The sequence below is a fragment of the Dipodomys spectabilis genome, unplaced genomic scaffold (genome assembly GCF_019054845.1).
Source record: "Dipodomys spectabilis isolate Male_0828 unplaced genomic scaffold, ASM1905484v1 ptg000210l, whole genome shotgun sequence".
NCBI lineage: Eukaryota > Metazoa > Chordata > Mammalia > Rodentia > Heteromyidae > Dipodomys > Dipodomys spectabilis.
In genome coordinates, this window is record NW_024870887.1 from 2,332,713 (window position 1) to 2,476,891 (window position 144,179).

Below are 144,179 nucleotides of genomic sequence, written 5' to 3' on the forward strand. Positions count from 1 at the left end.
CAGGGCCTCATGCATGCAAGGCAAGCGCTCTACCACTGAGCCACCTTCCTAGCCCAAGAAAGTTATTTCTTATAAACATGGCTCTTCACTTCCACATGGGCCATTTTTAATCTAAGGACAATGCTTTTCTTCGCTTTTTGCTGTTTTGCCTGGTGCCTGAAATACTGTTTTATACTCATTTGGGAAACATGTAGCACTGATTACACCTGGAGCTCTGAATTAAGAACATGTATGTTTATTACTTTAGGAAAACCTAATCAATACTTTAATCAGTGCTTACTGGTGCTTAGTACACAGCAAAACCCAATAAATATGTGAACTAGGAACATCATTTGTAGATCAAGTTAAAATATTGTAGAAATCTTTTTTTTTTTAAAGTAGTTGCACAAAGGGGTTTCAACAAGTCAGACTTAAGTTTGACTTCTGAGAACCAGCTGAGGACAAATAGTATAAAAAAATCAAAATATCCCAGACACTGTGAAGAAAATAAAGGATAGTTATGAGTCCACAAGGAAGCTGTCTTGTGTTCTAGTACACTACTTTCTCTTTGAATTGCAGGCCTTTAGGTGCAAATGTCATATGTATATGAACTTCCCACGAAGTAGGTGGCCCATTTAAAATGTCAATATTTGTCAATGGCCATAACACATCTCATCTTAATGTCTATTGTATATGGAAATTATGATGATGCAGATGTTCCCTGAGACTTAAGAAATTTCCTTTAGAAGCAGTTTATCTTCAGGTAAGATCTACAGTGCTTTTCCCTTGGATGGCTTCACTGTATCCAAGGTTGTTGGGCAACCCAGATGTTTGAAACTTCTCAAAAATTTCAAAAACAAAGTGGTGCTGTAGCTCAAGTGGTAGAGCGCTAGCTTTGAGCTGAAGAGCTGAGGGACAGCGTTCAGGCCCAGAGTTCAAGCCCCACGACCGACAAAAACAAAACAAACAAACAAAAAAATTCAAAAACAATCTCTCACTCCCCTCACTACACCTCAAGTGCCCTACCTCAGTTGTCTTTTTTTAAAAAATATTTTTTAATCAGTTGTGTCTTAAAGCCATGATCTTTTTACTGCTAATTTTCAAAGTATGTCATTTTTTTTCAGTGAAAATAACCAGCTGAACAATTTTGAGGACAGCTAACCATAGTCAGTTTCATGTGTCACTGAGACGTAGTCTTGAAAAGCTAACTTGATCAATTTTATTTTGTACATTCTGCAGGCTCTTGTCGCTGAACTACCACAACCCCAGCCCAGTATTATCCTTAAAAAACAAAACAAGATATATGCCTTTATCAACAAAGGCCATCTAGGCTTCATTCTGCTCCCCTCAAAATATCCTCTTCCACCAGACAATGACCCTCTCTTAACATCTGCTTGATCTCCATATTTACAAGTATCCTTCCTGACACAAGGGTACTAGAAATGCAGGAGTCAAATGGTGAAACGTAATCTAATCAAAATACCAATGTTTCTCTTCATACTGTTCTCCTAGCTCTGGGCCTCTCAGATCAGACAAGTAGGAAAGGGATCTGTCTGTCTATGAAACTCGCTTCTCAGAAAGGAACCAGTTAAGGGCTGAGAAGGTGGCTCAGTGGTAGAGGGCTTGCCTCACATGCATGAGGCCCTGGGTTTAATTCCTCAGAGCCACATCAACAGAAAAAAACAGAGATAGTGCTGTGGCTCAAGTGGTAGAACGCTAGCCTTGAGCTGAAGAGCTAAGGGACAATGCCGAGGCCCAGAGTTCAAGCCCCACAACCAACCAAAAAAAAAAAAAAAAAAAGAAAGAAAGGAAGTAGTGCACAGAAGACAGATTATATCTGTATCTTCCAAGAGGTTATTTCTCCACATACCTCTAGGGCTGGAAGATGGAGGGAATAAATGTTTACTAATGACATCCCTGTTTGGAAAAAAAAGAGAAAAAACTTTTTTGTTGAAGCATGTCCTCCTCACAACTATTTGTTTTGAAGCAACAATGGATACATTAAATGTGAGACTATGTTCTCTCTACTTTTCCAGTAACTTTAGGTGGTTAGGAGACAGCAGATTACAAGAGAAAAGATGAGAGACAGGCTAGGAGAATATGCTAATTTGAGTTCTAATAGAATTGCACTACCTTGATTTTATCACCAAATCTCTCATTTTCCTCTTTTTTGCATAGTCAGTAGAACCTTCCCCGCAGAGCATAAGGCAACCATGGAGGGCCTTCCCCATGTCACTCTCAGATGGACGTCAGACCTCGAGACTCACCAGAAACTCCAAGGTTTTCAATTTCATTTTTAATCATCTTTTACTTAATAATAAAATGAAAAATAAGAATATATGAATACATACAATCTATATACATATATTTATTGCAAATACTTAAAATTCTTATGTAAAATGATTTTATTCTATATTTGTGAAAAAATATGACTTATTAAATGGTGTTGACACCAACTTCTCTGTACACACCCTCAATTCCAATGTTAACAATTCCTTTAAAAAAGGCAAAAGACACAAAAGTTTAGCATTTACCAAACCAGTCTGTACAAACCTTATCACCAGAGGGGAAAATATAGCTTTTGGTAAATAAGTCAATTTTCTTTTAAAATAAAAAATAACCCACCCACCCCCAAACAATCCCCCTTATTGCATTTTTTTTTTTGAAATAATGAAGCGTCTTTAATTTCCTTTGAAATAATTTGTGCCTTAACAGTGAGGTCCTACATCAAACATACCATCTATGAGAAATTCAGTCTTCCACTGTTGCTTTTTACATAGATATTAAAATATATATTACTTAAAATATATTACTGGAAAGCTATTTTTAAAATTGATCTTTAATAGTTGTATCAAATGTAAAGCATTAAAAAAAATAAAGTAACCAAGACTCTATGAAGCCACTGCTTCAACTTTTAGGAAATGTCTTACCTACTGTTTTCTTCCAATAGGTACGTAGGTACTGAAACATGTAGGAAAGGTCCCTGCCTATCATCATGTTCCAAAAAGTCTCTTTGGACTATTGTATAAATTGAGCTGCAAACTATCCTTGCCCAAATTTTTTTATTTATTACATTGTTATAAAGCAATTGGGAGACTTTCCCCCTGCTACTGATGTGATGTTAAACAGGAAACAACTGTTCCTTGACAGTGAGTTCTAGAAATAAACAGCAGTATAATAACTAGAGAACACTCCTCTGATTGTAACAAATCATTTAACCAAAGAGTTCCTTTAGAATCACTGAAGTGGAAGAAAGCAATAAAAAGCAATGAGGATGGTTAACGATGGGTCATTAATATGTATCGCCTTGTACCTGCACTAGGAAGGCAGTGAGGACTTCCTTTGGATATTTAAGTCTGAGATATCAGCTATAAAATATCCACATCTATGGTGCTGTCCCTGCTCCTATATACACTCTCTCCCCATCCCGCCCCCAAGTGTCTATTTTCCAGCTCTTATTCTTAAAAAAATGTTATACAGAACAACAGATATGGATTCGGTGTCTTCAGACGGGGGCAAAGGGGCAGAAGTAGGGCAAATAGCTCTAGGCTAGCTGGAGTTTAAAACAGGATGAGAAATTTTGATTAATCTAAAATCTTTAAGATTCAGAAAGAGTTCTACTCAACAACTTAGAATAGAACGTCAATAAACTGAGATGATACATTGTAAGCATGCTCTCCCAAAGGTGACCTGAAGGCTATGGGGGAGCTCTGAGGGGCTTTCCATTAGGCAGATTATCTGACTTGTCAATGGAAGTAGTGCCACTTAACTCCCAAAGAATACACTCGGCACTTATTCAGAATGAATTTAAAACAACAAAAAGCTAATATAAAAATTCTTCTGAAAGTTAGTGGAGCACCATACTCTTAACAAGTTTAAAGGGCCAAACTAGAGTGCTTTTTTCTGTTCAGTTATAAGACAAATGGTCTTCTATTTGACACCATTGTTTTAAAGTAAATTAAATGAATTGGTATTTAACCTTCCTCTAATTGAAAGAACCTATTTTCTCATCTGGCCAGGTCTGAGGCTGTGTGCCTATTTGGCAATTTCTGTTTAGGGAGTATTCCTAAATGTACATACTTAGTTGGGTGTGATTTAGGAAAATCTGGTGAGTAGCAATGCTTAGGACATTTAGAGCTTCTCTAAATGGACTGACATCATCTTCGTGTCCTGGTTACAGTTTATCCATCCTCAGCTTAAAAGAACCAGGAAAGGAACGAAGCAGAAAAACCTATTTCATCAATGCAAACTGCTATCTGATATTTATCATATATCAGCATAAAGGCCAGCACTCAGAGCTGTCACTAGAGTGGGGAATAGAACAGCTGGACATAGAATCTTACCCAGGGAATAGGAAGTTAGAGAGCAGAAGCCTAGTTTCTGTTTCCTATTCCTCCTTTGCTTGAAAACTTATCTCTGGATCTATGCAGCCGTATTTATCTCTTAGGTATGCATGTGGTAGAAGGAGAGAGAAGGAAGGACATCATATTGTCTTGGCTGAAACTATAACACAGGTATTAATCCTATTATTTGCCTTGGGCTACACAACAAAAGAACCAGAGAAGAAAAGTGGTAAAATTGGTTTCCTATGGAATTTGGAGTAGAACTATGGAAAACATTAAAGGCAGGGAATGAAGTGATCAGGGGAGATAGCAGAATGGAGGCTCAACAGGTTATTGCCTCCTTCTTCCTAATCTGGAATGTGACTTAATTAACAGATTTAAACTGTTGCAAAATTTATAAAATATTAAGTACAAATACAATTGTGTTAGGTTGCACTAATGTTTTTACTTTATATACTTCAAACCAGGAGACCCAGAATCAATAAACAATTGATACATATCAAGAATCTCCTATATAATACCAAATTCTAGTAAATTATATTTTTTTCAAATGTTCTTTGGACATGACCTAAATAGTATATTTTCTAAATCTGTCAGTCACTTGGAAAGGATTTTAACAACAAAAAAGGAAAAATAAAAACATAACCAAAACATTGGAGCTTTTCTTTGAGACATTTCTTTAGTCATTCACCAAAGCTCCCGTATATAAGCCAGTCCTGTTACACAGGCAGCAATAATTCGAAAACAATGAATTCCTTTTCTAAACCAGCAAACCTGTACTATTCATGTGTGGACATACATTAGTATTTTAAGATGAGATGGGATAGTCACTACTCCTTAGATGCCTTCGTGTCAAGAGGCTAAACAGGAGCCAATGTGCCATTAAGGAAATTTTTTACCTGCCACAGCTAACTCTATGACATCTGGTAATGGGTTGGGAAAAAGAGGAAGAGGTTATCTTGTGTCTAGTGTTAAAATAATTTTCCAAAGTTCATTATGTTCAGTTTAAGTTTCTGCAATTCATTCCTTGTCCAAGACACAGTGCATCCATCACTAACATGTGTCTGCTACTTTTACACTGGTATTTCAAAACAGTTTTGTGGGCTTCCATAAGACAGTGTGGGGGTGCATTATTGCTAAACTGTTGATGTGTACAACCTATGGTACACAGAGGCACTCCTTTCGTGAGTCACACACAGTCTCAGGCCAGGAGCGGAGCATTAGCAAACAGCAGGGCCCAGCTTGACAACCGTACTGGTTTCATGGAGGCCAAGAGCCAAATTGGGGCTTCTGGGGTCAAAACACCACCTGGGATGTTAATAACATACTAAAGGATCACATCTAAGGTACGTAAATCCTGAGTAAACCCTGACCAAAATCTCTTGAAGGACAAATAATTCATGAATCAACTGCAGCCAGGCTGTGAAGACATCGTCAGTATGAGTGATCACTTCGTTAGATCACTTCTCCTTTATCTTAGCTCCAAGAAAGGTCAGAAGGGAGATAATTTCCTTTTACCACATATGGCATTCAACCTTTCTTAGTCACAAAAAAAGAACATAAATCAGAATTCAAAGCAGTACATTATTACCTAAACACTTGGAAAACAATGTTAAAATGTGACGTATTTACATGATTTTGTAAGTGCAAACTTGTCACAAATTCATAGTCTTGCTTGACTTAGACTTACTATACAAGGTGCTCTTCCTTTAACATGTAAAAGGTTGGACTTTCTATTCCTGATTACCATTTGTCTCTTAAGACAACTGAACCCTTATTCCTCTGATTCCAAAAGGACACGAGAACATATCTTGCCAATTCTTTCCTTCCCTTTCTTTCCTTTCCCTCCTTTACAGTATACATCTTTCTAGTCTCATTACCGAACGACAAGGCAGGAGACGCAGAGTTTGGAGGGGCCAATGCAGTCATCATGGCAGAAAGCGCCACATCCTTTGCACATGATCATGGCTTTCAACCGGCAGTAACATTTTGAAGGTGTGTCCTCAATGCTGTTCTCTTCAGGAAAGGCCTGAACAGGAATTGTCTGGCCATGGCTGCTGGGATTCATAGCTTGGCTAGCAGGGATGGTAGTGACAGTCACTGAGAAGGACATGACATCACCTACATTGCTAGATACCTGGCTACCTGGTACAGCAGAGTTGTGGTCCACGTCTGATGAGGTGGAGACATTGATCATGCCTCTGTAACTTGGCCCTATTTGTGTGGGGCTCCCATATGCCTTTGGGGTTTGCAGTGGTGGAAGGAGTAGAGGCTTATGGGTGGGACTGTCTGCAGGTAGAGAAAGAGCAGTGGAATTGAAAAGTTCAGGGCTGCTATGCATTGTCTTACCTCTTACCACATGAGCCATCTGTTTCTGTGCTGCCTGAATAAAATCCCTAGCTACTGTCTTTTCATCAAATGCTTGGCCTCTAGCGAGCATGTAATTCTCCTTGCTTAAAGTGGTTTGCTCATTCACTTGTGCCTCACCCTTCCCATTCTTGTTAGCTGAGCAATCATTGGTGGATGAGGTCTCCCTACTTTGAGATCCTGAACTTGTGTCATGCTTGCCAGAAGTCTGGGAAGCCTGGGGCGCCTCCTTCACCAAGCTGGACTCTTGCTCATCGCCTGTGCTCTCCTCATCAGTCTCCTCTTCTTTACTGCTGCTACTATCTCCTGTTGGGTTTTTACAATCTGTACAGCCCATTCTCAAGGCTTCCGTGGGGCTACTTAGACAAAACCGGTCTTCAGGGTTTATAGAATGGGTCCTCCTAAAGCTGTCTGAACCCCGACCATAGGTAGAAATATTAAGTAAGTAGTGACCTGCCATTGCAGGTTTTGATGTCCTTCTGCCAGCAAAGCCCAGCATGAATCTCTGGCTTGTGGAAATGTCTTCTAACTGGAAACCTGAGTGAGTAAAGTTGAACTGGGAGGGCTGCACAAATGAAAGAACGTTCTGCCTCCGAACTCTCTGAATGAGAGTCTGAAGAATCTGATCCTGGGTTGCTTTACTTAGTCCCTCTTGGTACTGGTGTGTATCCATGCTAGAGTCCCTCAAGTCTTTAGCTGAAAAGAGCTGCAGAGGCCTTGGGACCTGGGGGAGCTGTTTCCCCTGCATCAATTTCCCTTGCTGGATAGCTGCATGAGGCTGTCGGTCACTGCCTTCGTCTCTGGCGCTCTCTGTCACGCTGGTGCCTGTGAGCGTTCCTATCCCCTCTTTTGTAGTCAATGGAACAGTTTTCATTTCAAGTTTGGTGAGAGGTTTGGGCAGAATTTGCTCCATGGGAACATCTTTGCCCTGGAGCAGCTGAGTAACTAAAGGATTATTAGCAGGGATACTAGAGCTCGGCCTTGAAATGGGTCCATTCATATTTGTGGAAGTTCCCGAGGGTTTAAGGCTAGAAGCTGCTGGCAAAGTGCTCAAGGATGGAGCTGATCCAGTAGACACTGCAGTAACATTGATCTGGGATACAGGAAGTTTTTCTAAAGTGGCTGTTGTCAATACAGATGTTAATGGGGACAAAGTTGCATCCACTGGAAAAGCAGCAGTTGTCTTTGATGAAGCTGAAGGGTTTGGTGTATTCTGGCCAGAACCTGCTTTTGGTTCACCTGGGACATCTGCTACAAAACAAACAGGCGAGACTCCTGAGATCAATGCAGGCCCTATTGGAGAAGGAGCTCTCTCCTGTCTGCAATTAGTGGGCCCTGGTAGATGGCTAGGTGAGGCCACTGTAGCCCTTATCCTGGTAGGACTTGGTTTCTCACTATTTGATTTCTCTATGTGGGCTGCTGATGGGACACTTGTGCCTGTTCCACTGTTGGCAGGTACTGCAGGCCCTGAGGGGGTTTGCTGTAGTTGTGCTCCCGAGACACTAGGAGGCTGGGCCAGGCCTGAGGGCTTGGTCTCAGGTTGGGGATGAATCTCTGCACCACAGGGTAGAAGCTCTCGCGTACCTCCCCTGCTTCCAGTTCCTGCCAGTTCCAGTGTGGGGCCCTTTCCAGTTGCACTGACTCTTCCTGAGCCCGGACTCCCTCCTCTGGCAGTTGTCCTCTCACCGCCCTCTCCTGGACCCTGTCCACCCCCAGGGCCAGGTCCTGGAATGGTCCCTCCAACTGAGGCGGCTGCAGCAGCTGCGGCAGCGGCTGCAGCTGCTGCCCTCTGTGCTTTGACCAGCTGGGCTTTTGCTTTGATGTCTGCAAGAGTTCTGGCTCCTGTTCTGTTAGGACTAGTGATGGAGATTGGAAAGCGAGCCCTGGGAGAGACCTGCGATGAAGGAAATGGCATGGGGGAGATTCTGGAGACCGGGATCTGAAAGAGGTAGGGAAGGTGGAAACAAAATAGAGCTCAGTTTTCATTCATGAGACTAACAAAATGCCCTTAACTCTTATATTTTTTCATTATGGCTGAGCACAAATTGTTTAGGATTCTATTATGCTCATATAGAATCATGAACTTAAGTATTTACCAGTAATTCTCATCCCTGGTTGGTATTTTACTTATTTGGGCAGCCTTTAAAAACAACAACACACAAACACACAAGGTTCTACACCACACACACACACACACACACACACACACACACACAGGGTTCTACACCACACACACACACACACACACACACACACACACACACACACACAGGGTTCTACACCAAACACACACACACACACACACACACACACACACACACACACACACACACACACACACACACACACACAAACTGGGTTCTACACCAAATACACACACACAGGGTTCTACACCAAACACACACACACGGTTCTACACCAAAGTTTACAAATCACAACATTGAGAAAAAAATGTAATTTTAAAAAGCTACTTGCAATAACCTCATACTTCACTGATTTTTTGTTTTGTTTTTGGGGTCCAGTTGTAGGGCCTCAACTCTGGGTCTGGGAGCTGTCCCTCAGCTCTTCAGCTTAAGGCTAGCACTCTACCACTTGAGCCACAGCACCACTTTCGGCTTTTTTCTTTTTGTTTATGTGGTGCTGAGGAATCGAATCCAGGACCTCATGCATGCAAGGAAAGCACTCTACCACTGAGCCACCATCCCAGCCCTCACTGATTTGAACTGGTTGGCTTAATTTAAAAGAGCAAAAAATTTGAGATGTTCTGGAGCATTTCTTAAAAGAAAAATCAAGCCACTAAGGTCTAAGAAACGCATGCCATCTCTGGAAATCCTTAAATTCACAATATTGCCACTAAAAAATTACCATTATTTTAATTCTCAAAAGGGCAGCAGTCCCGAAAAACTAATTCTATCTGATTCAAGTTAGTCCTGGGTTTAAAAACATTTGTCAAGCCGGGCGCTGGTGGCTCACGTCTGTAATCCTAGCTACTCAGTAGGCTGAGATCTGAGAATCGCGGTTCAAAGCCAGCCCGGGCAGGAGAGACCATGAGACTCCTATCTCCAATAAACCACGAGAAAACCGGAAGTGGTGCTGTAGCTCAAGTGGTAGAGAGCTCGCCTTGAGCTGAAGAGCTATGGGACAGCGCCCAGGCCCAGAGTTCAAGCCCCACGACCGACAAAAAAAAAAAAAAAAAAAAAAACATTTGTCAAAAAGACCAGGTGTTTTACTCAATCTCCTTTAAAGCTGAATTTATTTATACCCAATTCTATTACACCCACAGTAAGAAAGAACCAATGGTACCTTGCCACTATTATCTAGAAAAGATTACAGGGAAAAGATGATAAAACTAGAAAATTATACATAGGACAGTTGCTTAGGAAAATTTTATATAGGAACAAATGTTACACGAAAAACCTTTTTTTTTTGGCCAGTCCTGGGGCTTGAACTCAGGCACTCTACCACTAAGCCACATTCCCAGCTTGAGAATATTTTTTGGAGGGCATGGAGCAGGACAGTACTGGGGTTTGAACACAGGGTCCTGTGCCTTTATCTCTAAAAATAACCAGCAAAAAGTTGGCTGGGAATGTGGCTTAGTGATAGATTGCTTGCCTAGCATGCATGAAGCCCTAGGTTTTATTCCTCAGTACCATATAAACAGAAAAAGCCGGAAATGGCGCTGCGGCTCAAGTGGTAGAGTGCTGGCTTCGAGCAAAAGAAGCCCAGGCACTGGCCAAAAAAAAAAAAAAAAAAAAAAAAAGATGGGCTAGAGGTATGGCTTAAGTGGCAGAGTGCCAGCTAAGCAAAGCAAGTCAACCAAGCACAAGGTCCCGATTTTCAACAGCAGTTCTAGGAAAGGAAAAAACAAAAACAAAAACCTTGCTTATTAGAAACTTTAGAGGGGCTGAGAAGGTGGCTCAATGATAGAGCGCTTGCCTTGCATGCCTGAGGCCCTGGGTTCGATTCCTCAGCACCACATAAGCAAAAAGAAAAAAGCTGGAAGTGGCGCTGTGGCTCAAGTGGTAGAGCGCTAGCCTTGAGCTGAAGAGCTGAGGGACAGTGCCCAGGCCCAGAGTTCAGGCCCCACGACCGGACTAAAAAAAAAAAGAAACTTTAGAATTAAAATTAGAATTAAGGCATATCAAATACACAATTTTTTTCACTTTAAGAAATACCACAAATTACTTGAAATTTAGTAGGTAAGTGCACAAACTTAGTTCTCAAGCCATCTCTTCCCTTCAACTCTCCCCACTCTTTTACCTTGAGAGGTGGTACTTTTCGCACCTGGACCCTGTCCCCTCTATTGAGAAAGGGCTGTGGCGAGACATGAAATGGCTGCTGGTGCTGGCAATTTTCAGTGACACGTGGCCTTTTTTCCCAGCTTCCAGGGGCCTCTTCTTGAGTGAGAGAAGATTTCCTCTTGAGGCTTTCTGGGCTCTGATCACTAAGTATTGCTGGAGGTTCTTTAATACAGGTCTCCTGTAGATCTGTATCTGCTAGGGGCTTCATTATTGGTTTTTCTACCCCAGGACTCTTGGGCTTGCTTGGGGATGTAACTAAAGCTTCTTGGCTTTTACTTCTGTCAGAATTAGAAGCTGTGACGAGATGATTCTCTTTTTCAGACTCCTGTTCAACAGAGGTGACTGGCTTCTGCTCCAAGAGATCTTCTTCCTTTGGGTATTTGATAGGAGGAGTGCTGCTAAGCTTATTTGTGTTGCTGGCGGAGGCATGCATGGGGTCTGTGGATTTGAAGGTTGGTTGCCCCTCATCTTGGCTCTCATGCTCTTCTTTACTGATTGGTGATGGCATCTGCACTGCTTCTTCTTTACATTCTGACTGAGAAACTACTGGGGTTATTTGGACGGGAGAGGCCTCCAAAGGAAGTATGGACTTTGGTTGCTCAGTAGGGCTTTTCTTTATTTGGGGATCACTGTGGGAAGCCGTCAGTTTCTCTGAATCTTCACGGCTTAAGCCAGAACTAAAAAGCAGGAAAAAAAAATTCTAGTTGAGCAATGGCCCATAGGAAAATGATGACAATAACCAGGAAAACCCTAGACACAGTTACCAATCCTAGCGCTGACACTAACTGTCCATGTGATACCAAGTAAGTGCTAATTTTTAGCACCTCAGGTTCTTTATTGAGGATAATGATTACAACACAATGTTGCTATAATAAGTACTTACTATTTTGTGTTAAGTACTTATTTGTTACAGGATAAAAGCTTAATAATAGTAGTTATTATTGTTCTACTAATTAAGGAGCCTTACTGTCTAGAGGAATGGATTGTAGACTACCTTAAGGAAGTAAGTCAAGACCCATCCACTGTGGGACTTGCATTGGAACCGTGAATACATTGGCTCTGCACTACTTGTAGAAAGGTGGGTACAAGAATCAAAAGGAGCCCTGAGAAGATATTAAGAAATTGTCTGTCAATGTTCTATAAAGATTGAGAATTTATAGGTGCTAGTGGCTAAAGACTTAGAATGGTGGGCACTGGTGGTTCACGCCTGTAATCCTAGCTACTCAAGAGGTTGAGATCTGAGGATTACAGTTCAAAGCCAGTCCAGGTAGGGAAGTCCACGAGACTCTTATCTCTGAATGACCACCAAAAAACTGGAAGTGGAGCTGTGGTTCCAAGTGGCAGAGCACTAACCTTAAGCAGAAAAACTCAGGGACAGCTCCCAGGTCCTGGTTTCAAGCCCCACAATTGACCAAAAAGAAAGGCTGAGAATTACAAATAAGGTTTTGGGAAAGTCTGTTTAAGTCTTATTTGATCTTGCTCGAGAATGGGATTGTGTGCTGCTGATCTACTGTGTGCTGTGTCTTAAATGTCTCTATTAAAATTTCATTTGATTTTATTGATTTAGACTATAGTTCTTTAAAAATAGGGTTTATTATGTGTTGGTTCTCTGATGTCCCTCTCCTAATATCTTTTGAAGAGGAGAGCTGTTTAATTACAGGATACACCTGATTTCTAGGACTCTAGTGGTTCTGGATAAGTTACATTGTACTATAAAAATGCATAGAACTTCAGTGTTCTTATATCTCATAAGGTTACTGAAGGAAAAGCTGGTCTTTTCCAAGGAAAAGACTCTAATTAAAGATTTAAAAACAAAAGCCAACTCATTAAAAAAAATATCTATTATAAAAAGAAAAAATAGTGAATAATTTTGAAATACATTTGAAAGAGGATAAGTATGGTCAAAATAGATTGTCTGCAACTATGAAAACAGAACAAGGATATTTGCTGAAAGTGTCCTGAGAAGGGAAAGAAGAGTGAAAAAGGGGGAGAAATTGACTGGACCATATTGGTGTCTTTTTTTTTGGTTCAGTCATTAGGCACTCAGGGTCTAGGTGTTGTCCAGAACTCTTTTGCTCAAGGCTAGCACTCTACCACTTTCATCCACAGCTCCTAGTTTTTGAGTGGTTAATTGAAGAGTCTCAATGGGACTTTTCTGCCTGGGCTGGCTTTGAACCATGCCACGATCCTCAGATCTCAGCTTCCTAAGTAGCTAGGATTAAAGGCTTGAGCCACCTGTAACCCAGCTCTGGAAGATACTGTTAAGATATATGGAAAACTGTTAAGATATATGGAAATGCAACAATGATATCCCCCACTATAATAAATGTAAGCTAATAAAATGCTAATAAAACATCTACTTCATACAGTGTTGGTATATTAAGGATTAAGAGTAAACCAATTATATGCATTTATGATGATTTTATAGAAAGACAAAATCAGGCCAGGCACCAGTGGTTCATGCTTATAATCCTAGCTATTCAGGAGGCTGTGATCTGAGGACTAAGGTTTGATGATAGCCTGGGCAGGAAAGTCCATGAGACTTACCTCCAATTAACTACCAAAAAGCTAGAAGTGGAGCTGTGGCTCAAGTGGTAAAGCAAGAGCCTTGAACAAAAAAATCTCAGGGACAGTTCCCAGACCCTATGTTCAAGCATCAGTACCAGCACCTTACAAATAAAAATTGATCAACTGAAAAAGCAAATTAGGCATTATTAATTTCTACTGAGTAAGAGTTAAAAACAACACATGACATATGTGTAGGAATCAATATCTCATTTACAGAACCTATCTTCATTTACCTCTGACCGTAGTAGCTTTCAAAGAATTGTTCCTTCCATGGCTCCACTTTTTTCTCCTTCTCAATCTCTTGTCGAATTCTCACCTGCATCTCTGGGGTAAACTCACCTGTAATGTAGTTTTGTTTTGTTTTTTTAAAGATACTGAATAGAAAGAACACTATTTGCAACTTTTACCTATTAATAAATCATGAAAGACCCATAGAGAAAACCCAACAAAATGTGAAAGTTACTGAAGCTTCTGGAAAAGCACAAAGTGAAATAAAAGGACTTGTCTGTATACTGCTTCATGTGGTTCTTGTACTCAGCTAAGGCCTACAGTGCCTCATCCTAGGTCACTCAGAAGCACTGCCCTCCTGTTAAATGCATTACATGTTTCTCCTTTCTAGTGGAAAAAAAAGTGATATGTTTTCAGTAAATGTCACTAGCACCACACACACACACACACACACACACACACACACACACACACACACACACACAACACACACCAGTTGTAGGGCTTGAACTCATGGCCTGGGCGCTGTCCCTGAGCCTCTTTGTACTCAAGACTAGTGCTCTACCACTTGAGCCACAGCACCACTTCCGGTTTTTGAGTGGTTACTTGGTGATAAGAGTCTTACAGGGACTTTTCTGCCCTGGCTGGATTGGAACTGTGGGCCTCAGATCTCAGGCTTCTGAGTGGCTAGGGCTGCATCTTAATATTTTAAAGTTAGGTTCCTCCAAGGAAAAGTGTAATATTTTAGGTCTCTTTAGTATTTTTGCTTTTGTTTTTGTCAGTTTTGGGGCTCCAACTCTGGGCCTGGGTGCTGTCCCTGAGCTCTTCAGCTCAAGGCAAGTGGTCTACGATCTGAGCCACAGCGCCACTTCTGGTTTTCAGGTAGTTAATTGAAGATTAGAGTCTCATGGACTTTCCTGCCAGAGCTGGCTTTGAACTGTGATCCTCAGATCTGAGCCTCCTAAGTAACTAAGATTACAGGTATGAGCCACTGGTACCTGGATCAGCAGTGTGCCTAACTGGAAGATTATCTTTAAGTTAAAGGACAGTGCTGTGTGTGCTGTGCAGGCCAGAGCTTTTCATTATGCAGTTAAAACGAAAAGCCTATCTGGGCAATGGTGGCTCATGCCTGTAATCCTAGCTACACAGGAGGCTGAGATCTGAGGACTGCAGTTCAAAGCCAACGAGGATAGGCAAATTAGAGAGACTCTTATCTCCAACTAACCAGCAAAATATCTAAAATGAAGGCATGGATAAGAGTGCCAACCTTTAGTAAAAAAAAAAGGCTAAGGCCTGAGTTCGAGCCTCAACCACCACAACTAAGGGAGGAAGATAAAGCCATGAATTTTGCTGATGGGGGGGGGGGGAGGGAGGGAGGGAAACAGAGAGAGAGAGAGAGATAGGGAGGGAGGGAGTGAGGGAGGGAGAAGAAGTGGAAAAAGAAAGGAAAGGGAGGAAGATTGCTGGACTCTGTCTGGATACACAGACTCCAAAGGAAAGTCTGGCACTGTGTTTCACATAGGATAGCTAATTCTATTTTTTGGACACTTCCAGTCTTTACCTTTCAACATTTCTTTTCTTTTTTTCCCTGAATTCTTTATTGTGATTAAGTGATTACATAATTTCCCAAATTTCATAGTATTGTGAGGTAGTGATGCTTAAAGTTACAAACACATTCTAACTTTCATGGGGCAAATTGTATATCATGGTCTATAGCATTTATGAGTTCTATGAGCTTTGCAATAGCTATTTCTTCCACATTGGGTGGTATGTACATTTCCTTTGTTTTGCATAGCATCAGCTGTTCCCTCCTTCCCACTTGTTCCCTCCCTGCCATCACTGCCATTGAGTTGCTTAGTTCATTCTGATCAACATCCAGTGCAGGACGGGTCCCACTGTTGTATGTTTTTCCCTGATTCCCTCTAGTTCTGTGTCGTCCTCCTGGTTTCCCTCCAGTGTACACATATATGCCATATACTTTTCAACATTTCTTAAACACCTTGTGAGGTAGAGAACTGCCAATGTACATACTCTCACTTGACTCCTAGTGCACATAGAGCCTGTATACTGGTAGACAACTTACCTTCTGAGAGTCTTTCCTTCCACCCTTGAGCTGCTGAAGTGAAGAACTCATTGTTAAGGGCTGAACCATTCAACTTCATCAAACCATCTGGACCAACCTAAGAATATATCAGGGAAAGCTTATAAAGAAAAGGAAAGTTGGAACTGGTGGTATGGCTCAAATGGTAGAGTACTAGCCATGAGAAACAAAAATTAGTGTATGACTTTGAGTTCAAGCCCAAGTATTGGCACACACACACACACACACACAAAAGTGAAAGCTATCATAGTATTTAGTTTTCCTTTCATTTTAGTAAGGAATATATGCATATTTCATTCTTTTTATTTTTGCCAGTCAGTCCTAAGGTTTGAAATCAGGGCCTGGGCACTGTCCCTGAGCTTCATTTACTCAAGGAGAGCACTCTACCATTTGAGCCACAGTGCCACTTCCTACTTTTTCTGTTTATGTGGTACTGAGGAATCAAACCTAGGGCTTCATGCATGCTAGGTAAGCACTCTACCACTAAGCTACATTCCCAGCCCTTATTATAAATACCTCTATTTGTTACTGGAATATCATTTTGATCTAAAAAAATATCTTTCTTGTTTGCCCCTCTTCCCTTTGTACTCTCCTCTTCGCTCCATTCTTTAATAATTAAAACACTCTACTCAGCAGGGCACACTGGTGGATCATGTCTGTAATCCTAGCTACTCAGAAGGCTAAGATCTAAAGACTACAGTTCAAAGCCAGACTGTGAAGGAAAGTCTATTAAACTCTTCTTTTCAATTAACCACCAAAAAGCAGGATATAGAGGTATCGATCAAGTGGTAGAAAGCAAGCCTTGAATGAAAGAGCTTTGGGACAGTGCCCATGTTCTGAGTGAGCCTCAGGACCAATGGACCAACAGACAGAGACAGAGACAGAGACAGACAGATATACACATAGAGAAATAAAAAAAAACACTGTGCTCACAGGTGAGCACAGTGGTGGCACTTCTATAATTCCACCTAGCTGGGAGGCAAAGATCAATAGGATTTTGGATTAAAGGTAACCCAGGCAAAAAGTTCAAGAAATACCATCTCAACCAGTAAAAGCTAGATGTGGTTGTACATACCTGTGGTCCCAGCTATGTGAGAGGCACAGTAAAAAGGCTGAAATCTAAGGCTAGACCTGAACAAAAATGTAACCCTCTATGGCAAAAAAACTAAAACACACAATACACACACACATACACATACAGAGCTGAGGGTGTGACAAAGCATCTGCTTAGAACAGTAAAGCCCTGAGTTCAATAAAACAAAATCAAAAGAAATCCAATTTGTTCTTGGGCCACACATAAATACAGGTATAATAATTTGTTCTTCTGAGAAGGAGTTATTACTTGCTTATAAAAATCATACCAGGGGTTGGGAAGGTGGCTCAGTGGTAGAGTGCTTGCCTTGCATGCATGAGGCCCTGGGTTCAATTCCTTAGCACCACATAAGCAGAAAAAAAAGCTGGAAGTGGTGCTGTGGTAGAGTGCTAGCCTTGAGCTGAAGAGCTGAGGGACAGTGCCCAGGCCCAGAGTTCAGGCCCTAGACTGGACCTCCCTCCCCCCCCCAAAAAAAATCATACCAAGTTATACGCACTATGCTATAGGTCATTTTTCTTAGACTACATTACAAAAGTCTCTCCAAGTTAAATAATTTGAGCTTCATTAGAATGGCTGCATATTTTATTATATGTACATTTAATTAATGTACCAGTTCCCTAATGATAGGTATAGCTTTGTTTCCAATGTTCCCCTATAACCAACAAAGCTGCAACAAGCAACCTGGTAGAGATAAATATGCTAGTGCTTTTATTTCTAAGGGTTAAGTTTCTACAATAGAATATCAGCATGTGTGTAATTAGATAATGTCGGACTACTTTCTAAACGTTTGAACAATCAACATTTCTTTTTTTTTTTTTTGGGTCTGGTCGTGGGGCCTGAACTCTGGGCCTGAGCTCTGTCCCTCAGCTCTTCAGCTCAAGGCTAGCGCTCTACCACTTGAGCCACAGCCCCACTTCCGGCTTTTCTTTTCTGCTTATGTGGTGCTGAGGAATGGAACCCAGGGCCTCATGCACGCAAGGCAAGCGCTCTACCACTGAGCCACCTTCCCAGCCCCACAATCAACATTTCTATAAGCAATATGTAAGCATGCCCTTTTTCCTACTAATGTGTGGTAACAAGGTATTTAAACTTTTGCTAATCTAATGGATATGAAACAGTTTTTTCCCTATAACTGTTTGTGTACACTGTTATGTATGTTTATTAAATGTATAGACAAGAGTCTTGTGAAATGTTAATATGTTAATTCCTACACTTCCCCCCTCCCTGTACTCAGGCTTCTGTTGTTGTTGTTTCTAAATGTACTATGTGATTTTTTTTTTTGTTTCATTTGTATGTTCTTCCCCCTATGATATATCCCTGCTGTTACTGTATTTGATTTTGGTACCTTGTATCTTGTATATATATTTATCTAATTTGGGGAGAGGAAGGGGAGTAACAAAATGCTGAAACAAGGACACAGGATGACCCACTGCAACAATAATACTCACAACACACTATATATTGGAAATGAACCTTATAACTTTGGGGGGGAGGGAGGAGTGGGGGAGGAGGGAAGGGATAAGGGGAGAAAAACAAAGGAGAGGGTTAGAATACCCAACAAGAAATGTGCTCATTACCTTACTGACATAACTGTAACCTCTTTGTACAGCATCATTACAAGAAAATAAAAATTTAAAAAATAGTATTGGAAGTGAAAAAACAAGAACAAAAAACCAGTGGCTCACGCCTATAATCCGAGCTACTCAGGAGGCTGAGATCTGAGACTAGAGGTTCAAAGCCAGTCCGGGCCAGGAAAGTCCATGAGACTATTATCTCCAATAGACTACAAGAAAGCCAGAAGTGGTACTGTGGCTCAAGTGGCAGAGCGCTTGCCTTGAGCTGAAGAGCTGAAGGACAGCAGAGCGCCCAGGCCCAGAGTTCAAGTCCCACTACCAACAAAAACAAACAAACCCTAACCCTAAACCCAACCAAGCAAAAAACAACAAAACAAACACAAAGAGGCAGTGCTGAAACAACTGCCTATCAAAGTAAATCAGGCAAATTCAGGCAATATGCAAAGACAAACCAAAAAACCTTGACTTAGTGGCACCCCATAATCCAAAACCAACACTTAAGAAGCTGAGTCAGGGCTGGGAAGGTGGCTCAGTGGTAGAGCACTTGCCTTGCATGCATGAGGCCCTGGGTTCGATTCCTCAGCAACACATAAGCAAAAAGAAAAAAGCCGGAAGTGGCGCTGTGGCTCAAGTGGTAGAGTGCTAGCCTTGAGCTGAGGGACAGTGCCCAGGCCCAGAGTTCAAGCCCCATGACTGGACCCAAAAAAAAAAAAAGTTGCTTATGCTTGCTATCACGTACCTGTCGATCTACCTCTGGAAGCAGTAAAAGGAGTCGCTGTTGACAATCTCCAGGAAGAACCGAAAAAGTGTGTTTGTTGATCAGTGCTCGAAGATTTGTATTAACCAGAATAGAGTCTGGTGTTTCAACATCAATGTCAGCACATTTAGTTCTTTTCATTTGCCCTACAAAATATAGAAAAGAGTCACTTGAACCTCCCCCTCATGATTAGGTTTTTTATCTAAACATCTTGCTGTACAGTACAAACAAAACAAAACAGTTGAGCCTCACAATTTGGAGGTTAACGTATAGGAAGTTTCTTCAAAGGCCAACAAAGCAAATCTTTTCATTTACAAAGGATAAAAGAATTAATTGTACAGTTTATTTTCCCTTCAAAGAGAGAACCAGGTCTGTTAAAGTAGATTTTTTCAACATACCTAGAAGCTAATTATCCTCTCCTCTGTTCCCCCTCAAATATAAAATAACCCTAGGAAGATTAATGACACTATGTAGGATGTTTTAAATTAATACAGAGAACACAAAGAAGAAAAAAAAAAGAAAACATAGCTGGGCCAAATACGGTGGCTAATGCCCAGTTACTTGGAGGCAGAGATGAGGATTACAGTTGAGGACAGCATGGACAAAAAGTTAACAAGACTTCACCTCAACCAATAAGTGAGTGAGGCACAGTGGTACATGTCTGTGATCACAGCTATGTAGCTATGTAGGAAGCATGAGGACAGTGGTCAGGCTAGCCCCAGGCAAAAACACCAGACACTTCTGGAAAAAATAATGCAAGTTATAAGAGCTGAGGTCATGGCTCAAGTGGTAGAACACCTACCTAGCAAGTGAGACACTGTGAATTCATGGCTCAAATGGTAGAACACCTACCTAGCAAGTGAGACACTGTGAATTCAAACTCCAAAACTGTGCCAAAATAAGAAAGAAAGAAAAAAAAAAAACAAGAAAGGAAGGAAGAAGGTGGAAAGGAAGGAAGGAAGGAAAGAAAAAAAATACAAACTAGGTATGTACTCATTGTTAGACAGCTTACCTAATATGAGTGAGGCCCTGGGTTCATTCCCTAGTGCTGCTAAAAATAAAGGAAAATATAAACATAAAAATTACACTGACATCCTTGGCAAGCTACTGGTGGCTCATGCCTGTAATCCTAGCTACTTATGAGGCTGAGATCCAAGGATCAGTTTGAAGCCAGTCCTGGCAGCAAAGTCCATGAGACTCTAATCTCCAAAATAAGTGGAGCTGTGTTCGAGTGGTAGAATGATAGCCTGGAGCAAAAATACTCAGGGAAAATGTTCAATCCTTGAGATCGATCTATCTATCGATCTGTCTATCTGTCTGTCTGTCCATGTGTATATAAATGAGACATCATCTTAATTTGCATAGCTGAAAATATTATATATTAAATAACAGCAGTTTTAGGAGATCTGTTCAGAACCAGATTATAGTCTTTCAAAAAACTGAGAGACAGGGCTGAGAATGTGGGTTGGTGGTAAAGTGCTTGCCTAGAATGTATTAAGTCCTGGGTTCGATTCCTCAGTACGACATAAACAGAAAAAATCCAAAATAGCACTGTGGCTCAAATGGTAAAATGCTAGCCTTGAGCAAAAGAAGTGCAGGGACAGTGCCCAGGGCCTAGGTTTAAGCCCCAGGACTGACACCCCTCTCCCCCCGCCCCAAAAAAAGTCAAAATATTGAGAGACTTGGGCAGGGAATGTGGCTTAATGGTAGAGTGCTTGCCTTGCATGCATGAAGTTCAATTCCTCAGTACCACATAAACAGAAAAAGCCAGAAGAAGCACTGTGGATCAAATGGTAGAGTGTCATAGCCTTTTGCAAAGAAAGCTCAGGGACAGTGCTCAGGCCCTGACTACAAGCCCCAGGACTAGCAAAACAAAACAAAAATTTTATTTTGAGAGAGGGTCTCCATAAATTTCCCATGCTGGCCTTGAACTTGCAATATTTCTGCTTTAGCTTCCTGAATAACTGGAATTATAGATGTATGACATCATGCCCAGCAAATTATAAAAATTTTAATATTTAAAGAAATATGTTAGATCTAGAAGGTATAGTGGAGTATGCCTGTAATCTCAACTACCCAGAAGAGTCATAGTTCTAGGTCAACCCAAATAAAAAGTGAATGAACCCCATTTCAGCTAATAAAACCTGACCACTGTAGCATGTACATATGGATCAAGTACTGGGAGACACAGGTAGAAGGATTGTGGGCTGTGGCTGGCCCTAAGTAAAATCTCAAAGCCTTTGTTTGAAAACTAAAAAGCAAAATGGGCTAAGGCTCAAGTGATGCTTTAAAGCACCTGCTTCACAAATACTAGGCCCTGAGTTCAAGCTCCAGTTCTGTGAAGAAAACAAGAAGATGAAAAGCAATTTAAACAAAGGAACCAAAACCATTTTTTGCCTAGTAGTGAAACTATGCAGGGAAAAAGTAAAGGAAAAAAAAATACTTCCTATACTTGACAGTGCTGAAATCTCCGGTACAACTTTATGTAAGAAAATGTAACATCTAAGTAACAATTTTTTTTTTTTGGTCAGTCGTGGGGCTTGAACTCTGGCCTTGGGCACTATTCCTCAGCTCTTCAGCTCAAGGCTAGCGCTTGCTCTAACACTTGAGCCACAGCTCCACTTCGGCTTTTTCTGCTTATGTGGTGCTGAGAAATCGAACTCAGGGACTTAATACATGCAAGGCAAGCACTCTACCACTGAGCCACCTTCCTAGCCCCATATAAGGGTGTTTTCTTTTTTTTTTTTTTTTTTGGTCAGTCGTGGGGCTTGAACTCTGGGCCTGGGCGCTGTCCCTCAGTTCTTCAGCTCAAGGCGAGCGCTCTACCACTTGAGCTACAGCGCCATTTCCGGTTTTCTGGTGGTTTATTGGAGATAGGAGTCTCATGGTCTCTCCAGCCCGGGCTGGCTTTGAACTGCGATCCTCAGATCTCAGCCTCCTGAGTAGCTAGGATTACAGGCGTGAGCCACCAGCGCCCGGCTATAAGGGTGTTTTCTATGCCTGGATGAATCAGAAGCAAAATCATTTCACATTTTGTTTTATTTATTTTTTGACAGTCCCGGGGCTTGAACTCAAGGCCTGGGCACCATCCTTGAGCTTCTTTTGCTCAAGGCTAGTCCACTATCATTGAGCCACAGGGCCACTTCTGGCTTTTTCTGTTTATGTGGTACTGAGTAATCGAACCAAGGGATTCATGCATGCTAGGCAAACACTCTACCACTAAGCCACATTCCCAGCCCCTCATTTCACATTTTAGAAGGAAAAAATTTTATGCAAATTAGTCAACTTCAAAATGAAGCCAAACACTATCTCACAAAGAACACCCAACCAATTATAAAAATAAAAAAAAATTATAAAATAGAATTACAAGGATGAGGACAATATAAGGAACTGACTTTAGAAGACAGAATTTTAGAAATGTAGGACATAAATCACTGAAACCAGATACTATGGATTCATTAAAGAAGTTTTTCACAATATTAAACATTATTTTGAGAGACTTAAAAAGGCAAAAAACTGACAATTATAATGTACAATAATCATGAGGGCTACAGACCTAAGAATCTAGGAGCACAGCATATTCCATGGAAATAAGAAACCCATGCTTAGAAAGAGTTTGGTAAAAGTATTTATAAAAGTCAACAAGAGGCTGAATGTAACTTAATAGCAGAGCACTTGTTTAGCATGTGTGAGGACCTGGGTTTGATCCTCAGTAAAGGGTTGGGGAGTGGTGAAAGGGAGACCAAAAAAAAAAAACCCAAACAGCTTGCAAGCATCTTTCCCAAAATGACTACCAACTCTGGTATGCCCACCAAACTATTCTTCAAAATTGGACATGAAATAAAGACATTTATGAAGATAAACAAAAAACTAAGGGTACTCTAAATGAAGTTTCTAAGAATAAATGGAGAAAGGCAAAAATATAGTTGTTATCCTTTGTGTCTGACTTCTAGGGAAAGAAAACCAGAGAACAAAAATGTGAAGAGTCAGGTATGGAAGTGTGTGCCTGTAATCTCAGCACTGGAGAGGGTGAACTAGAAGTATAACAAAATCAAGGTTATCCTGGACTCCAAAGTAAACATGACTTGAAAAAAAAAGAGAATCTGAGTGGTGGCTCATGTCTGTAATCCTAGCTACTCAGGAGGTTGAGATTTGAGGATTTCAGTTCAAAGTCAGCCTGGACCAGGAAAGTCCATGAGACACTTATCTCCAGTGAACCAACAGAAAACCAGAAGTGGTACTTCAGCATTGAGCTGAAGAGCTGAGGGACAGTGCCCCGGCCCAGAGTTCAGGCCCTATGACCAAGAAAAAGATAAAAGAAAAAAAAGTTCAGTGCTTTATTATTATTAGTAGTAATAATTACTGGGATTTGAACTTAAGGCCTCCTGTTTGCCTGGTACTTTACTCCTTGAGCTATGCCTCCAGCTTGGCTTTTTTGTTGGTTATTTTGGAGACGGTCTCAAGAATTCTTAGTCTCAAGACAAACTTCAACTTTATAGACTCGAGTATTTGAGAGGTAAAGGTAAATGCTGTCCAGTAAATTCTAATAAAAAGTAAACATTTCTATATGTTAACCACATTCTTTTCATCAAAAGCCATTCTAAACTTGAAGACTATATGGTGATTTAATTGGACTCTTACTGGCAATAATGTCAGTGGTTACCAGTTCCTATTTATAAAAAGTATTGCCACTCTATAGATTGGAAAGAAACAAACAACTTTTCCACATAGAACTCATGAAACTAGAGGTCAGTGGTCATTGAATAATTTTTATTAGTTTGCATTCATTTTCTTCACACAGCTGAACCAAACTTCAGGTCTTTTGTGGGGAGGGTATGGGGGATAGGTGTGTGTGTGTGTGTGTGTGTGTGTGTGTGTGTGTGTTTGTGTGTGTGCACGTGTGCATGCATTATGTGTGTGTGTGTGTGTGTGTGTGTGTATGAGCCCCATGTGCTACATGGGGCTGGACACTCTACTACTTGAGCCACAAAGTCAGCCCTTACTGCTTTGGTTATTTTGGGGATAGTGTAGTGTCTCATGTTCATGCCAGAACCAGTCAGGATCATGATGCTACTCTTTATGCTTCATGCATGCTGGGATGGCAGCCATGTAGATACCATACCTGTTACTGGCTGAGATGGACTCTCACTGACTTTTTCCCTAGGCTGGCCATAATTTCAATTCTCCTGATTTCTGCCTCTTAAGGAGTCATAGGTACCTACTTCAAACTTCAGTTAAGATTAGGGATGTGGCTCCATGGTAGAGTGCTTACCTAGCATGCACAAGCCTTGGGTTCAATTCCTTAGTACCATAAACAGAAAAGGCCGGAAGTAGAGCTGTGGCTCAAGTACTACCCTTGAGCAAAAGAAGCTCAGGGGCAGTGCCCAGGCCCTGAGTGTAAGCCCCAGGACTGGAAAAAAAAAAAAGCTTCAGTTAAAAAATTTTAGCCTCTAGCCGGTGCTGGTGGCTCACATCTGTAATCCTAGATACTCAGGAGGCTGAGGTCTGAGGATAGCGGTTCAAAACCAGCCAGGAGGGGCTGGGAAGGTGGCTCAGTGAAAGAGTGCTTGCCTTGCATGCATGAGGCCCTGGGTTCAATTCCTCAGCACCACATAAGCAAAAAGAAAAAAGCCAGAAGTGGTGCTGTGGCTCAAGTGGTAGAGTGCTAGCCTTGAGCTGAAGAGCTGAGGGACAGCTCCCAGGCCCAGAGTTCAAGTCCCATGACCGGAAAAAAAACAAAAAAAAAATAAAAAAAACCCCAGCCAGGACAGAAAAGTGTATGTGACTCTTATTTCCAATTAACCACCAGAAAACTGAAGTGGTGCTTGTGGCTTTAAGAGGTAGAGTGCTAGCCTTGAGTAAGGGAGCTCAAGGACAGCACCAGGCCCTGAGTTCAAGCCCTAGGACTGACCAAAAAAAAAAAAATTAACCTCTTTATGACTGAGAGGTAGCCATAAACCATAGTACTGATCAAAACGTTCTTGGAAAATACTTTATTGTGCCTCAAATGGCAAAAGTTCTAAATTAAAATTTAAAACATCATAAGCTTTTTTAATTTATTGTACTGCATTTAAAATTTTGAGCTGTATTTTTGTCTGAATCCGGGATATAAAGACTTATTATACTGTCTATTTTAATAAAGTTAAAACAAATTGTTCCAATTATGATAAGATTATTTCATGTAAATTAATTTGGATTTATCACTTAGGTTTTATACAAACTGTACAACTTCTTTCAGTGTTTTGAAAATGCTCATGTGGCTCTGTTGTAAAAAGTGCCATAATCCTCACTTGCATGAAAGATGAACTTTCATTTATTTTAGCCACTGGATCAAAGTCAATTATGCCTTCTTTTTTAGGGTTGTTTTCCATGAAAGCTAGAGAATCTCAGTATACAATTTCTCAATAATTTTTCTAATTCTACACTTCTATTACAATAGAGATACTAAAGGAGGGACGGAAAGAGGGAAAAAATGAGGGGGTAACAAGTTTGACAAGAAATATACTCACTACCTTACTTATGTAACTGTAACCCCTCTGTACATCACCTTGGCAATAAAATTAAAATTAAAAAAAGATACTAAAAGCCGGGCGCGCTGGTGCTACTCAGGAGGCTGAGATCTGAGGATCACCGTTCAAAGCTAGCCCGGGCAGGAAAGTCCATGAAACTTTTATCTCCAATAAATGACTTGAAAACCTGAAGTGGCACTGTGGCTCAAGTGGTACAGCGCTCGCCTTGAGCTGAAGAGCTGAGGGACAGCGCCCAAGCCTAGAGTTCAAGCCACACGACAGACAAAAAAAAGATATTAAAGTTATTACTTTTTTTTTTTTTTGGGGGGGGGGGGGGGCGGTCCGGTCGTGGGGCCTGACGACTGTCCCTCAGCTCTTCAGCTCAAGGCTAGCGCTCTACCACTTGAGTCACAGTGCCACTTCCAGCTTTTTTTCTTTTTTTTTGTTTGGTCAGTCGTGGGGCTTGAACTCTGGGCCTGGGCGCTGTCCCTCAGCTCTTCAGCTCAAGGCAAGTGCTCTACCACTTGAGCTACAGCGTCACTTCCGGTCTTCTGGTGGTTTATTGGAGATGGGAGTCTCACGGTCTCTCCTGCCCGGGCTGGCTTTGAACTGCGATCCTAGATCTCAGCCTCCTGAGTAGCTAGGATTACAGGCGTGAGCCACCAGCGCCTGGCCCAGCTTTTTTTCTTTTTGCTTATGTGGTACTGGGGAATCGAACCCAGGGCCTCAGGCATGCAAGGCAAGTGCTCTACCACTGAGCCACCTTCCCAGCCCCCTAAAGTTATTACTTTAACTGGAATTTTAGGCAGATATGGGCTCTATAAGGAAGAAACTTTATTCTGTTCACCACTCTATATCTAAGGCTCTAAACCTGTATTTGACATAAATATTTTGTCTAACTCTCGAAATTTAAAAGCACTGCTATACTGACAGCAAATGTAGGGTCTTACATGTGCTAAGCATCCACTCTTGCCACTGAGCTACCTTTCTTTCTTTTTTTTTTTCTTTATGGGCCATGGGGCCTGGGTGCTGTCCCTCAGCTCTCTTAGCTCAAGGCTAGCACTGTACCAATTGAGCCAAGCAGCACTTCTGGAATTTTCTGTTTATGTGGTGCTGAGGAATCAAACCCAGGGCCTCAAGCATCCAAGGCAAGCCCTCTACCACTGAGCCACCTCCCAGCCCCTGAACTACCTTTCTAATAGCCTGCAGTATTTCTCTTTTATTATCTCCCTTAGTTGCAGAGATAGCTGCAATCATAATTATTTTTCTTGGGCAACTTGAGACTGATTTAATGATGTTAAGCATACTGTTTCCACAACAAGATAAATTATATTTAAAATTTCTTAACTTAGATAAAAATTGTACATATTTTGAGTTGCCACTTTTGTTTCATGACACATACACATTGCAGTAAGTTCAAATCAGGGCAAGTATATCTACTTCCTCACTTATTCTAACATATACAAAGCACACTGTCAATAGCAAAACAACAATTTCTCCATCTGATTGTAACTTAGTACCTACTGAGTAATCTTTCCCCATCCTTCCTCCCTACATTCCTCACTTTCCCTAGCATTTGGTAATGTCTGTTCTACTCAACTTCTGAGATCAACACTTTAGATTCCACATGAGTGAGATCACTAATTTTTATCTTTCTGAAGTTTATCACATCTCAGAGATGTCATCAATATCAGAATTTACACTGTATGTAAATACTTATCTTTATCCATATTGCCATTAGTTTGATTCTACGTCTTGGTTATTGAGAACAATGCTTTAATAAACATGTATAATCCCAGTTTTTGAATCTTTGAGTCTTAAACATTTTCTTTCTCTTTCTTGGAGGCTCTTTGGAACCTTCTTATCCTGGATGTTTTCAAATTCAAAACACTGTTTATTGGTGCAGTTTTTATTTATATTTTTTGACATTTATCGTTCATGAACTTTTAATTCTAAGATGTTCTTTTTTTTTGGTCGTGGGCTTGAACTCTGGTCTTGGGTGCTCCCTCAGCTCAGATCTTCAGCTCAAGGCAAGCGTTCTACTGCTTGAACCACAGCGCCAATTCTGGTTTTCTAGTTGTTTATTGGAGATAAGAGTTTCACCAACTTAACTGCCCGGGCTGGCTTTGAACCTGGATCCTCAGATCTCAGCCTCCTGAGTAGCTAGGGCGTGAGCCACCGGCGCCCGCTCTAAGATGCTCTTATATAGTTTGTCTTACCATTTACTTCCTTTTCAAACTTCTGTTCTTCCTTTTAGATTGCCTTATGATTTAGGACTATTAGTGTTCCAATTTTCTAGCCTCTTTGCTCTCACAGAATTTTGCCCTGACATATTTTCTAGGAAAATTTTCAGTTTCATCTTTCAGTATTTCCAATATATATTTAAATTTCAACTAGCATATAATTTACTATCTTTCAACACGTCATTTTTCTTACTTTAAAAAATGCTGCTGTTAGCTGGGCACCAGTGGCACATACCAGTACTTCTAGCTACTTAAGGGGGCTAGGATCTAAGGATCACAATTTAAAGCCAGCTAGGGCTTATTTAATCACCAAAACGCTCCAGAACCTAAGTTTAGGCCTCAGGACTGATATATACACCCATCACACACATGCACACATGTGAGCGCATGCACGCACACACGCGCGCACACAACACACACAAAATGGCACTGGTAGTTCATGACATCTACTCAGAAGACTGAGATCTATGGATTATGGTTCAAAGCCAACCCAGGCAGAAAAGTCTCTGAGACTCTTACCTCCAATTAACTCAGTAAAGAGACAGAAATGGAAGTGTGGCTCAAGTGGTAGAGTACCAGCCCTGAGCAAAAAAAACAGAGCAAGGAGCCAGGTGTCTCCGGTACTGGTGATGTAGCTCACTGGTATAGCACTTAGTTATTATGTACAAGGCCATGGGTTTGATCTCTAGCACTGAAAAATAAAATGACAATAAAAATAGTATTCTCAGCCAGGTGTGATGATGCATACCTATAATATCAGTACTTGGGAGGCTGTGGCAGGATTGTAAATTGAAGGCCTGGTGACTTCTAGGGCAACCTAGGCTTTATTGTGCCTCAAAATAAAAAAGGATTCTGTTCTGTTATAGATATGATTTCTTCTTTTGCTTATGTGGTATCATAGTAATTTTTATATTTTCTCTTTCCTGGAATCTGTTTCACCTGTTTCTTCCTCTCCTGATGAAGGATTTCTTCAAAGGAATCTTAGTGAATAGAACAAAACAAAAAGTACTAAAAAACTAAGTGCAAATTTCGTGTACATGGCAGCTCTTCTAGATTATGGGCCTCAAAGAAATGTGAAAAGAACAATATGTTTGTTTTTGTTGTTTTTTTTGTCGGTCATGGGACTTGAACTCTGGGCCTGGGCGCTGTCCCTCAGCTCATCAGCTCAAGGTGAGTGCTCTACCACTTAAACCACAGTACCACTTCTGGTTTTCTGAATGGTTTACTGGAGATAAAAGTCTCACTGACTTTCCTGCCCAGACTGGCTTTAAAGCATGATCCTTGGATCTCAGTCTCCTGAGTAGGCAGGATTACAGGCGTGAGCCACCAGTGCCCAGAGTTGATGATATATTTGTTGGGAACTTGGTAAATTTGTCTTAATCTTTTTTCTGAGGTTATTCAATTTCCTTAGATACCAATCTGCCCATCTCCTGGTAGGAGGAGATGCGAAGTAGTGGTGGCAGGAATGTGCTTCACTATTAAGTATTCTAAAAGCCAACAGGAGATCCACCTTTGAGTGTTTGAATTTTACTTGGGTGTCCCTGAGTTCAGTATACAATCTGCCCTTAGCTATATGTTGTGTTTCTATATTTGAAGCATTTTTAATCAATTTCACCTTAAAATAGGCCTTTTTTCTGTGTAAAACTTCAAACTACTCAGTAACTTGCAAACAAAATTCTTCTTTTTGGTGTGCTGGTAATGCATCCAGGGACTTGGCGTATTTAAGTAAACTCTACCATTCAACCATATTCTCAGCGAGGCTCTTCTTTTCAAACCTATGCCTTAACCTTTCTCTTCTGTAATACATCATCTCTCTACTTCTTGAACCTTTCTGGTGTTCAGCAGCTATGGATGGCTTGCTTATTAATGGCACCTGCTTTTCAGTTCCATCCAGTTTTTTGGTTTTGGTTGTTTTTTTTTTTTTGGTTAATTGTGGGGCTTGAACTCAGGGCCTGGGTGCTGTCCTTGAGCCTCTTTGTGCTCAAGTCTAGCACTCTACCACTGAGTCACAGTACCACTTGCAGGTTTTGAGTGGTTAATTGGAGATAAGAGTCTCACAGGGACTTTTCTGAGGCTGGCTTCAAACTGCGATCCTCAGATCTCAGCCTCCTGAGTAGCTAGGATTACAGGTATGAGTCGCTGGCGCCGGCCTTTCATTTAGTTTTCATCTTTCAAAATTTGTTGGCACTGCCCAATTGGTTCTTCTTTTCTTCACATATATGGATTCAATCTTTTTGTTCCCCCATATTCTCATTTTAGTGAGGTTTTCAAAGGAGGAGGAAAAAAAGGTTCTGTTTGTCATATGTAATTATAAATCTTTCTTTCAGTTTACAGAAGTACATTAAAAAACCAGGACAAAGCAACTTACTGTTAGAAAGAGAAACTGGCTGGGAATGTGGCTCAGTGGTAGTGTGCTTGCCTAATATACACGAAGCTCTGGGTTCAATTCTTTAGTACCGTATAAACAGCAAAAGCTCAAAGTGGCATTGTAGCTCAAGTGGTAGAGCACTAGCCTTGAGCAAAAAGGGGCAGTACCAGGCCCACAGTTCAAGTCCCAGGTCTAGCTAAAAAAAAAAAAAGAAAGAAGGCCAGGACTGGTGGCTCATGACTAGATATTTAGAAGGCTGAGATCTAAAGACCACAGTTCAAAACCAGCCCGGGCAAGAACATCCATGAGACTCTTATCTCCAATCAACCACTAGAAAACTGGAAGTGGCCCTGTGGCTCAAGTGGTAGAACACTTGCCTTGAGGTGAAGAGCTCAGGAACAGGGCCCAAGTCCAGAGTTCAAGCCCCATGACCGATGAAAGAAGAAAGGAAGGGAGGAAGGAAGGGAGGGAGGGAAGGGAGGAAGGAAGGGAGGGAAGGAAGGAAGGAAGGAAGGAAGGAAGGAAGGAAGGAAGGAAGGAAGGGAGGGAGGGAGGGAGGGAGGGAGGGAGGGAGGGAGGGAGGGGGGAAAAAGGGGGGGAGGGGGAGAGGAAGAGAGAGAGAGAGAGAGAGAGAGAGAGAGAGAGAGAGAGAGAAACCACAAAGTGATAACATCTTTTTCTGAAATGAAGTTTGGTAAGTAGAGGACAGGAAGATAGTTAAGAGCTGTAACTGTAACCCCTCTGTACATTCCTGTTACAAAAAAATTTCTAAAAAAAGTGAACAGTGGATAATAAACATATAAAAAAGACAAATTATATGAATTCCATCCATATTTTATATTATGTCTTAAATCAGTCTGGTCAGGACCAGGTATTGTGGTAAACACTTGTAATGCCAGCACTTGGGAGACTGAAGCAGGAGAACTGAGTTTAAGGCCAGCTTGGACTACAAAGCAAGATCTTGTCTCAAAGCGAAACAAACAACAACAAAAAGGCAAAAAGGAGGGGAAGGACTCATCCGGTCGAATCATTACTAACTGACCCCATACTGCTGACCACATAAATGGTATATATGTGCACACTGAAGGAAAACTAGGAGGAGGACACAGAAACAGAGGGAAACAGGAAAACATACAACAGCAGGACCCACCAGCTGCACTGGACATTGATTAATAGGAACTAAGCAACTCAATGGCAGCAGTGGGAAGGAGGGAGTAAGTGGGAAAGAGGAACAGCTGACACTAAGCAAAAGGAAAGGAATGTACATATCACCCAATGTGCACTGTCAAAGCTCATAGAACTCATAAACTTTATAGACCACGATAAAGACAATTTGCCCCATGAAGGTTAAAATGTGTTTGTGACTTTAAGTATCACTATCCCACAATACTGTGAATTTTGTGAAATTTATGTAATCACTTAATCACAATAAAAAACTTGTAAAAAAAAAAAAAAAAAAGAGGAGGGGAAGGGGAAAGGGAAGGGGGAGAAGCAAGGGAAGGGGGAGGAGAAAGGGAAGGGGAAGGGGAAACAGAAGGGGAAAGGGAAAGGGAAAGGGAAGGGGGAGGGGAAGGGAAAGGGAAAAGGAAAAGGAAAAGGAAAGGGAAAGGACCCAAAAGTAATTATGTCAGGCTGGAGGTATAGCAGAGTGTTTCCTTATCAAGTGTAAAGTCATGTGTCCAATCCCTAGTTTAACAAAAACAAATAAACAGAATCCCTAAAATTACATCAACAAAAGAAATGTCTAATCCTTGCTATGTACCTCTAATCATGCACTAAACCTATGGCAATAGCTAATGAATTTCGGTTACATAGATGATAAGTTACAGAAATAAAAATGGAAGTCTCTGTAAACTAACTTACTTGTGTGGAGCCTGTCAGACCTCTGGAAAGACTTCTTCCCCAAGCTTAGCAAGGGACTTTCCATTTTCATTGAGGAAGAAAAGCTGGAGTTTGAGTTCTGGGGACTGCTTGACTGTCCATCAGATTGCTTTCCTTCCCATATTGCTAAGGAAAAAACATGTAAATATTGGCGCCACTGAGGATATAGACAAAAATCAAACAAAGAATCATACGATATTAACTAAAGAGAGTTATATTTGAGGAAATGTGGCCCTGCTAATATGTTCCAAGTTTGACAAGAGAAAAAAAAAAGTAAAATGCCTTCCTATACTATATTTATTTCTGGTGGCAAGTCTCCTTTCTAACAAAAAAGCAAGACTCAGAACTTTCATTCTATGGCAGCTCCCCTCTCCCCCTCCCCCCCCCCAAAAGTATATACGTCAAAATGAATTATGTAATGTAATACAGTGTCTGAAGCCAGCTTGGATTAAAAACAAGACAAACAATAACAAAAAGATCCAAAGGCAAATGTGCAGCGGAAACTGAAGCCATACTACATATTCTTGGGAACTTTCTGATTTTTTGAAGGAGACACTGGTAAGGAGTTCACTATGACACAATAACAAGACATTTGTAAGGTTAAGATGAGAAGCTTGCAAATGTTATTATTAAGTTAGACATTATGGGAGGTAGTCATTAATTTCCTTCTTACAATCTCATTATAAATCTCATTGATGTACCTTTAAATAACTGTATAATGACTTACAACACAGGTTTTCCATTTATCCTAGGAGGATTTATAATGATGATTTGGCAATATAATAATTCTGTGACTGAATCAACTTTAATATGATGATGCATTACATAAATTTGTAAAATCAACAGAAAAATACTGGGGAAAAGAAATGCCCATTAAATATTACTAAACTGCCTACCAGCTTTGTTTGGGACAGAATCACTGGCTGCTTTGACAGTCTTAAGAGAAAGGTGTTGGTTGGAGGCAATGGACATGCTAGGTCTGCATTGCTGCTGCTGCTGTTTCTTCTGCTGCTGCTGCTTTAGGGCCTATGAAGAAAAAAAATGACTGTAAGAAACAAAACAAATCAGAGTTTAATTATAACAACTAAATGGCTGGTCTGGGAATATGGCTAAGTAGTAGAGTGCTTGCCTAGCATACATGAGGCCCTGGGTTTGATTCCCCTGTACCACATAAACAAAAAGAAATAAAGAAAAGAAATAAAAAGAAGAAAAACACTAAAACTTAAAAAGAAAAGAAAAGAAAAGAAAAAACTGGCTGGAAATGTGGCTTAGCGGTAGAGTGCTTGCCTAGCATGCATGAAGGCCTTGGTTCGATTCCTTAGTACCACATATACAGAAAAAGCTGGAAGTGGTTCTGTGGCTCAAGTGGTAGAATGCTAGCCTTGAGCAAAAGAAGCTCAGGGACAGTGTCCAGACCCTGACTTCAAGCCCCAGGACTGACCAAAACAAAAACAAAAACAAAAACAACCCTCAAAAAACAAAAAAACCGGGCTGGGAAGGTGGCTCAGTGGTAGAGTGCTTGCCTTGCATGCATGAGGTCCTGGGTTCGATTCCTCAGCACCACATAAGCAAAAAGAAAAAAGCCAGAAGTGGCGCTGTGGCTCAAGTGGTAAAGTGCTAGCCTTGACTGAAGAGCTGAGGGACAGCGCCCAGGCCCAGAGTTCAGGCCCACGACTGGACCCAAAAAAAAACAAAAAACAAAAAAACCCACCTGAATGGCTTTTTTGAGTGGTGAGAACCATACCATTTATTGACTTTCTATGAAATCTATCAAGATAGACAAACCTAAGTTAAGCCAATGAAACATAACTCCTAATGACTGAGTTTTCCCTGTTTAACTAATGTATACTAATAAAAGAAATAAAAACGGTGGGCTGGGAAGGTGACTCAGTGGTAGAGCGCTTGCCTTGCATGCATGAGGCCCTGGGTTCGATTCCTCAGCACCACATAAGCAAAAAGAAAAAAGCCGGAAGTGGCGCTGTGGCTCAAGTGGTAGAGCGCTAGCCTTGAGCTGAAGAGCTGAGGGACAGCGCTCAGGCCCAGAGTTCAGGCCCCATGACCGGACCCAAAAAAAAAAAAAAGAAATAAAAACGGCTTGAGAAGAAGTTTCTGAATGACCAAAAAAGAAAAAAGGAAAAAAAAGGACTGGATTTTTATTCTCAGAATCGTTCACTTAGATGGAAATATGAAGGAAAGTCACTAACATTGTTTAGAATTTAAAAATTACCAATGATTTTGCAATCTTGTAATTAGAGAATTGTACATTCTTTATCATTTCTGAAAACAGGATTCTCAACCCTATACCAAGAAGAGTAGTACTATAAGTATCAATCCTATGTAGAAAAACAAATACTTAGCTTACTTATTATGATTCAGAAGTGTTGAAAAACTCTTTATCATGGATAAGAACAATGGGACTTATCCCAATGATCAAAAGTCAGCAATCTGCAGCAATGCAATAAACAGAAGGAAAGGAAGACTAGACAGTGCTGATTTGAAGAACAGCATGGTTCTTTCTGATTACTTCAAATTATTTTTATTTCTATGAAGTTCTTAATTCATACATATTCTTGATAATAAAACTAAGAAAGAAGAGAAAACCAAAAAAAAATCTTAAACTTTAACCATAAAAATACCAAAAGCAATTTTCTTAATCAAACAAAAGAAGAAAAACACTAAAACTTTAAAAAAAAGAAAGAAAGAAAAAACTGGCTGGAAATGTGGCTTAGCAGTAGAGTGCTTACCTAGCATGCATGAAACCCTTGGTTTTTCTTCTTTTGTTTCTCCCCCCCACACAGATAAACAAACATCAACAATGTAACTTTCAGAAAAAAAAAATTCTGACATTAATTAGCCAGTTGTCAGCTTAAACTTTCATGCCTGTTATACAGACAAATGTGAAACAACTGGCTGCTATGCTGTTTAACATTCATACACATCCCTGGCTGTGGTGTAGGCAGTGTCAACAATTCATCTTCTTGCTATAAGCAGATAATGGAGAAAAATAAAAAAGTGCTAGATGTTGAATTTAGATACAAGCTTTAGAGTAGATGAAGCAGAGCACATTGTGTGAAAAATGACAGCTGAGTATGGCTTGTTCTCTCATGCTTTGCAATCTGACCAGAAGATGTCCATAGGCTGCTCAAGTGGTGAATCATCAATATTCATCATTTGATAGGACCAAAGGTCATTCCAGAATACTACAAAACTTAACAGAATCACAGATCTCATCTATTTCTGCTGTATCTATATAAATTCAGACTCATGACTAGAGCTTAATAATTTAAATTCTTTTAATAAAAAACTACACACAACTCTTCTCCCTTTAGTAGTTTACAAACACAGTTCATAATTTTGAAGTTAATAAATAATAAAATCCCCTCATTTGGGGTAAAAGACTAAAAACAGAATAATTTATATTAACTTATATTATGAAAAATACACTGGGAACAAAAGCTTAAATTTACATACCATACTGACATCCCCTCAAGAACACACAATATTTGATTCTTTTTTTTTTTTTGTCGGTCATGGGGCCTGAACTCTGGGCCTGGGCGCTGTCCCTCAGCTCTTCAGCTCAAGGCGAGCGCTCTACCACTTGAGCTACAGCGCCACTTCTACAATATTTGATTCTTAAGATACAAAGTACAGGGTTGGGAAGGTGGCTCAGTGGTAGAGCACTTGCCTTGCATGCCTGAGGCCCTGAGTTCGATTCCTCAGCACCACATAAGCAAAAAGAAAAAAGCCGGAAGTGGCACTGTGGCTCAAGTGGTAGAACGCTAGCCTTGAGCTGAAGAGCTGAGGGACAGCGCCCAGGCCCAGAGTTCAGACCCACGACCGGACAAAAAAAAAAAAAAAAAGACAAAAAAAAAAAAAAAATGAAAGATACAAGAGTACACTGGACATACAGAACTATGTTACAGTCTTATACACATCACCAACCACCTAATAGATTCTACACTTGCCTTTTCCCTGTGGAAAAGCACATCTTACACTTCTGAAAATCTTCCAGATAACTTAAAGATAGATTTTAGTAAAAAGCTATGGTTTTAAACACTGTAAAAATCATGTAATTTAAACTTTGTTTTGTTTTGTTTTTTATAGGTCCTGGGGCTTGAACTCTGGGCTTGTGTGTTGTCCATGAGACTCTAACCTCCAATTAACCACCAGAAAACTGGAAGTGGCGCTGTGGCTCAAGAAATAGAGTACTTGCCTTGAGCTGAAGAGCTCGGGGACAGCACCCAGTCCCAGAGTGCAAACCCCATGACTGACCAAAAAAAAGCCAGAAGTGGAGCTGTTTTCAAGTGGTAGAATGGTAGCCTTAAAGCATAAAAGCCCAGGCTCTGAGTTCCAAGCCTCAGGACTGGTACCAAAAACAAAACAAAAAACAAAGACAAAAACAAAAAACTCGGAGTCTGACGCCCATGGCTCACGCCTGTAATCCTAGTTACTCAGGAACTGAGATCTGAAGATAAGGGTTCAAAGCCAGCCCAGGCAGGAAAGAGTATGAGACTCCTATCTCCAATAAACCTCTAGAAAGATGGAAGTGGCGCTTTAGCTCAAATGGTAGAGCACTCGCCTTGAGCTGAAGAGCTGAGGGACAGCACCAAGGCCCAGAGTTCAAGCCCCATGACCGGAAAAAACAAAAAAACAAAAAAAACCTCAATTATAACATTCTATCAGTTTTTGAAAAAAGTAGGTAAAAATGACTTTTTTTTTTGGGCGGGGGGGGGGGGGGGGTCACGGGACTTGAACTCTGGGCCTGGGCACAGCTCAAGACTAGTGCTACCACTTGAGCCACAGTGCCACTTCTGGTTTTCTGAGTGGTTTATTGGAGAATAAGAGTCTCAAAAACTTTCCTGCCCAGGCTGGCTTTGAACCGTGATCCTCAGATCTCAGCCTCCTGAGTAGCTAGATATGAGCCACCAGCACCCAGCTAAGATGACTGTTTCTAAGAAAGACTGAATTCCTAAAAACTGGCTAAAAAAAGAGAAAACAGGCCAAATGTGGTGGTCATACCTGTACTCTAAGCTACTTAAGAGACAGAGAATAGGAGGATTATGGTTTGAGATACCCAGAAAAAAAGTAAGACTCCATCAAAATAATCCAGGTGGCAAGTATCTGTGACCCTAGTTACTTGGAAGGTAACCCAGGTATGTGGGAGATTGTAAATAGAAGTATCATATCTGAGCAAAATATGAACACTACCCGAAAAATAACTAAAGCAAAACAAAACAAAAAAGGCTGGAAGTGTGGCTCAAGTTGCAGAGTATCTGCCTAGCAAGTATAACAACAAGCATAAGGCCTTAAGTTCAAGCCCTACTACCACCAAAAGGATAAAAAAAAAAGGGCAGAAACTAGGTGATGGTACATGCCTGTAATCTTAGCCACTAGGAAGTTGAAATCTAAGGATCACATGCCAGGAAAATATGTAAGACTCTTATCTCCAATTAATAAATAAAATGCCAGAAGTGGAGCTACGGCTCAAGGGGTAGAGCAAAAAAGCTCAGGACCTGAATTCAAGCCCCAGGTTGAGCACAAAAAGAGAGAAGAGGAAAAAAAAAAAAAAAAAAAAGCAAGAAATTAGTGTCAGCTACTACTATGATGCTGGAAAAATTATTTTTTTTATTGTGAAAATACTGTACAGAGGGGTTACAATTACATGGGCAAGATAATGAGTACATTTCTTATCAAGCATAGTATCCTCCTCCTTTGTTTCCCCTTCCCATCCTCCCTCCACCCCTCCACTCAATCCCCCTCTTCCCCCCACCCCCAAAGTTGTAAAGTTCGTTTTTCCACATAACGACTTGTACATCTCTGGAAAAAAATATTTTAAGAGATGTTATTAAATCTTAAAAATTATTTTAAGAAATGTTATTAAATCTTAACAAGCTAGGTGGTGGCTTCTGCCTACAATCCTCACTACTCAGGAGGCTGAGATCTGAGGATCCTGGTTCAAAGCCAGTATGGGCTCTTTCCTCCAATTAACCAGAAAACCAGAAGTGGAACTGTGGTTCAAAATGGTAGAGTGCTAGCTTTGAACAGAAAAACTCAGGGACAGCGCCCAGGTCCTAAGTTCAAGCCCCAGGACTGAAAAACAATCACCGCCACCCGCCCCCTACACACACACACAAAAAAAACTTGAAAAGTACTAATTTGTAAAATTTTCAAAATTTGCAAAAAAGAGATCTTTATAGTTTATGATGGTAGAGCAGTCCTGATTTCACAACTACTCTAAGATAGCACAACACTGTAAAACCATACTAAACCTATAAGAAAACTCAATAATTTTAAAAATTATTTTGTAAGCACAATCAGGATTATTCCACAGAGCTACCAATAATACTAGAAAATTTAGGCCAAGCATAGTGGTTCACACCTGTAGCCCTAACTACTCTGGAGGCAGACATCAGGAGGATCAGGGCTCAAGGCCAATTCCAGAAAAAATGTTTGTGAGAGTCCTATCTCAACCAAGTAAAGGCTGAGCCTGATGGCTCATGCCTATCATCCTAGCTATGAAGAAAATATACATAGGAGGATTTTAGTCCTGGTTGATCCAGGCAAAAAGCAAGAACCTCTTTAAAAAAATTAAATGTAACAATGAAATACTCCTCTGAATAACCAATGTAAGCTATTTTTTTTAAAAGAGAGAATTCAGTTATGTAATTATACTTGATAAATTAAGAAAAAATCTATATGATCATCTCAACAAATTTCAAATGAAACAAACCTGAGGGCAGGGGATGTGGCTCAGTGGTAGAAGCACCTGTTTAGTATGTGTCTAGCCCTGGGTTAGATCCCTAGCACCGCAAAAAAAAGAAGGGGGGAAAAAAGACAACAAACATGAAAAATTCAACAGCTATTCATGATTTTCAAAAAGCATGCAAAAAGAAACTGCTTAGCAAACTAGGGAAAAAAATTAAGAACTTCAAAAATGTGACAAAGTATCTACCAAAAACCTACAATGGATATTTCACAGAAGTGCATAAAATTTCCCCTTACAACAGCTTAATATAAAAGCTTCAAAAATTTTCAGTACCTGCTGAAATAATGCCCCCTCCTGTCCTCTTTTGAAGATAAGGTTTTGCTATATTGTCCAGTCTGGGCTCAAACTGTCAATCCTCCAGTCTTTGCCTACCAAGTATCTAGGACTACCAGAGTGTGCCACCACCTGGCTCTTTAACATATTTTTTATTTGGGAGATTATCTGACTAGTAAACACAAACTAGCAATGCTTACCTGTTTTAGTGCCTTTTTGCTGTGCTTCTGTGATGGAGAAATGACTTTACCTGCTGGGATGGTGGGTGATGGGCAGCCTGACTGTGGGGAGGATGGCTGTGACAGTCTAGACGACACTGAGGGAGGGAAAGATACAATGAAAATTTTTGTTATCAATTTTGCTATCAAGCACTATTACTTCTCTATACCATATCCTGTTACCTGTGTTAAGATCTGGGACCAAACACTTGGATCTTGCTGGAGCTTTTCTACACAAAGCATCTCTGTTTATTTTTTCAGGATGTTCTAGTGAAGAATGACAGGTGGGGGAAAGGATACATCTTAGCCCTGAGTTAGATCCCCAGCACCACACACACAAAAAAAGAAAAAAAGAAAAGAAAAAAGAAAAAAAAAGATGTAGCCAGAAGCCAGTGGCTCATACCTGTAATCCTGGCTATTCAGGAAGCTAAAATCTGAGGATTACAGTTCAAAGCCAGCCAGGGCAGAAAAGTGTGTGAGATTTACCTCTGATTAACCACCAAAAACCTGCAAGTAGAACTATGGCTCAAGTAGTAGAATGCTAGCTTGGGGGGAGGGGGGGGAGGGGAAGGGGAAGACAACGACAGACAAAACAAAACAAAAAACACCTCAGGGACAGTGCCCTGAGCTAGACTCAGGACTGGCATCAAACAAACAAACAGGGGCTGGGAAGTTGCCCAGTGGTAGAGTGCTTGCCTCGAATGCATGAGGCCCTGGGTTCAATTCCTCAGCACCACATAAGCAGAAAGAAGGTGGAAGTGGTGCCGGAAATGGCTAAAGTGGTAGGGCACTAGCCTTGAGCTGAAGAGCTGAGGGACAGCGCCCAGACCCAGAGTTCAGCCCCAAAGACCAAAAAAGGATGCATTACTGTCACTGTTTAAATTTTCAATAGAAGTGATCAAATAAACAGAAAAATTAGAGTTTTAATCATGAATGACCAAAGTAGATACAACCTAGAAAAGATGTTTAGGGTTCTTTGGTAGTATCAATGTTCCTAAGGCTAACCTTAAGGTGAATCATGAAACATGACTTTGTGGAAAGCCTTGAAATGCCAGTTTAAAATAAGGGCAATTAAGATCATTCCATCTAAACAATCAAGTGTAGTTTTAATCTTGACAGTCCATCTCTACATTAATAGATTTAGGCTTATCAATACAAGAGGGCAAAGCAGGCACTGGTGGCTCACACCTGTAATCCTAGCTATTCAGGAGGCTGAGATCTGAGTATGATGGTTCAAAGCCAACCCAGGCATACCTCTAATAAACCACTCAGAAAACCAGAAGTGGTGCTGTGGCTCAAGTGGTAGAGCGATGGCCTTGAGTTGAAGAGCTTAGGGACAGCGCCCAGGTCTAGAGTTCAAGCCCCACAACCACCAACAACAAAAAAACGTTGCGCAGGATATAACCACTTCCTACTTCTTTAGCTGTTTCTATGGAGCATTATCAGAAGTGGGCCAAACCTTTCATATGTGAACAAAAGTGCCTCATTTAAGAGTCACTATCTAGGGCTAGGAAGTTGGCTCAGTGGTAGAGCGCTTGCCTTGCATGCCTGCCACCCTGGGTTCGATTCCTCAGCACCCACATAAGCAAAAAGAAAAAAGCCGGAAGTGGCGCTGTGGCTCAAGTGGTAGAGTGCTCGCCTTGAGCTGAAGAGCTGAGGGACAGCGCCCAGGCCCCGAGTTCAGGCCCCACGACCGGACCCAAAAAAAAAAAAAAAAAGTCACTATCTATAATAAATAGCAATCAGACTTTTTTGGGAAAGGGGGGGCAGTCCTAAGATTTGAACTCAGGGCCTGGATGCAGCTCCTGAACTCTTTTGCTCAAGGATAGTACTCTACCACTTGAGCCACAGCTCTCCTTCCAGCTATTCCCTCCCCAACTCTCCATGGTTAATTGGAGAGGAGAGTCTCACAGATTTTTCTGCTCAGGCAGGCTTTGAACTGAAATCTTCAGATGGCAGCCTCCTGAGTAGCTAGGATTACAAGCCTAAGCCACTGGCACCAGCTGTTCTTTCATGTTCTATGAAGTTTGCATTTATGATAGGAAAGAAAAGAGAAAGTGATACCTCAGACTTTTTATGGGGGGAGGCGGGGAAGGGAAGGTGGGACACACGAAGACAAACAAAGATAAAGAGAAATTACTATGGCTACTAACTAGTACTAACTCCTGGTGAGTACATGTTGGTGTCATTTCCTAGTAGCTGAATTGAACAGGCACTGATAGCAAAACAGCTACCATACACAGTAGAACCAAGTGTGCTGACATGAATATAGAGAAGCACAGTTCATTACAATACTTAAGTTTTGCAACAGAGAATTTGGGATAGAGAATTTCAATTTTTAGATGTCCTGAGAAATGCCTAAGAGTAAGGCAATTTAGCTTTAGATCTTATCTTTATGAAAAGGTTTATATATGGGAAAGAATTGACATATTATCAATTTGATGTTAAAACAACAAAAAAAGAATGCATTGGCCGGATGTTGGTGGCTCACACCTATAATCCTAGTTATTCAGGAGGCTAAGATCTGAGGATAATGATTCAAAGCCAGCCCGGGCAGAAAGTCTGTGAGACTTTTATCTCCAAATAACTACCACAAAACCAGAAGTGGCACTGTGGTTCAAGTGGTTTTTTGGGTTTTTTTGGGTCCTGTCATGGGACCTGAACTCTGGGCCTGGGTGCTGTCCCTCAGCTCTGCAGCTCAAGGCTAGCGCTCTACCACTTGAGCCACAGCACCACTTCCGGCTTTTTTTTCCCCCTGCTTATGTGGTGCTGAGGAATCAAACCCAGGGCCTCATGCATGCAAGGCAAGTGCTCTACCACTGAGCCACCTTCCCAGCCACTGTGGCTCAAGTGGTAGAGTGCTTGCCTTGAGCCGAAGAGCCCAGTGACAACACCCAGGCCCAGAGTTCAAGCCCCACATCTAACAAAACAAAAACAAAAACAAACAAACAAACAAAAAACCACAATGCTCACAATATCATTACAAATGGGTTATTCTGGAGTTGACTCAATCCTGTTTCTATCTCCTGAGTTCTGGGATTACAGGTTTGTAATTATGCCAGACACTTATGTTGTATTTTCATTATAAGCTGAAGCCTTTATTTTGTATACTGAGGTTTGAACTCAGAGGCTTGCACTTAGCTATCCAGGACCTCTACCACTTCAGCCTACCCCTCCCCCAGCCCATTCTGCTTTATTTTTTTGGCCAGTCCTGGGGCTTGAACTCAGGGCCTGGGCCTGAGCACTGTCCCTGAGCTCCTTTTGTACAAGGCTAGCGTTCTACCACTTGAGCTACAGTGCCACTTCTGGCTTTTTCTGTTTATGTGGTACTGAAGAATGGAACCCGGCGCTTCATGCATGCTAGGCAAGCATTCTACCACTAAGCCACCTTTCCAGCTCTGCTTTCGTTTTTAATAGGGTCTGCTTTAATTGGGTCCTTCCAATTAGCCACCTCGCCATTAAAACAGAGTTCAAGAAAATATTTTGCCTCAAATGGCTGGGAAGGTGGCTCAGTGGTAGAGCACTTGCCTTGCATGCTCGAGGCCCTGGGTTCAATTCCTCAGCACCACATAAGAAAAAAGCCAGAAGTGGCGCTGTGGTCCAAGTGGTAGAGTGCTAACCTTGAGCTGAAGAGCTGAGGGACAGCGCCCAGGCCCAGAGTTCAGGCCCCATGACCGGACCCAAAAAAAAAAAAAAAAAAAGAAAAGAAAATATTTTGCCTCAAATACAAAGAAAGCAACTTTTTTTTCTTTTTCTTGTTTTTTTGGCCATGGGGCTTGGGCACTGTCCCTATGCTCTTTTGCTCAAGACTAGCACTCTACCACTTTGAGCTACAGCTCCACTTCCAATTTTCTGGATCAGATCTCAGCTTCTTGAGTGGCTAGGACTACAGGTGTGAACCATCAGTGACCAGCAAGTTCCACATTATCAACTTGGCAGTACCAGAAATTTAGAAGATTTCTACCTAATACTTAAACAAGCATGACCAGGGGAAATGACTAGAACTGGTATTGTGTCTTAGGTTTTAGGAGAAGCAAGGTGGAAGTGGTAGAGTGGGTTATTAATCTACTTCAATTTCCTTACACATAAAGAGAGAAGCATGATTACACAGGGAAAAGCCCATGATAACATGTTCAATGAGATGAGATGACAAAGCATCCCCCAAAGCCCCAGGAAAAAAGCAGAAGGAAACAAGTCCTTATATGCATAAGTCTCCTGTCTTGCTTTGACTGCAGTCAACACACAAATCATTTTTTTTTGGGGGGGTGTCCGGTCGTGGGTCTGAACTCTGGGCCTGGGCACTGTCCCTCAGCTCTTCAGCTCAAGGCTAGCGCTCTACCACTTTAGCCACAGCACCACTTCCGGCTTTTTTTTTCTTTTTACTTATGTGGTGCTGAGGAATCGAACCCAGGGCCTCATGCATGCAAGGCAAGCACTCTACCACTGAGCCACCTTCCCAGCCCTACACACAAATTATTTAAGCAACATGATTAAGATGTTCGCAAGGCCAAAAGTTTGTAGTTCCTGCCTATAATCCTAGGTAGTCAGCTACTCACTGAGATCTGAAGGTTGCAGATCAAAGATGGCCAGGGCAAGAAAGTCTAAGAGACTTTTATCTCCGGTTAATCACCAAAAAGCCAGAAGTGGTGCTGTGATTCAAGTGGTAGAGTACCAGCCTTGGGCTAAAACACAAAGGCAGGGAACCTAAATCCAAGTTCAAGCCTCAGTACTGGCACCAAAAATTTAAGAAAAAACTAATGGACTAGTAAATGTTATTTATAAAGAAGATTCCACACAGTGAGACCAAAGGAGGATACTCTTAGGGGAACACAAAGGCACAATGCCTATGTGACTCATTATATATTATATAAAATCATATTTATCAAAATGAACACCAGGAAATAGAAACAAGAGTTTTTTTGTTTTTGTTTTCTTTTTGTCTTGTTTGTTCATTTATTTGTCTTTGGGAAGGTAGGAGTGTTAGTATGTTCTCTTCCATTTTGGGCTTCTAGCCCCCAGCTGCATCATGGAACACCCTCCACCCAGACCTGAGCTCCACCCTGCCTACTCACTATCTTCAGAGTCCAGCAATAGGCAGAGTAGCCCCTCTAGTCCACTGACTGTATAAAAATGCGCCTGAACAAAAGACAGGAGTCATTTCTCCCTCTCCTATGAGAGAACTGGCTTTGTCACAGCCCCTGCTGACAATGAACAACTTTTGGTATACATGACTCTGAGCATGTGGTTTACGAGGCTGAGACTTTTTTTTTTGGGGGGGGGGGGGGGCGCGCACAGAAATAGAGGGACAAAGGGTGCATAAATGCAGCAGTGTTACTCACTATACACTATGTTGAAAATGGACTACATATCTTATGGGTAAGGACAGGAGGAAAAACTGGAAAAGAGTGAGGTAAGGGGTGACATTATCCAAAAAGAAACTTACTCCTTATCTGACTTATATAACTATAACCTCTCTATCACCATTATAATAAAAAATAAATAAAACAGCCGCCAAAAAAAAAAAGTGTGTGTGTGGGGAGATTCCACTCCTCTTCATACGAGAGGAGACAACTCTTGGTATCTTTGGAAACTACAGAGCTGGAGGAAGTTATGGACTCCAATCAATGTGACCAGACTACAAGTTCTCCTCACTCTCCTCCTGCCCTCGCTTGTCACAAAAGTAACTTTTCTTATTGAAAATGAGAAAAAACAAAAAAAAAACAACTATCCACCTCTTACACCAGCATCCTCTCACAGCCATCTGGTGTAAGAGAGCCCAAGACAGGGGAGACTCTGGGCCAGCCTTATCCTATGCATCCTTTCCACTCTAGGGCTGCCACTGAGATGGGTTAAGATTGTTGCCACCATGCCCCAGGTCAAGTTCTTCCATGCTAGGGAATTCATGAGCCAGCAACAGCTGCAAACCATCAGCCATGGCCTGCAGGAACTGCTGGCAGAACATTATAAACATCATCAGTTCCAGAAAAGCTGGGCAAAGGATCTGGTTACTGGTGTATTCATATTAACCATAAAATAGATCCTGTCTGGACAGACAGCCCAGAGGACTGAACTGTGCAGTCAGGAACTATTTAGGCTTCTCTGAAGTAAACTCATACCAAATGGCTTCTAGAACTAGAGTTTGGTTCATCTGTGTACTATATGAAGCCTAACCAAGATGTGGCACTCAAAAACAGCTCGGACATGCAAAATGGTAGACTACCATCAGCTGTAAGAAGAAACTACCATTGGGCAGAATAAATAACCTGTGATGAGTATTGGGTTAATATGTAAACTATGGATGGATATATTTCAGTTTACTTTGAGTGGGCTCCTCTTGGGGATGGACTATGGAATTTAAACCATGTCACAGCTATGACAATCTAGCATAAAATGGAATTAAAAAAATAAAGCCAGCACCAATAAAGCTCAGGGGCATTGCCTAGGTCCTCAGTTCAAGCCCTAGGAAGGGCACCAAAAAAAAAAAAAAAAAAAAGAAAAAAGTTAAGAAAGAGTGACATAGTCTGGTCAATATCTTTCAATGATTTACAACCCTATGAGTCCAAGGAAATCGGCAATGGATTTGCTGTGTGAAGTCTTACATGGGTTTTAGTGTCTCCCAGAAATTATGTCTAAATTTTTATATGAGTCCCTCTAAGAAAAATTTGTATTTTAGGCAGGGCACCAGTGGCTCAGGCCTGTAATTCTAGCTACTCAAGAGGCTGAGATCTTAGGATCTTAAGATTTGTATGTTTAAAAAACTATCTTTGGAGGCTGGGAAGGTGGCTCAGTGGTAGAGCGCTTGCCTTGGATGCATGAAACCCTGGGTTCGATTCCTCAGCACCACATAAGCAAAAAGAAAAAAAAAAAGCCAGCTGTGGCTCAAGTGGTAGAGCGCTAGCCTTGAGCTGAAGAGCTGAGGGACAGCACCCAGGCCCAGAGTTCAGGCCTCACAACCGGACCCAAAAAAAAAAAAAAAAAAACCAAAAAACTATCTTTGGACTCTATTTTGTTCCAAACAAATGTCATAGACACTGTCCAAGGTACTTACTAGTTATTTTGGGGCATTGGATATCCCCAGAAGGGAGCTATGGTTTGAGGAAGGTAGGCAGAGGTATTTCTGGAGCACTGTGGTGCTCTGTGACCTAGGTTTAATTATTCGTGAAAACTCAACAAGCTCTATACAGTTATGATAAATGCACTTTATAATCTAGTATAGAATTTCAAATGAATTTCTAATTCTAGTATAGAATTTCTTTATGAAAATTAGGATTGTTATTTTTCAAGCTCCAGTAGTGAAACTCTTCTGGAACCTTTGGAAGTTACAGTTTTAATTTTGTGAGGCATATCCAAATAAATGTTCTCCAAGGGTTCCTTTATGAAGAAAACTTGTTATCCTTTGTCTTTTTTACAATAGCCATTCTTATTGGAGAGAAGTTGAAATCTCACTATGGTTTTGATTTACACATTGCTGATAATTAGTGATGGGCATTTTTCATTGACTTGCTGACCATTTAAATGTCTTCTTTTAAAATGCTGGTGACCCATGGCTATAATCCTAGCTACTCAGGAGGCTAAGATCTAAGGATCATGGTTCAAAGCCAGCCCAGGTAGGAAAGTCATGAGACTCTTATCTCCTATTAACCACCTGAAAATTGGAAGTGGTGCTGTGGGCTCAAAGTGGTAGAACAGTGCCCAGGCACTGAGTTCAAAGTCCAGGACCAACAAAAACAGATAAACAAATGCCTATGTGGAATCAGGTACCAGTGGTGCATGCCTGTAATCCTAGCTACTCAGTAGGCTGAGATCTGAGTATTGCAGTTCAAAGCCAGCCTGGACAGGAAAGTTCATGAGAATCATCTCCAACTAACTACCAAAAGGCCAAAACTAGTCAGGCCCTGGTGACTCATGCCTATAATTATGCTCTTGAGTTTTTAGTTTCTAATATATTTTGAATATTAACTAATTACAAATAGATAGTATACATGTATCTCTTCCCATTCTGATGATCGTTTCCTTTGTTGGGCAGAGGTTCTTTTTGGTTTGATATAATCTCATTTGTCTATTTCTGATTTGGTGTCTTATCTAAAAATATCTCTGCTCATTCCATGTCTTGTAGCATTTCCCCTGCATGTTCTTCTAGTAGTTTCATATTCTCAGGGTCTTACATTTAAGTCTTTACATTTACTTTTTTTTTTTTGCCAGTCCTGGAGCTTGAACTCAGGGCTTAGGCATTGTCCCTGAGCTTCTTTTGCTACCACTTGATCCACAGCGCCCCTTTTGGCCTGTTTATATGGTACTGAGGAATCAAACCCATGCATGACAAGCTCTACCACTAAGCTACATTCCCAGCCCTCTCCTAATTTGTATAAGGCAGAAAATTTACCTAAATCATTGTTGTCCAAATGTGGCCCATAGTCTGGTCTGCACCACAATAAGTATAATTGTGAAGATAGCTATTTATATACTTTCAGAAAAATGACATTGCTGAGTCCCTCTTACTGCATTTTACAAAAAGTATTGGGCCAGAATGGGTTGAAGGAGAAAACTGGTCCTTTATGATGAATAATTTCAGATAAACAAGCTTCAACTGAGACAGGGCTGGGTGTAGAGAATATATGGGAATAACAAACAAATAGAAGCTGGGTGCTGGTGGTTCACACCTATAATCCTAACAATTCAGGAGGCTGAAAACTGAGAATTGAGGTCTAAAGCCAGTCTGGGCAGAAAAGTCAATGAGACATTCTAATTAATCACCAAAAAAAAAAAAACAGAAGTAGAGCTGTGCCTCATAGTGGTAGAGCACTAGCTTTGAGCAGAAGAGCTCAGGGCACCCAGGCCCTGAGTTCAAGCCCCCTGACAAAAAAAAGAGCCCAGGGCAGGAGGAATGACTAAATGGTATAGCACCTTTCTGGCAAACACAAAGCCCTGGTTCAAATCCCACTACCACCAAAAATTCAGGAATAAAAGACAATTTTAGCTAAGCATGATGGCTTATGCCTATAATCGCAGCTACTTAAGAGACTAGGAATATCATACATAGTTCAATGCACACCCCAGGCAAATAATAGTTACTAAAATCCCCCATCTGAGTAACTGAATATAGGGGTACACACCTGTAATCCTATTCATGAAATGTAGGATTGCTACTAGGATTGCTGTCTGAGGCTGGCCGCCCGGGGACAAATTAAGAGATCCTAATAATTAATGCAAAAAGGGCTGGTGAACTGGCTCAAGTGGTATATCACTTTCCTAGCAAGCTGGAGGCTATGAGTTCATATCCTTGAATTACACTGCCACAGGAAAGAAAAAAAAAAGTAAAAAGAAGTTAGGCACCAGTGGCTCACATCTATAATCCTAGCTACTCAGGAGGAAGAAATCAAAGGATGTGGTTCCAAGCCAGCTTGGGCAGGAAAGTCTGTGAGACTCTCATATCCAATTAACCACCAGAACACTAGAAATGGAGCTGTGGCTCAAAGTGCCACAGCCTAGAGCAAAAAAGCTCAGGCCAAGTTCAAGCCTAATGACCAACAACAACAAAAAAGTAAAAAAAGAAAAGAGAACAGTGCCACAGAGTTATATAATAGGAACACTGGACCAAAAGTTTCTTTGTACTCCTTCTTTAAAAATGAAAAAAGTGCCGGGCGATGGTGGCTCACGCCTGTAATCCTAGCTACTCAGGAGGCAGACTTTTAACCCAGCCAGACCAAAAACAGAAAGCACATCTTGCCAAGGCTTTCCACCTGAGATAACTATAGCTAACATTTTGTCATTGGAATACTTTTGAAAGGAGATATAATTTTCCCTATGTAGTAACTTATTACATGTATAAGTGATGTTAGCAAGCAGATATACCTACAGTATTTTAAATAAATAACTTCAGATACAATATATATCCAATTTGTGACTTAAAGGTAGTGCTAAACAGTAAAATTAACAGTTCATGAATCTAGAAATAAAATTTCTTAGAGTGAAGAATATTTAACATATCTGACTTTTTTCAAAAGTAGAACAAAATCTAATAAAGCCTTTCTCTATCAGAAAATAAAAACAATACTTGTACAGCTGCTGCTTACTACATTATTTCTGATTTGCAAGGGGAAGGGGAAAAAGATTTCACATTTAAAAAGATTATGTATCATAAAAAAACCCAACAGAAATAGGTAACGTTAGTAATTATTCTTCCAGAGTTATTCACCTTACCATACCTTTAACTTCACCTTACCTTGGCTTGGAATTCCATAAACCTCTTCTTTGAACATTGTTCCCTGTCTGAAAAACTAAGAACCAAAACTACAAACTTTTACTTTCCTCTACTTTATACAGAAATCAATTAACTTGTTATAATATTGAACTGAACTGGAGCTGGGAAGGTGGCTCAGTGGTAGAGCGCTTGCCTTGCATGCACGAGGCCCTGGGTTTGATTCCTCAGCACCACATAAACAAAAAGAAAAAAGCCAGAAGTGGCGCTGTGGCTCAAGTGGTAGAGTGCTAGCCTTGAGTTGAAGGGCTGAGGGACAGTGCCCAGGCCCAGAGTTCAGGCCCCACGACTGGACCAAAAAAAAAAAAAAAATATTGAACTGAACTTCCAAGTTCTAGTCTCGGTTCCAATTTGGCTGAAAGGTATATATACATCAAGAGTTTCTATCGATTTTCAACTTAGAAGTATCAGTTTTGCTGTCAGAGTTCTTTATTTTTATACATAAAAGGAAGTGGTTTTGATATTATCTCATTGTTCTTCCTGTCTTACAAGGTATTTGAAATAAAGTGATGTCAGATTGGGAGTAAAAGGCTTAAATAAGAGAAAAGGCCTGGGCACAATTAGTTTGCTTTGACCTTTATTGATAATTACTTCTGATATATATAGGCTGTCATGTTGTAGCCTACTATTATCGTTGCTGGGTACAAGTCAGTCACATTAATTTCCACTTGGACTACAAAAATATTCATAGGTGGGGCTAGGAAGGTGGCTCAGTGGTAGAGTGCTTGCCTTGCATGCATGGGGCCCTGGGTTTGATTCCTCAGCACCACATAAGCAGAAAAAAAAAAGCCGGAAGTGGCACTGTGGCTCAAGTGGTAGAGCGCTAGCCTTGAGCTGAAGAGCCGAGGGACAGCGCCCAGGCCCAGAGTTCAGGCCCCATGACCAGACCCAAAAAAATAAAAAATAATTTTAAAAATTCATAGGTATGGAATATTTACCGAGTAATGTAGTAGTATCTGTATCATATGAATGATCCATAAATAAAAGATGCACATTCTATGACAGACTACACCAATTTTTTATTACTGGTATGTCGGGGTATTTTTTTAATCAATTTTCTGAGAATATCAGACTGCTTAAGTAAATATGAGTTTCATATAACATCACATGTACCTCTAACCATTCTTTAGAACCTTTCTTCACCCAGTTTTATAGAGGCTAGCAACAGCCAGAAAAAACTTTATGGAACATCTCATTTACTGTAATTCAAGGACAATCAACCAATGTTATGATGGAGTCTCAAAGAGATGAACATTTTTTATTACCTTGCTGTTAATGCCTTCTATTATCCTGCAAAGAGTAGCACAAAGTTATAATATTCAAATATAACTATTAAGCTTCTGACAATGGGGTTATGTGGTTATTTCTTAACTATTTCTGTATCATAACATATTTACCTCAATTTCTTGAAAGGCCATTTATAACCAGATTCTGAGCAAGAAAAATCACTGGCAACTAATCAAAATAGCTTCTGTAGCATTTGCAGCCCACAAAAGTCCCAGATAATGATTCTGTTTACAGTTACTAGACTGACTTCCTATAACATTGATTTTCCTGCATCCAATTCTATCTAGAAAATAAAAATCTTGCTTATTCTCCTTTACTAATGATGTGGCTTGGACTTTAATCTTATAATTTCCAAATTTACAAAGAAATTTAAAATGAGAAGAAGCAGAAAAAGGTAAACACTTTTTCACATTGACTCTATGCTCTAATAAAAGCTAGGAAGGTGGCTTAGTGGTAGAGTGCTTACCTAAATGCATGAAGCATTGGGTTCAATTCCTCAGTACCACATAAACAAAAAAAAGCTGGAAGTGGTGCCGCAGCTCTAGTGGTAGAGTGCTAGCCTTGAGCAAAAGAAGCTCAGGGGCAGTTTCCAGGCCCTGAGTTTAAGCCCCAGGAATGGCAAAAAAAAAAAAAAACAGGTGCTTATCCAGACTATGAAAAAGAGGGCTCTGTGCTGGGAAAATGTCTCAGCGGTAGAATGCTTGCCTCGCATGCATGAGGCCCTAGGTTCAATTCCTCAGCACTACATAAACAGAAAAGGCTAGAAGTAGCACTATGGCTCAGCTGGTAGAGCACTAGCCTTGAGCTGAAGAGCTCAGGGACAGCGCCCAAGCCTAGAGTTCAAGCTCCACGACCCTCTAAAAGACAAAAAAAGGGGGAGGGGGAGGCTCTGAACCAAACATCCTTTCAGTACCAATAAAGATTACATTCAAATTATGCATCAAGGATTTGGGTCTCTGAATCTCCTTCTTGGTCTTGCTTTCATTCCATTTGTCCCTAATGACTAAAATCTGCAAGGGCCTCCAAGTAGTTCTGAATGTAAAGCTAAGATTCTCTGTTTACAAAGTGATCAATCTGTAAAGGCAGTAGCTATACCAGAGAACATAAATTAGGCCACCTATTGTCTCAGTGTTCTCCACATATTAACACAGGGATAATAATGGACTAGTCATATTAACACTTCTGAAGGCACTTATAATTAATGAACCTAATATTCCAAGAAGCTTCTAGATCTAAATACAGCTCACCTATCACTCAATTTTATTTTTATTTTTGCCAGTCCTAGGGCTTGAACTCAGGGCCTGAGCACTGTCCCTGAACTTCTTTTGTTCAAGGCTAGCACTCTACCACTTGAGCTGTAGTGCCACTTGCAACTTTTTTTTCTGTTTATGTGGTACTGAGGAATCAAACCCAGGGCTTCATGCATGCTAGGCAAGCACTCTACCACTAAACCACGTTCCCAGCTCACACTCAAATTTTAAAACATATTCAAGCTAGGAAAAACCTTACATATCTATTTACTCAGAAATACCAATACTTCTATAAAGGACTCAAGAGCTGGCCTACATTTTTTTTGCTATGTACATCTAAGTTATAAATATTGGGATAAAAAAGGATTTTCTCTGTTCAAACAGACTTTAACAAAAAGCTACAGAATAACTGTCAGGAATAAGTAATAAAGCTTTATCCTTAATTGGAAAAATCCCTTCCTGGGAAGCTACTGGAAAGCAAACACTACTCCATAAAAAAAGCTTTCAGTTAGCCGGGCGCTGGTGGCTTACGCCTGTAATCCTAGCTACTCAGGAGGCTGAGATCTGAGGATCGCGGTTCAAAGCCAGCCCGGGCAAGAAAGACCGTGAGACTCCTATCTCCAATAAACCACCAGAAAACCGGAAGTGGCGCTGTAGCTCAAGTGGTAGAGCGCTCGCCTTGAGCTGAAGAGCTGAGGGACGGCGCCCAGGCCCAGAGTTCAGGCCCCACGACCGACAAAAAAAAAAAAAAAAGCTTTCAGGTTAGTTCTGAAGCAGACATCAAACAGGAAATGACAAGCAGACTATGTTTGGTGATTCTAGAAGAAAGGAATAGCATTCTTTTCCTGGTAAGGAGAGTGGTTATAGCAGTTAGTGATCAAAGTTTAGAACAGAGGATAGAGCAGCAAGTAAAATAAGAGCCTCTTTAAAAAGCCTGTACGTGGCTAAGCACTAAGAACAAACAAGGTAAAACCTGGAGTGTTGTCCAACACATTTAACTGGTTAAATTTAAATTAAAATTAAGGGGCTAGGAAGATGGCTTAGTGGTAGAGTGCTTGCCGTGCACGCATGAGGCCTTGGGTTCAATTCCTCAGCACTACATAAGCAGAAAAAACGGGAAGTGGCACCGTGACTCAAGTGCTAGAGCACTAGCCTAGAGCTGAAGAGCTCGGGGACAGCCCCCAGGCCCGGAGTTCAGACCCCATGACCAACAAAAAAAAATTAAAACTTCAGTTTTTGTTGGTTTTTTTTGGTCATGGATCTTGAACTCTGGGCGTGGGTGGTGTCCCTGCCGAGTGCCAGCAGCTCATGCCTGTAATCCTAGCTACTAAGGAGGCTGAGATCTGAGAACTGAGGTTCAAAGCCAGCTCGGGCAGGAAAGTCTGAGAGCCTTTTTTTTTTTGGTCGGTCGTGGACCTGAACTCTGGACCTGGGCACTGTCCCTTAGCTCTTCATCTCAAGGCTAGCGCTCTACCACTTGAGCCTCAGCCCCACTTCTGGCTTTTCTGCTTATGTGGTGCTGAGGAATCGAACCCAGAGCCTCATGCATGCAAGGCAAGCACTCTACCACTGAGCCACCTTCCCTGCTATGAGACTCTTATCTCCAATTAACGACCAGAAAACCAGAAATAGCACTGTGGCTCCAGGGGTACAGCACTCGCCTTGTGCTGAAAAGGGCAGGGACAGCGCCCAAGACCATAGTTCAAGCCCCACCACTGACAAAAAAAAAAAATCTAGACACAGATTCCCTATACTTCAAGGCGGACCCAATGAAACTATGAGAAATACAAGTTGTCATGTCAAAAACAAACTTTACAACTTTGGTGTGGAGGGGGGGGGGATTGGATGGGGAGGCGGGGGGAGGCTGAGAAGGGATGTGAAGGGGTAAACAAAGGAGGAGGCTGCAATGCTTGATAAGAAATGTACGCATTATCCTGCCCATGTAATTGTAACCCCTCTGTACAGTATGTTCACAAAAAATAAAAATAATAAAAAAAAATAAAATTAAATTAAAAAAAAGAAGAGCAAAAAAAAAAAAAGTTGACAGACTTCAATACAAAATATAAAATGCAAACTTACAGAAGTCCTCAAAGAGCAAAATCTAAGTGACTCTGGGTTTGGTAATGACTTTTTAGATAAATCCCCAAAGACATAATCCACGAAAGAAAGAACTGATGAGCAGGACTTCACTTAAATTAAAAACATCTGCTCTGTGAAATGAAACTACCAAAACCCACTATGGTGGTGCATACCTGTAATCCCAGCACTCAGGATACTGAGGCAGGAAGACCAAAAGTTGGTGGTCAGTCTGGGGTACATAGTGAAAGGCTGCCTCAAAAAGAAAAAAAAGAAGACAAAAAATAAGGGGAGGGAGGGGAAAAGAAATTTCCAAGGGAATTAAAAGCCACAGTTTGAGAAAATATGTGTAAAACATTTATCTAATGAAAGACAGATATGTGCTTATTTAGCCCAATAACAACAAATCAAGCTTGTTAAAAATACGCAAAAGAGCCTTGCATCAGTGGTTCATGACTGTAATCCTAGCTACTAGGAGGCTGAGATCTGAGGATCAAGGTTTGAAGCCAGTGTAAGCAGGAAAGATTCTTATCTCCAATTACCCACCAAAGAGCTAACAGTAGAGTCGTAGCTCCAATGATAGTGTAAGCCTTGAACAAAATCGCTAAGGGACAGCACCCAGGCCCTGAGTTCAAGCCCCATGACTGAAAAACAACAACAACAACAAAATTGGAAATATCTGGACCTTTTGCTGTTTTGTTATGAAGCTAAAACCAGACTTTTAACTAGTGCCCACTGTGTAATGTGGGGCAGTATAGATAAAAACATTTCCATTATTGCAGGAAACTACTAGAAAATAACAATTGAGAGGATAAGGGAAAAGAGTAACCATCATGCAGTCTGGGAAAAGAGAAGTGACCCACAACGTTCAGTGCTTTATTGAAGGAAGAATGAAGGAGATTTACCTTTCCTTTTCCACCTGCTCTTTTTCCCTTCTTTGTTGCTGCCACCATCACTGCTGCTGCTGCTGTTTTCAGAACTTTGGGAATCTGATTGACCATCACTGCTTTCCTCTGAACCTTCTGATAGCTCTTTTACTCCATCCGGCACATCTTTCTGTAGGGATCCAATTAGGACTAATTATTCTTATTTCAGCAAATAGGAATTCAATTTCTAACATCCAACGTTGCAACTTAATTGTACTGACTAATTGTTAGTATTATGAAACAGTAGCTAAACCAATATTTTTGTAATTCCTTCCCTCTCTATTTTTGGGACCAGTTAAGTTTCCATCTACATCCAATGATAAAAATTATGTGTAAAATTTATATAAGGGCACAACACACAGGTTTATATTAAGACAAAGGATGGGTACAGGTCAGTCCAAGAAAACGGTGAAATGTTTAGGATACAAAAATCTAATGATTTTGTTTAGCAGTGTACATACAAGTGTATATGTGTGTAACCCTGTGCTTTCAGAATTCCATTAGAGTTCTATGGTCTGGATAGCAAGAGATACATTATTTCAATCTAATTTGTTCCTGAATATTGTTAAGTAGTAAAAGTCAAATAGGAAAATTATTTTTGCCAGTCACTAGTGGCTCACACCTGTAATCCTAGCTAGTCAAGGAGGTTGAAAACTGAGGATCATGGTTCAAAGCCAGACTGGGTAGAAAAGTTCCCGAAATACTTTTATCTCTAATTAACCACTCAAAAACTGGAAGTAGCTCTATGGCTCCATTAGTAGAGTGCTAGCCTTGAGCAGAGAGGCTCAGGGACAGTGACCAGGCCTTGAGTTCAAGCCCCACAACTGACAAAAAACAAAAAACAAAAAAAACAAAAAAAAAGAAAAAGAATTATTTTAAAACCTTTTTGATTTCGGCACTCAATTAAAAACGATTGTGTCCAGGGCTGGGAAGTTGGCTCAGTGGTAGTGCTTGCTTTGCATGCATGAGGCCCTGGGTTCGATTCCTCAGTACCACATAAGCAGGAAAAGCCAGAAGTGGGGCTGAGGTTCAAGTGGTAGAGCGCTAGTCTACAGCTGAAGAGCTGAGGGACAGCACCCAGGCCCAGTCAGGTCCCACGACCGACAAAAAAAAAAACAAATGTGTCACTTCAATATGTGAGAAATATAATAAGGTAGTTACAGTCCCAAGGACTGGGAAAATAAGGGTTGCTGGCTTTTATTTTCTCCTAATAGTTCAGCACTGGCCAAAGTCTTAGCCAATCATGCCTCAGTTTCCTTACATAGAAGGTAAGAATAAGAGTACCTACCTTAAAAGGTCATTCGGAGAATTAAATCACTAATATGAAATGCTTGTAACAGTGCCTAGTCTAAGAGCTCAATAAATGTTACTATGTATTTATATAGTATATAAAAACACATGTAAAGATTAGTAAATGTTATTCCTAAGTTATAAAACTACGGATTTTTTCCCACAAATTTTATTCTCTCAGATAGTTTATTTTTATAATGAGATTTAAAAAATAATTCTGACAGACGCAAAAATGTGACCCTCCTATGTACAACTGGTATCCATATGATACTATAGCCAAGACTATAACTCTAGTAAATAACGGTCATTTTTCATTTATGTTTCCCTCTACGCCATCTCTTATGTTATACACTTTCTTAAAATACAGACCCCATATTTTTCTATTCCTTCCTTCAAAATGCAGGACAGCTTTTATAGAGTTAGTTGTCAGCCACACATCTTGACCTGTAGGTTCAACAAGTATCTGAAATACAAATATAATTATCTTCTTTTTGTAAAAAACTTGTGATCCCTCTGGCCTCAACTGCTCATGCCCCAGATCTTAGAATCTTTCACCCACTCCAAATACAATACATTCTATTTCTCTAATGTCCTTGCCTCCAGCTTTTACTACTCAATTAAAACCAGAGTTTCTCTTCCAAACAACTATAATCATGAATTTAGTTGTTTCAACATGAAATCTATCCTACTTGAATTATCTTCTTAAACACAGAATGGAATAAACTCATCTGGAAAACCTCTGTCTACTACTACTACTACCACACACACACAGACACACGGAAAACCTGTCTACTACTAACACACACACACACACACACACACACACACACACACACACACACACACACACACACACACACACACACACACACACACACACACACACACACACACACACACACACACACACACACACACACACACACACACACACACACACACACACACACACACACACACACACACCCAAGTCAGGCTTAGATGCTTCTGCAGCTTAACATCTATTAATGTCTAATTTTTACCATATTCTCAACTGCTTACCACAGAAGCTCACACATAGTTTATAGTTTAGCTTTTCCAATTTTCTCGACTACCAAATCCATTCCGAATCTTAGTGCCTTTTCTTGAACAAATTCTCATTTTCTGAAAAGGTCCTTCCTTATTCCCACTACTTATCTGTCAATGTCCAGCTATAAATAAACCCTACAAATAAATGACAAGAAAATCTCTCTAGATCTATTCATTCAAAATACTTCACTTAATTTTGTAGTACTTTAGAACAATACATTTGTGAACATGAACCTATTTCAAAAACTGAAATGTGAGCTTTAAAGAGATCAAGAACTACCGTTTATTTATTTTGCATCAGTACTAGAGCTTGAACTCAAGTACAGGCACTGTCCCTTAGCTTTTTCACTCAGGTCTGGTACTCTGCCCATTGAGCTACCACCTACATGTTCAGCTTTGGTAGTTAACTAGAGGTAAGAGCCCTACAAACTTTACTGACTTTGAACTGTTAATCTTCAGATCTCAGCCTACTGAGCAGCTAGGATTATAGGCAAGAACCAGGCACCTATCCTTTATAACATCTACTATTTCTGGAAGACTTGATACTGTGATATAATAAATATATTATTTGATGTCTGGCTCTGATTCCTGACATAGTACAGAAAAAGGTTGAAATTTCCTTAGTGGCAGTAGGAAAATCTCTTGTTCTGATATTAGACCTTTGATCTCAGTTCCTGACATATAACATTTAAATTCCTGGGCTGGGAAGGTGGCTCAGTGGTAGAGCTCTTGCCTTGCATGCATGAGGCCCTGGGTTCGATTCCTCAGCACCACATAAGCAAAAAGAAAAAAGCTGGAAGTGGCACTGTGGCTCAAGTGGTAGAGCACTACTAGCCTTGAGCTGAAGAGCTGAGGGACAGTGCCCAGGCCTAGAGTTCAGGCCCCATGACCAGACCAAAAAAAAAAAAAAAAAACCAATAGGCCGGGCGCTGGTGGCTCACGCCTGTAATCCTAGCTACTCAGGAGGCTGAGATCTGAGGATCTCGGTTCAAAGCCAGCCCGGGCAGGAGAGACCGTGAGACTCCTATCTCCAATAAACCACCAGGAAACCGGAAGTGGCGCTGTAGCTCAAGTGGTAGAGCGCTCGCCTTGAGCTGAAGAGCTAAGGGACAACGCCCAGGCCCAGAGTTCAAGCCCCACGACCACCGACAAAAAAAAAAAAAAACCATTTAAATTCCTTGGAATCTCCTAGGAAATAGAAGCATCTTTTGTTCTGGTGAGATGACTCTGGGTAGCTTCTAGATAGCCTCAAAATGGGAGCCAAGGAAGCCAACTATGTGATTAAAATACTGAAACATTGAGCCTAACCTCTCAGGAGAAAGGACTCAAGGGTTGATCACCAATGGCCAATGATACAATCAATCATACCTTCACAAAACCCCAAAAGGTCAGAGGGTTTGGAGAAGCTTCCAGATAGCTAAATATGTGTGCTAAAAGTACATTAGAAGCTCCATGCCCCTTAGTAAACATGTCACTGTGCTATCTCTTCTATCTGGTTATTCATTGGTATCCTTCATAGTATCTTTCATTATAAATGGGAGGGGGGGGAGAGAAGAGAGGAAGACTTAGGGAAAAAAGGGAAGGAAGGGATTTCTGTGAGCCATCATAACAAATGAATTGAAACCACCAAGGAAAAGGTCATGGAAACTGATTTTACCCAGTGTGTCAGAGGTCAGGTCACAACCTGGGCCTTGTACTTGGTATCTAAGGCAAGGGGCAGTCTCATGGGACTAAACCCTCAACCTGTGGGATCAAATACCATCTCTATATGTAAGAACTGAGTCGAATTACAAGGCACCCATCAGGTGCTGCTAGAGAACTGCTTGATCTGTTGGAGAAGATAACCATAAATCTGGTGTCAGGAGGTGTACTTAGTGGTACTATATAAGAATAGAAGAAACATTTAGGCTTTTTCTAGTCTCTAAAACAGAGTAAGCATATGGAAGGTTTAGAACAGCTAGGTTCTCAAAGAAAAGAAGACATCCATAGGATTTTAACCATAATAGACAGGAAGTTAACTACAATAGGCAAATAGCTGTCATAGGGAGTTAGAACGCATTAATGATAATGGGCTACAGACAACCATTGAGCACAGTAATGACTGTAGCTCAGAGCTAAACGGTTAACAGGGAAGCCACCCTGTGGCTTACACTGTGGCTCAAAGGGGGCAGAGTGCTAGCTTTGAGCAAAAGAGCTCAGGGACAGTGCCCAGGCCCTACCACCTACCAAAAGAAAAAAAAAAAAAAAGTTACCAAGCAGGGAACAGTCTGATATACACACAGACACAGTAATTGCCTGCCAATCATTCATTCCATCTGCTAATAAACTTCTTTGGAGGAAAATTCCCTTTCCTCACTTCACTTGGCTAAAGTAAGATTAATCTTAATCATAACCTTGCTTTACATCAAGGGTGATTATAATCCTAAAATTAGCCAATCAGTAGATTCTAAATATTTAGAAACAGCTATCACTTAGGTATGACCATATGGGCCCGGGCAAACCAATTAGGCCAAACACAAATTAGGTGAAAGGGATGATATTGATCAAAATGTATCATATACATAAATTGGAGTACTGAATTGAAAACCTTCTGTAAAACTAGTTCAATATAATTTTCAAATAAATTTGAAAGGAAATTATACACGAGGCTCCTGCTTTAGTTCTCTGAATCTCTCTCCAGACTTACAGCTTGCAGGGACTGATATTGAAGTCATGTATGACAACAGGTTGACAGACAAAAAGAAAGTAGAGACACCAAGGAAGAGCTGATGACATCGCTGGAATACCTAGCTCAACTGGTTAGTTACAGCTAGTAAGTCTCTATCTATCTTGCTCAAGCACATTTGAGTCAGTTTTCTTGTAAAAGGATATTGATAAGTGAAGATCCTTTCCCAGTGTAGGAGTAATTATGTGAATCAGCTTTTGATTGGTTTGGGAGTAAAGTCAGGATTCATTTTCTTGTTCTGATACTATCTGACAAATAGTCAAGAAAATTCAATCATTCCAACTTTTATTGTGATTATTACATACATTTCATAAATTTCATAGTCTTGTGAAATAGGGATACCTAAAGTCATAAACCCATTCTAACCTTCATGGGGCAAATTGTCTTTATTGTGGTCTATAAAGTTTGTGATTTCTATGAGCTTTGGCAATACAGCTACTTCTTCCACATCGGTGATATGTACATTTCTTTTCTTTTGCTTAGTGTGGTCAGCAGCAGGGGTCAGATGAGTGGAGGTCCTTTGTTTCTCGAGTCTTGTTTATTTTGTCGTAGCTTCTTACGTTCTGGATTTAACATTCACATATCAGGGAGACCATGTGCCGTTTGTCTCTGCTCTTGGCTTACCTCATTCAACCTTGATTTTTTCTAGTTCCATCCATTTCCCTGTGAATGCCATTATTTTGTCCTTTCTAATGGCTGCATAATATTCCATTTTTTTGGATCCATTCATTTGCAGTGGCACATCTGGGTTGTTTCCATATCTTGGCTATTGTGAACAGTGCTGCAATGAACATGGAGGTGCCTGTATCCTTGTATTCTGGTTCCTGTTGTTCAGGATAGATGCCTAGGAATAGTATGGCTGGGTCATAGGGGAGGTCTATATTTTGCTTTCTGAGGTACCTCCAGACTGAATTCCAGAGTAGTTGTATTAGTGTACATTCCCACCAGCAGTGCAATAGGGTTCCTCTTTCTCCGCATCTTCTCCAGCATTTGTTGTTGGCTGAATTTAGGATGTGGGTCATTCTGACTGGGGTAAGGCGGTATCTCAGGATTGTTTTTATTTGCATTGTTTTGTTTGCACCATCCCTTTACAAACAGGGATGGTGAACATTTCCTCATGTGTTTCTTTGCCATTTGTATCTCTTCTTCTGAGAATTCTCTCTTTAGTTCCCTTGCCCATTTAGTAATTAGTTTGTTTGGGAGGGATTAGTTTCTTGAGTTCCCTATATATAGTGGATATTCGGCCCTTGTCTGATATATTGCTGGTGAATATTTTTTCCCAATTAGTTTGGCTGTCCTTCTAGTTTGGTTGCTATGTCTTTAGCTGTGCAGAAACTTTTTTTTTTTTTTTTTGGGGGGGGGGTCTGGTCATGGGGCCTGAACTCTGGGCCTGGGCGCTGTCCCTCAGCTCTTCAGCTCAAGGCTAGCGCTCTACCACTTGAGCCATAGTGCCATAGTGCCACTTCCGGCTTTTTTCTTTTTGCTTATGTGGTGCTGAGGAATCAAATCCAGGGCCTCAGGCATGCAAGGCAAGCGCTCTACTACTGAGCCACCTTCCCAGCCCTGCAGAAACTTTTTAAGGTATTCCCATTTGTTGAGACTCTCCAATTTGTTGTGACCCTGGGACTCTGTTCAGGAAGTTCCTGCCTGTGTGTGTAAATTCAAGTGTCCCTCCTATTCTGTCTTCCCAATTTTAATTTTAATAATAGTAACAACTACAACCATGGGTTTTAGTAGAGAATTCTCTGTGCTGGTCCTGAGGCTTGAACTCAGAGCCTCGGTGCTGTTCTTGAGGCACAGCTCCACTTTTGGCTTTTTGGTGGTTAATCAGAGTTAAAAGTGTCATGGACTTTCCTGCCTGGCTGGCTTTAAATTGCAATCCTCAGAACTCGAACTCCTGAGTAGCTAGTATTACAGGCATGAGCCATAGGTGCCTAGCTGAGACTTTTTTTCTTCCCTGATACCAAAGCTCCCTTGCTAAGCTAGCTAGTTCACAGCTACCACTCTATCTGTTAGACCAGACCACCAACTTGTTTTTTTTTTTTTCTGGTTAACTGGAGATGGGCCTCAGACTTTTCTGCCAGAGGTGACTTCAAAATGTATTATCTTGAGGAAGAAGCAAGAACCACCAGTACTTTGCCATGTGATATTCTTTAAGAGAGTCACTGAAAGTTAAGTTTATTCTGTCTTTTTAAGACAAAATTATCATAGAGAACAAAGTTACTTACAGATTGGCCAAGAGGTCATTAAAGGTTAGTTCCTATAAGGACAGGAAGCTAATAAAGCTTGTGCTTAGCACCTACAAGACCTTAAGTCCAAACCCCAACACACACATTATTTATGTATTTGTTTTAAACACTTAGTAATGTTTAAACTTCAGGGCTGAAAATATTACATTTTCCTAAAAATAAGTTAAAAAACGGCCGGACACCGGTGGCTCACACCTGTAATCCTAGCTACTCAGGAGGCTGAGATCTGAGGATCACAGTTCAAAGCCAGCCTGGGTAGGAAAGTCTGTGAGAGTCTTATCTCCAATAAAACAACTCAGAAGACTGGAAGTGGAGCTGTGGCTCAAGAGGTAGAGCGCTCACCTTGAGCTGAAGAGCTGAGGGACAGTGCCCTGGGCCAGAGTTCAAACTCCACGACAGACCAAAAAAAAAACAAAAAAAGTTCAAAAACTTATTTTCTCTATGACTCAAGTATTATATGTTGTCACTTACTGTTTTTCTTTTTAAAATAGTTCCCCAACAAAAGTATTTACCTTCAAAGTATATACTCCCATTCTACCTGGAACTTTATAGAAGATGCCTTCTTCACCTCGGGAGTTGGTATGTAGCATAGCATTCAGGCAGGCAAGAGGGGAAGTCCCACTGCAAAACAACAAAATGAACAGATTAGTTTCTGTCTGAATACTCTATAAAATGTTGACTTAACTTTTTATAAACTGATCAATACTCCTTTACTTAAACATGCTTCATAAATTATGAAAGGCCTATCAATCTTAAAAAGAAGCTGCCATGGAAAAAATGGAGCATACACACACATTCTGGTAGCTTATGCCTGTAATCCCAGCAATTTAGAAGACTGAGATCTGAGGACTGCAGTTTGAAGCCAGCTGGCTAGCAAAGTCCATGAGACTCTTACCTCCAATTGACCACCAAAAAAAAAAAAGTGGCAGCCTGGCGCTGGTGGCTCACGCCTGTAATCCTAGCTACTCAGGAGGCTGAGATCTGAGGATCGTGGTTCAAAGCCAGCCCGGGCAGGAGAGACCGAGAGACTCCTATCTCCAATAAACCACCAGAAAACCGGAAGTGGGGCTGTAGCTCAAGTGGTAGAGCGTTCGCCTTGAGCTGAAGAGTTGAGGGACAGCTCCCAGGCCCAGAGTTCAAGCTCCACCGCAGACCAAAAAAAAAAAAAAAGTGGCAGGGCTGGGAAGGTGGCTCAGTGGTAGAGTGCTTGCCTTGCAAGCCGGAGGCCCTGGGTTCGATTCCTCAGCACCACATAAGCAAAAAGAAAAAAGCCAGAAGTGGCGCTGTGGCTTGAGTGGTAGAGTGCTAGCCTTGAGCTGAAGAGCTGAGGGACAGCGCCCAGGCCCAGAGTTCAGGCCCCACGACCGGACCCAAAAAAAAAAAAAAAAAATAAGTGGCTATGTTTAAATGGTAGAGCACAAGCCTTAAACAAAACAGCTAAGGAACAGCACCCAGGCTCTGAGTTCAAGCCCCATACTAGCCAAAAAGAAAAGAAAAAAAGAGTCAATCCTCAGGGCTCTCACCTATTATCCTAGCTACTTAGGAGGCTGAAACCTAAGTATGACAGTTCAAAGGCATCCAAGGCAGGAGACTGTCATCTCCAATTAAATACCAAAAAGCTAGAAATGGTACTGTAGCTCAAGTGGCAGAGTGCTGTCCTTAAGTACACAAGTTCAGGGACAGCACCCAGACCCTGAGTTTAAGACCCATGACCAGCACACATACCTACACACAAGACAGACCAACAAACAGAAAGATTCCTTTAACCCCACTGGTATCTAACTTGTGAGCCCAGAAAACACAGAGACATCACAAATTTATTCTTCAAGCTTTCTGATTTATCTAGTACAAACTCTGAAAATTTTAAAAGAGAACATACAGAATCAATATCTCCTTTTATATATATATTTTTTTTTTGGATCCGGTTGTGGGGCCTGAACTCTGGGCCTGGGCACTGTCCCTCAGCTCTTCAGCTCAAGGCTAGGGCTCTACCACTTGAGCCACAGCGCCACTTCCGGCTTTTTTCTTATGTGGTGCTGAGGAATCGAACCCAGGGCCTCAGGCATGCAAGGCAAGCGCTCTACCACTGAGCCACCTTCCCAGCCCTCTCCTTTTATATTATAGGATCAAACTAAATCTGATCTATAAAACCTAACATAGGCATGGTTTCTTGTACTATTTTAAATACTTAATGCTTTAAAGGGTATTAAATAGGCTTCTAAATGTTTATTTGCATGTAAAATCTTAAGATAATTATTTTGAAATTTTAAGTATATAGTATACATCTACAAAAAAGTATATATTCCAGCAAGGTAAAGTGAAACATGACTATAATCTCAGCACCTGAGAAGCTAAAGCAGAAGGATAATGTTTAAGATGAGCCCAGGCTACACAGTTAGAACCCTGCCTTAAAATGCAAAACACAGCCAGGAGCTGGTGGCTTATGCCTGTAATCCTAGCTACACAGGAGGCTGAGATTTGAGGACTGTGGTTGGAATCAGCCTCAGCAGGATAGTCCTTGAGACTCTTATCTCCAATAAACTACTCCAAAAAGCAGAAAAGGCTGGGAATGTAGCTTACTAGTAGAGTGCTTGCCTTGCATGTATGAAGTTCTGGGTTCGATTCCTCAGTACCACATAAAACAAAAAAAGCCAGAAGTGGCACTATAGCTCAAATAGTACAGTGCTAAACCTTGAACAACAGAGACAGAGTCCAGGCTTTGAATTCAAGCCCCAAGGCAAAAAATAAATAAATAAATAAATAAAGCCAGAAGTGGCAATGTAGCTCAAGTGGTAGAGCATTCTCCTTGAGCTCAGGGACAGTGCCCAAACCCACAGTTCAAGTCCTATTACAAGCAAAAAAAAAAAAAAAGCAAGGGCTGGGAAAGTGGCTCAGTGGTAGAGCACATGCCTGAGGCCTTGGGTTCGATTCCTGAGCACCACATAAGCAGGAAAAAAAAAAAAACCCGGAAGCGGCGCTGTGGCTCAAGTGGTAGAGCGCTAGCCTTGCGCTGAAGAGAGGACAGCTCCCAGGCCCAGAGTTCAGGTCCCACAACCGGACCCAAAAATAAAAAAAAAAAGCAAAACACACACGCATATGCACAAAGCTAACATCATTTCCAATTATAAGTAGAACATATAAAGCAAAACATGCCAGGTGCTGGTGGCTCATGCCTATAATCCTAATTACTCAGGAGGATGAGATCTAAGGATCTCAGTTCAAAGCTAGTCAGGGCAGGCAAGTCTGTGAGACTCTTATCTCCAATTAATCACCTGAAAAACTGGAAGCAGTGTTGTAGCTCAAAGTAGGTAGGAGAGTACTAGCCTAGTGAAAGAGCTCAGGGACAGCTCCCAAGACCTCAGTTCAAGCCCCATGATCCAAAACAAAACAAAAAAAGCAGGAGCTTGGAATTGGCTTAGTGGTAGAGTGCTTGCCTAGCATGCATGAAGCCCTGGGTTCGATTCTTCAGTACCACATAAACAGAAAAAGCTGGATGTGGCACCATGGCTCAATTGGTAGAGCGCTAGCCTTGAGCAAAAAGGAGCTCAGAGACAGAGCCCAGGCTTTGAGTTCAAGCCTCAAGACAAAAAAAAAAAAAAAAAAAAAAAGGCAACATGTGTGTGTGCACACACATACACACACATACACACACAAAAGTTCACATCATTTCCACTATAAGCAGATTTGCATTTTCCTTTTGATTTTTTACCAAATCAAAAAAAAATTCTTGCAAGAAAAACTACTAGAAAACATTCTTGGTTTGGCCTTGCATTAAGCACATGGCATTGATGTTTACCTATGAGGTTACTGGTTAACACATTAAGAAAAAGAAGAGAACTGCAAACTAAATGTATTCTAAAAAATGAGTCATTATTATTTGTGATAGAAAGTATATTATAAAATACTAATAAGTAGACTAACATAAAACTGAACACTCTATTTACCTCAGATCACTAGCCTTTAATTTTTATGTAACAGAGATCATTTAAAAAAATAAATAAATCAAGAAGCTGAGCACTGGTGACTCATGCCTGTAATCCTACCTCCTCAGGAGACTGAGATCTGACACACACACACACAGAGCGCCATGAGTCTCTTATCGCCAATCAAGTACACACACACACACACACACACACACACACACACACACACACACACACACACACACACACACACACACACACACACACACACACACACACACACACACACACACACACACACACACACACACACACACACACACACACACACAGCGCCAGAAGTGGAGTGAGCTGTGGCTCAAGTGGTAGCCTGTTAGCCTTGAGCAAAAAAGCTCTGGGACAGTGCCCAGGCCCTGAGTTCAAGACCTGGCACAAAAAAAAAAAATAAAAATCAAGAAATTAAAGAAGAACAGTACTAAAACCCAAACCCAGAAAACAAAAGTAGAGCAAGATGTTGGATTAGAAGCATCTGTCATTTTTACTCCACACATGAGAATCTGGTGATTCTGAAGAGACAGAAGAGATTCTGATAATCAGAATCACATGACAGGGAGCAAAAAACTGCAAAGAAATCCAGAAGAAAAGCAGCAGAGTTCTAATCAGGTCCATAGATAACCAAATGGGAAGGGGAAATTAAAACTGCCATTATAAGATCAAACAGTCCTGCCAACATTATTAACCACTCTTAACTGCAGGAAAAGTCCACATATTCAGCAAGCCTTAATCACAGAACAGGGATTTGTGAGACAATTAGTAATGATTTTTTTTTAAAAATTTTTTTAAAGGGCATTCTGGGCTGGGAAGGTGGCTCAGCAGTAGAGTGCTTGCCTTGCATGCATGAGGCAGGCCCTGGGTTTAATTCCTCAGCACCACATAAGCAGAAAAAGCTGGAAATGGTGCTGTGGCTCAAATGGTAGAGTGCTAGCCTTGAGCTGAAGAGCCCAGGCCCAGAGTTCAGGCCCAGGGACCAACCAAAAAAACAAACAAACAAACAAAAAAAGGTGTTCTAGCCAGTGGCTCATGCCTATAATCCTAGCTACTCAGAAGGCTTTGATCTGAGAATCCAGGTTTAATCCAACCAGGCAGGAAAAGTCTGTGAGACTCCTATCTCCAATTAACCTCAGAAAAGGCCTGAAGTGAAGCTATGGCTCAAGTGATAAAGCACTAGCCTTGAGCATAAAAAAAAACAACTCAGGGACAGCACCCAGGCCCAGAGTTCAAGCCCTATAACCGACCAAAAAAAAAAAACCCCTCAAGGACAGCACCCAGGCCCTGAGTTCTGGCTCCAAGACTGGCACACAAAAACATAAAAAAGTAATGTGTAGTGCTAAATCCAAAAACCATGTGGCGATACCTGTTACATTATCCAGCCATTCCACTCCTAGTTTTTTGTTTTCCCATCTCCATCTCTCCCCCCACTCAAAGGTAGATAGATATCTGTTACAAATACCTATATGAACCTATTATAATAGTCATAGGAGTTTAAATAATAGGGTTATTTTATAACACTATGCTAACATAGTAAAGAATCCAGACTAGGGCTGGGAATGTGGCTTAGTGGTAGAGTGCTTGCCTAGCATGCATGAAGCATTCCTCAGTACCACATAAACAGAAAAGGCTGGAAGTGATGCTTTGGCTCAAGTGGTAGAGTGCTTGAGCAAAAGAAGCTCAGGGACAGTGCCTAGGCCCTGAGTTCAAGCCCCAGGACCAGCAAAAAGAAAAAGAAAAAGAAAAAAAAAATCCAGACTATAGCTGGGAGTTAGCTGCTCACATCCTAGCTACTCAGAAGGCTGACATCTAAAGATCAAGGTTCAAAGCCAGTCCAGGCAAGGAAAGCCCGTGAGACTCTTTATCTCCAATTAGCCACCAGGAAACTGGAAGTGGTGCTGTGGCTCAAAGTGGTAGAGTGCTAACCTTGAGCAAAAGAGCTCAAGGACAACACCCAGATACAAAGGTTTAAGCTCCACAATCAATAACAACAACAACAACAACAAAAAAAAACAGACTATAAATTTTAGCCTGTTCTGACTTGGGTTTAAGTATCATTCCCATACAGGATTTATTGATATCTTCTCTAAATCACCAGAGGATAAATATACATTTTTAATTTTATACTATATGAGTAAAAGTAAAAACACATTGCCAATCTCTGGGATATTTTCATTTTTTATCTGAAAAAATAGTTAAATATTCCAATGCTAGTAAGAGACATGATGATTTTAATAAAACTTAGTTTAGTTTCTAAAATTATTGTCACAAGTCATGATTGAAACTGCAAGAACTAAAAAAAATAAATAAAATGTACCTAATAGTATCATTATTAGTTTTCAGACTAATTGTTTAGTTTTTATTAAGTAAAAACTATATATTCAAGGCTAAATTCAATTAAGTTTGTAAAATTTTAAACTGTATAAACCTAAACTTATTAAGCAAATATACAGTATAATACATGATACAAAAAATTAAACTAATAAAACAAGTATATATTTCTTTGGAATAAAGTAATATTTCTTACCTTCTGGAGTTGGAATGCACCCAAAGAAAACCAAAGGAGGGAAAAAAAGAGTTTTAATTTTTCTTTACAAAACAACAGTTAGACCTAAAAACCCTCTCCCAGAAATATTCACAATCCCTCAAATTAACATTAAACCCCATTTTGCTCATAAAACCATTCATTTTAAATTTTACATGCAGTCCAAAATTTCACTATCCAAAAATGAACAATAAATTTAGCCAAAATGTTTAAACTACTCCAGAAAATGGGTTCAGTATCTTATTTATGTGGCAGAATAGAACTACTGCAGCAAAGTACAGCTATTACTATAAGAATGCAATGAATAGTTCACATCCTTTGATAATCTTCACATGCACTTTGGTTTCAAGGAACTACCAAAAAGTCATCATCTGTAGACTTGATGTTTGATTAGCTTCTCTTTGATTTATAATGGAATTCACTGTGCATTTGAACAATAATACATTTTTCTGTCAATAATCAAGTGTTTTATTTCTGTTTTTTCTCAACATAAACCCTTTCTGACATTCCTACTTGGTTGGGGGTTTGAGAGGAAACAACCAGTAACTAAAACATAGGCTTAACCACCAGCAGCATTTTCCTTAACAGTCAAGTCATTTACCTTAGATAAATAGAATATCAACTTAATAAAAACTGGATTTCATGTTTCACCTGGGCTCTTTCTAATGAAATGATTTCAAGATAATTCAGCTTGACAAGTCACCAAAAGATCTGCAGGAATAATGATTTGGGCTGGAAAGAAATGAGAATATTGACTATTTACTTAGCTATATTTGTGTCTTCCTGCTGCCACCACTGGAGTTTGAACTTAGGGCCTTGCCTTGTCCCTTAGCTTTATTTCTCAAGGCTGGTATACTAACACTTGAGCCACAACTGCACTTTCAGCTTTTGGTGGTTATTAGAGATGAGTCTCATAAATTTTCTTGCTCAGGCTGGCTTCAAACCATGTCCCTCAGGCTCCTGAGTAGCTAGGACTACAGGCCTATGCCACCCAGGCATGGTGGCTATAAATGCTTTTGCTTAACAAAAGATAGGAGAAAAATAGGTGTTATGATTAGTCTTTGATAACAAGCTAGGTAAAACATATACAGTAACTTTAAATACCATGTGAGATTACTTTGTTCCTAATACATGTATCAGTACTAATCACACATGACGAGGCACCCCAAAAGAAATAATATTTTGATCTGTTTATTGAGCTAAAGGTGTGCCAATTGGTAGCTAGTGGTAGAGTCGCTCAAGTGGCCAGTCTGCCAAAGCGTCAATCTTTTTATTGAATATAGTATTTGCTGTACTCAACATACCAACTCTAAGGAGGCTTAGGGTTTTGACTGGGATAAAAAACTGAAATATCAGGCAAACTTACTAAAATTCAATTTTAGCTCAGCAAAACAGCAATACATAAAGATCTGTTTTATTAACCATTTAGTTTTTGAAAGTGTACTAAGGAGGAAGACTAACAGGTCTTGGTACCAGTGGCTCACTCCTGTAATCCTAGCTACTCAGAAAGCTGAGATCTAAGGATCCTGTTTCAAAGCTGGCAAGGGCAGGAAGGTTCCCAAAACTCTTATCTTCAATTAAACACCAGAAAACCAGAAGTGGAGCTGTGGCTCAAAGCAGTAGAGTACTAGTCTTCAGCAAAAAGAACTCAGGAACAGTGCCAAGGCACTGAGTTCAAGCCTCAATACCAGTACAGAAGGAAAAAAAAAAAATCACAATTCAAGTAAATTGTTTCAATTTTACTACCCAACTGCTGCTTTGGGAAAGGGGGTTACATCTCTTTATTTGTTGTTATTTGTTATAGCCCAGACTGACTAACATATGATCTTCCTGCTCCACCCGGATTTAAGTCATATGCCACCACAATGGAAGTGGTAATCCTAGCTACTCAGAAGATTGAGACCTGAGGATTGTGGGTTCAAATCAGTACAAGCAGGAAAATTTGTGAGAATATTATCTCCAAATAACTCCAAAAAGTCAAAAGTGAAGCTGACACAAGTTGCAGAGTGCTAGCTAGCTTTGAGCAAAAAGCTAAGAGAGAGTGAGTAGGCCCTGAATTCCAAGGCTTAGTACCAACACAAAGCTCAGAGAGTACTAAGTTTAGAGAGACAAATGACACATGTGGAAGTTAGATCTAAAATATAACATGGACATAGCTGGGTACTGGTGGCTCACACCTGTAATCCTAGCTACTCAGGAGGCTGAGATGTGAGGATTGAGGTTCAAAGCCAGCCTAGGGAAGAAAGTCCAGGAGACTCCTGTCTCCAATTAACCACTGGAAAACTGGAAATGGTGCTGTGGCTCAAAGTGATAGAATACTAGCCTTGAGGTGAAGAGCTGAGGGACAGTGTCCAAGCCCAGAGTTCAAGCCCCATGACTGATCTCCCCCCCAAAAAATATATATATATACACACACACAAAAAAAAAAATAACTGGACTTGATTAACCTATACAGAAGTGGAGGTATGGTGCAAGTGTCTGGACGCTAGCCTTGAGCTCTTAAGAGCTCAGGAACAGTGTCCAGGGCCTAATTACAAGCCTACTATTGGCACACATGAGGAAAAAAGTCTTGAAGTGATAGTCTTAAAGATGCTCCAGGCAGTCCTAAAAATTAAAGTGCATGGGCTTGCAGAGAGCTATGTCTAACTTCTGACTTAACATAGATCTGATTGGTGAATAAATAAGAAGTTAGCAAACTGCATTACTAATAATCTTTAGGACTAAAGTATAGTATTATATACTACCAAATACTCTATTACAATTACTACTAATGATATTTAAATAACTCACCTGATTTCTTTTAGTCCTTCTCGCTGGATAACCTGAAGAATTTCTTTATGACTCATGGGTGTATTGGGGTATTTTTCTAAGACCTGAGAAATAAGTACATAATAATGAATTATTTATTTCAATTTTCTCTTTATACATATATTTAATATATAATGTATGTTATACATAATTGCATTGTATTTATTAGGTCTTATTATATCCAAACCATGTATATCCAGAAACTCTTCACATTATATTCCTCAATAAAAACATAAGTCAAATTCTGAAGCAAAAATGGGACAATAAGGCTAAAGTTAACTCAAATATTAATGATAGGAAATTGGTTACTTTCTGCCTCAACTTGTACTAAGACATCTATTTTATGGTTAGAGAAGACACTGATCAGGATGCATTGTACTCATAATCTGACTTTTGAAATTGTAACCTCTTTGTACAACTATTCAATAAATTTTTAAATGTTAGTTTAATCACTTAAAAAGCAGGGAGAAGGATTAAAAGGTGGGTATACATGTAGGCCCCAGTGTGCCAGTAGCTCACACCTGTAATCCTAGCTGTTCAGGAGGTTGAGACCTGAGGACTGTGCTTTCAAGCCAGTATAAGCAGGAAAATTTGTGAGAATCTTATCTCTAAACAACTACCAAAAGTCAAAAGTAAAGCTGTGACTCAAGTGACACAGTGCTAGCCTTGAGCAAAAAGCTAAGGAAGAGTGACCAGGCCCTGAATTTCAAGCCTCAGTACCAACACACAACTCAGAGAGTACCAAGCTCAGAGAGACAAATTACACATGTTTTTTCTAATATGTGGAAATTATGTCTAAAATATAATTGGACATGATAACACGCAGGACTCAGCATTTGCACACAGTCAAACTAAAGGAGGATACCTCAGGGGAGGAACAAAAAGGTGTAACTCTAAACATTAAAATATTATTTACTGAGCCAGGCCCTAGTGGCTCACGCCTGTAATCCTAGCTTCTCAGGGTGCTGAGATCTGAGAATTGCGGTTCAAAACCAGTCCTGATTAAGAAATCTGAATGTTATAAACTCCTCTTAGTTCAAGGGGAAGGGGGGGAGGTGGAGCTCTCCAAACCTAATTTTCCCCAAATTATTTATTTATGCATGCATGCATGCTGGTACTGGGGTTTGAACTCAAGGCTGGTGCTCAACCACTAGGGCTCAGCTCTACTTTTTTTTTTTTTTTTGTCAGTCCTGGGGCTTGAAGTCAAAGCCTGGGCACTGTCCCTAAGCTTCTTTTTGTTCAAGGCTAGCACTCTACCACTTGAGCTACAGCACCACTTCTGACCTTTTCTGTTTATGTGGTACTTAGAAATCGAGCCCAGGGCTTCATGCATGCAAGGAAAGCACTCTACCACTAAGCCACCTTCCCAACTCTACTTTACATGAAGCATAATTTTTATTAATACTTGCTGTGGAGTCATACATCCCATGATGTCTAAGGTAGAGTTGCATTCTTTTTTTTTTTTTTTTGGTCAGTTGTGGGGCTTGAACTCAGCGTATGGGTGCTGTCACTGAGCTCTTTGCTCAAGGCTAGCACTCTACCACTTTGGGCCACAGCTCCACTTCAAGTTTTCTGGTGGTTACTTGGAGATAAACGTCTCATGGACTTTCCTGCCCAGGCTGGCTTTGAACCTTAACCCTCAGATGTCAGCTTCTTGAGTAAATAAGATTATAAGCATGATCCACCAGTGCCTGGCTTAGATTTGCATCCTTACTAACTTACTGTTCAATATTCTTGTGTGAAAAAGATCTATGGCATCCTCCATTCTTATCTACAAGGTGGGACCAACGCCAGGAAAATATGAAACAAAAGAGCGACAAGCATTCACTTGGCCACAGTAACTGGCCACGTGATGTGCAAGACTCACTTAGAAATGAAAAGACTGAAGCCAAGGAAGAAGTGGCAGAATAAAAGGTTTGTTGTTGGGGTTTTTTGTTTGTTTGTTTTTGTTTTTTTTGGGGGGGGGGGGAGGTCAGTCGTGGGGCTTGAACTCTGGGCTTGGGTGCTGTCCCTGCGCTCTTCAGCACTCTATTGCTTGGGCCACAACGCCACTTCCGGTTTTCTAGTGGTTTATTGGAGATAAGAGTCTCACGGACTTTCCTGCGCAGGCTGGCTTTGAATCGTGATCCTCAGATCTCAGCCTCCTGAGTAGCTAGGATTACAGGCGTGAGCCACCAGTACCCAGCAGTTTTTGTTTTTTCTTCACTCTAGCAACCAATGGACTTAAACCTTGTAACATGAAGCTTTAGCTGTAACAGCTTCATTGATCCACTGAGACTCAAGCCAAAACCATAAATGCAAAACAAAAAGCATTTTAAAAAATTTAGCTGAGCGCCGGTGGCTCACGCCTGTAATCCTAGCCACTCAGGAGGCTGAGATCTGAGAATCACGGTTCAAAGCCAGCCCGGGCAGGAAAGTCTGTGAGACTCTTATCTCCAACAAACCACTAGAAACCAGAAGTAGCGTTGTGGTTCAAGTGGTAGAATGCTTGCCTTGAGCTGAAGAGCACAGGGACAGTGCCCAAGCCTAGAGTTCAAGCCCCACGACTGACAAAAAAAAAAAAATTTTTAGCTGGTCATTGGTGGCTCATGCACGTAATCCTAGATGCTCAGGAGGCTGAGGTCTAAGGATCACAGTTCAAAGCCAGCCTGGGCAGGAAAGTCCGTGAGACTCTAATCTCCAATAAGCCATCAGAAAACTGGAAGTGTAGCTGTGGCTCAAGTGTTAGAGCACTAGCCATGAGCTGAAGGGCTAAGGGACAGTGCCCAGGCCCAGAGTTCAAGCCGCACAACCGACCACAAAATAATAATAATAAATACAAATACATATATATATATATATATATATATATATATTATAAAGGCGATGTACAGAGGGGCTACAGTTATATAAGTAAGGTAATAGTACATTTCTTTTTGGACAATGTCACTTCTTCCCTTGCTCTCTCCAAGATTTTCCCTCCCATTCCCACCCATAAGTTATACAGTTCACTTTCCACGTACTGTCTAGTGAGTATCACTGCTGCATTTGTTCACCCTGTGTGCCCCTTACTTTCCCAAAGGCAAAAAGAAAATAACAACAGCAGCAACAACAACAACAAAAAAAAAAACCACCTAGGGCTGGGAAGGTGGCTCAGTGGTAGAGCGCTTGCCTTGCATGCCTGAGGCCCTGGGTTCGATTCCTCAGCACCACATAAGAAAAAAGCCAGAAGTGGCACTGTGGCTCAAGTGGTAGAGCGCTAGCCTTGAGCTGAAGAGCTGAGGAGCTCAGGCCCAGAGTTCAGGCCCCACAACCGGACCCCAAAAAAAACCCACCTCATTTCCAATTTCTGGAAATTCATTTCCATAAGTATTATATGTTTAAAGGTACCCAGGCATTGTGCCTTTGTGTTCCTCACAAGGTACACAGGCATTGTGTCTTTGTGTTCCTCACCTAAGATTATCCTCCTCCTTTGGTCTCGCTGTGTGTGAAAGTAAAACAAACAGTATTTTGATGTTTTCATTTAAGCAACAAATCCAACTTACTCTTCCATCAAGATTTTTCAATGACAAACCAATAAATTCCCTTTAAGTGTGTGTGTGTGTGGGGGGGGGGGGGGGTAGGGTTTGAACTCGGCCTAGGTGCTGTTTCTCAGCTCTTCAGCTCAAGGCAAGCACTCTCCACTTGAGCCACAGCGCCACTTCCAGTTTTCTGGTGGTTAATTGGAGGTAAGAGTCTCACAAACTTTCCTGCCTGGGCTGACTTTGAACTGCAATTTCAGATCTCAGCTTCCTGAGTAGCTAGGATTATAGGCATGAGCCACCAGTGCCCAGCTTCCCTGAACTTTCTTTTGCTCAAGGCTACCACTCTACCACTTGAGTCATAGCACCACTTCTGGCTTCTATTTATGTGGTACTGAGGAATCGAACCCAGGGCTTCATGCATGCTAGACAAGTACTTTACCACTAAGCCACATTCCCAGCCCTCCCTTTAGTTTTATCACTTTGGGATAATGCTCTACCATTTTCAAAACAGTTCTGAGACGAGTACTAGTGGCACCTATCTGTATTCCTAGGTACTCAGGAGGCTGAAATCTGAAGATCACCCACTAAAAAGCCAAAAATCATAGATGTGGCTCAAATGGTAGAGCACGAGCCTTGAACACAAAAGTTCAGAGACCCAGATCTTGAGTTCAAGCCCTAGGACCAACACAGAGACACAAGAAAAAAAAAAATACCAGTTCTGAGACATAACCTATTTGAATGAGATTACAGAGCCCTGGGAGATATGACAAATATAACCTTCTGAATCCATACATGGTTTAACTGTAAAGTAAATTATGTGAACAAGCTGGTAAAAACTAGAGCCTACTAGTCACAAAAAGCTTTTAATGGTTCTAGAAAAAAATATGTTCATATGCTTTTTATTTAAGCTTTGTAAATTATTGCACTATAGAATATTACCAGAAACCAGCCAAAGAAATGCCTTGAAGCTACCAGGGCAAGGCAATTGTCTTCTAAACAGTTTCCCAGATGTCAGAAACAATTTGTGCTCATACCTCCTTGCCAGAAGGAACCAGTCACCTTTCCCAAGGGAGCTGCATTTACTCTGTGCCACTCCTCCATCTCACTACTTCAGCAATTGTTGATTAGTTTTTACTATTTCTAATTATCTTCACATTATTTCCACATAATGAAATGCACTCACTGAGGCAAAATACCCAAGGTTCTACTCAAAAAAAAAAAAAAAACTAGAGGGGCTGGGAATGTGGCTTAGTGGTAGAGTGCTTGCCTAGCATGCATAAAGCCCTGGTTTTGATTCCTCAGCACCACATAAACAGAAAAAGCCAAAAGTGGAGTTATGGCTCAAGTGGTAGAGTGCTAGCCTTGAGCAAAAAAAAAAGCTCAGGGACAGTGCCCATGTTCAGAGTTCAAGCCCCATGACTGGCAATAAATAACAAATAAACAACCAGGAAAAAGCAGGAAGTGGGGGAGGACTGGGTGGGGGGGACTGGGGGGGAGGCTGGGAAGGGATGGGAAGGGGAAACAAAGGAGGAGGCTACAATACTTGATAAGAAATGTACTCATTATCTTGCCCATGTAATTGTAACCCCTCTGTACAGTATTTTCACAATAAAAATTTTTTTTAAAAAAAGCAGGAAGTAGAGGCAAAAAAGCTGAGAAAGGGCTGGGAAGGTGGCTCAGTGGTAAAGGGCTTGCCTTGCATGCATGAGGCTTTGGGTTCAATTCCTCAACACCACATAAGCAGAAAAAGCCAGAAGTGGCGCTGTGACTCAAGTGGTAGAGCACTAGCCTTGAGCTGAAGAGGGTCAGTGGCCAAGTCCAGAGTTCAGACCGGAAGGAACAACAACAAAAAAAAGCTGAACAAAACCGTAAAGCCTTAAATTCAAGCCCTAGCACCAACAAAGTAAATAAAATCTGCCTCTCAATACTATAATCCCACAAGATCAGTATATTTTAAATATACCTTCATTACTTTCATAAACATCAGAATAGCAGTACAGGTATAATGAAAGAATACTTCTAGTAGAAACCAAAAACAAAACTTGTATAAATCAATACCTTTTATATAAATCATTAGTCTGCTTTTGATTATATAGTGAACTCTAAGAGGTCAAGGACAGTGTGTTCTTTGTTTCCCACAGGCTCCAACAGAGCACAAAATAAGCAGTGCAGTATTCAATAAGCATAAATGGATGAGACTAAACTGAATTTGCAATTGACACAACAGGAAGACAGGCAGAAGAAAAGATGAGAGTATTACATTATTGTTATTCATGACCAAAAACAATTAAATAAGAAAAGGAGTATAAGGACTTAGTAAGCCGGAGGACTGGGTTTGATCCAGTAGAGCAAAGAGTGGTAAAACAGGGAAGTGAGGGACTTTTCCCTAATGGTCTGGAGACCCACAGAAAGGCTAAGCAAAGAGATTACACTCTCAGGGTTGCATTTCTGAATGATCACCTTGTAAAGCAGTATGGAAGATGGAATAGAGATTGAGGAAAAACAGTAGACAGGAAGAGTATATAACTATTCAGAAGCTCTGAAGGAGGGCTGAGCATGTGCACATCTGTGTTCCTACTGAGGCTTGAACTCAGGGCTTAGGTGTGTTGTCCCTTAGTTTTTTTCCCTAAAGGCTAGAAGCTCTACCATTTGAGCTCCATTTCCAGCTACTTGGTGGTTAACTGGCGTTGAGTCCACTAAGCAACATTCCCAGCCCCATCTGCTAAGTTTTTGTTTGTTTTTGTTTTTTTGGTTGTGGGGCTTGAACTCTGGACCTAGACACTGTCCCTGAGCTCTTCAGCGCAAGGTGAGTACTCTACCACTTGAGCCACAGTGTCACTTCCAGTTTTCTGGTGGTTAAGTGTAGAATTTCACAGACTTTCCTGCCTGGGTGGGCTGCTTTTTAACCTCGATCCTCGATCCTCAGATCTCATGACTGACAAACGACCAAATAACCAAAGCAAAAAGAGACCAAATTCTCCATACTGCCAAAAATGATATACAAATTCAATGCAATCCCTATCAAAATCCCAATGATGTTCTTTACTGATAGAGAAAACAATCCAAAAATTCATATAAAACAACAAAAGACAGATAGCCAAAGCAATTCTTGGCAAAAAAAAAAAAACAATGCCAGAGCTATCACAATACCGGATTTCAAACTCTACTACAGATCCTAATAACAAAAGCAGCTTGGTATTGGCACAAAACTAGACCCAAAGATCAATGGAACAGATTAGAAGACCCAAAAATAAAACCACACACTTATAGTCATCTGATAACTGACAAAGGAGCCAAAGACATACAGTGGAAAAAACAGCCTTTTCAACAACTGGTGTTGGGAAAACTGGGCAGCCATATGCAGGAAACTAAAAGTGGATCCCTGCTTGTCATCAAGCACTAGTATCAATTCAAAGTGGATCAAAAACCTCAATGTCAGACCCAAAATTCTGTAACTACTGCAAGAGAGAATAGGAGAAAATTAGAACTTAATAGGCATAGCCTGGAATTTCCTAAATAGACTCTCAGAGGCACAACAGATAGGAGAGAGACTCGACAAGTGGGACTACATTAAAGAAAAGTTTCTGCACAGCTAAGGACAGAGTTACTAAACTGGAAAAACAGACTTCTCAGAAGAAGTAAGAATGGCAAAGAAACACATGAGGAAATGCTCATCATCTCTGGCCATAAAGGAAACATAAATCGAAACAACCCTGAGATTCCATCTTATTCTGTTTGGTTAGATTGGCCAACAATTTGAATTCCAACAACAACAAATGTGGGCAGAGAAGTAGGGGGAAAAGGAACCCTACTGCACCGCTGGTGGGAATGTAAACTAGTATAACCACTCTGGAAAGCAGCCTGGAGATTCCTCAAAAACCTAAACATAAGACGGGGCACCAGTGCTCATGCCTGTAACCCTACTTACTCAGGAGGCTGAGATGTGAGGATTACAGTTCAAAGCTGGGCCCGACAGAAAAGTTCCTGTGAGACTTTTATTTACAATTAACCACTCAAAAACAGGAAGTGGTGCTGTAGAGCCATGTTCTCCTTGATATGCGTAAGTTAGATGTAAACCCCCCTAGGACATGACAAATTACATAGGATTCTAGATACAGTGAGACCAAAAGAGGATAGTCTTACAAGAGCATCACAATGATGCAATACCCAAGCACCTCTTTTTTCTTGTTCTTCTTTCTGATGACTCTGTATTCTTTACCTTATACACAGTATATTCACATGCATATCTGTGGGAGAGTATGGGGAGTATATAGAATCCAAGGAAAAAGGGTGAAAAAGTGCAGCAGTGGAACACACTGGACATTGGACGAAAGTAAACTATGCAACTCACGATGGAGATAGGATGGAGGGAATAGGAGACTGAGGAACAGATCACATAGAACAAAAGAAAATGTATTTATTGCCTGACACATGTAAATATAACTCTACTGTATATCACCTCTAAAATAACAATAAAGCAAATTTTTTAAAAGAAAGGCCAGGCTGGGAATGTGGCTTAGTGGTAGAATGCTTGCTTAGCATGTATGAAAACCTGGGTTCAGGGCTGGGAAGGTGGCTCAGTGGTTGAGCGCTTGCTTTGCATGCCAGAGGCCCTGGGTTTGATTCCTCAGCACCACATAAGCAAAAAGAAAAAAGCCGCAAGTGGCACTGTGGCTCAAGTGGTAGAGCACTAGCCTTGAGCTGAAGAGCTGAGGGACAGTGCTCAGGCCCAGAGTTCAGGCCCCACAACCGGACCCAAAAAAAGAAAGAAAGAAATGTACTCTTCACCTGATTTCTGTAACTATAACTACTTTTTTTTTTTTTTTTTTTGGGGGGGGGGTCAGTCTTGAGGCTTGAACTCTGGGCCTGGGCAAGGCCCAGCTCAAGGCAAGTACTTTACCACTTGAGCCACAGCACCACATGCAGTTTTCTGGTGGTTAATTGCAGATAAGAATCTCACAGACTGCCGGGCGCTGGTGGCTCACGCCTGTAATCCTAGCTACTCAGGAGGCTGAGATCTGAGGATCGCGGTTGCCCGGGCAGGAGAGACCGTGAGACTCCTATCTCCAATAAACCACCAGAAAACTGGAAGTGGCGCTGTAGCTCAAGTGGTAGAGCACTCGCCTTGAGCTGAAGAGCTGAGGGACAGCACCCAGGCCCAGAGTTCAAGCCCCACAACCGACAAAAAAAAAAAAAAGAATCTCACAGACTTTCCTGCCCGGGCTGGCTTTGAATGTCGATTCTCAGATATCAGCCTCCTGAGCATCTAGGATTACATACATGTACTACGGATGCCCAGCTAACTATAACTCTTTTTTTTTTTTTTGTAACTCCTTTTTAAATCACCTCTGTAATTAAAATAATTTCATGGTTACATCCATTGAAAATCTACACAATTTATCAGAACTTCTCAAATCAGAGAGGCAACTAGTATATCAATAGTAACACATTTAAAATCTTGTGTTGTTACTTAGAAATAACTATTAAGCCAACATGGTAGTGCACACCTGTAATCCTAGCACTCCAAACAAAGGTTGGGGCTACCCAGGCCTATATAACAAGTTAGTGGCTAGTTTGAGCTACATAACAAGACTGTCTCAAAAAATTATTTTAAGTAAAAAGGAGAGCTAGAGATACGTCTCAGAGATAGAAGGAAAGAAAAATAAGTGACTAGCAGCACTTACAATCTGAAATTGAATATGGTTAAATCAACTACTAAATAATTCAAACACCAGTGAGTTAAGGATTCAAGATGATGGGAGCCATCCCAAACGGTGAACTCCAATGACTCTAGTAGCAAAATTATTTTCAATTGAGTCTTTTACAACATAACTTTTGCTAAAAGATGAATCAACTAATTCATAAAACACTACAACTAATAAGTCTTACAGTGTCCTTACAGTGTCCTCTGATGCCCAAAACCAAGTTCACATGTATTTACTAATGATTTAAATTCTGTCAAGAAAAGTCAGAATTAACAGACATTTCCCCAAAGTCCAAATAGCCAGATACTCATGGCTCACACCTGTAATCCCATGGCTCACACTTGTAATCCCAGCTACTTTGGGAGGCTAAGAACAGGAGAATCTCAGTTTGAGGCCAGCCTATGTATAAAAGTTCAAAAGACTCTTTTCTCAACCCATAGCTGAACACAGTAGTGTGCACCTGTCATCCTAAATGATGTGGGAGGCTGAGTTGGAAGGAAGTGACACTAGAACACGCTGGGCAAAAAAGTCTGCAACTCCTTCCTTACGGAAAGAAGCTGGACATGGTGGCACCCCAAGACCCCAGAGATAACTGTAGCCTATAAGTTAACAGATCTCAACTCAGACACACTCATTTCCAGGTAGGGAGATTTGATTCTAAAAATAACCAGAGGAAAAAGGAATGGAGAAACCGGCTCAGCACTATCACACCAGCCTTGCAAATGTGAGGCCCTTAACTTCAACACCAGGACTAACCCCTCCCCATCCCCCAAAACAGAAAACAACAGCAGCAGCAGCAGCAGGAGCAGCAGCAGCAGCTAGTTGTGGTAGCACACATCTCAGCACTGAGAAGGCTAAGGTAGGAGGACCCTGAGACTCAATGATTGGACTACATAGTGAAACCATGACCAAAAGAAAATATCCTGGAGGCAAATATCCTGACCTTTCTTGGCTAGCTTTATTCAAATTATGCTCACTTGAAAGTAAAAACAGGCCAAGTGCCAGTAGCTCATGCCTGTAATGCTAGTTACTAAGGAGGCTGAAATATGAGGATTGTGGTTCAAAAGCCAGCCCGGGGAAGAAAGTTTATGAGACTGAAAAATTAATCACAAAAATAAATAAGTAAATAAATAAAAGCTGGAAGTGGAGCTGTGGCTCAAGTGGTAGACGAGCAGAAAAAGCTCAGGGATAATACACAGGCCCTGAGTTCAAGCTCCAAGATTAGCACCAAAAAAAAAAAAAGTTGAAACAGTCAGGCACCAATGGAACACACCTGTAAACCTAGCTACTCAGAAGGCCAAGATTTGAGGACTGAGATTCAAAGCCAGTCCAGCCAGAAAAGTACCTGAAATGCTTATCTCCAATTAATCACCAAGAAGCTGGAAGTGACACTGTGCCTCAAGTGATAGAACACTAACCTTGAGCAAAAAAGCTCAGGGAGCTAGGCACGGGTGGCTCACACCTGTAAACATAACTACGCAGGAGGCTGAGATCTGAGGATCTCAGTTCAAAGTCAGCCCAGGCAGGAAAGTCTATGAGACTCTTATTTCCAATAAACTACTCAGAAAAAGTCAGAAGCAACACTATGGCTCAAGCGGTAGAACACTAGCCTTGACCACAAATTGCTCAAGAACAGAGCCCAGGCCCTGAGTTCAAGCCCCAGGACTGGTTGAAAAAAATACACAAGGACAGAGCCCAGGACACACACACACACACACACACACACACACACACACACACACACACACACACACACACACACACACACACACACACACACACACACACACACACACACACACACACACACACACACACACACACACACACACACACACAGTGAAAACAGACCAGGCAAGGATGGCTCAAGAGCCTGGATGGCTCAAGATATGAGAATCCCAATATGAAGCCATCCTGAGGAGGAAAAGTTTGTAAGATTCTCATCTCCAATTAACTGTTAAAAAAAAAAAAGCTTGGTAAGAAATGTATTCGTTATCTTGCCCATCTAATTGTAACTCCTCTGTACAGTATTTTCACAATAAAAAATAAATAAAAAAATTTTTAAAAAAAGAAAAAAAGCTGCACAAAAATTTAGGGACAAAGGGGTCAGCAAATGCTGACTCACTAGACACTATGGGGAAAATGAACTATACAATTTTGTGGGTGGGGTTGGGAGGAGAAAAATGGGAGAGAACAAAAGAAGGGGTAACACTGTCCAAAAAGAAATGTACTCTTGGGCTGGGGAAGGTGGCTCAGTGGCAGAGCGCTTGCCTTGCATGCCTGAGGCCCTGGGTTCGATTCCTCAGCACCATATAAGCAAAATGAAAAAAAGCCGGAAGTGGCGCTGTGGCTCAAATGGTAAAGCACTAGCCTTGAGCTGAAGAGCTGAGGGACAGTGCCCAGGCCCAGAGTTCAGGCCCCATGACGGGACGAAAAAAAAAAAAAAAAAGAAATGTACTCTTGGCCAGGTGGCTCACACCTGTAATCCTAGCTACTCAAGAAGCTGAGATCTGAGGATCACGGTTCAAAGCCAGCAAGGGCAGGAAAGTCCATGAGAGTAATCTCCAATAAACCACTAGAAAACCAGAAGTGGTGCTGTGGCTCAAGTGGTAGAGCGCTCGCCTTGAGCTGAAGAGCTGAGAAATGGCGCCCAAGCCCAGAGTTCAAGCCCCAAGACCAACAAAATAAATAAATAAATAAAAGAAATGTACTCTTTACCTGACTTATGTAACTGTAACCCCTTTGTACATCATCTTTATAATAACAATGAAAAATAGTGATAATAAAAAAGTTGGAGCCGGGCGCTGGTGGCTCACGCCTGTAATCCTAGCTACTCAGGAGGCTGAGATCTGAGGATCACGGTTCAAAGCCAGCCCGGGCAGGAAAGACTGTGAGACTCCTATCTCCAATAAACAACCAGAAAACCGGAAGTGGCGCTGTAGCTCAAGTGGTAGAGCGCTCGCCTTGAGCTGAAGAACTGAGGGACAGCGCCCAGGCCCAGAGTTCAAGCCCCACGACCGACAAAAAAAAAAAAAAAGTTGGAAGTGAAGCTGTGGCTCCAGTGGTAGAGCACTAGACTTGAGGCAAAAACAACAACAAAAAGAAACAACTCAGGGACAGTACAGGCTGAGTTCAAGGCTCAGAACACGAACACACGCACACACACCCATCACCATCATATATCAAGTCAAAGTCAAACAAGGAAACACCTGAAAAACCCAGGGCTAGTGACATTTATCTACTAAATGCCTTTAGAAATTAACATAAAAAGACCTGGAAGTAGGGTGAGAAAAAAAGTAACTGACCTGACCAGACAAGTTTGGAAAGAGACCTACAGTCAATAAGCACAAGTTACCTCACATCTACATTGTTCAATAATGGTGGCTCCTAGCCACACTTAAGTAAACACCACACTTAAATAAACTTCAAATAATAAAAAGTAGGTAAAATTTAAAATGCAGGTGCTTAAACAAGCTACATTTAGTTAGGTGTTCTAATAGTCACATGTGACTAGTGGTTGCAGCATTTGACAGCACAGATATTATTCAGGTTTGGCTATGAGGTTATCTCCCCAAAAGGCTTGTGTGTTGAAAACGTAGTTTCCAGTATAGAAGTGTTCAGAGGTGAATCTTTTGAGAAGTGATTGGATCACAAGTATTCTGACTTCATTAGTGGACTGATTCACTGATGACTAACAATACAATAATAATATTGGGCAGTAGGAAAAATGTTAAGAGGAAGCTGGGCCTGATTTGTCCCTGGTGTGTACTGTCTCTCTCTGCTTATGGGCTACTATGAGGAAGGTAGTCTCTGCAAGCAGTTCTCACTGCCAAAATATTCACCTTACCTCAGGCTCAAAGCAATGGATTCAGCCAGCCTTGGACTGAAACCTCTGAAACTTTGAGCCAAAACAAACCCTTACTCATTTTAAACTTTCTCTAGGTATCTGTGACTGTGATAAAGTCTATCACAGATATGGAATATTTACAATATTTGCATCAAGCTGAAAAAAAAGGCAAGTATGTTGGCACACATCTATAATCTCTATATTCATGAATCCAAGGCACATAAGTTGGAGACCAGACCCTGTCTTATAAAACAAAACCAAAAAAAATGCAATCCCTTTATTGATTCTGCATGATTATTGTTACTTGGACTACAGAGAAAAGTGGTGAATAAATAGAAACTTTCTAACTTTAGGGTGAGATTATAACTTGGCTCAAAGTCTTAAAGATTTGTAAGGATATATCCCAAGTACAAGTTTATAACTTCTTATTCTCTTATCCCTTATTTCAACACAAATGTATATACATATACAATGTACATGAATACATAAAACACGCCCAGGGCTGGGAAGGTGGTTCAATGGTAGACTGCTTGCCTTGCATGCATGAGGTCCTGGATTCGATTCCTTAGCACCACATAAGCAGAAAATGTCAGAAGTGGTGTTGTAGCTCAAGTAGAACGCTATCCTTGAGCTGAAGAGCAGAGGGACAGAGCCCAGGGCCAGAGTTCAGACCCCAGAACTGACCCCCCCCCCAAAAAAAAAGCCCAGAAATATGTGAGTGAAGCTTGTTACAAGAGGGGGGAAAATTGCTGGGCACGAGTGGCTCACACTGGTAATCTTGGCTACTCAGGAGGCTTAGATAGGAGAATCCTGGTTAGAAGCTGGCCCAGGCAGGATAGTCGATAAGATTCTAATCTCCAATCAATCACCAAAAAGTGGAGCTGTAGCTCAGCACTAGCCTTGAGCACAAAAGCTCAGAGATAGCACCCAGGTTCAAAACCTGAAAAAATAAAAAATTAATAAAAGGGGGTGGGGGGAACTAACCAGGCATGGTGACAGAAAACTGTAATCCCAATATTTGAAGGGCTAAGGAAGGAGAATTATTCAAAGACAGCCTGGGCTACATACCGAACCTCTTATCTACCTCTCAAATAGTCAGGGACAATTTTTTAATATGGTAATACATCCAGGGGCTGGGAAGTTGGCTCAGTGGTAGAGCGCTTGCCTTGCATGCATGAGGCCCTGGGTTCCTCAGCACCACATAAGCAAAAAGAAAAAAGCCAGAAGTGGGGCTGTGGCTCAAGTGGTAGAGCGCTAGCCTTGAGCTGAAGAGCTGAGGGATAGCGCCCAGGCCCAGAGTTCAGGCCCACAATTGGACCCAAAAAAAAAAAAAAAAAATATATATATATATATATATATATATGGTAATACATCCAAAAACAATGGAATACTAAGCAATCACTAAGAATTAATAGCTAACCAGATGCCCGTGGTTCACACCTGTAATACTCAGTACTCAGGAAGCTGAGATCTGAGGATTGAGATTAGAAACTAGCCCAAGAAGAAAAACTTTTATTATTATGGTGAAACTCTTATTTCCAATTAACCAATTAAAAGTTGGAAGTGGAACTGTGGCTCAAGTGGTTGAGTATAAGACTTAAGCAAAAAAGATACTAGGCCCTGAACTTGAGCCCTAGTACCAACTAGTATTAGTATCACCATCACCATCACCACCACCACCACCACCGCCACCGCCACCGCCACCTCCCCCACACACACATTTAACCAATGCAAAAAGAGTGTGGCTCCAATGGTAGAACAAGCAAGCCAAGCAAGCCCAAGGCCCTGAGTACAAACCTATGTTTGGGCAAAAAATAATAATAATTTATAACTATGTTATTGGTCAGGATTACCATACATTTTTTACTTTTTCTTTTTTCTTTTTTTGCGAGTCATGGAGCTTGAACTCAGGGCCTAGGCACTGTCCCTGAGCTTCTTTTGCTCAAGGCTAGCACTCTACAACAGTGAGCCATAGTGCCACTTCCAAAACTTCATGCATGCTAGGCAAGTACTCTACTGCTAAGCCTCTCCTCAGCTGAGATTACAGGTACATACTACTATGCCCAGTTCCTCCCCAACTTTTTGTCTGTTGCCAGTAGTAAGGCTTGAATTCACACTCTCTTTGCTTTTTGCTTAAGGCTGACATTCTACCATTTAAATCACACCTCTACTGCCTGCATTTTGCTGGTTAACTGGTGATCAGTGTCTACGATACGTCTACCTGTGATGGCTTCAAATCTCCAACCTCAGATCTCAGTTTCCTGAGTAGTTGGGATTACATGCATAAGTCAGCAGCACAAGTTCCTCTCCTAATTTTTCTTTTCTTCCACTCCTGGGGCTTAAACTCAGGGCCTGGGAACTATCCCTGAGCCTCTCTGTGCTTACAGTTAGCATTCTACCACTTGAGCCACAGGGTCACTTGTGGCTTTTTCTGTTTATGCGGTACTGAGGGATCGAACCCAGGGCTTCATGCATGCTAGGCAAGCACTCTATCACTAAGCCACATTCCCAGCCCCAGCAAAGTTACTTTCATTTGTCCAATCACTAATCTTCTAATATCATTATTCCGTAGTCTAAAATATTAAATATATACTTTTCTTTAGTCCTCCCACAAACAGAAACTTCTTGAACACAGATTTAGTTTAATGCCTTTATAGATTATAAAAATCACCCCCAAACGGGTAGGTAAAGTGTTTTCAAGACTTTAACTACTAGAAGCCAGGCATTGGTAGCTCATGACTAAAACTTTAGCTACTCAGGAGGCTGAGATCTGAAGATCCCCATTCCAAGCCAGGCCTGGCAGAAAAGTCCGCCATGAGCCTCTCATCTCCAGTTAACCACCAGAAAACTGGAAGTGGAGTGTAGCTCAAAGTGGTAGAGTGTTAACCTTGAGCAAAAGAGCTCAAGGACAGTGCCTAAACCCTGAGTTCAAGCCCCATACAAAAAACAAAACAACTACTAGAAAAAAAGTGTCACCATTCTCTTTCTGTAATTCAGTGTGTGTGTGTGTGTGTGTGTGTGTGTGTGTGTGTGTGTGTGTGTGTGTGTGTGTGTGTGTGTGTGTGTGTGTGTGTGTGTGTGTGTGTGCGCGCGCGCGCCAGTTCTAGGGCTTGAACTCAGGGACTAGGCACTATAACTGAGCTTTCTCCCCTCAAAGCCATAGCTCCACTTCCATCTTTTTTGTGGTTAAGTAAAGTCTCATGAATTGTCTTTCTGGGGCTGACTCTGAACCACAATTCGCACATCTCAGCCTCCTGAGTAGCCAGGATTACAGCCCAACAGCTGAGTTTTATCTGTTAGTGGCAAAGTTAAGCAGTCACAATTGCAGATAAGACACTAAATGAAAACTTTAAAAAGTGCTATTTTCTCACTTTCTCACAATTTCCACAAAAACAAACACAAGTGGAAGATTCATCAACTCTATCTCATAACCTACAAAACAAATGCAGATGAATACACATATCCAGGTTTATGGAAACCAGGCTACAGAATTAAGGTATGGTAAAGCAGTTATATCCTTTAACTTTCTTCTTTAGACTTTTCTATAATTTTCCAAATTTCCCCACAGTGAATATTTACTACTTTTTTTTTTGGGGGGGGGGGGAGGGTGGTCCGGTCATGGGGCCTGAACTCTGGGCGTGGGCGCTGTCCCTCAGCTCTTCAGCTCAAGGCTAACGCTCTACCACTTGAGCCACAGCACCACTTCTAGCTTTTTTCTTTTTGCTTATGTGGTGGTGAGGAATCTAACCCAGGGCCTCATGAATGCAAGACAAGCGCTCTACCACTGAGCCACCTTCCCAGCCCCATATTTACTACTTTTGTATTCAGAAATACCTCACTTAAAAAAAAAAAAGGTGACCTATACACATTCCTTGACAAGGCTGCTCAATGTTGACCATACATTACTAGGTTTGTGTTTGTTTGGGGTTTTTGTTGGGGAGTCGGTCGTGGGTTTTGAATTCAGGGCCTAGACGCTGTCCCTGAGCTTTTTTGCTCAAGATTAGCACTCTTACCACTTCAAGCCACAGAGCCACTTCCAGTTTTCTGTTATTTGGAGATGCGTTGCAAGAGCTTTCCTGCCCAGGATGGCTTTGAACCACATACTCAGATCCCAGCCTCCTGAGTAAGCCAGGATTGCAGGAGTGAGCCACCTGCACCGGGCTTTAAATATTACTGTTTGTGTTACTTTGCACCTTTAAGGATGAACAGAGCTTCACTTTTCTTCTAATGGTTATTTTGTGCCAGTCCTGGGTCTTGAACTCAGGGCCTAGGTGTTTTCCCTGGGCTTTTTCTACACAAGGCTATCTCTCAACTACTTGAGCCACAGATCCACTTACAGCTTTTTGCTGGTTGGAGATGGGACTTTCCTGCCTGGGCTGATTTCAAATCATGACCCTCAGATCTCAGCTTCCTGGGTAGCTGGGATTACAGGCATGAATCATGGGTGCCAGGCTGTAATGGTTTATTTCTCTATATAGAAATTTTTATTTATTTTTGTCGTATTCTTTCATTTGTTCTTAAAGCACAACAGAAATTCTCACTAATGCCCAAGAGCTTTAAAAAAAAAACCTACCTCTAAATATCCTTATAACAAAATTGGAAGAAAAAAATTATCTGCCGACTAATCCTAACTTTATCAGTCCACCTTCACTTCGGACTAGGGAGGAGTAAAGGCCGGCTGAACTACATGTCCCACCATGCATTGCTGCCTGGTTCAGACTAGGTCTCTACGGAAACAGAAAAAAAAGGGGGGGGGGGAGAAAATCCTACAAGTCCCACCTGTTACTTCGTTTCTAAACACCTCCAGCACTTTCCGCTCCAACAGCAAACAAAAACAAAAGCCTCGTGACCTCGCGTCGGCTCCGGGAGCCAGTAACGCGGGGGGCCCGGGGTCAGGCGGCACGTCGGCTGTAGCGGGTGAAATCTCCCGAGCTCCAGCTCCCCCCCGCCTTTATTTCCGAGGCGAACGCACGCACAAGCCTTCTCCTGCCAGCATCCAATGGGGGTTCTCCAGGAGCCCCAGGGAGAAGAACCGGTTAGGGTGCAAGCAACAACAGACTTCCCGTGCCGGGGCGGGGGCTGCCGGAGTGGGGGCGACGGAGACGTGACCCGGACACACAGCTTGAAAACACCAGGAGGACTCGTCGCCGACCCCGGGAGAAGCCGCAGCCCCGCGGCGACCCCCTCCCGTTCCGCGGGCGTCTCGACCCCCCACCGGGACGGCAGTCCCGACCTAACCGCCGCCCTTCCCGCTGGGTTTCATGGCCCCTCCGCCGGGTCGCAGGAGCCAGTGACCTCCCTTCCCCGGCGACAGGCGGGCGACGAGGGAACCAAATCCCCCCAGCCTTCCCCCTCCCCCTTACCGTCTTGGCGGCCTCCGCCCAGGTCCTGCCCTTCTTCCTACGGCCCTTTTCCCTCATGTCGGGTCTTGAACTGACTGGGAGGCTCCCGTGTCCCGGCTCCGGCCGCCCTCCCTGTCTGCTCTGCTCTGCTCTGCCCTGCGCTGCTTTTCCCGCGGTGCCGGGAAAGGTGGGAAAAAGGGGAAGTCGGGCCGGAGGAGCACCCTAGCGGAGGAAGCGGCGGGGAAGGAACGCGGGCGTGAGGGGGTGTCTATGGGGCGGCCGGTCCTGCTGCCGTTGCCACTGCTACCGCCGCTGCCATATTGGGTTCTTACTGTACAGGCAGCCGCTAAGGTCATGTGACCGCTCCCGCGCGGCCGTCACTACTGTAAGGAGCCGGACACGCGAACGCGCGCGCGCTCCCGCTCTCCCGCACCCGACCACAGGGCGAGGGAGCCCGCTGGCCTAGGAGTTGTTTCGCCCCGCCCCCTTCTTTCCGGTCTCCGCCTCGCCTCAGGAGCATGCGCATGAGGATGGGCCTCCTTCAGTCTGCGTCTGACGCCTGCCTGGCAGCCACGCCCACAGCAAAAAAAAAAAAAAACCCTCCCTGCGGAAGCGGAACTTGATCTTTCCAAAGCCACTCGTCGAGTGGACTGTGACTGCGTGCGAAGCTCGGAGCGGATCTGGAGACGGTGTAGAGCCGGCTTGTTCCTTCAAGGGGTGGTGCTGCCAGCTGTCACTTCTAGTAGGCCTCGCGCTTGTGTTTCCTCTTGTACGTTCATTTTGAAGATCCGCAGCAGTTCTACTTAGTAGTCCCCTTGTATAGATGAGACAGCAGTGTGATTTGCCAAATTATAGTATGGGATGTGGAGAAAACAAATGTCAAGTTGCCAGCTCAGAGTTTGCCTCCCAAAGTTTGCCTCTCCAACTTATATGACTTTTGTATGGCCACTTATTATTAGTTACTTATGCGTGAATAGTCTCATATACGATAGAAGTCGTTTTTTCTTGCTGTTTAATCTGGATAACCTCAGTCTCTGGCACAGCATCTGAATACGTCAGGTGTCTGTTAAATATTTGTTGAATGATTTAACTATGTGTGTGGTCAAAAACCATAATTTGTAATGTTTCTAACTTAGATTATTCTGAAAGAGCCAGCATTTGGCACCTCCCCTTGCATTATCTATGTCCATGCCTTTATATAAGTTGTCTTTTAAAAAGAATATTTAGGGGGGCTGGGAAAGTGGCTCAGCGGTAGAGCGCTTGCCTTGCATGCATGAGGCCCTGTTCGATTCCTCAGCACCACATATGCATGAGGCCCTGTTCGATTCCTCAGCACCACATAAGCAAAAAGAAAAAAGCCGGAAGTGGTGCTATGGCTCAATTAGTAGAGCACTAGCCTTAAGCTGAAGAGCTGAGGGACAGTGCCCAGGCCCAGAGTTCAGGCCCACAACCGGACCCAAAAAAAAAAAAAAAGAAGAAGAAGAAGAACATATAGGAACTGGGATGTAATTATGTAGTACAGAGCTTGCCAAGCATGGACAAGCTCCATGGATGGATGTCTTTCATAACTTCATGGACACTCTTCCCTGTTTACAGTGATTGGCAATATTTTGTACTGTATATGTAGTTTTTTTGTTTTTTCTAAAGAAAAGGTCTCATAAGTACCTTGATTTTTTTTTTCTTTTTTTTTTTGTACCAGTTCTGAGGCTTGCACTCAGGGTATGAGTGCTGCCCCTGAGATTTTTGTGCTCAAAACTAGTGTTCTAACACTTAAGCCACAGCTCCACTTTTTTTTTTTTTTGGTGGTGGTGGTGGTTAATAGAGAACAGTCTCACAGACTTTCCTGCCTGGACTTGTTTTGAACCATGATCCTCAGGTGTCAGCCTCCAAGTAACTAGGATTTGTAGGCATGCGCCACTGGCAGTTTTCCTTTTTTTTTTTTTTCCTCCTTATTTTTGTTGGTTTTGGTTTAATTCCTAGGAGTCAAACCCAGAGCCTTGCATATAAATGCTGGGTAAGTACTCAGCCACTGAGCTACATCCCCATCCTTCATGAGTCTGCTACAATGAGCAAAGAAGTTCGGGAGATCATCAGTCATTGATCACTCATCTCTATATCAGCAATTAATTGGGACATATTTTTACAAATTCCTCCATTAACCCTTAGCACTGTTCACAATACATATGGTATGTGCCACGTTAAAACCTGTATCTACAGTCAGTTCAAAAAGCCCTGCTTGGGCTGGGAATGTGGCTTAGTGGTAGAGTGCTTGCCTAGCATGCATGAAGCCCTGGGTTCACTTCCTCAGTACCATATAAATAGAAAACTCTAGAAGTGGTGCTGTGGCTCAAGTGATAAGAGTGCTACCCTTGATAAAAAAAAAAGAAGCTCAGGAAAGTGTCCAGGCCTTGAGTTCAAGCCCCAAGACAAAAAAACAAAAGCAAAAACAACAGGAAAAAAGACCCTGCTCAATCTGTACCTATTATTGTTGGTAGTTGTTTTTTTGTCAGTTGTGGGGCTTGAACTCTGGGCCTAGTGCTGTCCCTCAGCTCTTCAGCTCAAGGCAAACACTGTACCACTTGGTTTTTCTGGTGGTTTATTGGAGATAAAAGTCTCACGGACTTTCCTGACCTGACTGGCTTTGAATCATGATCTTCAGATCTCAGCCTCCTGAGTAGCTAGGCTTACATGCAAGAGCCACTAGCCCTCAGCTCAATCTGTACCTGTTGCCTAGGCGGTTGCATGGTGCTAAGAGTTCTACCCCATCTTGTTTTCATACCTATAGACCAGATTCTCCTACTGTGCTTTTGAAGAGCCACCACCAGATTAATTTCAAGGATAGTGATTGTGATAACTCAGTTCTTTTTAACCTACAAATCTAGATTATTTACTAGTACCATAAAATTATATTTGTACCATTGCCTATTCCACTTGCTATGCCTATTTATGTCTCTTATCATCTCTAATTCTAGATTTCCTTAAGTATTCTGTTTCTACTCTGACCCTACTCTAGCCTACCCTTTCAGAATGCTGTATCCAGCTTCTTTTTTAATTAATTATTCCATTTATCTATATAAATGAGGGATTGAATCTAGGGCCTCATGCATGCTTGGCAAGCACTCTGCCAGTAAGCCACATTCCCAGCCCTTTAACTTCTTAAAACTCTACCCATGCTCACTAAGACATGCTCTATAGTTCTTGATTAGACATAACCTTAGCTTCACAGCAGTTTCTATTTTCAATTCTTGCATAGGGATAGATTTTCCCATAAACTTGCCAATCCTAACCCCCTGCCTACCATAGTATACTGCACACCATATAGTAATCCTTTCTCACGTCTTTAGAATATTTTTCTATTAACTAGTCTTTGTTTTGTTTTGTTTTGTATTGTCGGTAGCGGGGCCTGAACTCTAGGCCTGGGAGCTGTCCCTCAGCTCTTTAGCTCAAGGCTAGCACTCTACCACTTGAGCCACAGTGCCACTTCTGGCTTTTTCTGTTTATGTGGTGCGGAGGAATCAAACCCAGGGCCTCATGCATGCAAGGCAAGCACTCTACCACTGAGCCACCTTCCCTGCCCACTAGTCTTGTTTTTTCCCCACATTTTTTTTTTTTTTGCTGTGATTCCTTTTTATCTCCCTTTATAAACATGTTCAAGACCTTTCCAGTTTCAGTATATACGTCTTTATTTATTTATTTAGGGCTTGAAGTCAGAACTCTGTCCCTGATCTTCCTTTTTTTTTTTTTTGGTCATGGGGCTTGAACTCTGGGCCTGGGCGCTGTTCCTTAGCTCTTCAGCTCAAGGCTAGCTCTCTATCACTTGAGCCACAGTGCCACTTTTGGTTTTCTGGTGGTTTATTGGAGATTAGAGTCTCCCGGACTTACCTGCCCAGGCTGGCTTTGAACCTTGATCCTCATATCTCAGCATCCTAAGTAGCTAGGATTACAGATGTGAGCCACCAGCGCCCGGCTGACCCTGATCTTCTAGCTAGCACTCTACCACTCGAGCCACAGTGTCACTTCCAGCTTTTTCTGAGTAGTTTATTAAAGGTAAGAGTCAAGTCTCAAAGACTTTCTTGCCTGGGCTGGGTTTGAACTGTGATCCTCCGATCTCAGCCTCCTATAGAGCTAGAAATAATAGGCATATGCCACCAGCACTCAGCTATACAAGTTTTTATTCTAACATACTACTCTATCATACCATTTTCTCTTTTCTTGAAAGTATGGCCTATTCTCAGACTATACTTCCACACCTTCTACCTATTCCTCTGCCCTTCTAAGTGCAACAATGCTTTTCTATGCCTTAAGAAATGGAAGTCTAGGGCTGGGAATGTGGCTTGGTGGTAGAGAGCTTGCCTAGCATGCATGAAGCCCTCGGTTCAATTCCTCAGTACCACCAGAATTGGTGCTATGGCTCAAGTGGTAGAGTGCTGGCTTTGTGCCCAGAGAGGCTGAAGGATAGTGCCCAGGCCCTGAGTTTAAGCCCAGGATTGACAAAAAAAAAAAAAAAAAGGAAGTTGGATCTTTTGGCCAGAACCACCATCTTCCCATAATTTGTCAAAATGATGAACACAAAGGGGAAGAGGAGAGGTACCCGATACATGTTCTCTAGGTCCTTCAGGAAACATGGAGTTATTCCTCTGGCCACATACCTGAGAATCTACAAGAAGGGTGACATTGTAGACAGCAAGGCAGTGGGGACTGTTCAAAAAGGAATGCCCCACAAATGTTACCATGGCAAAACTGGAAGGGTCTACAGTGTTACCCAGCATGCTGTTGGCATTGTTGTAAACAAGCAAGTTAAGGGTAAGATCTTTGCCAAGAGGATTATGTGCATATTGAGCATATTAAGCACTCTAAGAGCCGAGATAGCCTGAAACCAGTGAAGGAAAATGACCAGAAAAAGAAGGAAGCCAAAGAGAAAGGAACCTGGGTTTAACTGAAGCACCAGCCTGCTCCACCCAGAGAAGTACACTTTGTGAGAACAAACAGAAAAGAGCCTGAGTTATTGGAACCTATGGCCTAAGAGATGTAAAAAAAAAAAAAAAAAATATGCCGGGTACTGGTGGCTCACACCTGTAATCCTAGCTACTCAGGAGGCTTCGATCTGAGACTTTTTTTGGGGGGGGGAGTGGGGAAAGGGGTCACTTGTGGGACATGAACTCTAGACCCAGGCACTGTCCCTCAGTTCTTTAGCCCAAGGTGAGCACTCTACCACCTGAGCCACAGAACCACTTCCAGCTTTTTCTGCTTATCTGGTGCTGCGGAATCAAACGCAGGGCCTCATACATGCAAGGCAAGGACTCTACCACTGAGCCCTCCATGAGACTCTTATCTCCAATTAACCACCAGAAAAATCAGAAGTAGTGCTGTGGCTCAAGTGGTAGAGGGCTTACCTTGAGCTGAAGAGCTCAGAGACAGTGCCCAGGCCCAGAGTTCAAGCCCCTGACCGACCCCTACCCCTGCAAAAAAAAAAAAAAAGCCACAGGACTATAAAAATGAAAAAAAGAAAGAAAGAAATGAAAGTTTAGGGCTGGGAATGTGGCTTAGTAGTAGAGTGCTTGCCTAGCATGCATGAAGCCCTGGGTCGATTCCTTAGTACCACATAAACAGAAAAGGCCAGAAGTGGAACTGTGGCTCAAGTGGTTGCTAGCCTTGAGCGAAAGAAGCTCTAGGACAGTGCCCAGGCCCTGAGTTCAAGCCCTAGGACTGGTAAAGAAAGAAGGAAGGAAAGAGAGAGAGAGAAAGAAAGAAAGAGAGAGAGAGAGAGAAAAAAGAAAAGGAAGGAAGGAAGGGAGGGAGGGAGGGAGAGAGGGAGGAAGGGAAAGGAAGAAAAAGAAAAGAAGGAAGAGAAAGGAAGGAAGGAAGGGAAGTCTGCCAGGTGTTGGTGGCTCATGCCTGTAATCCTAGCTATTCAGGAAACAAAGATCTGAGAATCTCAGTTCATAGCTCACCCATGGGGCTGGGAAGGTGGCTCAGTGGTAGAGCACTTGCCTTGCATGCATGAGGCCCTGGGTTCGATTCCTCAGCACCACATAAGCAAAAAGAAAAAAGCTGGAAGTGGCGCTGTGGCTCAAGTGGTAGAGCACTAGCCTTGAGCTGAAGAGCTGAGGGACAGCGCCCAGGCCCAGAGTTCAGGCCCCACAACTGGACCCAAGAAAAAAAAAAAAAAAAGCTCACCCAGGCAACCAAAAAGCTGAAGGTGAACCAGGCACAGTGGCTCACACCTGTAATCCTACCTAATCAGGAGGTTTAGAGCTGAGGGTCTTAGTTCAAAGCCATCTCGGGCTCTTATCTCCAATTAGCTACCAAAAAACTGGAAGTGGAGCAGTGGCTCAAGCACTAAAGTGCTAGATTGAGCACAAAAGCTCAGAGACAGCACCCAGGCCTGAATTCAAACCCCAGGACTAGCAAAAAAAAGATGTGAGCCAGGTGTGGTGGTACATACCTGTAATCGCAACACTCAGGAGACTGTGAAAAGAGGAAGATCTTGAGTTCAAGGCCAGCCTGAGCTATTTAACAAGACTCTGTCTCAAAAAAAAGACATGAGAGAAGGAAGGAAAAAAGGAAGAGAGGGCTGGGAAGGTGGCTCAGTGGTAGAGCACTTGCCTTGCATGCCTGAGGTCCTGGGTTCGATTCCTCAGCACCACATAAGCAAAAAGAAAAAAGCAGGAAGTGGCACTTTGGCTCAAGTGGTAGAGCGCTAGCCTTGAGCTGAAGAGCTGAGGGACAGCGCCCAGGCCCAGAGTTCAGGCCTGTGACCGGGCCCCCCTCCCCCCAAAAAAAAGAAGAGAAAAATGAAGGAGAGAAAATAGGGGAAATCCTCCTAATGGGCAGAGCTTCAGACAGTGTACCGGATTATCTACTTTTGGAAATAGAACTAGCTCAAGGTCAGAATATAAATAGATTTGGTCAGTAGAGAATAGTTTGGCCAAGTGGTCAAAGGCCTGGACTGCAAGAAAAGACTACAAGATTATTGATAATGAAGCTGGGGTAAAAGTCTGAGACAAACCAATGGAAACAAGCATAGCGTTCTCATGTTAAAGTGCTACCAGAAATACACACACACACACACACACACACATGAAGAATCAGTAAGCAAACAAGCAATGACTCAGCCTGTTGACATTAACCTGCCGCTGCCATTGATTACTGAATATTGCGTAATTCCTTGAGATCATTGTAGACGTGAAGGCAGGGGTGAAAGCTGCAAATGTGCTCAGTAAAATAGGCTTCTACTGACCAAGTCTAATATACCTACTGGTACTACTCAATGTCCAGTCTGCCAGCCACAAGAAAACTGAATCTCTGAGAAGACTGTTCAGCTACTTGGTAGTAGGTAAATTGACTGTATTAGATCCCAATAATAGTTCACTTTTACTGGAACAGACATCTATTTCAGCTGCAAATTCACCTTTCCTGAGATCCTCAGCTAGCACCACTTTTAAGGATTTACTGACTTGAGATTGCATATAACCATTACTCAGAACAAAAACATTTTAGAGCAATGGAGATATGGTAGCAGATATGCTTATAGATGTGTTTACATGAGCTTCTGGTCTCAGGGGCTACTTCTTTTATGTTCATTTTTTGTACCATCATAGAGCTAGAACTCAAATCCTGGGCACTGTCCCTCAGATTTTTGCTCAAGGCTAGCACTATACCAGTTGGGCCATAGCTCTATTTCTGGCTTTCTGGTAGTTTATTAGAGATGAGTCTGTCCTGACCAAGAAACTTCCCTGGCCAAGCTGGCTTTGAACCCTGATCCTCAGGTCTCAGCCATCTGAATAGCTAAGATTATAGGTGTGAATTAGCCTCAGGAGCTATTTCTTTTCAAAAAGATATCTTTCAGGTGGTAGAGTGCTTGCCCAGCATGTATGAAGCCCTGGGTTCACTTCCTCAATATCATATAAACAGACAAAGCCAGAAGTGGCACTGGCTCAAGTGGTAGAGTGCTAGCTTTGAGCAAAAGAAGCTCAGGAACAGTACCTAGGCCCTGTATTCAAGCCTCAGGATGGCAAAAACAAAAAAAAAAGTAAAAGGTATCTTTCACTTTACATAGCAATTGGGGCTACTAATTCAGTTACATCTTTTTGGGGGGGTCCAGTCGTGGGGCCTGAACTCTGGGTCTGGGCGCTGTCCCTCAGCTCTTCAGCTCAAGGCTAGCCCTCTACCACTTGAGCCACAGCACCACTTCCGGCTTTTTTCTTTTTGCTTATGTGGTGCTGAGGAATCGAACCCAGGGCCTCAGGCGTGCAAGGCAAGCGCTCTACCACTGAGCCACCTTCCCAGCCCCTTCAGTTACATTTGTGGCACTCTACTGTCACCTTCCACAAAGCACCCATAAAGTACTGGCCTGATCTAGGAACAAAATGGTGCATTGAAGGCAAACTGAGACACATGTCTGCTCAGAGAAATATATTGTGAGGATAAAATGCTACCACCAAGAATACACTTTTTGGCTGGGAATATGGATTAGTGGTAGCGTGCTTGTCTAGCATGCATGAAGCCCTAGATTTCTTAGTACCAATAAATAGAAAAAGCCTCAAGTGGTAGAGTGGTAGCCTTGAGCAAAAGAAGCTCAGGGACAGTATTCATACCCTCAGTTGAAGCCCCAGGACCAGCAAAAAAAAAAAGGAGGAAGCGGGGGAAAGGAAGAAGCAGAAGCAGCAGCTGCTGCTGCTCAGGGACAGTACCCAGGCCCCATGTTCAAGCCCCAGGACTGGCACACAAAAAGAAAAAACACTTTTCTTTTTTGTAATTGTTGTAAGGTAAAGAACACACTTCTAACCTGAGCATCGATGACTCACACTTGTAATCCTAGCTATTTAAAGGAATCTATCATCTGAAGATTGTGGTTCAAAGCCAGCCTGGGCAGGAAAGTTTGTGAGACTCTTACCTCCAATTAACCACCAGAACACTGGAAGTGGTGCTGTGGTTTAAGTGGTAGAGTGCCAGCCTTGAGTGACAAAGCTAAAGGACAGAGCCTGGGCCCTGAATTCAAGCCCCAGTGCTGACACACACACACACACACACACACACACACACACACACAGAGGAAAAGGTCAGGCATCAGTGGCTCAAGCATATAATCCTAGCTACCCAGGAGGCTGAGATCTGAAGATCATGGTTTGAAGCCAGCCTGGGTTGGAAAGTCTGTGAGACTCCTATCTCTAATTAAATCACAGAAAAAGCCAGAAGTAGCACTGTGGCTCAAGTGATGGAGTGCTGGTCTTGAACCAAAGGAGCACAGGGATAGCACCCAGGGCCAGAGTTTAAGCCTCCAGGACCGGCCCTCTATCCCCACCCTCCCTCCCCCCAAAAAATCAGCTCTTGCCTAGAACATACCATTCATCATGACAGCCAGTAGCCCATGCCAGACCCCATTAGAGGAAGCAATGATGTTTTCAATCTTTAATGAATCAGACCTTGGAAAACATGTCCTTAGAGAACTATTTATAGAAGTGGCATAAACTCTTTTTCTTTTTTTTTTATTGTGAACATACCGCACAGAGGGGTTACAATTACATGGGCAAGGTAATGAATACATTTCTTTTTTTTTTTTTTTTGGGTCCGGTTGTGGGGCCTGAACTCTGGGCTTGGGTGCTGTCCCTCAGCTCTTCAGCTCAAGGCTAGCACTCTACCACTTGAGCCACAGCACCACTTCCGGCTTTTTTCTTTTTGCTTATGTGGTGCTGAGGAATCGAACCCAGGGCCTCATGCTTGCAAAGCTTGCAAGCACTCTACCGCTGAGCCACCTTCCCAGCCCCATGAGTACATTTCTTATCAAGCATTGTTGCCTCCTCCTTTGTTTCCCCTTCCCATCCCTTCCCATCTACCCCCCACTCCCACCCCCACCCCCAAAGCAAACACTCTGAAAACATTACGGGATGGAATAGGATAAACCTAAGGGCTTCTTGGCACAGGCCGAAATTTTAATAGAGACCCAGAAACACAACAAATCAAAGAAGGTTGGACAAATGGGAATGCATGAAATTGCAGAGCTTCTGCATGGCAAAGGACATAACTAGCAAGATCAATAGAAAGCCCACGGATTGGGAGATCTTCACTAGCCATACAACGGACAAGGGTCTCATATCTAAAATATACCTGGAACTCAAAAAATTAAATCCCCCAAGAACGAACCGTCCAATAAATAAGTGGGCTAAAGACTTAAAGAGAAACTTCTCTGAAGAGGAAAGGATGGCCAACAGACACATGAAGAAATGCTCAACCTCTCTAAGCCATAAAAGAAATGCAAATCAAAACAACATTGAGATACCACCTCACCCCAGTTAGAATGACTATAATCAAGAACTCTAATAACAACAGATGCTGGAGGGGATGTGGCCAGAAGGGAACCCTACTGCACTGTTGGTGGGAGTGTAAACTTGTTCAGCCACTTTGGAAAGTAGTATGGAGGTGCCTCAAAAGACTCCACATAATCTCTTTTTCATAATGTTCTTACCAGAAATATTATTTCACATTGTTAAGAAAGACTCTGTAATCCTAGCTACTCAGGAAGCTAAGATCTGAGAATCAGGATTCAAATCCAGCGAAGGCAGGAAAATTCATGAGACTCTTGTCTCCAGTTAACTACCAAAAAGCTAGAAGTGAGCCACACACTAGTTGCTTACACCTGTAATCCAAGCTACTCAGGAGGCTAAAATCTGAGGGTCCTGGTTCAAAATCAGCCCAGGCAGGAAAGTCCATGAGACACTTATCTACAATTATCCAACTCCTCCCCCCCAGAGCACAAAAGCTTATGGACAGTATCCAGATCCTGAGTTCAAATCCCACAACCAGCACAAAATTATTTTTTTTAAAAAAAGACTAACTTTCATGTAACTAGAGGAAATCTTTGTATTATGGCTCCCCACTGCCTAGTGGAAGGATAAAAAAGGGATCATCTGGATCTGTGGAGTACCTGGCTAATTCTGCCCTAGCCAAAGTCTTCCACCTTAACCAGGTTATCCTGTCAGACACACCTGCTTCAAACTAGATGACAACCAGTGGCAGGCTCTAGATGGTCAAGTCCAGGCCCTGCGTCCCTTGTGGGACAGTAGCAGTGACTATACAGCAAGGGAGTCTAGACTTTGACTGTACAGGCTAGAATTCTCGGAGCTGAGTATATTCTGCCTGTGGGAATTGGGAGAGCCACTTCACCTCTTTCAATCTCAGTTTCTTCTACTGGAGTTATTATGGGGCTGAATGAGTTAGTGTATCTCATCCAGACTGTTATTTATGACATCTTTTCTGTTATACTTCACCAGAAAAGAGGGCAAAAGTATACCTTCTCAACTCTTCTTAAATCTGACAGAACTTACTGACTTTCCTCTACTAAATACAACAGGGCTGGGAATGTGGCTTAGTGGTAGAGTGCTTGCCTAGCATGCATGAAGCCCTGGGTTCAATTCCTCAGTACCACATAAACAGAAAAAGCAAAAAGGGGGCTGGGAAGGGGGCACAGTGGTAGAGGGCTTGCCTTGCATGCATGAGGCTCTGGGTTTGATTCCTCAGCACTACATAAGCAGAAAAGGCCAGGAGTGGTGCTGTGGTACAAGTGATAGCCTTGAGCTAAAGAGCTGAGGGACAGAGTCCAGACCCAGAGTTCAGGCCCCAAGACCGACAAAAAAAAAAAAAAAAAAAAAAAAGCCAGGTGCTGGTGGCTCACACCTGTAATCCCCGCTACTCAGGAGGCTGAGATCTGAGGATCACAGTTCAAAGCCAGCCCAGGCAAGAAAGACCGTGAGGGCTGGAAAGGTGGCTCAGTGGTAGAGCACTTGCCTTGCACACATGAGGCCCTGGGTTCGATTCCTCAGCACCACATAAGCAAAAAGAAAAAAGCCGGAAGTGGCGCTGTGGCTCAAGTGGTAGAGTGCTAGCCTTGAGCTGAAGAGCTGAGGGACAGCGCCCAGGCCCAGAGTTCAGGCCCCACTACCGGACCCAAAAAAAAAAAAAAGAAAGAAAGACCGTGAGACTCCTATCTCCAATAAACCACTAGAAAATCGGAAGTGGCGCTGTAGCTCAAGTGGTAGAACATTTGCCTTGAGCTGAATGAAGAGCTGAGGGACAGCACCCAAGCCCAGAGTTCATTATCTTGCCCATGTAATTATAACCCCTCTGTACAGTATTTTCACAAAAAAAAAAAAAAAAAAAAAGCCAAAAGGGGCACTGTGGTTCAAGTGGTAGAGTGCTAGCCTTGAGCAAAAGAAGCTCAGGGGCAGTGCCCAAGTCCTGAGTTCAAGCCCCAGGACTGGCAAAATAAGTAAATACTATAACATTTATCCTACTTGGGGACAGGGACAGGGTAAGCTGCAACATCGAGAAAAGAAGGAAGGATTTGACTATTATATGTGGGTTATAAACCAGACAGTTTACATAAGGAGATAAATACTGAGGAATATCTCAAGAAACATTCACTTAACTGGGCACTGATGGCTCACACCTATAATCCTAGCTACTCAAGAGGCAGAGATCTGAGGATAGGGGCTCGAAGCCAGCCTGGTCAGTAAAGTCTGTGGCACTCTTACCTCTACCAAACTATCAAGCCAAAATGGAACTGTTGCTCAAGTGATAGAGTACCAACCTTGAGCAAAAGAAGCTTAGGGACAGAGCCCAGCAGGGCCTGAGTTCAAGCCCCAGGACTGGCAAGAAACACACACATGGGGCTGGGAAGGTGGCTCAGTGGTAGAGTACTTGCCTTGCATGCATGTGGCCCTGGGTTTGATTCCTCAACACCACATAAGCATAAAAAGCTGGAAGTGGCGCTGTGGCTCTTGAACTGAAGAGATGAGGGACAGCGCCCAGGCTGAGTTCAAGCCCCACAACTGACCAAAAGAAAGAAAGAAACACACCACACACACACACACATACAACATTTCCTCTACAAACATATACTCTAACAAACCAGAACTATGATCTTAAAATATGGCATGTAAGGCTGGGCACTGGTGTCCTATGCCTGTAATCTCAGCTACTCAGGAGGCAGAGATCTGAGGACCGAGGTTCAAAGCCAGTTCAGAGGGAAATTCATGAGATTCTTATCTCCACCAGAAAACTGGAAGTGGAGCTGTGGTTCAAAGTGCTTTGAGCTAAAGTGTTTAAGGCCTGATAGTGCTCAGGCCCTGAATTCAAGCTCCATGACCAACCAAAATAAATTATATATATATATATATATATATATATATATATATATATATATATATATATATATATATACATACATATATATATATATATATACATACATACATACATATATATATATATATATATATATATATATATGATGCAGAGCAGGGCAGTGGTGGTGGTGGTGGTACACTCCTGTGATCCTGGCATTTGGTACATTGAAACAAAAGGATAGGGAGTTTGAAGCCAAATTGTGCTTCGTAACAAGACCCTGCCTACAAACAAGAGCATCAACAAAGAAATGAAAATGCTTAATCCAGTTCAACTGAATGGATTATCTTTGAATGATGAGCTACATACTCAAGATTAAAAAGGATATTCAAGACTGCAAAGCAGAGGGTGTAGGAGCTATGTATGTCTGCCATTTTCATTGAACTTTCAGGGTCCAGACAGCAATGTGTAATAGGTGTTTTTGTACTGAGAGCCATTAATAAAGACAAACTAGCCCACTTTATGGGCATAATGGGGAAACCAGAGCCCCAAGTACAACTACTGGACTGCAGGTGGCCAAAGGCTCCCCAGCCTGCAGGAAGCAGGAAGGAAGGCAGAAGAATTGGAGGCCAGCCAGGAGCAAGTGGAACAGCCAGGCTGCACTGTTCCTTGGTTACCACAGACTTGTTCAGCCAGATGTCCTCAGCATCTCCTCAGTTTTTTGCCTGGGGAATTTGACTGTTCATTCTGAAGCTGTCTTGAATTCTCTCCACATTCACAAATATTCCTCAGAGGCCAAATGCATCTTTCTTTTCTGTTTTGTACTGGTCCTGGACCTTTTTTTTTTTTTTTTTTTGTCAGTTTGTGGGGCCTGAACTCTGGGCCTGGGCGCTGTCCCTCAGCTCTTCAGCTCAAGGCGAGCACTCCACCACTTGAGCCACAGCGCCACTTCCAGCTTTTTCTGCTTATGTGGTGCTGAGGAATCAAACTCAGGGCCTCATGCATGCAGGGCAAGCGCTCTACCACTGAGCTACCTTCCCAGCCCCCTGTCCTGGATCTTGAACTCAGGTGTTGGGCACTCCCTTGAGCTCTTTTTTTTTTTTTTTTGCCAGTCGTGGGGCTTGAACTCAGTGCCTGGGCACTGTCCCTGAGCTTCTTTTGTTCAAGGCTAGCATTCTACCACTTGAGTCACAGTGCCATTTCCAGCCTTTTCTGTTTATATGGTGCTGAGGAATCGAACCCAGGGCTTCATGTATGCTAGGCAAGCATTCTCCATTAAGCCGTATTCCCAATCTCCCCTAAGTTTTTATGCTCAAGGTTAGCACTCTACTACTTGAGCCACAGCTCCACTTCTGGCTTTTTTTGGTAGTTAATTGGAGATAAGAGTCTCAAGGACAGGATCCTAGGTCCTAGGATTACTGTCAGGAGCCCAGCTTGAATGTTGTTTAAATGCTTATCCTAGCAAGAGATTTTTACATACATTAGGATACAGCCTAAACTAAAACAGACTTAAGTTTATCTCAACATTGTCATTCACTAATTGAGTGAAATTAAGCAATTTATTTAGCTCCTCTAATTCAATATTCTCATCTGTCAAAAGATAGGATAAAGCTATTCTAATTCTAGCTATTTGGGATGCTGAGATCTGAAGATCCTGGTTCAGAGCCAGCCTGGGTAGGAAAGTCCTTGAGACGCTTATCTCCAGTTAAGGAAGGTGGCTCAGTGGTAGAGCGCTTACCTTGCATGCATGAGGCCCTGGGTTCGATTCTTCAGCACCACATAAGCAAAAAAGAAAAAAGCCAGAAGTAGCACTGTGGCTCAAGTGGTAGAGCGCTAGCCTTGAGCTGAAGAGCTGAGGAACAGCGTCCAGGCCCAGAGTTCAGGCTCCACGACTGAACCCCCCCCCCCCCAAAAAAAAAGCCAGAAACAGATCTGTGGCTCAATTAGTAGGGCACCAGCCTAGAGTACAAAAATTCAGAGACATGGGGCTGGGAAGGTGGCTCAGTGGTAGAGTGCTTGCCTTGCATGCATGTGGCCCTGGGTTCAATTCCTCGGCACCACATAAGCAGAAAAAGCTGGAAGTGGTTCTGTGGCTCAAGTGGTAGAGCACTAGCCTTGAGATGAAGAGCTGAGGGACAGTGCCCAGACCCAGAGTTCAGGCCCCACAACCACAAAAAATAAAAAAAAAAATAAAAATTCAGAGACAGCTCCCAGGCCCTGAGTTCAAGTCCCAGGACCAGTAAATAAAAGTAATAATAATAATATTAATATTATTAGAAGGACTATTATTATTATTAATATTATTATTATTAGAAGGACTGGGAAGGTGGCTCAGGGGTAGAGCGCTTGCCTTGCATTCATGAGGCCCTGGGTTCAATTCCTCAGCACCACATAAGCAAAAAGAAAAAACCCAGAAGTGGCTCTGTGGCTCAAGTGGTAGAGTGCTAGCCTTGAGCTGAAGAGCTGAGGGACAGCGCCCAGGCCCAGAGTTCAGGCCCCATGACCAACAAAAAAACAAAAACAAAAACTAAACAAAGCCAGATGTGGTAACCACAGCACTCCAGAGATAGAGGCAGGAGGATAGTCCACTTAGTGTCTATCTGAAAACAGGAACAACTGAATTTCTTTGAAGGTCAGTTTTGCAATAGCCTCAATTTGGGATACTGTGCATGCAGGAGTAAATCAGGTGGGCAAAATCCTAAAGTTGTGGAGATGTAGGAGAAAATTATTGACAAGATAAATGTTGAACAGTTCTTGAATGACTTCAGAACACAAAGAAAGTCACTCGGAGAATTTGACACTGAGCTGAGACTGAAGACTGGAAGACATGACAGAACTAGCCTGGTGGAGTCTGGGTGTGGAGCTATTCAGTTAGGGGGAAAGGGAATTGCAAAGGCCTAAGGCAGATTAGAGCGTTTGGAATGTCAGTAGATAGGAAAGGAAAGCTCTAGAAAGGACTTGTGTGTGTGTGTGTGTGTGTGTGTGTGTGTGTGTGTGTGTGTGTCTGTGTGTGTCTGTGTGTGTCTGTGTGTGTCTGTGTGTGTGTAGAAGGATCAGGGAAGCAATGTGTGTGTGTGTGTGTGTGTCTGTGTGTGTGTCTGTGTGTGTGTGTGTGTGTAGAAGGATCAGGGAAGCAATGTGTGTGTGTGTGTGTGTGTGTGTGTGTGTGTGTAGGGAGGGGGGACTGGACTGAAGGTGAGGGAAGAAATGGGAGATCTGCAGAGAGCCCAGGAAGTGTGACATAATTGTTGTGAGTGGGGAGTGGGGGAGAGTTTAGTAACATTGCTTGGCAGTGGTGAGAGTACTTCTGAAATGTGTGGCCATGAATTTAAACTAGTCTGGTTGGCCTAGGGATTGTTCAGCGTAGATAAAATGAATGGAAGTGTCTGATACTTGGCAGAGGCTACACAATGTTAACTAGTTGATTAGACAAATAAAACCAACTCTATTTACTAGAATTAGAAAAACAAAATAAACTCCCCCCACTTTTTTTTTTTTTTACTACCGTTGTCAACCCCTAAGAGAGGTAAAATGGTAAATTATATACTCTGTATCCTTATCCTTGATTTAAGACTGTTTTTCTTGTAAACTTAGTTTCTTACATCTGAATATTTTTATTTTATTTTATTTTATTTTGGGTCCGGTCGTGGGGCCTGAACTCTGGGCCTGGGCGCTGTCCCTCAGCTCTTCAGCTCAAGGCTAGCGCTCTACGACTTGAGCCACAGAGCCACTTCTGGGTTTTTTCTTTTTGCTTATGTGGTGCTGAGGAATTGAACCCAGGGCCTCATGAATGCAAGGAAAGCGCCCTACCACTGAGCCACCTTCCCAGCCCTTCTTTTTTTTTTTTTTTTTTTAAGATCTTATCATATAACTCAAGCTGGCCTCAAGCTTGAAATCTTCCTGCTTCTGCCTCCTGAGTGCTGGGATTACAGGCATGTTCTACTACATCTAGTACCGTTTATCTCAGAACAATTGAGAGTGAACATTTAGGAACAACTAGGAACAACTTCATAGCCTAGGATATCACATCAATTAGAACCCCAAATATAGTTTTCCTTACAATGCAGTAATAGAGAAATTCACACCTATGATTTCCTATACTTTCATCTACTGATGAGAATGTGTAGGCAAATCAGGTTTAAAAGTCCTAACTTCAGAAAGACACTTGATATGGAACAGGAAAGCAGAATGAAAGTTGGTTGCTGATGGTTCATGCCTATAACCCTAACTACTCAGGAGACCAAGATTTAAGGATCCCGGTTCAAAGCCAGCCCAGGCAGGAAAGGCTATGAGATTCTTACCTACAACCACCAGAGAAGTGGAAGTGGAACTGTGGCTCAAAGTGGCAGCAATCCCAGGCTCTGAGTTCAAGCCCCATAACTTACTGAAAGGGAGTGGGGGGAAGAAAAGAGAAAAGCAGAATAAACTCAACTCAAATAGAACAGAATCTGGAAGAAGTTTGGAGGATTAGATATGTCATCATCCAAACCTTTGGGGACAGACATTATGAGACAGGGAGGTATTGAGAAAGGAAAAGGCCAGAGGTTGGCACATCTCTAGTGAGGCCTCAGCAAGGGAGGAGTGAGTACACCAATTGAAGGCAGATAGAATGGCAAAGAATACCATAGCAAGCTAGAGGGAGAGTTCAAGCCTGGACTCTGTAGAGTGGAAAAGGTGAGAAAAAGCAGGGTCTGTTCCCAGTCTTTAAGGTGTTGATGGTCCTCACGTGGATTCTGCATACCCTTCCCCCCTCCCACCCAGAACACACACCAGAGGGCAAATATGCACTTCAAAGTTCTTGGCTCCTCATAGACATCTTTTCTATCCCCCACTCCAAATTAATGTTTCTAAGAGAAAGAGGTTCTGAGGTGGCAAATGCTGCTGGTTCCCCATCTTATCTGCTCAGCAAGCTTGGCTCTGGTTCCCATGTAGGCTTACCACTCCTTTCTGCAAAGTCTGGGACTCTGCCTCAGGGATTTTCCTGATCGCTGAAGAATGGCTAACTGTAGTGCAGAATGGATTAGCAAAAGCTATGGTGTTAATGTCCATTGGAGCAACCATCAGTGAATGGCTACAACTATTGTACAGATACATTTGTTCAGTGAATTATCACTTGTGACTACCTCTGGCCTGGTTCACACCTGTAATCCTAGCTCTTCAGGAGGCTGAGATTTGAGGATCATGGTTTGAAGTCAGCCCAGGTAGGAAAGTCTGTGAGATTCTTATTTCCAATTAACTGCCAAAAAGAAAAAGGCCAAACTGAAGCTGTGGTTCAAGTGGTAGACTGTTAGCCTTGGGGGGAAAATAAAAGTCAAGAACAGTTCCCAGGCCCTAACACCAAAATTAAATTAAATTTAAATTTTAAGGCCTTGGAAGGTGGCTCAGTGTTAGAGCGCTTGCCTTGCATGCATGAGGCCCTGGGTTCAGTTCCTCAGCACCACATAAACAGAAAAAGCCGGAAATAGTGCTGTGGCTTAAGTGGTAAACACTAACCTTGAACAAAAGCAGCTCAGGGACAGCACCCAGGCCCTGAGTTCAAGCCCCAGGACTGGCAAAAAATAAGTTAGTTTAATTAATTAATTTTTTTTAAAGATCTCTAATTCCAGTGGTTTATAGCAACAACAAGTGTCATTTCTTAATGATTCTGAGGGTGCTAAGTGGTTCCTCTTCATGTCACTGCATTCACTGCAGAGCAGGCTGGACCAGAAGGCCAAGCTGGCATGACTCACATCTTGCCCTGGGTGCTAGCTGCTGGCTTGGGGAACTGCGATATTCTTCCATGCAGATCTTCCCTGGGCATGAACTCTTCACTGTGATGGGGTTTTATTCCTTGCCAGCACCTACCTGGTGGCTTTCTCTGGCCCGATGTCTATATTTAGTACACAGTTGGGGTAAGCAGTGTCCTCAAAGGGACTTCTCAGCTAGTTACTGGAAGATATTAGCATGATAAACACCCCAGCTTCTTTGCTTCTCTTGGAGACAACTCTGAAATACTGTCACCTAGAGCTGTCCTTTGGGACTGAGCCCCACAGGCCCACAGCAGTAACCTGCTCATCATCAGCACCAGCTTTCCTCTTCTGTTTCTCTTCCTCATTACCCTTCTAGCGCTCCCTGGCTCCCTGGGGTGGCTCTCAATAGATTATTTGCCCTTAGGCTCTTATCTCAAAATGTGTTTTATGGAGTCCTAACTTAAGACAGTAATCAAGTAAGTCTGGGGACTGGGAAGGTGGCTCAGTGGTAGAGCGCTTGCCTTGCATGCATGAGGCCCTGGGTTCAGTTCCTCAGCACCACATAAGCAGAAAAAGCCAGAAATGGCACTGTGGCTCAAGTGGTAGAGCATTAGCCTTGAGCTGAAGAGCTGAGAGACAGCGCCCAGGCCCAGAGTTCTGGTCCCACAACCAACACACACACACACACACACACACACACACACACACACACACACACACACACACACACACACACACACACACACACGGGAAATAAGGCATTTTGCAGAATCTTGTGGTAGGGAGACCTAAAATGGGAAACTCTAGTAAGAATGCATGATCTAAAACAAAACATAAAAACATGAATGAATCTCACCAGCAAAATATTGAATGAAGGAAGAAGCAAATGCAGAGGAGCCCATACTCCATCATTCCACTGTATAAAGTAAAAGAAAGCCAGGTGTCCTGGTGCATTTCTATAATCCCAGTTACTTAGGAGGTTGAGGCAGGAAGATGAAGAGCTTAAGACTGGTTTGGAAAAAGTTACTGAGATTCTTGAAAGGGTGCTTCTCTCCCCTTGGTTAAGTCTCTGCCCAGTACCTGCATTGCCTAGGTAACTGGCACACCTGGAGACAGTTAGACCTCCCTCTTCTCTGAGGTCAGAACCTAGACTGCCCTCAGTCACTCCAACATCGGACCATAGGAGGCTCCCAGATTCTGAGGTCACATTCGCATCCAGTGTGCCCACACCTGGCCACACCTTCTCCTGCTTGTCCGCCCCCCCCCCCCCACCCCTTCCATACTTAAACCCAAATACATTGGCTTGCCTCTCTTGACCATGTTCATCTCCACCTTGCATGGTGGGGCAGCAGTTCAGTAATAAAACTCTCTCCTGCCTGAATACGGAGTGGTCTTCATCAGCTACCTAATTAAACCTACTTAATTTACCTAATAATTCTGTCTGAAAAACAAAATGCAAGCCAGGTGCCAGTGACTCATGCCTGCAATCCTCACTACTCAGGAAGATGAGATCTGAGGGTTGTGGTTTGAAACCAGCCCAGGCAGAAAAGTCTGTCAGACTCTTATCTCAAATGAACCACTCAGAAAAGCCAGAAGTAGTGCTGTGGCTCGAATAGTAGAACTCTATCCTTGAGCGAAAAGAAGCTCAGGGACAGCACCCAAGCCCTGAGTTTAAGTCCCAGGCCTGACCAAAAAAAAGAAAAAGGAAGAAAGAAAGAAAGAAAGAAAGAAAGAAAGAAAGAAAGAAAGAAAGAAAGAAAGAAAGAAAGAAAAGGAAACAAAATAGGGGTGGCTCAGTATGAATAAGGCCTGGATTCAATTCTCAGAACTGCAGATAATTAAAATTTAAAAACTGTTAGGTCTGCCCTAAGAACAACCCCGCTCCCATCACCCTTCACCTGTCTGAAACCAGTAATCACCTCACTGTCAACCACCTGACTGAGCGCCTGCAGAGGATCCCAGGCACTGCGGTCACTACCTCATCCACGAGGTCATTTCCTGAACCGCCCTGGTAACACCTCCCCCGGACAGTGAGAGGTTCCCCAGGTTCTGAGATCACATCCGCCTCATCTGTGGTTCTGCCTCCCACTTTTCCCTATATAATCTGGCTCAACAAGCATCCCCCTTCTATTTTTCTCTTTTTCCTTCCCCTCTGACTCTGCAGCTCTCTCTCTTCTGGGCTGGGGATTTGCTCTCCTCCCAATAAACTCTTTTCTGCCTAAACCATGTGGTGGTTTTCCTTTCTGCTGATCCGTATATGGGAACACAGATTCTGAGTACCAACACTTGGGAAGCTGGGGGCAAAGGGGAGGAGGAAGAAGGGGAGCAGGATCACAAGTTGAGGTTACTTGGTGAACCTTTGTCTCAACAGTTTTTTTTTTTTTTTTCTGGTCATGGGGTTTGCACTCTGGGCCCAGGTGCTGTCCCTCAGCTCTTCAGCTCAAGGCTAGTGCCCTACCACTTGAGCCATAGCACCACTTCCAGTTTTCTGGTGGTTTATTGGAGATAAGAGTCTCACGGATTTTCCTGGCCAGGCTGGTTTTGAACTGCAGTCCCCAGATCTTAGCCTCCTGAGTAGCTAAGATTACCGTGTGAGCCACCCATGCCCAGCTTCAATAGTAATTTTTGTCCATGGGCTTGAACTCAGGGCCTGGGCACTGACCCTCAGCTTTTTTGCTCAAGGCTGGCACTCTACACTTGAGCCACACCTACACTCCAGTTTCCACATAAAATCATAGGTCCTTGAGATTCACTTAGGAAAAGCATTTAATATTATAGGGTTCAAGTAGAAATAGAGAAACATTTTCTGTTCCCCATACAGGAAAGAGGAGCTAATGACAAAAAAAACTCCTGTCTGTAGCATTTGTACTTTTTCTTTTTTGTCAGGTGTGGGGCTTGAACTCTGGGTCTGGGCGCTGTCCCTCAGCTCTTCATCTCAAGGCTAGTCCTCTACCACTTGAGCCACAGTGCCACTTCTAGCTTTTTCTGCTTATGTTATGCTGAGGAATCGAACCCACGGCCTCATACATGTAAAGCAAGCACTCTACCACTGAGCCACCTTCCCAGTCCCGCCCCCTTTTTTCTTTTTTTCTTTTGGTGAGTTGTGGAGCTTGAACTTGGTTTGAGTGCTGTCCCCGAGCTTTTTTCACTTAAGACTCACACTGCCGAGCCACAGCATCACATCCAGTTTCTGGTGGTTAGGGGGAGATAAGACCTACCTGGCCAGGCTGGCTTCAAACCGAAATCCTCAGAACTCAGCCTCCTGAGTGGCTAGGATTACAGGTGTGAGCCACAGTGCCCAAATACTTAATCATTTCCTAACCTTTTTTTTTTTTTTTTTGGGGGGGGGGGTCTGGTCATGGGGCCTGAACTCTGGGCCTGGGCGCTGTCCTTCAGCTCTTCAGCTCAAGGCTAGTGCTCTACCACTTGAGCCACAGTGCCACTTCGACTTTTTTCTTTTTGCTTATGTGGTGCTGAGGAATCGAACCCAGGGCCTCATGCATGCAAGGCAAGCGCTCTACCACTGAGCCATCTTCCCAGCCCTCCTAACCTTTTTATTTGTTTAAATGTCTGCCTTTTTATTTGTTGTCTCCTCTGCTTAGATTATCCTTCCTCTCTTGTCTACTAGGCAAGACACAGCCTTCCAGATCTGTTCAAATATTACCTCCTACAGGAAATTTCACTGCCAAAACTATTCATTTCTAATGTCTGTTCTCACAACTGTAATCCTAGCTACTTAGGAGGCTAAGATCCATATAATGGTGGTTCAAGACTAGCCCAGGCAGAAAAGTTGGTAAGATTCTATCTCCAAAATAACTAGCAAAAGCCAGATTGGATCCTAGCTACTCAGGAGGCTGAGATGCTTAGATAACAATTTGAAGCCAGCCCAGATTGGAAAGTCTATGGGACTCTTACCTCCAATTAACCACTTTAAAAAAAATGCAGGAGGGCTGGAAAGGTGGCTCAGTGGTAGAGTGCTTGCCTTGCATGCATGAGGCCCTGGGTTCAAGTTCTCAGTACCACATAAGCAGAAAAGGCCAGAAGTGGTGCCGTGGCTCAAGTGGTGCTGTAGGGTGCTAGCCTTGAGCTAAAGAGCTGAGGGACAGTGCCCAGGTTCAGAGTTCAGGCCCCACGAACAACAACAACAACAACAACAACAAATAATGTTGCAAACATGCATGCCAGCCCTGAGTTTAAGCCCCAGGACTGGAACAACGACAACAAAAACAAAAGCCAAGTTGGAGGTGTAGCTTAAGTGATAGAGCAAAGATGAGCAAGCAAGCCCAACAAGCATGATGTCCTCAACTCAAATCCCAGAACCACCCAAAAGAAGTTATTTCTATAGCACTAATACTGTACTGTGGATACTTGTGAACAAGTTTGTCTGTTTCCTCTGGGTTGTGAGCTCCTTTGAGACATGAGGTGTGGGCTGGGAAGGTGGCTCAGTGGTAGAGCGCTTGCCTTGCATGCATGAGGTCCTGGGTTTGATTCCTCAGCACCACATAAGCAAAAAGAAAAAAGCCGGAAGTGGCGCTGTGGCTCAGGTGGTAGAGCACTAGCCTTGAGCTGAAGAGCTGAGGGACAGTGCCCAAGCCCAGAGTTCAGGCCCCATGACCAGACCACCCCCCCCCCCCCAAAAAAAAAAAAAAGAATCTCACTGATTTAGCCAGGAGCAGGTGGCTCATGCCTGTTATCCTAGCTACTCAGGAGGCTGAGATCTGAGCATAGCTCTTCAAAAGCCAGACTGGGAAGTCTGTGAGACTTTATCTCCAATAAACTACCAGAAAAAGCAAAATACAGAAGTAGAGCTGTGGCTCAAGTGGTAGAGTGCTAGACCTGAGCACAAAAGCTCAGAGACAGCTACCAGTCCCAGATTCAAGTCCCAGAACTGGCATAAAAAAAAAGAATCTCACTGAATTTCCCAACTGTAAATCAATCCTCAGATCTTAGCCTTCTGAGTAGCTAGGATTGCAGGCATGGGCCATTGTTGCCTTGCTCTGTTGTTTTTTGTTTTTTGTTTTTGTTTTTTGCCAGTCCTAGGCCTGGCATCTGTCCCTGAGCTTCTTTGTGCTCAAGGCTAGCACTCTGCCACTTGAGCCACAGTGCCACTTCGGCTTTTTCTGTTTATGTGGTACTGAAGAATCAGACCCAGGGCTTCATGGATACTAGGCAAGCACTCTACCACTAAGTCTTTGCTTACTAATGAAGCAAAGACTATTAAGTTTTTCGCCTTTCTGGATTTCATTTTCTAGTTGGTAACAAGAGTTTTGTATGGACGCATGTGGGTGTATATGCATGTTAGTCTACTAACTAGTTCACTTTTTAAATATTACTCCCACCTCCTTCTTCCCCCCACCCCCCAGCAGCTCTCCAAACTATTTTTCCTTTGTAAAGTAATTGAATGGGGGCGGCTGAGAGCTCTGCAGTCTCTCAGGCTTGGTTGGTCTCCAGGGGCACTGGTTGCTGGGTGAGGTGGAATGGTGAACAACTCATTCCTAGTTCAATGTATGTCTAATTTGTGTGTGTGTGTGTGTGTGTGTGTGTGTGTGTGTGTGTGTGTGTGTTTTCACTGACTTATTTTTGTTGTTGTTTCTCTCTACTGGCACCAAATATAATCAACACATGGATTTAATTTGCCAAGGAAAAGGGCCATAAGCAACTGTAAATTGTCAAAACTGGCAGATGTCGGCCTGCAGTAACAAAGCTGAGTGAAACAGCCTGCTTTTGCACATCATAAGGAGCTGTGACAGCTGAACCAGGATGCTTGAGAGGCATGGAAGAAGATGTGTGAAACACGCATCATTCCTTCTAAGGCCTGCAAAACCTTTAGAATCCCCCAATAGGAAGCGGGGGAGGAGGGAGCAATCAACCATTGTTCTAATGTTAAGTTCCAAAATGCTCAAATAATGAGAGGGCTGGGAATGTGGCTTAGCGGTAAAGTGCATGCCTAGCATGCATGAAGCCCTGGGTTCAATTCCTCAGTACCACATACACAGAAAAAGCTGGAAGTGGTGCTGTGGCTCAAGTGGAATAGTGCTAGCCTTGAGCAAAAGAAACTCACGGACAGTGCCAAGGCCCTGAGTTCAAGCTCTAGGACTGGTAAAAAAAAAAACAAAACAAAAAGCAATGAGAGCAAGACTCAAACTTGCTTTGGCATCCAGGTCTCCAAGAGCCTGGAGACTGTGAGGCTGGTGCCAGAGTACACGATGCCTCCTGCTGAGCATCCTAACTTGGGCCATTTCCTTTCAATCTGTCAATTATCCTTTTCCAATGGGGCATTTTCTTTATGATTATCTGGATACGTTTCTTTATGTTTCTCATGACTATAGTCGGGTTTTTGTTTTGTTTTTTGTCAGTCATGGGGTCTGAACTCTTAGCAGAGTCCTGAAATCTGCTAAGAACTCAGAATTAACTGGTTTGAGAGTGCCAACTTCGGATGGGAACAGCTGTTGCAACAACCCTAGCATAGACTTTCCATGGAGCCTCGGCTCTCCCCTCTGTCCTACTGGGCAGGCAGATAAGGCAGATATTCTTCCATTTTATTTGTTTTCCTTTTTTTGTGTGTGTGGTACTGGGGATAGAACAAGGGGCCTGAGCTAAACCCCAAACAGTGACAGAGATTCTTAAGCTGAACAGTTTATTTCCAAGCTGTTGATAACTACAGCTAGACTCCAAAGATGTTTTATTTTTCCAGTTGTGGGGCCTCAACTCTGGGCCTGGGCGCTGTCCCTCAGCTCTTCAGCTCAAGGCTAGTACTCTACCACTTGAGCTACAGTGCCACTTCCAGCTATTTTTGCTTATGTGGTGCTGAGGACTCAAACCCAGGGCCGCATGCATGCAAGGCAAGCACTCTACCACCTTGCCAGCTCTTTGTTTTTTTGGCTAGACCTGGGGCTTGAACTCAGGGCCTGGACACTGTCCTTGAGCTTTTTTTGCTCAAGGCTAGCACTCTACCACTTGAGCCACAGCACCACTTCCGGCTTTTTCTGTTTAAGTGGTACTGATGAATTGAACCCAGGGTTTCATGCATGCTAGGCAAGCACTCTACCACTAAGTCACATTCCTGCCCTCCAAAGACTTCGTGTGTGTGTGTGTGTGTGTGTACTGGGGTTTGAACTCAGGACCCAATGTCTGATAGGCAGATGCTGTCCTGCTGAGTCACACCTTTGGCATTTTGCACTAGTTATTTTCAGATAGGGTTTCACTTTTTGCCCAGGCCAGTACCTAGACTGTGATCCTCTTATTTTACACTTCTGCCAGGGCTTAGATGACAGATATGTACCATTGTGCCCAATTACTGAGATGGGGATATTTTTACCTTTGGCTAAGTCTCCAACTGCAATCCTTCAACATCCTGAGTAGCTAGAACTACAAGCATGAGCTGCCATATTTGGGTGGATTCAAATACTCTTGAACTCCTACTAGAAAAAACAGGAGGAGAGAAAAGGTGGGGGGAAAAAAAAGGAAAAGCTGGTGGCTAACACTTATAATCCTAGCTACTTGGGAGGCTAAGATCTGAGAATCACAATTCAAAGCCAGCTTGGGCAGGCAAGTCTGTGAAACTCCAATTAACTGCCAGAAAATGGAAGTGGAACTATCATTCAAAGTGGTAGAGGGCTGGGAAGTTGGCTCAGTGGTAGAGTGCTTGCCTTGCATGCATGAGGCCCTGGGTTCGATTCCTCAGCATCACATAAGCAGAAAAAAAAAGCCGGAAGTGGTGCTGTGGCTCAAGTGGTAGAGCGCTAGCCTTGAGCTGAAGAGCTGAGGGACAGCGCCCAGGCCCAGAGTTCAGGCCCACAACCGGACCCAAAAAAACAAAAAACAAAATCAAAGTGGTAGAAACTAGCCTTGAGCAAAAGCTCAGGGATAGCATCTAGGTCCTGAGTTCAAGCCCCGGGACTGGCAAAAACAAACAAAAGTAGGCAGAGACCAAGGAAAGAGGCAGGCAAGCAACTCTGCAACAATATTCATTCCTTTATTGTTGACTGTGTTAATCTGAACAGAGCTGAGGCCTGCAGGTTACAGGCAGCACTGAGGTGTGACACATTTTTGCTCAACTGAGAGGCCTCCGTCCTAAGCCAAGGGGACAGAGGGTAATGTTATATATATATATATTTATATATTACATATGTCCCGTACAATCATATGTATAGAGTGACAAGAATGGGCCACTGCATTAACTGTTGTCCTAAATAAAGACCATAGCAATTGACAGGGAAATTTGGTCCTAAATCAAGGTCCTTACTTTGTCAATCAAATGTCTGACACATCAAAAGGAAGAGGAGGGAGGCAGAGATTGAGATCTAGCCACTCCCAGTGGCCCTGTTCCCAGATTATCTTACATTGAGTGCAGTGTTTCTGAGACAGGTAAACGCACACACAAACGCACACACATACACACATACACAAAACTGCAGGCAGGAGCTCCTCTTGTGACCATACCTCGGGTCCAGCCTTCAGACTGGGAGTGGTGATGTGGGGTATATTGTGCTCTAAGGCTGTGTGAGACAAGTGAGCAGACAATGCAGAGTGGATGTGTCCAAGTGATGAATGGGATGACATGTGCTGCTTTATCCACAGATAAGAATGAGGTCAGTGGGAGAGGCTGCTTGATGGAGGTCCCTTGATGCCAGGCCACCTGGGGGGATTTCTATGCACAACTCCTGTTCCAGCTACAGCCAAAACGCTGATCTGGATCCTCAGTGTTAAATGATCTCTTGGGCTAGGATGAAAGTTGTGATTTCCTTGAGTGGCTCATCCATCTTGTCCAGCCATTACAACAGAAAAGACAGCAACTGCATGACATCAGCCCATCTTCAGAGAAGAATGCAAATGTTCCAACAGGAGGTTATCTCTTGCAGGGAAGAAAACAGTCCCACTGTTATGGGACACACCAAACTTCAGGCAGATCCTTCAGCCTCATGCTTTGCCCAAACAACAGGCAGCTACATCTGTTAGTACATTTCAAATGCTAACTTATTGTTGCTCACATGACTTATGCCTTCACCTCTCTGCTAAAATACATTTCAAAGGTAAGTCAATACAATTGATGTTATGATCTCTAAAATTAGGGAATTTCCTAATCGTTCAACTAATTTATAATTAAATAGCACACTATTAGATGTTTACTGTATAAATTACAGAATTTCTTTTGCATAAAATCTAGGTATTGATCAACATCTTTAGAGTAGATTCAGGCCTGAAAAAAGACAGGCATAGAACCAGGGATGTATTTCTTAGAAGAATATCAGGAAAATATTGGCTGTGGAGTAGAATTTAAATTTTAAAGTTAGCTTCAAGTATAAGGTAACTATAAGCAAAATTGTGGGATTGCATGTGTTCAGAGATATTTTAAAAATAAAGTGTGGCTGGGCCAGTGGTGGCTCACACCTATAATCTTAGCTACTAAAGAGGCTGAGATCTGAGGATCATGATTCCAAACCAGCCTAGGCAGGAAAGTACATGAGACTCCTATCTTCAATGAAGCACCAAGAAAGCCAGAAGTGGAGCTGTGGCTCAAGAGGTAGAGTGCTACCCTTGAGCAAAAAAGTTCAGGGACGGAGCCAAGGCCCTGAATTCAAGTTCTAGGACCAGCACAAAATATAAATAAATAAATAAATACATAAATAAATAATAAAGTGTGAAAAACGTCTTGCCTGTTAAAAGAGTCAATGAAAATTAGCTTTTTAAAATAGAAATTTACTGATTACTTGCAATATCAGATATTCTGGACTGTCACAAAGGAAGGTGGAGAAGGACCAATTTTCATGAGAATTCATTTTCAACAAAAGTGTCCCCCAAACAGAAACAGAGGTAACTGGCAAAGTCAGCATAGACTGTGCCTCTATCTATTTCCTGTACTAAATGAAGAGAAACAAAGCAACCGATTTTGACACCTTCATTTAGCCAGGGACAGAATGACACTGATCCCTCCCACTAGGAACCGAGATCTGACATCTGCAGGAAAGCATGATCAAAGCAGGAAGAAGCCACATCTCAAAAATGGGAAGCTGGCTTGATATCTTGTTGACCAGAGGAACTTCTCAGAAGCATATAAGTCAAGAGTCGGAACTTCCCTTGATAACAATCTCCTGATGGTCTCAACATAGTTCCATTTCCTACAGGTCCAGAGGTGGCACTCAATCACTGATTGGCTCACAATTCCCATCCAAGTGTTGGGTCCGTGGATAGGGAGCAGAGTTTGGGAAGCCATGAGTTCTTGCCAAAGCTGAAAAGTGTGGGCAGAGTGTTGATGAGGCCATTGAAGTTCTTTGTGAAAGAGCCCAAGAGGCTGGAAGAGGTTGTCTGGGGCCCACAAAGTAGAGACTGGGGCTCTGTCCACACAGAGCACAGCCCCCTCCCCACCCCCAACTGACCTCAGGATGCCTCTTGTCCTCAATGGACATCCAGCAGTTTTCTGGTCCCAGAAAGCGTGTGGTGGCTGTGTACCATCAGGGCAGGAAAAGATGGGGACCATGGAGTGAGATGGGTAGAAAAAGCACTGTCTTCTCTGGCACTGGCCACCTTCCCTTCCAAGGGCAACTGACATGAAGAGGAGCTTGAGTTCTGACTGGGGGTCTCCAGTCAAGAGAAAAGGGGGAATACGTAGTGACCACGGCAGGCCCAAACAAATCAGGCAAGGGCATCTCCCCACACTCACTGAGCTCCATGAATAAATAACATGAATTAAATAGGGGATGCGCAGAAGAGAGGGCAGAGGTATCATCTACCCAATTCTCACCCCTTCACACACACACACACACACACACACACACACACACGCACGCACGCACGCACGCACGCACGCACCAAGCGGTGGATGAGATGAGCCAGGGTTGGCTGCCATCTTAGGAGTCTGTCAGATGGGCAGCCTGACTGAGGGATGTCTGTCACTCATGGTCCACCACAGTCGTGGGGCGCAGAGGAGCGGAGGCCAGCGAGGCATGTGTGGTAGAGGGTGGAGGCCGCTGAGGACTCTGGCACCTGCAGGGGTGGAGATGAGGCAGGGGAAGAGGAAGTTAGTGCCCTGAGGATGACAGAAAAGCAAAGAGCTTTCCCATCCTTTCCCCACTGCCTCTAGGGTACAGTCAACACCCTCTTATAGCCTCAATCTATGGTACTCCCCTGCCTCACTGGGACTGAGGTAGAACTGACCAGGATCTGGACTTTCGGACTTTAGTTGTGGAAGGTCTTTCCAGAAAGCTGTCCAACCGCATGAGCCTCTCCAAGTGTAGGGTACGAGGGTCTTGTTCTTGATCATGAGAAAATTCCAGCTCAAAGACCGCTGGAGGGGACACATCCAACTCCAAAAACATTATATTTTCAGCCTGTAGTGAAATCACATGTCAGATATAAACAGCAATCTCAATGACCTCAATAATCATATCTTCCAGGACTCAATCGATCTTTCCTGCCCGGGCTGGCTTCAAACTATGATCCTCAGATCTTGGCATCCTGAGTAGCTGGATTACAGGCATGAATCACCAGTGCCAGGCCATTGGGTGTCACAAGAACTTAAAGGAAAGCACAAGCCATGAGTATCACTTTCCAGTTCTACCTTCTTACCCGATATCTGGGGTGAGACCCCATTGCCATGGCAACCCGAGCATACTGGCTGATAGGCCTCTTGTAGCCCACTGCAGATGTTGGCCGCTTCTTCATTTGGCTGTTATTGCTGTAGGGAAGAGAACATATTAGAATGGATTTCCTTCCAACACAAATGGGAATGGTACCATGAGGAACCAAATATCATTCAGGTAGCCAACAGGCCATGTGGACTGTAGCTCTAAGATGTTTTTTATTTTTTATTTATTTTTATTTTATTTTGATCCAGTCGTGGGGCCTGAACTCTGGGCCTGGGCGCTGTCCTCAGTTCTTCAGCTCAAGGCTAGCGCTCTACCACTTGAGCCACAACGCCACTTCCAGCTTTTTACTTTTTGCTTATGTGGTGCTGAGGAATAGAACCCAGGGCCTCAGGCATGCAAGGCAAGCGCTCTACTACTGAGCCACCTTCCCAGCCCCATGTTTTTGATTTTTTGTGTGCCAGCCCTAGGGCTTGAGCTCTTGGGTCACTGTCTTTGAGCTTTTGTGTTCAAGGTTGCTCAAGGCTAGTGCTCTATCAATTTGAGCTACAGCTACACTACAGCTCTACCTCTAGCATTTTGGTTAACTGGAGATAAGCAGGGACTTGCTTGCTCAAATAGGCTTCAAACCTCAATTCTCAGATTTCAGCCTGAGTAGCTAGGATTTCAGATGTGAGCCACTGGTGCCTGGCTCAGAATTAAATCTTTCTCTTGAGTTGAGTGTGTGCATTGTTGTTGTTTTGTGCTGGTACTAGGACTTGAACTCAGGGCCTGGGTACTGTTCCTTAGGGTTTTTTTTTTGCCCAAAGCTACCATTCTATCACTTGAGCCACAGTTCCACTTGTATGTTTTTGGTGGTTAACTGGAGTAAAGAGTCTCATGGAATTTCTTGCTTGGGCTGGCTTTGAACCTCAATCATCAGATTTCATCCATTAGTACCTAAGGACTGTAGATGTGAGCTACTGGCCACTGGTGGATGGCTTCTTGTGGGCTTGGAAATTGAAATCCTCTTGCTTCAGCCTCCCTAGTAAGTTTGTTGCTGATTAATGTCATATGCTTTTATGCTTTTGTTGTTGTTGTTAGTTGTGGGGCTTGCCATTGGGCCGGGACGCTGTCACTAGCTCTTTGTGCTCAAGGCTAGTGTACTACCACTAGAGCCACAATATAACTTCTGGTTAATTGGAGATAAGCATTATGCTGATTTTTATATGTAGGTATCCATAAACAATATGCCATTTGCATGCCTATTTTATTTTTATTATTTTGCTAGTCCTGGGCTTGAACTCAGGGCCTGAGCACTGTCCCTGAGCTTCTTTTGCTCAAGGCTGGTACTCTACCACTTAAGCCACAGTGCCATGTCTAGCTTTTTCTGTTTAAGTGGTATTGAGGAATCGAACACAGGGCTTCATGCATGCTAGGCAAGCATTTCCAGCCCCTATATGCCTATTTTAAATCTTTTTTTAAATATATTTTTTATTGTAAAGATACTGTAGAGAGGGGTTACAGCTACATGAGTAAGGTAATGAGTACATTTCCTATCCAGCATTGTTACGTCCTCCTTTGTTTTTCCCCTACAATCCCTTCCCCCACACCCTCTCCCACTTCCTCACCCAAGTGTAAAGTTTGTTTTCAACATAGTGTCTTGTAAATCTCATTGCTACAATGTTAATTTTTTTCTTCTTCTTCTGTTGGTTGTAGGGCTTGAGCTCTGGGCCTGGGCCTCAGCTCTTCAGCTTAAGGCTAGGGCTCTACCACTTAAGCCACAATGCCACTTCCAGTTTTCTGGTTGTTAATTGGAGATAAGAATCTCATGGACTTTCCTGCCCAGGCTAGCTTTGAACCTCGATCCTCAGATCTCAGCCTCTTAGTAGCTAGGATTATAGGCATGAGCCACCGGCACCCAGCAATTTTTAAAAAAAAATTATTTTTATTTTGAGACAGGGTTTTGCTATGTATCCCAAGCTAGCCTCAAGTTCTCGATCCTCCTGCCTCTGCCTCCTATGTACTCTATGACCTAGGTATGTACTGTAAGACCTAGGTTCAGATTTTTTTTTTTTTTGGTCCAGTCATGGGGCCTGAACTCTGGGCCTGGGCACTTTCCTCAGCTCTTGAGCTCAAGGCTAGCGCTCTACCACTTGAGCCACAGCGCCACTTCCGGCTTTTTTCTTTTTGCTTATGTGGTGCTGAGGAATCGAGCCCAGGGCCTCAGGCATGCAAGGCAAGTGCTCTACCACTGAGCCACCTTCCCAGCCCAAGGTTCAAGATTTTGATACACCTAGATTTCCAGATTGGGTTTCTAAATGGTATTTTGTGTGCATGCCTACCCTAGTAGATTAACAATCTAGGATGATTTCCTCCCTCCCTTTCTCCCTTCTTTTTTTTTTTTGCTATCAACTAGTATTACTATGAATGTTTTTGTACAAGTATCTTCAGGTACATTTTACCATTTTCCTTGGGGTATATGCCCAGGAACAGAAATGCTGTAAAGCAGGGTATGTGCTTTTTTTTTTTTTTTTTTTGTCGGTTGTAGGGTGTGGGGGCTGAACTCTGGGCCTGGGCACTGTCCCTCAGCTCTTCAGCTCAAGGCTAGTGTTCTACCATTTGAGCCACAATGCCACTTCTGGCTTTTTTCTGCTTATGTGGTGCTGAGGAATTGAACCCAGAGCCTCATGCATGGGAGGCAAGCACTGAGCCAACTTCCCAGCCCGGGATTAAAACCATCCTGGTCAGGAAAGTCTGTGAGATTTTTATCTCCAATTAACCAGCAAAAAGCTGAAAGTAGAACTGCTCAAACAGTGCTAGCCTTGAGAGCAAAAGCTCAGGGACAAAGCCCAGGACCTGCCCCAAGAGCATGAGGAAGAGAGAGAGGTAGAGAGAGAGGGAGGGAGACAGGAGAGGAAGAAGGAAGGGAAGGAGGAAGAGAGGGAGGGAGGGAGGGAGAGAGGGAGAGAGGAAGGGAGGAAGGAAGGTTGATTTACATTTTTTTGTTTTGTTTTTTGTTTTGTCAGTCATGGGGCCTGAACTCTGGGCCTGGGCGCTGTCCCTCAGCTCTTCAGCTGTAGACTAGCGCTCTACCTCTTGAGCCTCAGCCTCACTTCCAGCTTTTTCTGCTTATGTGGTACTAAGGAATCGAACCAAGGGCCTCATGCATGCAAGACAAACACTCTACCACTGAGCCACCTTCCTAGCCCCAGATTTATGGTTTTTGTTGCTGTTTGTTTTGGTGGGTTGTGGGGCTAGAACTCAGGGTCTGGGTGGGTGCTACCTTTGAGCTTTTCTGCTCAAGGCTAGAGCTCTACCACTTTGAGCCACAGTTCCAAGTTTTCTGGTGGATGAAAGTCTCATAGACTTTCCTGCCTGAGTTGGCTTTGACCCCAAATCCTCAGATCTCAGCCTCCTGAGTAGCTAGGATTACAGGCGTGAACCACCAGCGCCCAGTTCTGATTTTAAAAATAAAGAATACAGGCTTTAGAGTAAGATGAATGAACCTGTATTTAAAATTTCAGTCCCTTTCATTTCTAAGAAAGTGCTTTTCTCTCTCTGAGCCTGAAATGAGATGAACACTTAGCACATTATGCTGTTAGGACTCAACACATGACAGCTGTCCTCATTAATTCTCAATTTCATTTGCTAATTCAAATAGGGATACAATAAAGTGAAACAAGCAATGAAATATTCAAAAGATGATGCTGGAAGGCAGAAACAGAGAAAAAAACTCTTATTCCCAGATAGGGCATTGTGTCTTTACATAAAACTGTGCAGAAGCCCCAAAGCAGTGTGCAATGCCTGCCTTCCAGCCTTGGAAGAGAGGGACAATCACATTTCTGCTTTATCCTGTGTACTAATGCATGATTGAGACTGCACTTAAGGGTCCCAGCTGACCCTCTTGATAGATGAAAACAAGGACTGATACGGTTCTGGAAGGCCCCACTCCCTGCTAATGTTAAAGGCCTTCCTGTGCGCCTATTGCAGTGGTGAACACCATTCTCACTGTAGGTTTGAGCTGATCACCCCTTTGGTGAGGAAGGAAGTCCAGCAAGGATGCTGGGATGAGCCCCACTGAGGAGGGAGTAGGGAAATCAGGAAGATAATTGATCACTTATCACTTCACTACAACATGCCCCCAGATTCAGGGATGTAGCACACGCTTATAGCCACAATTACTTGGAAGACAGAGACTGGATATTGGAGAATTCCTTGAGTCTGAGACCAGCTTGAGCAATGTGGTGAGACCTGTCTCGAAAAAACAAAACAAGTGCCTGAAAGATGGCTTAGTGGCAGAGTGCTTGCCTAGCATGCATGAAGCCTCGGGTTCGATTCCTTAGTACCGTATAAACAGAAAAAGCTGGAAGTGGCACTGTGGCTCAAGTGGTAGAGTACTAGGCTTAAGCAAAAGCCAGCTTAGGGACAGTGCCCAGACCCTGAGTTCAAGCCCCAGGACTGGCACAAAAAACAAAAACAGGCCAGGTGCCGGTGGCTCACGCCTATAATCCTAGCTACTCAGGAAGCTGAGGTCTGAGGATCACAGTTCAAAGCCAGTCCGGGCAGGAAAGTCTGTGACATTCTTATCTCCAATAAAACCACCAGAAAACCAGAAGTGGTGCTGTAGCTCAAGTGGTAGAGTGCTAGCCTTGAGCTGAAGAGCTGACAGCGTCTAAGCCCAGAGTTCAGGCCCCACGACCTTCCAAAAAAACAAGAACAAAAACAAAAACAAAAAAAGAGGGTTGGGAAGGTGGCTCAATGGTAGAGCACTTGCCTTGCATGCTTGAGGCCCTGGGTTCGATTCCTCAGCACCACATAAGAAAAAAGCCGGAAGTGGCTTTGTGGCTCAAGTGGTAGAGTGCTAGCCTTGAGCTGAAGAGCTGAGGGACAGTGCCCAGGCCCAGAGTTCAGGCCCCACGACCGGACCCCAAAAAAAAAAAAAAAAAAGCACCTTACCTGAGGTCAGTTTGCAATCAACTAGGGGCTACACAGAGTCGAGGAAGAAAGAGAATATGGATATATTTCCAAAATAAGTTGATCTGGGCATGTCAGGAGTTGCCTGACAACTCTTTGTTTTCAAGAGCGACATGGGTGGAGTAGATGCTTGTGGCTCAGGAAGGAGGAGGGTAGATGTGTTTCCCAAAAGCTTTCCAACCATACAGTGTGACTTTGGGTAACATCTTTCAAACCAAGTCTTTCCTCTTACTTTGAGCAGCCCACGGTAAAGCAAAATATCCCACACTAGTATTAAGTAGATGGGACAATGTCCTCATTAGCTAAATATGCTTTGGGAGAAAGCTCTACTATATTTTATTTAGCCCTGGTTTAGTTATCTTGCAAATTCTAGGAGCTAATGCTGAAAGGGGAGAGAGTACCTTCTACAAGCCTTAAACCCCAGGGCGCCTTGACAGGAGGAAATATTATCAACCTATTCAAGACTTTCCTGCACAGCTGGATTCTGGTGGCTAATGCCTATAACTCCAGCTACTCTAGCTGAAGATCACAGTTCAAAGCCAGCCTGAGCAGGAAGGTCTGTGAGACTCATTTTTAAGTAACCACCCAAAAAAAAACCCTGGAAACAAGAAGGTTTCCAGAAATAACCAAAGTAGTCAGGTTTTCCAATGGCAAAGAAAACTTTTTGTTGGTCATGGGGCCTGAACTCTTGGCCTGGGCACTGTCCCCTCAACTCTCCAGCTCAAGGCTACGTTCTACCACTTGAGCCATAGTGCCACTTCTGGCTTTTTTCTTTTTGCTTATGTGGTGCTGAGGAATTGAACCCAGGGCCTCAGTCATGCAAGGCAAGCGCTCTACCACTGAGCCACCTTCTCAGCCCCCCAAAGAAAACTTTTTATATGTGACTTTACTTGAAAAGAAAACAGGGAGCCAGCACCCATGGCTCACACTTGTAATCTTAGCTATTCAGGAGACTGAGATCTGAGGACTAAGGTTTGAAGCCAGCCCAGGCAGGAAAGCCTAGAGACTCTTCTCTCTAATTAACCAGAAAAAGCCAGAAGTGGAGCTGTGGCTCAAGTGGTAGAACACCAGCCTTGAAGGAAAAAACTAAGCAACAGTGTGAGGTGGTAAATTCAGTCTCCTAAAGAATAAAATAAAATTTCCAGCTGGGCACCAATGGTTCCCATCTATAATCCTAGCTATTCAGGAGGCTGAGATCTGAGGCTCAAGGTTTGAAATTAGCCTGTCAGGAAAGTCTGTGAAACTCCAAACTCCAATTAACCAGCAGAAAGACACTGTTCCACTTCCTGCATCAAGATTCTCTAGATTCTAGGAGAGAACCTGGGCATGAGACTACAGAGTATGTCTACTAAAATTAAAAGGGCGAATTTTAAGTCCAAAATGACCTTACTGAGAGACTCTGGTCATGAACTTTCCCCATGGGTAGAGATTGGCCATACAGAAAGCAGACAGATGAACAGGCATCTGACATTCCAGGGAGAAGATGTATGTAGACATCTTGCTAGCTTCCCATCCCAGCTTTGGGGCACATTACTCTCCTACCATGGCAGTATTCTTATGATAAGAGTACTGGGCTGCCCCTTCATTGCTGTTTACAGTCTACCTGTAAAGGGCTAGTGGTCCAGCTGGGTGAGGCAGTCACATTGTTCAGTTTGAATATATAGCTTTGGTCCTCACCACCAGCAGAGGGCACTGCACACTCAGCCAATGAATAGCTACACCCAAGGGCTAGGAGCAGGAAACAGGTGGAAATGCTGAATCACCCAGCTGACTGAGGCTACAGACATTAGATTTAGACTCTGTGTTGTCATGATCTGATTGCTTCTCAGTATTTCTCTCCAGACTGTGAGCTCATACTGTGTCTGATTTATCTTCTGTCTACATTTTCAAACACAGTAGCTGACACAGCAGAGCTGGGCAAATATTAATTATGGTTCCTATTTCTGGCACCTGACAAATGAGAATTCACCAGAAGTGGCCAGCTGTTAGCATCACTGGGATTGCCAAAGAGACACAGCTGCTTCTCCAAGTCCCCCTATCCCTCATCTTACAGGGCTTTTTTTTTGCATCTCAGGCAAATGAGGTACCCATTATCCCAGCCCCAACATCCTTCCTTCATGGAAACTCTTACAAATTAGGTCCTCAGAGTGCCATCCTTTATTCTACATCTCCCCAGTCTGTTCCCTAATCTCAAAACATCCATTTCCCCACAATCAGGCCCTCAGGTCCCTCACTAAGCCCAACCTGGAGGGGGCTTGAAAGACCCATGGCCCAGACAACAGGCTAGAGCAACTCACACTCCAGCAGGCACCAGCGGCTGGAACTTCCACTGCTCCTCCTCGCAGTCCAGGAAGAGCCGATTCATGATCTTGTTCTTCTCCTCAGGGGGGATGAAGTTCTCAATGATTAGGTATCTGGGAGCAGAATGAGGCAGGAATGGGGAATGGAGGAAGTGAATAGAGGCAACAGAGGTGGTGGGAGAAGCCAAAATGGTGGAGGATACAGATCTCTAGAGCAATAACGGGACCTGAAAGCCACTGCTTCTAAGGCAAAATTGTAGGCTGGGGCATTTAAGGTTACTTTTGACCAGTACCCAGCATCCACTTTGGGGGTACATCAACTTCAGACTGATGGGGCAGAGATAAATCCAGATCTGGGCCTACCCCTCTTCCCTCAGACACATTGATTCCTTAATATATGGACTTGTGAGTTTGCAGGCAGTCAGGATGCCACCTGCAGGAAGGAGAGGGGTCTGTTAGGGAGGCCCTGAGGAATTCAGGGGGACCCAGAACCGGAACCAGAAGAGGACCTGGCCCTACTTGAGCTTGAGTTCCCGGGTCTGTTCATTCTGCGCCTCCTCCAGGTCCTGCCGCACGCGGATGTACTCATCATGTTGATCCTGGATCTCCGCCTTCACCGCCTGCAGCTTGGCGTAGAGCTGGGTGAGGACAGGTGCAGCTCAGAGGCTGCTCAGTGTGGCAAGGCACCAATCAGGGGCCCTGTGGGCTATAGGCTCAAGGCCCAAAGGCTTCTACCCAAAATGATGAACTCCCAGCTGCTGCCACCATCCTAAGCCAGGGTGGACTACTTATTTGCAAAGGACCTGTAAGATCTCTTGGTCTTCTTTTTCTTCTTCTTCTTTTTTTTTTAAATGCCAGTACTTACAGGCTTGAGATCGGGGCTTTTTTTTTGGTCGGTCATGGGCCTTGAACTCTGGGCCTGAGCACTGTCCCTCAGCTCTCTTTAGCTCAAGGCTAGTGTTCTACCACCTGAGCCACAGTACCATTTCCGGTCTTCTGGTGGTTTATTGGGGATAAGAGTATCATGGACTTTCCTGCCTGGGCTGGCTTTGAACCTCAATCCTCAGATCTCAGCCTCCTGACTAGTTAGGATTGATTATAGGCATTACTAGCTCCTGGCTTGAGCTCAGAGGCTTTTCTGCTCAAGGCTGGCCCTTTACCACTTGAGTCACACCTCCAGTTCAACCTTTTTCTGGATAATGGGAAATAAGAGTCTCACAGACTTTCCTGCCTAGGATGGCTTCAAACTGCAATCCTCAGATGTCAGCCTTCTAAGAAATTAGGATTACAAGTGTGAGCCATTGGTGCCCCACCCAACACCTACTCTTTATAGACAAGGAAATCAAGTCATAGACTAACTAAAAGAGCCTACAACTAATCAACAGAAAAAAAATTAGGATTCAGGTGGCATTTGGAGATCCCAGGCTGGCATCTGGGTTACTGATGGAACAAATGGAGAAGTAGGTGACCTATCCCACTGTTGCTTCTCCAGGAGCTCCCAGAAGTGAGGGGTGTGGAGGTCAACACCAACCTTCCGGTTCTACTTTTACTCTAGTGAGCAGTGTCCTGGGAACTGCCATGGTATCTGGGCCTAGGCCTGGCCAGCTCTGCAGCCACATTGCAAGTCTGGGGCTTCTCTATGTTCTTACTGGAATCCCAGCTGGAACTTGCTGTTTCATGCCCTAGACCCTCATCCCATGGACTGGGGACACTGTACGGAGGGGCTGTGTTCCCTTCCTGGATTTCCCCAGGCACGAGTCTCCTTCTCAGGCCTCAGCACAATCCCTGGGCCTTCTCCAAACCCAGCTACTAAAACTGTGAGTCATTTGTGACAGTCAAAGGAAGAAGTCACTGAGGAGGAGGATGGCACATGACAATGACAGACTGGAAATGACTGGAAGTGACTTCAGCCCATGAGACTCCACACTCTAAGGGAAAAGCCCTTCCACCCTGCCACAGACCCATGCCTTTCCACTGCTCTGCAATGTCTAGCCCAGGAAATAGAGCTCAGGGCTTGAGCAGTGTATGGAAAATGGGGATGGACGCTGAACACCAATGGCTCATGCCTGTAATCCTCGCTACTCAGGAGGCTGAGATCTGAGGATCGCCATTCAAAGCCAGCTCCAGCAGAAAAGTCCTTTTGAGACTCTTATCTCCAATTAATTACTCAAACACTGGAAGTGATGCTGTGGTTCAAAGTGATAGAGCGCTAGTCTTGAGCAAAAAAGCTTAGGGACAGCGCCCAGGCCCTGAGTTCAAGCTCCATGATCAACAACAACAACAACAACAACAAAAAGTGGGGATGGGTCCTTGAAATACACATCCTTTGGGCAGTTGACTGTCTAGAGAGAGGCTCTCAGGGCCACCATGTTGCAGCATCTCTCACCTTCTTGAGTTTCTTGGTTTTGACCTCCACCTCCTGCTGCAGGGATGTGTAGGTACCCCGGAGCTCCATGGTCTCCTCATCTCTGAGCATCATCTCCTGCTGCATTTCCCTCTCACGGCGTTTCTAGGCCAAGGCAAGACGAGGGGATGTCAATGGAACAGAACATATTGAGAGAGCCAAGGGAACTCCAGGGATGACTCATTCTGCCTGTTCTGGCTCCTGCCTTCCCCAATGCTGTGGGTGCCATAAAGGAAAAGTGGACACACCCCAAGGCCCATATCCATTGCTCCCACCCCATAGAAAGTAATGCATCTTCTTTTTTTTTTTTTTTTGTCAGTCATGGGGCCTGAACTATGGGCCTGGGCGCTGTCCCTAAGCTCTTTAGCTCAAGGCTAGCGCCCTACCACAGCACCACCTCTGGCTTTTTCTGCTTATGTGGGGCTGAGGAATTGAACCCAGGGCCTCATGCATGCAAAGCAAGCACTCTACCACTGAGCCACCTTCCCAGCCCCTTGACTCAGCTTTTATGGCCATGCCTTTTGCCAGGCACTGCTCGTGTGGATGGAAACCCTACAGTCCTATCAGCTGGGTTATTATCCCCATAGGCTGGTTGCCTCCTATTTCCCTATGTAGTGTCAAAAAGTTAACTAGAGCTGGGAGCCAGTGACTCACTTGCGTTGGGGCTCAGGACTGGCAAAAAAAAAAAATGTAACTGGTAACCTACAAATTTTCTTTTTTTGGGGGGGGTCAGTTGCAGGGCTTGAACTCAGGGCCTGGGTATTGTCCCTGAGCCTCTTTGTGCTCAAGGCTAGTGCTCTATCACTTGGGCCACAGCACCACTTACCATTTTTTAATGGTTAATTGGAGATAAGAGTCTCACAGGGACTTTTCTGCCTGGCGTTGGCTTCTAACCAGGATCCTGAGATCTCAGCCTCCTGAGTAGCTAGGATTACTGGAGTAAGCCACTGGCACCTGCCTCAAATTATTGTTATTATTATGATGATTATTATTATTTGTCAGTTGTGGGGCTTGAACTCTGGGCCTGGGCACTGGGTTCCTCAGCTCTTCAGCTCAAGGCTAGCACTCTTCCACTTGAGCCACAGCACCACTTCTGGCTTTTTCTGCTTATGTGGTGCTGAGGAGTCGAACCCAGAGCCTCATGCATGCAAGGCAAGCACCCTACCACTGAGCCACCTTCCCAGCCCCCAAATTGTTATTCTTGATGATAGCAAACATCATATGGATGCCCATAAACTCATATCCTTGAGGAGGCTGACTACATGAACAGCCACCATGCATCAGCTAGCTGTGCCCCTGCCAGAGGGAGGATCCCGGGCTGGAAGACCCATGTGACCCAGAGTGGTATGTCTTCGATTCTTGGCATTATAATGCCAAGGGTCCCAAGTCCATGATGGCTTATAGCCATGGTCATGTCCATTTCCTACACACGACTTTGAGACCATGTACTCCCTCCCCCAAAGGAGACTTGAAGCCTGGCAGCCCTACCTGCTCAGCGATCTCCTGCCTCTTCAGTTCCAGCATCTTCTGCTGCTCATTGGTGTGATCCATGATGTTCCTGCCGCCAATGAGCAGCTTACTTTCCATAGCCTGGCAACATAGACACACAGAGAGGTTCAGAGGTAGGCTTTTTGTAATGAGTCACAACAGCCCCACCTTAAGTGATTTTGTTCTGGGTCCTTGTGGAGTGATGTCAGATGTTCCCAGGTGCTGCCTGGGACATTGATAAAAATGGATCTTCCCCTCCAGCCTCTGGAGCCCCAAGCACAAGGTTCCCATTGTTGACACGGTCATTTGAAAAGCAAAGAGAAGGAGCCCACTGGATGCTGGTGTCTCGTGTCTGCAATCTTAGCTCCTCAGGATGCTGAGGAAAATCTGAGCTCCTATCTCTAGTTAAGCACCAAAAAAACCCCCAAAAAACAAAACCAGAAATGGGGGAGCTGGGAAGGTGGCTTAGAGTAGAGTGCTTGCCTTGCATTCATGAGGCCCTGGGTTCAATTCCTCAACAGAAAAAAGCAGAAGTGGTGCTGTGGCTCAAGTGGTAGAGTGCTAGCTAGCCTTGAAGAGCTGAGGGACAGCGCCCAGGCCCAGAGTTCAGGCTATGACCAATCGGGAAAAAAAAGAAAAGAAAAAAAGAGAAAAACCAGAAGTGGAGTTGTGGTTCAAGCGATACAAAGCCAATCTTGAGCAAAAAGGCTAAGGGACAGTGCCCAGGCTCTGAGTGCAAACTTAACACAAGTACTGGCACAAGAAAGACAGACAACAGACTGAGACAGAAAGAGACAGAGAGAGGGAGAGGGAGAGGGGGAGAGGGAGAGGGAGAGAGAGAGAGAGAGAGAGAGAGAGAGAGCGAGCGCGAGAGAGCACCCCCCTCTGGGAATACAGAGCACCTGACTTCTTTGCTTTGGATACAGAGGGAAGACTGGTTCTCCATGTCTCTAAGGAGAGTAGGTGGTGATTTAATCCTGACAACTAGGTCCCAGTTGGTGTGCAGGAAAGGGAGAGAAAAGTTAGAAACTAAGCTGCCCAGCCCTTAAGCTAAACAGCTCCTAAGTCAAGAGGACAGCTTACCTCATAGGCAGCAGGAAAGGGTCTAACCTTTGACCTTCATAGAAATCAGAAGAAAAACCCAAGAGAGAGATTCTGTAGCAACCCAATGGGGCTCCAGGGGCAGCATGAGCTTTGTTGACAGTCTGCGAGACTGAGGCTTTACCTACCAGGCTGGAGGCCATAGGTGAACTACTATTCCCCTCAGTGCTTACATCTGGAGTACTGGGACACAACCACCTTCAGTCCATGGCTGGTGAACAAGCGGAGCACTGTCTGTCAGGTGATGAACCAAGTCCTCAACTGTCATTATCTCTGTCTTCCAGAAGGGAGAGGACTACTCCTCTCCCCATTGAACAAATGAAGAAAGCGAGAAGAGCTAGCCTGGGGCCAGGCAGCTACAAAGTAACAAAGAGGAGAGATTTGAACCCTGCACCCCAGTCTCTAAGAGCCTTGTGCTGTAGAAAGGTCTGGATGAGTGCTGGCCACAGGCCTTCCGTCGGGGCTACTGGAATTGGAAGCTGAAGTTAACTCATTTGCATGGATTGTGACTCCATAAAATGCACTGTCTCTATTGCCAACAAGAGGGTGTGCCCAGGGCAACAGCTGCTCTCTGACTTCATCACAGGCTTCCAGGAAGGTTGACATCACCTTGAGCCACCAGAAGAATTTGGCTGCCTTCCCGCCCTCGCTGACATTTCTTTCCCCACCAGTGGAAATGGCTGACCTGCCTGGCTTTCAGAGGAAGGGAGACACCACCAGACTCGGAGAACAAGAAGCTAAGGGATGGGTGAGGTGCCGGTGCCAGTGGACACGGAACAAAGCTGGGCCAGTGGGGGTGGTGAAAACTGCACACCAGTCCCCCTACCCCAGCCATGGAAGCCAGGAAGAAAGGAAGGCCAACGAGAAGCTAATGGTGTCACCACCAACCATCACCTGACTTAACTCATCTTGACTCCTTTTTGTTGGTGGTGGTGGCGGTGGTCATGGGGCCTGGGCACTGTCCCTGAGCTCTTCAGCTCAAGGTGAGCGCTCTACCACTTGAATCATAGAGCCACTTCCGGTTTTCTGGTGATTAATTGGAAATAAGTCTGATGGACTTTCTCCTGCAGGACTTTCCTGCTGGCTTTGAACCATGATCCTTAGATCTTGGCCTCCTGAGTAGCTAGGATTACAGGCATGAGACACTGGTGCCCGGCTTGACTCCTCCTTGTAGAACCTTGAGAGGAAGTAAGTCCTGAAATTTAACATGCACAGCAACTTATCTACCTTACCTTCTACTCCCTCCCCTGCTACCACTCACCCACCCCTTGATCCATGCCATGCAAAACGCCATCAGATTGGCATCTTGGGATGATGACTACTCCCAGCTTTTCTGTCCTCACTGATACCTGCTGCTTTCAATGCAATTCTCACAGCTTGACTGGGCCACGACTCCGGGCTCCCCACTGCCTCAGTTTCCCCTTACATCCATCTTCCACAAGCCTCCTAAGGATCTTCCAAAAACACAAGTTTGGACAGACGACCCTCTGATTTCAAATTTTTCAGTGGGCCTTAGTTCCACACAGAGAGAATCCAAGCTTTATAGCAGTTACAGGCCCCATGGGGTGTGTCAGTACGCCTCCCTCCCTGCCAGCCTCCTGACCGATCACTCCTCACCTACGTTCTGCACGCCAGCTTCACCCAAAAAACTGCACTCCCTCACAGACTCTTCCTCTCCACCTGGAAAACTGCTGCTTATCCTGAAAGATCCAGCAAGTTCATGCTGATTCTCTGATCCCCTCAAAGCTGCTCTTTTGGTCCTCCTCAGTACCTGGATATATTCCTACCATTTCCCATAACCTATCTACCTTCTGTCATGCTACATGCTCCTTCAAGGCAGGAATCATGTCTCATTCATACTCGAGTTTCCTTGGGCTTGGCACAAAGCAAGTGATCAGTATTTGATGAATGGAACCCGAGGGTCTTTGGGGGGGTGGTTGCAGAGGAGTTCCAGGTCCTTTCTTTTTTTCTTTTTGTCAGTCATGGGACTTGAACTCTGGGCCTAGGCGCTGTCCTGTCCCTCAGCTCTTTAGCTCAAGGCGAACACTCTACACTTGAGCCACAGTGCCACTTCCAGGTTTTTCTATTTATGTGGTGCTGAGGAATTGAACCCAGGGCCACATGCATGCAAGGCAAGCACTCTACCACTGAGCCACTTTCCTAGCCCCTCAGGTCCTTTCTTTTGAACTCTATCCTAACTTTTCTTCCTGTTATCTATTTCAAGTCTGCTTTACTTACTGGGTAAGTTTGATGCTTGGCTTGGTGTCCAAATGTGGGTATATTTATTCATTTCAGCCCTGAGTCTTTGCATTTTTCTCAGCATTTTTTTTGCAGGGGAGGGGGGGAGGTAAGGGGAGAGGTCAGTCGTGGGGCTTGAACTTTGGGCCTGGGAGCTGGCCCTGAGCTCTTCAGCTCAAGGCAAGCGCTCTACCACTTGAGCCACAGGGCCACTTCTAGTTTTCTGGTGGTTAATTTGAGATAAGAGTCTCACTGACTTTCCTGCCCAGGCTGGCTTTAAACCGTGATTACAGGCATGAGCCACTGGTGCCCAGCTTTTTCTCAGCATTTTATGTGACACTAACAGTTTTTACTGTCACTAATAAAAACATATTTCTCAAATTTGGCTACCTATTAGAATTGCCTGAGAGAGAAGCTTTTAAAACATCCAGATCTAGAGAATCTGAATCTATGTTGTATACCTAGATTCTCAGGTGACTTCTGTGTGTGTTCACATTTGGGAAAGACTGCTTGAAGGGACATAAGACTTTTTTTTTTTGTTATTGGTCATAGGGCCTTAACTCAGGCCCTGGGCACTGTCCCTGAGCTCTTTTGCTCAAGGCTAGTCTTCTACCACTTTGAACCACAACCCCATTTCCCATTTTCTGGTGGTTAGTTGAAGATAAGAGTCTCATGGACTTTTCTGCCTGGGCTAGTTTTGAAGCATGACCCTCAGATCTCAGCCTCCTGAGTAGCTAGGATTACAGGTGTGAGCAACCAGTGCTGGACCAGGACATATGATTAACACCACCATTTAAGCAACCATCCAAAGCGAGTCATATCATGACCACTGAACTTGAGTGTAGACTCCAGACCCAGCCCTGCTTGGTTCTAAAGCCCAAGTCCTTCCTATTACAGTAGAGGTGCTGTAGGTACTTTAGGAAACAGGACAGCTAAAGGACAATCAGGCTGGGAGTGTGGCTTAGTGGTAGGGTGTTTGCCTGGCACACATGAAGCCCTGGGATTGATTTCTCAGTACCTCATAAACAGAAAAAGCAGGAAGTGGGGCTGTGGCTCAAGTGATGGAGTGCTAGCCTTGAGCAAAAGAAGCTCAGGGACAGTGTCCAGGCCCTGGATTCAAGCCCCAGGACTGGCAATAAATAAATAAATAAATAAAATAATTAAATAAAGGACAATTGAGATGTTTCCAGTAAGACAAAATCATGTCTGACTCACCTCTGGAGAGTTCTTTCAAGCTGACATAAAATAAGGTTATTGCTGTACACAGAGAAGCCAGTGGCCAGAACTTTGGAGGTTAAAATGCTCCTGGCCTTTGTACAACTACTTAATCAAAGATGATTCAAATAGAATTTGTTTTTAAAATGCTCTTGGCAAAGCTGCACTGCAGAGGTTATTCAAAGTTATTTTTGGGGTGAGAGGAAGTAAAGATGGAAAAGGGGAAATGCTTTCCACTGAAAGCGGAAGTGGATTAGGGAAAAGAGAGAAAAATAAACAGACATTTCCCTAAAGGGAAAAATGCTCAAGTGTTGGGTGACAGGACTGATCTATACTAGAAATTGCTCTAGAAAGAGCGTTCAGATCAAACATCCAACTTCACAGATGCCCTCCCAATCCTTCTGGATGGTGAAGAACAGGAAAATTTTTAGGCCAATAAGGGCTGACAAGGAAAAAAAAAAAAAAAGCAGGTGGGCTTCCATTACAGTTTTCCATTTGGGGGAAATTGATCCTAGCTCATGAAATGATAGCTGTGGGCAGTCAGGAGCCAGAAGAAAGGGGAAAGTGGAGAGGAGAGTGATTCTTCAGTATCCCAGAAGACTTTGGCTTAATCTGCTACCATAGCTAAAAAGCCAATAGCAGCTGGCCAGCAACCATTGTGAAGGCTTTTTGGAAGCAAAACAAAACCCATTATACCCTTGTACAGAATCATGATGCAGCTGAATCTGGAATAACTGTGTATTTCATTCCCTACAGCCTCTCCAGAGACTCGAAGGACAGAAGAGATGCAGAGAAGGGCAGCGAAGGTCCTCCCAGGACTAAGAGACTAAAAAATAGGACTCTTTAGTCTGCAAAGACAAAGAAAGGATAAAAGGACAGACCTGGAAATGAGAAGGGAAGTCTAGACTTTTCCAATCAATGCTAATGTATAGCAGAGCTTACATCCTGCAGTCTTTAGAGTAATAGATTTGGGGACAAAGAAAAGGAAATTTTACTGTTTATAGAAGGTAAAAGAAAAATGGATAAAATTTGTTATCTCAGAAGTTAGTCCTGGGTTAGTTAGTGGTTTATTAGGAGATTATAAAAGATATACCCTTAAATTTATTGTCTCTCTCCTTTCAGAAAGAAAAAAGAAAAAGCTAAATATCAAAATAACCACAGAAACAAAACGAGACACTTCCCCTGGGATGGCTAATCAGCTTCCTTCCCTTTGCCCTAGTTCCTCACCCCTAGATTTTCCCATATGAACACATAATTTTTCATCTCTATAGATGATCTGCTAAAAATACAAGCTAAGCCAGTGCCAGTGGCTCATGCCTATAATTCTCAGGAGGCTGAGATGAAAGAATTGAGGTTTGAAGCCAGCCTAGGCAGAAAAGTCTAAGAGACTCCATCTCCTGTTAACTAGCAAAAAGCCAAGTTGGAGGCTGGCTTAATTGGAAGAGTGCCAGCTGAGGAAGCAGGCCAAAGAGTAAGTGCCAGGCTCTGATTTCAAGTCCCAGTGCCAGGAAGGAAAAAAAAAAAAAAAGCTTGTCCTGCTAGCTCTACTTTACCCAGTATTTCAAGTTTTGGTCAGGGAGCACCTTGAATTTGGAGTCTGGGCCCTGTCCCAGCTTTTTTGCTTTAGGCTAGTACTCTACCACTTGAGCCATAGCTTCACTTCCAGCTTTTTGGTGGTTAGAGATAGGAGTTTCATGGACTTCCCTGCCTGGGTTGGCTTTGAACTGCAATCCTCAGATCTTAGCCTCTTGGGTAGGTAGGATTACACACCTGAGCCAGCTGTACCCCACTCTATTTCAAGGTTTTTCTTTTATAATTTAAAGGATGGTTTAATATTTACATTGGGTAATTTATAGTATAAACACCTTAGAATTTTAGGATTTTTTGTTGTTGGTGTTGGTCGTGGGTCTTGAACTCTGGGCCTGGGCACTGTCCCTTAGCTCTTCAGCTCAAGGTGAGTGCTCTACCACTTGAGCCACAGTGCCACTTCCAGCATTTTTTTTACTGCTTATGTGGTGCTGAGGAATCAAACCCAGGGCCTCGTGCATGTGAGTTAAGCACTCTACCACTGAGCCACCTTCCCAGCCCCAGAATTTTAGGATTTTTCTAATAGAAATTTTTCTTTTTTGTTGTTGTTGTTGGTCGTGGGGTTTGAACTCTGGGCCTGAGTGCTGTCCCTGAGCTCTTCAGCTCAAGGCTAGTAGTGCTCTACCACTTTGAGCCACAGTCCTACTTCCAGTTTTCTGGTGGGTGATAAGAATCTTACAGATGGCCAGGTGCCGGTGGCTCACACCTGTAATCCTAGCTACTCAGGAGGCTGAGATGTAAGCATCACAGTTCAAAGCCAGCCTGGGCAGGAAAGTCTGTGAGACTCTTATCTCCAATAAACCACTAGAAAACCAGAAGTGGCTGTGGCTTAAGTGGTAGAGCGCTTGCCTAGAGCTGAAGAGCTAAGGGACAGAGTTCAAGCCCCACAACCGGAAAAAAAAAAAAGTCTTAGGGACTTTTCTGCCCCAGCTGGCTTTGAACCACAATCCTCTGCTTCCTGAGTAGCTAGGACTAGAAGCGTGAGCCATCAGTGCCTGGCTAGATGACATTTTTTAGAAGGAAATTTGAAGAGTTACCTCTAGTAGTTTATAACCTACTGCTAACAGTGAATAGTGGGGCCACTTTTTTTTTTTTTGTTTTTTGTTGGTAATGGGGCTTGAACTCTGGGCCTGGGCATTGTCCCTCAGCAATTCAGCTCTAGTACTTGAGCCACAGTGCCACTTCCGGTTTTCTGGTGGTTTATTGGAGATAAGAGTCTCACAGCCTTTCCTGCCCGAGCTGGCTTTGAACCTCGATTCTCAGATCTCAGTCTCCTGAGTAGCTAGGATTAGAGGCATGAGCCACTGGCACCCGGCTTTATTTTTAAATTTTGTTATAATTATAGACTCAAAATTGAGTCATCAGGCCCCAGGACCAGAACCAACAGAAAACAAACAAACAGAAAACAAACTAAATAAACAAAAAACCCCAAATCCAAGAGTTCTTCTGTAATTCACTTTCTCCAGATCCCTACAAATAGGCACTTCAGGCCTTTGAGGTCTTGAACATGTCCAAACATTATCAGATAGAATTTGAGCTAACATTTAGACCTGGGGTCTGAATTCTTCATTTCCTCTGAAGGCCCTCACGCCCATCCCACGACACCATTCCCGGATGGGTTCCTGATAGTCTGCTCCTTGGATCAGAACTCTGCTTTGAGACCTCTCCTGCTGACTGACCTGAGTTCCATGAAGAAAACCCTTACATGAGTACTGACTACCTTTTATCAGACGCCAGTGCCTCTGGCAGTTCTGCTGGGCCCCAGCGCTGACGTGGACTGAATGGCAACTGAATTGGCCTAATCACTTCCTTGCCAAGTCTTGCCCACTTACCCAAACCCACACTCTCAGCCAAGCCCGGTGGACAGGACCAGTCCTGTGCTGGAAGAGGGGACTGGCATGGAATCTATGGCGGGGGCTTCCGTCCAAATACAAAGCCTCAGCCTCTCCTCCCCAGTCAAAACCCCGTGCCATTTCACCCTACGTGCTCAACTATGTCACGCATCGGCTTCCTTTCTTTGCTTTGTAACTGGTTTTTTAATGTTTCCCTTTTTATTTTCCTAACTTTTGGAGGGCAGGACAAGGGATCTCTTCCTTTGTCTCTATCCATAACTATCACCCATTGCAGGGCAGGGTGGAAGGCAATGCCTCCAATCCCTCAGCCCAATTCAGACTGAGGTGTACAGGGCATAGGGGCTGGTAATATGGAGTTTGGGGCCCAGGAAAGTCCCCCGGAGCTCTCAGCTGCTCCATCAATGCTTCCTTTGTAATCTGTCACAGCAAAAGAGTATAGGTGGGTGGAGCCAGTGGACAGGACTGCATTTGGTCCTGCTGGTTCTAAATAAGTCCAGTGTGACTAAAAGGCCAGCAGAGGCTGTGGGTGTAAAGAAGACAGTACCAGCAGCTCCAGGTGCTGCTGTGTGACTTAAGAAATACAAATCACATGGCAGCCAAGGGCACCCTAGGAATCAATGCCCCCCGCCACTCCACTTTATGCTTAAAGAATCTGAGCCCCAAAAATAGAATCCTCTAAGTCTGGGATTCCCCTAATTAAAGAATCATTGTATGTATCTTTCTTATACTGACTATGCATTTTCCGAATCATTTCTTAATTTGATCAATGCCCAGATTCTAGTGATCAGAGGCAGGTCTACTGTAAAATTAACAGTCCCAAACCATGTCGGTGTGTCCACAGAGCCTGGGGCTTCTCAGAGGCTCTCCCATTCCCTATTAGGAACAATCAGAGTACAAAACTAGAGGGATAGCAGGGTGTGGTGGTGCATACCTGTAATCCCAGAAAAAAGAATGAAAGAGAAGGAAGAGGGCTGGGAAGGTGGCTCAGTGGTAGAACACTTGCCTTGCATGCCTGAGGCCCAGGGTTCGATTCCTCAGCACCACATAAGCAAAAAGCCGGAAGCGGCACTGTGGCTCAAGTGGTAGAGCGCTAGCCTTGAGCTGAAGAGCTGAGGGACAGCGCCCAGGCCCAGAGCTCAGGCCCCACGACCGGACCCAAAAAAAAAAAAAGAGAGAAGGAAGAAGGGAGAGAGGAAAAAGAAAGGGAGGGGGAGAAGAAACCAGAAGTAGGAAAAAGGAAGCTGCAGTAACTCATTAGGTGTTGATGGTCTGAAAAGCTAGAATAAAGACAGCCAGGCCTTGCCAGCTCTTCAGGGAAAAGACTGACCATCAGCTGACTCTCCAGAGATTGAGAAGCCAAATCGGTCCTGCCCTGCCATTGTCAGCTAATCTGAGACAGGAGTCTCGGATGCAACTTGTTATAGGTCTGTGACTGGAGTAAGCAACTTTTTGTGTGTGTCTGTGGGATATTGGGTTTGAACTCAGTACCTTGTGCTTACTTGGCTTTGCTGGCTTGGCTGGTACTCCACTACTTAGTCACAGCTCTAGTCCAGCATTTTGCTGGTTATTTTAGAGATGGAGTCTAGCAGATTTTTTTCATCTAGGCTAGCCTCAAGTCACCATCTTTCAGATCTCCACTTTCTCAGTATTTAGGATTATAAGTATAAGCTACTGGCATGCAGATAGTTAAGTCCTTTCTACGTTAATCATCCCAAGATGATTTTAATTATCACAAGAACCTTACAAGATCGACTCACCTCCATTCAACATAAAAGAACATCAAGGCTCAAACAGGTGAAGTGATTAGTTCAAGGTGAGAGAGCCAGTAAACAGCAGTCTAGCCCGGCCAGTGACTCACACCTGTCATCCTAGCTACTCAGGAGGCTGAGATCTAAGGATCACAGTTCAAAACCAGCCCAAGCAGGAAAATCCATGAGACGTTTATCTCTTAAACACCAAAAAAACTGGAAGTGTAGCTGTAGCTCAAGTGTAAAGCACTAGCCTTGAACAAAAAAAGCCCAGGGACAGCATGCAGGCCCAAAGCTCAAGCCCTAGGACTGGTACACAAACTCACACGCACGCACGCACGCACGCGCACACACACACACACACACACACACACACACACACACACAGCCCACAACAGGCTAATATTTAAATATCAGCCTCCTAACTCCAACTCCAGTGTCTTTTTTTTTTTTTTTTCCATTCTAGGCTTTCTTTGAGGTTCAGTTAAAGAAGGCACGCTGGAAAGCAGCAGTACTTGGGATTTGAATTTTACGAAGTCAGGAAGCATCAGGAAAGCTCAGGGCACTACTGCTTTCCCTTCCAGCTGAAAGGCTTCTTCCTGTTTCAGAAGCTGCTTCTGCCTGGGTAAGACTTTGAGGGGTCCTCTGGGATGAATGCTTAGAATCCTCCATGTCCTGTGGAGAGGTAGTTAGGATCACTGGAGTCCCAGTCTGGAGTGCTTCTGAAAAAGGCCATGCTGCAAGTTCCATGGTGAAATGACATAAAGAACATGTGCCAAAGCACCTTGGCCACCCCTCCTTACCATTACCTAAGTCATTCCTGGGTCCTTTCTCATTCTATAGCCTGGGGAGGATACCTACTCCCTTTCAGGCTTTGGGGAAGAAGGGTAAGTTGGATCACGGATGGGAAAGTGGGTTTTTTGCTTTTTTTTTTTTTTTGTCAGTCACGGGGCTTGAATTCTGGGCCTTGGCCCTGTCCCTGAGCTCTTCAGCTCAAGGCTTGAACTCTACCACTTGAGTAACAGTGCCACTTCTGGTTTTCTGGTGGTTAACTAGAGATAAGAGTCACAGACTTTCCTGCCCAGGCTGGCTTTGAACTGTGATTCTCAGATCTCAGCCTCCTGAGTAGCTAGGATTACAGGTATGACCTACTGGTGCCCAGCTGGGTTTTTTTTTTAATATTGTTATGAATATATTGTATTACCTGCAATACTCATTGCAACAAGGAGAGAATATCCTGAAAGACAGTTAAATGAAGGGAAGGGCTTCATCAGCAATGCCAAGAACATTAAGCTGGGTTTTTTGTTTGTTTTGTTTTGTTTTTAGATTTGATGCCTTTCTTGGGGCTTACACTTAAAGCCTGGGTACTATTGTTCCAGGCTAGCATTCTACCACTTGAGCCACAGCTCTACTTTGGGCTATTTTTTTTTGGTAGTTTAGTGGAGATAAGAGTCTTACCAACTTTCCTGCCTGGGCTAGCTTGGAACTGAGATCCTCAGATCTCAGCCACCTGAGTAACTAGGATGATAGGCGTGAGCCACCAGCACCCAGCTTGGCAAAGTGCTTTATAAATGATCAAGTACAAGCAAATGTACACTTCTTGCTGACTTAGGAACTCACTGGGGTGTGCCCACCTCTCATCACGAGGAGCAAAATGAAACAGCTCACCAGACCCCGTTTTCATCCCCTAAAGAAGCCACTCCTTTGCTAGACCTATTTCTCCTTTTGTGGCTCTTTGATGGTAGGTGTTGAGGAGTCAGCAGTATGGAAAGAAAAACCAAGATGAAGGGGAGAGGATGAATAGGGCTATTTTCAGATGAATAGGGCTATTTTCAGTGATTCTCTACCCTGGGATATAAATCAGGACATTGTGTCTGAGTCTCCTCCTAGGATGGCTAAAAAGACAATATAAATGACTGAACTTTAAAGTGCTAGGAATTCTCTCATCAGAAGCAAGAACAATTGGGGAATTACAAAAAATCCTAGCTATGGAAGTGAAGTGAGTTGGGCTCAGGTCCCAATTTTGTGCTGGCCAAGGTAGGAATTCTGAGAAGTAGGAAGAAAAGTGAGTAAGCAAACCCTAAGCACCCAACCTGAGCCCTACATCTCTCTCCACGACTGCTTCAATTATTTGTGGCTTTCTAGAGGATGCACACTGAGATGACAGAGCCAAAACTGGATGGTCTTGATGTCTGACAGGAGGTACAGGGTCCAGAGTTTGTCCTAAGTTGCACTTGGCTTTCCAAGTTAAGGCTTAGTCGTTTACCTCCACCCCTCACTGCCCTCCATTCAAACTGAGTCTGACCCTCGGCTCCTGACACGATTCTTCTGAGGTGAACTAGTGAGTGGTGCAGAGAGCATGTACAGATCATTTCTTACAGCCCCTGGGCAAGGAGTGACTTGTCCAAAATCACAGGAACCAATAATTGAATACAAC

The 144,179-nt window shown here is 43.1% G+C and overlaps 2 protein-coding genes and 1 pseudogene across 4 annotated transcripts in view; 1 reads left to right on the plus strand and 2 right to left on the minus strand.

Moving 5' to 3' along the window:
* Window positions 1-3,930: 3,930 nt before the first annotated feature.
* Asxl2 (ASXL transcriptional regulator 2) lies at window positions 3,931-91,536 on the minus strand. Of its 2 annotated transcripts, XR_006150161.1 has the most exons (14): window positions 90,441-91,536; window positions 72,005-72,087; window positions 69,197-69,199; window positions 63,211-63,319; window positions 55,346-55,496; window positions 39,552-39,667; window positions 33,209-33,338; window positions 32,295-32,438; window positions 19,294-19,457; window positions 15,870-15,966; window positions 13,792-13,897; window positions 10,950-11,667; window positions 4,969-8,628; window positions 3,931-4,922 (listed from the first exon to the last, which is right to left on the minus strand). XR_006150161.1 is itself a non-coding variant. In XM_042696655.1 (13 exons), the coding sequence occupies exons 1-13, from the start codon at window positions 90,495-90,497 to the stop codon at window positions 6,199-6,201; spliced, it is 4,308 nt and encodes a 1,435-aa protein (XP_042552589.1). In that variant the 5' UTR covers window positions 90,498-91,536; the 3' UTR covers window positions 3,931-6,198. The 2 variants fall into 2 exon arrangements, 1 of the variants encoding a protein (XP_042552589.1); XM_042696655.1 differs by having other exon boundaries at window positions 3,931-8,628.
* A 3,442-nt stretch (window positions 91,537-94,978) lies between these two features.
* On the plus strand, window positions 94,979-95,442 carry LOC122122445 (annotated as a pseudogene).
* Window positions 95,443-114,858: 19,416 nt separating this feature from the next.
* The window catches only part of Kif3c (kinesin family member 3C), a 42,690-nt gene continuing 13,369 nt past the window's right edge, over window positions 114,859-144,179 (minus strand). The window contains exons 2-9 of one of the 2 annotated variants that reach the window (XM_042696740.1): window positions 132,001-132,102; window positions 130,495-130,617; window positions 128,628-128,746; window positions 128,106-128,222; window positions 120,836-120,944; window positions 120,425-120,597; window positions 120,080-120,253; window positions 118,960-119,498 (exon numbers count right to left, since the gene is read on the minus strand). In XM_042696740.1, coding sequence (XP_042552674.1) covers window positions 120,160-120,253; window positions 120,425-120,597; window positions 120,836-120,944; window positions 128,106-128,222; window positions 128,628-128,746; window positions 130,495-130,617; window positions 132,001-132,102 — 837 coding nt within the window. In that variant the 3' untranslated portion in view covers window positions 118,960-119,498; window positions 120,080-120,159. Of the gene's footprint in view, window positions 114,870-118,959; window positions 119,499-120,079; window positions 120,254-120,424; window positions 120,598-120,814; window positions 120,945-128,105; window positions 128,223-128,627; window positions 128,747-130,494; window positions 130,618-132,000; window positions 132,103-144,179 lie in introns of those variants that run through there. The other variant, XM_042696741.1, reaches the window with a different exon arrangement.

Bases quoted from the DNA above. Each gene is read 5' to 3' on its own strand.
- Asxl2 (XM_042696655.1), bottom strand. From the start codon at position 90,497: ATGAGGGAAAAGGGCCGTAGGAAGAAGGGCAGGACCTGGGCGGAGGCC. The intron at 19,458-32,294 runs GTAAGTTAGTTT...TATATTTTGTAG, and splicing joins GTCTGACAGGCTCCACACAA to GGCAAATGAAAAGAACTAAA. The intron at 13,898-15,869 runs GTAAGTTGTCTA...ACTACATTACAG, and splicing joins GAAGGAAAGACTCTCAGAAG to GTGAGTTTACCCCAGAGATG.